This window comes from Strix aluco, chromosome 5, assembly GCF_031877795.1.
Source record: "Strix aluco isolate bStrAlu1 chromosome 5, bStrAlu1.hap1, whole genome shotgun sequence".
NCBI classification, from domain to species: domain Eukaryota; kingdom Metazoa; phylum Chordata; class Aves; order Strigiformes; family Strigidae; genus Strix; species Strix aluco.
The window spans coordinates 72,943,251-73,086,470 of NC_133935.1; the positions used below are offsets into that span (position 1 = coordinate 72,943,251).

The window sequence follows — 143,220 nt, forward strand, 5'->3', positions numbered from 1 at the left end:
TGGTCCTGGGACTCTGAGCGTTTCTATTTATATACACACAAACAAAGAACACAAACAAACCACGATGAGATTTTGCTTGAATCCTGGTATGTCGAAGCCAGGGAGAGGCTCTCGTTCACAGATCGTGCCTTCAGTGCTCCCCCCCAGAAAGCACACTGCAATACAACTACCCAGCATCGGTTTCTGCTTTCATGAATTTATGGGCCAGAGAGACACAAAAACTGAGCAGCTCAAATAGACTGAAGCAGCCATAATGTGTGGCACAAGAGCATGGCTGCAGAGGAACCAGGTGGGGAGTGGCAATGCCACGTGCCCTGGCTCAGCTCCCTCTTCCACCCCGAGGGCACACAGGATGCCCACCCTTTGGACCAATGCCCACTGGAACCCCGCCATAATCTGTGCTTCCCCATCACAGTTGAGGCAACCAGCCTTGCGCAGCTGCCATGGGAGTTGCTGCACACCCCTGGACATCGCCCTCAGTCTCTGCACAGCTGCCGCAGCCCCCCTCAGAGGACCCTGCCCACAGCCAGTGCTGCCAGGGACCACCAGAGCAGGACTCACACGGTTAAAAGACTCAGAGCAGATAATTACACCTTAGGTGAAGTTTTGACACAGCCAGGTTTCCACTCATTTTTGTCCTTGGCAGTGTTTTTAATCCAAGACCTTGGAAGAGGGCCAGCAGAAGAGAAGCATCATGTACCACGCACATCGAATAAATCAGCATCACACCACCCAATTCAGCTGCGTGGACCCCATGCCACAGAAAGGGCTCTGGCCAAGCACAACCAGTAGGACCCGCTGCCAGAGGCACGGAGCTTGACCTCCCTCTGCCCGGGAGGCAGCTAAGCAGGAAAGAGACCGACTTCTGAATTTGACTCTTGGTGGAAGACAACCCTCTGTTGCCGCTATGTAGCAGTGTTTATAAAACCATTTATTTCCAAATCCATGTAATTCCTGCAGTTTTTCCATGAGATGGGAGCAGGAACGACGTTATTTGCCACTGCAGACTAAGCACCCACACCAGCTGACACACCTGCTGTCTCCATTTTCCTGAAGTGACACAAAAAGCTCTGGTACAGTGCTACTGTGGATTACAAAACTTTCCTGGGGACGCAACATGGGAACGGGAATTCTGGTGAAAGTAGTCAAAATAGGTTGAAAATCCTGCCAAACACCTTTGGCTTACAGCCTCTGCTCCAGCCGCTGAGGGCACTGTGGGGCAGCCTCCCTATTACCCAAACCTCGGCAGAGACAAGGTGAGGGGCAAGAGGAGACTCTCACTCCCAGATCCCTGGGCAGAAATGAAACACACAAGTCCCACGGACCCTCTTACTCAGTTCCCAAAAAAAATCAAACATTTCTTGTATGAACAAGCTAGCACCTGTCAAAGTACTCAGCATTACTGCCCCATCCTCAGGGCAGCCCACATTGTGCTGAGAGGGGAACAGGAGCATTGCTGTCGAAGTGGTGACTGTGACTGGCCCAGGAGATGCTCTTGCACTTCTTCAATGCCTGCCTGTTCTTGCAGGAGCCTGCTGGAGGGGACAAAAACTAAAATCCCCCGAATTGTCATGAAGCTCATGCACAGCAACATCTCAACAAATGTTTACACAATTCAAAGGTTCAGCTGCAGGTATCACGGGACAGGCAGCAATATGCTGCACATGGTATCAGTACACAGAGCACAACTTGTTATCTACTGAGTGTACATGTGTCAGTTGGGGAAAAATCTCCATAGCTCTCGATGCACCTGTGGCTACGAAGTCTGGGTCTTGCCCATCTATGGTGACCAAGATCCACAAGTGGGGATCAAAAAAGGCTACTGGGCAGTGGAGCAGGAAGAGGTAAATGACTTTGCATTTTAACTCTACTTTACAGTCCCCACATACAGAGCACTTGGAGGGAGGAGGCAAAAATTTAAATTATACCTCTTGCAGATAAAGGAGATCCAATAGGTTTTTCAGTGGGAATAAATCACAGTTTCTTCTGGTCATGTCTAGTTTCACAGCAGTGAACCTACTAGCCAGCAACAAGTGACTTCTGCAGCAGCTGCTTGATATAAAGTAATTGTGGATAGCAGGCTCAAAACAGGAGCAGTCGAAGCAGAAAGGCAGCATCACATCACTGCCCTGGAAGTCACACAGAAAGGCAGCAGCAAGAGGAACTGGGCATCTTAAGATGCACCCTCATCTCCTTACCCCGAGAGGGGGAGGAGACCCCCCTCTGCCAGGGGATGGCTGGTGGGTTACAGCACTGCTCTGCACGCACCTGCCACATGCCCCTGTGGCACTCGCCCAGGCTCAGGTGAAAACGGTACTGGGGAAGGTGCTGTGTGCCGACAGTGACTGCCACCTCCCTTGGCAAAATGGTCCTCGTGTAATGGCTGGAAAGGGAAATCTCTGCTTATCGCAGTCAAACGTATGCAAACAGGAGCCCAGTGTTACCACCTCAGAGTACCTTGGCTCTCAGAAAACTCTTCTGGAAGACAGGAAGAGGTGACACTGCCTTGCTCCTGGGCCAGCAGTGACCAGAAGTGCTTTGGAAAGGACACTAAGCCATGGCAGAAGGGAAAGATGAAGCACTTCACATCACTGTAACTAAACTGGCTGAAATGCACATCAGTGCTCTAGCAGGGCGTGCAAGGGCAGGTGGACAGACCTACAACACCAAACCTTTGCCAGTGCACCAAAGGCAGCAGGCAGAGACCCTTAAGTCTTCTTGGAGCATTAACTGTATGTTAACTGCATACGCAGGCAAGGGTATTTTCTCTGAACAGACCACCTCCTAGGCCAAATACTAGACATGATTTGCATTAACTGAGTATTGGTAGGAAAAAAAAAAAAGCATCTTTATGAGAAGTAACTTTGCAACTAAGCACCAATCTGAGTAAGCGATGTGTATAGTAGATGTATCCTCCCACACCCCCACCTTCTGGGGTGCCTTTTAAAAACAGATGGACATCTTTGCAAGTATCCCCAAACAAGCTGTTCTCATTTCCCATCTTCTCAGAAAAAAAGCTGTGGCACTTGGTTAGCTCTGAAGAAATAGAGAGCAAGGGAATTTTAGTATCATCAATGCTACCAGAGATGTGATCAACGTGATCACATCCCTCCTGCTTCAATGTCACTGCATCAGTAACATGTTATACAAGACATCCTTAGTACCCGATCTCACTGAAATCTAGACAGCAAAATGACAAGGCAAAAGCTGCCTCCCTGACCTTGGTTTTGTCTGTACAGTTAATCACAGCTGCATTCATACCAAATATATATCTGCCTCTGACTGTTCCTAAGCAACCATGCTGACTGCTTAGGGCTCAGTTTGTCAAATCTGTCCCTGAAAAGCTTAAGAGGATCTTGGGCAGGGTAAGGCAGAGGAGGCAAAGTCCTCGTCCAGCTCCAGACAGGACCAACTCCACCAGCACATCTCCCTGTCCTGCCATGGACCACCCCACGGACAAACAGGTGCCCAGGGCAGAGCTGGCAGCTGCAGAGAAAGGCCGGGCACTGCACCCACAGCCCAGGTCCCCACCAGGGAGCTTCCAGGAAGGAAAGAGCTGAATTTTCTTTCAAATTACTCACCCGCTTCTAGGATGAGAATTTCCAGAGAGTGAAGAGCAGCTTGGGTTTGCTTTTTTTAAAGAAAGCGTGCTACACCAGTTAACCCAACCCCTCTCCTGCTACAGACAGATGCATTTCTTCCCCATCTCCCTGCCAGTGAGAGCCCCAAAACATCTGCTAGAAAAGTCACAGGGGAAGAATGAAAAGAGCCTGAAGTAGGGAAATTTCCATTCATATGCTCACTTCACTCTCTAGTCATGGTCTGTCCTGCAATAGGCACCAATACACACACCAGAGGTGGTAAGAAAGAGAGCAACAGGCGGCATGAAGACAGTAGCCACAACATACAATAGGATCTGTCACAGCCCGACTTCCACAGCCTTCCCCATCAGACTGTTCAGCTACACCCACCACAGCACATCACACATGATTCAAGAGCACAGCACATCACTCAGCTGAAAGACAGCATTATTATAAATTACACTAATTTACTCCTTACATCAGCTCATGATCAATTCCCCCCCCAAGAATTCTCTCACAACTGTGGGTTTTAACCACATCTTCAGTTTTTACCCTGCTAGATTGCTTGTGCTGCCTCTCTGCAGAACAGGTACCTGCCCTGCACACCCTCCCCCGCCCACTGAAACATCTCATCCCATCTTCTGGCCTACCACAAAGCAAGCAAGTGCCCTTACTGAACTACTGCAGCTGCCAGCACTGGCTACATCCTTGCCTTTTTCTTCCTCTAATTAGAAATCTTTTGCAAAATACACCCAGAAATACAGTAGTGAAGTGTGTCATCTTAACTTGAAGATTTTACAGCAACTTCTCCTCAAGGCTGTGCAATTCTGGTTTGCAGGCAACAGGGCCAAAGGTGCTCTGTCCTGTTAAAAACCCAGGCCAGTGTTTCCTCTTGAGCCCTAAAAACAAGAGTTACTCGAGAAATATCCGCTCCCATCCCCTCCCCACCTCTTGGGGCTGGCACCAGCTTTCCATGACACTGGGGTGCAGCTCAAGGGACCGAGGGGACACCCATATCCAGGCACAGCACACGGTCTTGGGGGCAGTCAAGGCGACTGTACTCCTGCTAACACAACCTACACCCCACAAGAGCACAGCAGCAGCGGAGCAAAACCCAAACCATGCCAGCTGGAAGTGGGGAAGACTGCGCAGAGAGACAGCTGAGGGGGGCAGGGGAGCCAGAGCAGTCTGCAAATGGTGCGCTATGGATGCGCCTTATGAAGGTTAAAAATGTTTCCCCATGTTCTCTCTCTTCAACATCACATAAGAGCCAAAGATAAAAATATGTAATTTTGACCATCCTTCCTGACCCAGAAAATAGTATTTTTCCATCTACCATCCCCCCTTTCAGAAAATACACATCACATTAACACCAGGGTTTTCATTTCCCTTGGGACACCCATTTCTTTCATTTTTCCATACTACACTCACTTTTACACAACATAAACAAACATGACCAAAAAGTCCCTCTTTTCCCTGGAACACCCTTGCACACGCTGATCCAGCTAGTGACAACGTGTGGTACAAGTGGTACTAGCTGTAACAACCAAACCGTGTGTGGAGAGAAAGCAAACTGTGCAGCACCACAGGTTCAACTGATCCTGTATTGAATCCACAATGCAGCATCTCCCATCTGGAAACTGATTCCAATTTTTCTTCCATTAGCCACAAGCCGTCACACAAGCATTGTTCTAGAATACACCACACGAGTTTAAGACACATCAAGCCACTTGGCTCTTTTATGTGAGAATAGAAAATAACATTTAAAGTTCAGTTACAGAAAGTCAACTAAGATCAGTATCTCCCACCAGTACAGTCTGTTCCAGAAAGATAAGAAGCAAGTGTTAGGACAAAGCTCAAAGCAGAACCAGTCCAAGCAGAAGTAGAGAAGAAACCTCAGGGAAATGCTGAAGAGAAATGGGCACCAAGAATTTACAGCTTTTATCTTCTTGCTCACCAAGGACAAAAGTTTCCCAAGTTGCTGGACTTTTAATCAGTGTTAAAGAAAACACAAAAGAGAAAACCCCAAACTTGGCTGTCAACCCCAAGGACCTGGCTTCCTTGAACTTCTGTCTTTCTCAACAGTTGAAATGAACATAGGTCTTTCCTCATTTCCTGCATTTTATTTACTATTTCATATAATTTCTCAGTTAGGAAGCCCTTTGCTTTGCATAGCAAATCAGCTACATTATTTACACTGTGCTCACCACCAAGATCCAAGAGTCCTGTAAAGTACATTAGCAGAAGTCAGCAAAACCTGACAACACCACAGAGATTTTTATTTGTCCATAGTCCTCTCAATTATAATATTCATTCCACGGTGAGTAAGGCCAGGGTCAGCATCATATCCTAATATATTATTAAATCAGTTTTGCTGAGAAAAAATCACATTATTAATTTTTCACCCTGGTGGAGTAACTGTTTAACCATAGGTGTATGCCAGTAGTTCAGCAGTAACAGGATGTTTAGTTTCTCAAAGCACCATCTGCATTAATAACATTCATTCTCAGTAGCGTATTTACAATATAAAACCAATATTGCTCTCTTCATTTATTTTACAAAAACCTTCATGAACAATAAGGATTAATTCTGCAGATCCCTTATCATCTGTCTGCAGCAAAATGATTGATTCCCTGAAGTCACCTACCACCAACTCCACCACTCCCTGCCTGCGCTAGCAGACCTCCCAACTGCCCTGAATTCCACATTTCTGCAGTATTTAGCTGAACCAAAGCAAGGCAGTTTCTTGCTTTTTCCTCCCTGTCTCCAGGATTTACGTACTATGGCTTACATACTAGCAGCAGGGGTACAATGAAGGTTCCATCAAAGCAAGGAAAAGGTGTACAAAGATTTCCTGATCTTCTGCTAGGGAGTCTTGCCTTTATCAAAACTACAGTCAAATGCCTTATTTAAAAGGCTTCTTATTCCAAGTCAAAACACTGTGCACACTGGAGACCATTCTCAGAGTTCTTGGGCACTTCCACATCAATACCAGAAGCGACATTCTCACTGCTGGCAAAGCAGCCATGTAAAAACCAGAGGAACTCCTCTGCTCCGCATTACGTTTCTCCCACTAAGGAATGGTGGGACTACAGAAAGGCAGCGGCTGTAACCAATGTTATGGCTTGGGCTCCAACTTACTCCCTGAGTTCTCTCTCATCTCCCTCTTCTACAGGATTTTCTAGGATCGCTCCCCACCTTTAAGAATAGCATCTTAGCCTCCAGCCCCACCATCAAAAAAGAACAAGACGACCCAAAGCCCCATTTGCACACTTAAGGGAAACCCCAGCTCTATTACAGTCCCTCTTTGCCTGCTGCCCAGCCCTTCCACACACCCCACTTGTACTCTTTTCTCCTTGGAGTCTGCTAGTCTTCCTGGCACAGAACCAAGATCACTAAAATGCTTCAGTGGTCAATGACAGTCATCACAAAGATATTCAGCTCGACCATGAATACTGCATTGGCAGCAACGCTCCTTTAATCTCCAGAAGATGGTCCACCTCACTGGTCTCAAAACCTCCTATGACTCCACGTGCACTTAGAAAGACAAAAAATTACATAAACTTTTGTTGTTTCGGTTTTGTTTGGGTTTTTTTTGTAAAGGCTTCATGTTTTGCTGCCCATCAGCACTCTCTCAGCATATTGCACAATGTTTTCTTTATTATAAAAAATGTCTTCTGGATCAGGCAGGAAGAAAGAAAGTTTTCTCAGGAGGCTAATGTGTACTATTGTCTGTAATTAGAGGTAAGTGGTTGCTTGTGTGGCCATCAGGAAGTGGAACCTAGTCAAACAAAAACAAAGTGTTATTAATGGCTTGTCCAGAAACAGAATCTCCCTTCTCTCCCCCAAAACACACACTTATTTATTCTTGGGCATTTCTTGTATGCCTTTAGCCTGGTCTCCCCAACAAAAATTATACAAATCTGCTTGCCTTCCCTCCTCTCCTCCCACTCACATAACCTTGCCAGCTGGCAAACCTCAACCAAATTTGAGAGAAAGGCAGAAGTTTTAAAGGCTACTTACAGGGTTAAATGGGAAAATAAAAGTAAAATAAAATCAAGTAGTTGCTAGAGGAGCAATCCTATTGATGCCCCATGAAGGGAAAGGTAAAGGCTGCTCAGCTCTTTCACACTGCTTGGCAGTAGCCTGCAGGTTTAACAGTAGCAATCCTGAACCCCTGCAGCCTGCAGTGCTGCTGCTTCAGTCAACAGGTCAAGCAGAGGAAGAATATGTGAGGGAGAGTGATGATGCCTGGAAAAACATGTAATTTTTGTAGCAATATGAACATAAATATAGTGGAGACGATGGAGGGAATCTTAGAGGGATAAATCTCTAAGAGACTCAGTTTCATTAATTCGGCTTCTTAGAGAACACCTTGCTTCCTTACGCATTAGGTTTTCCAACTGGTTTTAAAAGTAGTTGAACCTCTGCTCATATGTATGTCAAGAGGAGGGTTTATTGCAAGCATCTTAAATTCTGCTGGGACTGAGTTCCAAAGATGTCCTTATCCATCCTCAGGTAGCTGTACCATTTAATACTTAAGAGGAAGTTTTTCTTACCGACACGGATCCATAAGAGCGCAGTCTGAAACGGCAAAAAATAACTTCTGCTACAAATCTGCCAAAGCCGTGTAAAATTCCTGAAACATCAAACAAGATTTAAATTGTCACAATTAGTAAAACTGTAGCATTTACAGAAGTATTACATCAAAACTACACGATACTTAAACGGGATACAGTGCAGTAAGCTGGTATGTAAAAAACTGAGAAAGTAACATAAAAAAGGAAAAATCAAGGGCAGGGGGGGAATTATAACATTCTGAAAAGCATCAATAAAAGCAAAACCAAAGCTATCCAAGCAAATGTAATTCCCTCTGCCCAGCTTTCATGGGTGAAAATACATTCTGTGGGACAGAAATATCTACTTTAAAAGAGAGCTTAGTTCAAGGTCTCTTTACTATGCTCTCTTCAATGAAAGCCAAGAAAAGAAATAACTTGTAATCAAGATACCCTATTATGTCTTGACTAATAAGTGAATGTGTCTTTTCAAGTGAGTTTATTTTTCTTTAAGGGAGTAAATCTTGCAGTACATTGACAAGTTACACAAGAAAAATCCTCCCAATTACTTTAGATTGAGATTTTTTTTTCAACTTTTGGCACTGATTTAGCACTGGATCCCAACTATAGGAAATACACAAATATCAGAAGTCAGTGTGTGAGTGTGTGTGTATATATATATATCTCCATACATATCTACCTCTTTACTCTTCAAAAGTAAATAAACTATGTTATAGTTACCAAAAAGGAAACAACAGGCCCTCAGAAGAGCAAAAACAGCATACTGGGACACCAAAAATTAGCAGCTTTCATTGCACATTTTGGTGCACACAAACGGGCATTTCATCTTAAACCTGCTAGAGGTTCAGGACTTCTCTGTAATTTATCCATAAGATAATCACCATGACAAAAAAAAAAAAAATTCTGGTAGAACTTAAGAGGGATAGTTACCTGTAGTTGAAAAAATTCCCCCAATAATGCCACAGAGCCTCACTAAGAACTGCCAAAAAGGCATGTGTTCTTCTGTCACTGTCACCATAAGTGAACTGATATCATATTTCATGAATATTCCCGACACCCCATGGCTGCCAGCTGCATGGTTAATTACTCTTTCCTGAAAGAAGAGAGAAACACAAGTTAAGTCACTTCTTATTAGTCACAAGGAAAACAATCTTAATAAATGTGATGACAAATAGCTACTTAATCAGAGTTAGCAACCAACAGAAGACCAGGGAACATCCGAGATAACTTTGGCCAGTACCTTCTAAAGGTCAAACATCAAATAACAATTCACTTTCCTGATCACTTTTCTTCTGTGCTGCATATCAATGTTCGCTACCAGACCCTGGTACTATCCTCTCAAGATGGTCCTTTAAACAAGGATGTTTGTGACTAGATTGCTTTTGGTACCTATGAGGATAAGTGCCACATTCTTGGTCTAGCCTGTGAACCCAAGTGAGGGCACTGGTATAATATAGTGCCCCGACTCTCCCTACTCTACAATTAATCACTTAAATCAGGATGACATCTTCAGGAGACATTTAAGTTGTTGAACAGCTTTAGCTATGGCAGTTTCCCCAGAGGGTGTATATAAATCTACATACTGCATCTAAGACTCATTAGGCTTCATCCTCCTACCTCCTTGGAGCGTATCTCTAGATTCACATGCCACAGAGGATTTAATTGCTGGTTCTTAAAAGTATCAAGGAAGACCCTAAACTAGAGTATACTATAATGGAAATTCAGAAGCTTCAGTTAAATCACACCAATGCCATTTTTTCCCCTCAGTGCATACTTACACATACACCATAATCCACTACTCTGATGGGAAAATAAAAAGGAAAAAGATCAAAATTTCTGGGGCTGAAAACTGAATACCGTCTTCAAAATTTTTGTCAGTCAGGTCATTTCAGACAACAGTCACACAGCAAGAAATACACCTTGATAAAAATAACTAACTCACCATGACTATTCTAAACATATCAGATGCCTTAGTCCTAATCCAAGAACTTCTACAGTTTCTTCTCATTTGCCCAAATTCCTAAACCAAAAGATCCCAAGGAGGAGAGCTTGGCTGCTATAAATCTCTACTTTTAAAAAAAAGGTTTCAGGAGAAAAAACTTCAATACAATCTTAAGTTTCTTTCAAAAGTTTGCTATCATTTTATTGTTAGTGAAAGGTGTTGATAAATGCACTGCCAGCTAAGTCTGGCTGAAAATATACAAGGGCAGCAGAAAAGAACATAACTGACTGAAGACACACTCAGCCATGTCTAGACTAATAAGAGTAGAGAAGACAGACAAGCAAGACTGAACAGAAAAGCAATACATCACAGCACCATTTCATCTGTAGATTTAACAGTTTGTGCTCAAAAACCATGCAGAATACAGTACTAAATAAAAAGCAGAATACCACTTTGGAAAATACAGACTAGGCAACTTCTCCAGTCTGCTAACATTGACATAAACCATATTGCTTCTTTTGCTACCAAACCAAAGTAGAAAGGATGCCAAAATAATATATCAGTTATAATACCAGGTCACAGAAACTTTGCAACGGTCAAAAAACCCAACAAAAATCCCAATCCAAAACAGTACAGAATACTTTCTATATTTCAAGAGCATGACACCATTCAGCATTAAGAGGATGGATGATCAGGCATACTAAGATGGAAGAAAAGACTGAAGGTAGATAAACAGGACCTTGCCATTGGTAAGAGACACAAAAAAATATATTTTGTTTGTTTGTTTTTTCCTCTACTGTTTCCCTAAGCCTTATTGGTCTTTTGAGGTCAAATGGTGAAAGAGGAATATGAAGTTAAACAGAACACCCAAAAACTCCACACTCAAAAGATACATAATTCTTTTGCCACAAACCATTTTGGTCTGCATCTAGCTTCTACTGCTGCAGAAGATTTAACTGTTGGTTGCTAAAACCTTCTGAAAATAATTAGCCCTGCATCAGCTATCTCAGATATCAGTGAAGCCTTGCTAGAATGAAATCTTTTTAACATAGATAAATACAGTATCTGAAACATCAACAATACTGGAGATGATTCTGCCCACACCTTTCAAACTCTGCTTCCCAGTCTGTTCACCACTGGTAATTAAACCTCACTGTATTCAAGTTGTAGCCATGGCTAGCTGACCACCTTTTTCCAGGTCTGCATATATGCCTACTCTTATAAAATAAATGCACTAAGTTGTTCAGTGACAACTGTTCTTAATAGCCTTTCCCAGCTCATATGCTAGGGGTATTTAGTTTCCAAAGACAAACACAAATAAGCTTTACAGGCAACAGGTCTACCTACTGAGACAGCGAGAACAAGCAAGTATGTAATGTCACTTTACCTCCACTATTCACAAGCTTTTCTCCTAAGCAACCTGTGACTGTGTTGCAACTTTCATAAAAAAAAAATACATCCCCACAAAAAACCTGAAGATCTAAGACTGCACAGTTAATTGACAGAAACCATCTTTACAGAAGGAGAAAAGAATTTAATACAAGATAAAAAAACACAATATGGAGTAAGATAAGCAGTTGACTGACATCCAGAAGTTTAAGGAGTGCCTTAGTTGTTACAGAGAAAACATGAAGCAGATTGCTAGACCAGCAGGAGATGGGAGTATACTGCACTATGAAATTCCTCCTCATTTCTCTCTGTACTCCAGCTTTCATGAGTTTTAGAGCAAACCTGTCCCTTCAGCTGTCTGCATGTCTCAAGCTGAACCCCAACACATCACCTCTATCCTACCTCCACTAGCTATGTATTTTTCAGAAGCACAGTGGAATTGTGAGGAAATAAAGATTTTTCTCCCTTGGAGAACACCACAAACTATATTACAGTGAAATGCCATCATACTTTCTGAATTTCCTTTCAACCCAAGGCTTCCTTCTTACCTCTTGCTTTATCTGTTGTTTTTAACTACACTTTTCGCAAAGTTTTTTTTCTTTCTCTTTTGAATAAAAGATCAAAACAGAGTTCAGACATGTAACCAGTCACATAAGGCCTTTTTCTTATTTACAGTAGTCTTTAAACTTAGTACCTTATGATGTGTCCATGTACTATGCTGCAAAAACTACTTTCTTTATGAATTCAGAATTAAAAGCCTCTCCAACCCCAGAAGTGGAAGCTCTCTAGTCTGGAGAATAATTAAAGTTGGTGGTGCAACAAACATTAAACAAGACAGCTGAGACACAGAGACACTTTCTGTGTCATTAGTTTTTCCATACAAACTACTTTTGTTTCCATTTCTAACCCTCCGCAACCAAGCTCATGACAATCAAGTGAGCTGCATTTTTTGGCTTTGTTCCTACATGGATAAAAAGCTAAAGGTGAATTAAGTATTTGTAAAGCTACACACAAGGTTGCAGATGTAAAACTTACAGATTTCACCACCACCACCACTATTAGCATCCAGTGAAGTGGAAATGACTGGCGCTCTATCATTAATTCTAATATCAGACTACAGATCTATGGATGTAAAACACTAATGCAAGAAATCAGCATGTGTCACCAAGCATATATATTTTACCATGAGTATTACATTCTTTACAGATAATCTAGTGCACTGGAACATTCTACAAAGAGCCTCTTCACGCTAGAGGAGTTTTCAAAACCACACTACAGCTAAATCTCTGTTTTCACATTTGAGCTTTTGTTGAGATTTTTCTCTGCGTGGTTTTCTCTTATTTCTACTTACCCTTTCTGTCACTGAAAATTGATGAGTTTCTGCTGAAATTTTATACGTATGGAGTTTGGTTGGCACAATTGTGATAAAATATTGGAACATCTGGTTGTCTAGAAGAAAACAAATCTCGAATTAAGTACAGAATCAAAGACCATCTGAGACATTCACAAATAAACCAAACAAATAATATTTAAAATAGTTAATCAGCTAAGCCATTTACACTAGGGACATTCTTCAAGGAGTTCCAGCACTGCCAAGACTACTTCAGCACCATCTGCATTAACAGAGTTAGTTTCCATGGGCAAGGCCATGTCACATTTGTACTCAGAGAAATTTACATTTTACCCATGTAATGAAAAGATTCATTAAAAGCTTCAAATTAAGTGCATAGATAGCATTTTCCAGGACACTAGAACTGGACAAGTTTCACAGAGTCACATTTTGCGTAACACAGACATCTCGACAGTGGTTTGAATAGATTTTAGCCATTGAATTGTCTGTACAATGCTGGAAACTCTTCTAAACTAGTTATGTTTTTTGTCTTGGTTAGACAGACTTCTAGAGAATTCTTCTAGAGGAATCAGCATGCTTATATGTTTATAATTGCTCTGTCTTTGTGCAATTAAGAGAACAAACACTGATAGACTGAAGCAATTTGTTTTAACTACACAAAACCATTCTGGCTGGAACAGCCAACGGACTGACTGACTTTGATACAACAGCAGCTTTTGGAGGTTCTGGGGATCACTCACAGGGAATGCAAGTCAGGGGATAAGGCATAGGTAGTTCTGTAAAGTAGGTTACTGTACTTCTTTATTTATATACAAGGAAACAAAGTGATACACAAACACTTCCTGTAGTAGCCTCACAAAATACACCATGGAAGTGACAAACCAAATACAGGAACAGAATCCAAAGCTCCTGATGCTATTTTTTTTAAACCAAATCAGACTTGTTTTTCCCCATTACAACAATGAGATCTATGAATCTCTACAGTAGCATACTGCTGCAAAATTCTTTGCAATATGTTCCGACACACTGTAACTTCAACATTACCCAGATCTGGAAGAAACTGTAAATCAACTTCAGCAAAACAGCAAAGTACAGTGACACCGGTATTAAAAAGAAATTGTCCATTTAAGATGCCATGTAGGTAACTGAGCAGTGCATTGCTCGCTACCAAATTTAGCAGGACATGCTGTTTGTAAGTCACATCCAGGAAGCATGAAAGTATTTTAAATGTAATTTTTGGAAAAATATAGAAAACAAGATGGTGTTGGTTTTTTTTTAAAAAACACACACTTACGATCTGATGCTATTTTTTCTGTTCCATCCAAAGGATTAATAATTCCTGGAATAAGTTCTCCAAATGACAAATGATCTATTCTATGAGAGAAGTTATAGGCTGAAAGACAATACAAAGGAATGAAACAACATTTTGAAACTATGAGATTCCGTACTCTTCTCAGAAAAAGAGGCACCCATTTCTCACATTGGAAAACATAGAATATTTCAAACACTGGTGTGCATTTCATTGGGTTTGTGCCTGTGACTGTATCAATACATCTACATACATGTTTCAGACAAAACTCAAATCCAAAATATTTAACAAAGAAATTTGATTTCTCTAGAAAAGAACTTCTAAACCAAATTATAACTGTATCTGAATCAACCCTGGAGCTGAAAAGAGTTAAAATTTCATGACAGGAAATTTCTAGTTGGCCAAATACTGAAGTTATTCTACAGTTCAGGTTCTTGTATGTAATGACTAAAATGTCATAAGTGAAATGTACAAAGGGAGCACAAGCCAGCTATCAAGTTACTACATTGCCTGATTTTGCAAAGGTATTTAAGCTCTATATTATACACTTGTGTTGACATAAATTCATGGGCAGACATTTGGAGGTTTAACCAACACCAAGTTCATTTTTCACAGTAAGTCACCCTTGCCTCACATTAAGTATGGCAGCAGCACACATTTAGTATCTAGATTCATAACCTAAAAATGAAATTTCTAAGAACAAAAGTCAGAAACTTTTAACCTTATAAAAACATATTTTGCAGGAAATAGGCAATTTGGACTGAAATGCAGGAATTTCATGTGGTATCTGTGTTACAGCAAAATACATCCGAGATTCCTGTGTTATCGTTACTGTATAAGTGACCTAAAGATAATACTAATAGTGTTAAAGGTAGGAAAGTAAGTCAGTACTGAGTCGTAACATTGCAAAGAACATTCTTCACTTTCTTCTACAACGCAGCTGCCCAGCTAGAACATCTTTACAACAGCAGCCTATTTAAGATATGAATTAGGAGACAGCAGTCTGAACAAAATTATACTTGCTCATATAAAAATGACAGAACTTACACTCGTGGCTTACAAGGGCTGCCAAGTGTGCATGGCCTCGAGGATGTGGTATTGCCCTAAAGAAAGCAATATATGTTTTATGAAAAATTTGTTTAATGAATCCACACAAAAGACACAGTTCTCCTAACCAGGACTATGTAGAAAAATGACCTCTTCCCCTCTATTTCAATGAATATCTATATAAAATATGTGCATACGTATAATATATATATATATGTTTAAATATATATATGTTTTACAAACTTATATGCATATATACAAAACTTGTGTGTATCTAGATTTAAAAAATTACACTTTTATTACTGCGAAGCACAAACAGCCTGAAGGTCAAGGTACAGGAACATCAGACTCATGAAAACCCTCTTACACAAGATTGCAGTTCTAGAAATGTCAAACACATGTCAAGTCACTAGGCTACTAGAAGAGTCACCAAGGCCCACCACATGAAAAGCTGCAGAACTGCTCAAGTGATTAATGAAAACTTTACTGGACTTGTTTCATGACTAAGCAAGTTATCTACACTCTGTATTTACTCCCTGACTAAGCAAGTTTACTTCAGGTCTGGACACTTGTTAGTAGACCTGCAAATAAAGTACAATGCAGAGCCTTGTAACAGTGTGAAGAGGGGGGAAAAAAAGTGCAACTCTGCCTGGAAAGTGAAACAGTCTCTCAGCCACACTTCAATCCCTACCAGTCCAGCCAAGAATGCAAGAAACGTTCCCTTCTTAAGTTAAATTGTTACCAAACACATGTAAAGTTTTGGACCAACAGAAGGTTGAGAAAGACAATGAGATAGGTAAAGATAGGACTACAGTAAATAACCAGGCAATAAGGTACAAACGCAGGCAGTGAAAAAAGCTGTGAACAAAACTCTGCAAGAAGAAAGAGAGCAATTTAGCAGAAGTACAAATGCAATGATGAGCAAGAGGAAGCAAAGGAAAGCAAAAGATTATTCAGGGTTGCAGAACTAGAAACAGGAAGAGAGAATTGACAGCAGTACAGATGAAAGGCTGAAATAATCAGCTCTGAAAAGGGCTTAAGTAGTTGGACATCTAGGGGTAAATCAGAGAGGTGGTATAAGACCAGACAGAAGTGACATTTGGAGAAATAACCACACAGAGACAGCAGCTGGAATTACATGTGGATAAATTCGAGAGTACAGACTGCATGCTAAGATCTCTGGAGTCAGAGGTGGCAGGAAGACAAGTGAGGACAGCAGAGCTGGAGAGCACAGAGAAGAGTCAGCACAAGGTTGTATGCAGTCAGTGTACATACGCTGATACCATTGCCAAAGCGGATCAGAAAGTCTCTCCTCAAATCAAGATGAACTGGCATTTAGCTAACTATGGTTCTATATCTATGTTATCTCAGCACTGAAATGGCACATATCTACGCTTCATGTTAGTGAACTGTATACTAACAGAAAGAAGTTTGGACAGGCCCGAAGAATGGAGGCAAGTACAAGCAGTCCAGCCCATGTCACACACTTAGAGAGGACCTATTTTCAAAAGTTCTCATCCTGTAAGACAATGGAATTCATAACCACTACACTGCATGCAACAAAGCACTGCACCGCATTGTTTTAGTAACTTAAAAATAAAGTTGGTTTTAACTGTGCAAGAAAAGGTATCACATGGAAAATAATACCAAGCATGTAAAAAAACAGCCATTAACTCAAAAGTATAAGAGCAAACACACACATATAGATGCATGCACTATATATAATGTAGGAGTCAATTTTTTTTTTTTTTTTTTTTTTTACTTTCAGGAATTGAACAGAACATACTTGCCCACAGTTATGTGAAAGTTCCCTGCCACTTTATTGACATAGAGATGACCGTGAATTCTGCATGCATCTGGAGACTGTAATGAATTATCTTCCCTGTTTAAACAAAAACAACATAAAGAATACTTGAGAATATTCACCGTCTAACAGAAATAACAGCAGTACAGTTAGATTTCGTTTTCCCTAGCATAAAGATATAGCATTATCATCTACCTCTCCTTATCATATTTTTATGGAATTATAGCAGGAATGGTGGAAGGGAGGAAAACTAATAAAGGTTAGTTTGATGAAACCAATAAGCTTCTTTTCATACTTATATTCAAAGATCTGGCCTACAAAGCTAACTTATGACACCTGAACATGTGAACAGAAAACAAAAGACCATAAGCACATCTTGTTGGCCTGGGGATTTTTTTTTCCAATTACTTATAGCAAAAATGGTTTGTTGGGAAAGTTTTAATGCTACAATGAACAGCACAAAATACATTAGTCGTGTTAACAACACTGTAGCAAGAACAGCTTTCAACATTTATTTTTTATGAAACCCTTCTCTTCCCACACTTACTGGGGATGTCTACAACTCAATGTGTATTTCCAAATCTGCTCCTTGGAAGGAGATGAAAATAAGAATTTTTTTTGTTTTTTAAACATATCTCAAGTGTAAATACAATCTCAAATACTGCACTAACAAGTATCATAGAAGCACAGAAGGACTTAACGAATCTGAAGACATTAACTAAATAAGAAAAAAGATTTTTTGGAGCTCTCTTCACCCTTGCCTTAGGAAGAAAGGATGTATTTGGTCCTCAGACAGGGAGATTACCACATGGAAAGTGCATACAGCATTTCTGGTCGTTGTTTTGTTTCATTTATGGTTTGCTTGTTTGGTGTTGGTTTGTTTGTAAGGGGAAATGAATTTCAGCTTTCATGTAAAAAGCATTTCCCCCTGGAAAAAAAAATTTTAAAAAAGTCACTTAACATCTAGATTCAGGCAGACCAAGCCTTCTATGCATTAGCCTCTCAGCATTTTGTGGGTAGTTGGAATAAAGTGAAAACAGCAAGGTTTCTCCACACAACTTTAACAGTGCCATCTTCGACCAGGGCATTTACTAACAAAACACATTTTTATTCAAAAGTTGATTCTTTTAAAATCATAAAGTAAGAGCTAATAGCAGGACCTTTTTTAAAGGTTGCTGGACAGAAAATTAAAAAAAAATACTTGTTTGAGTACTGCTTTGGCATTACTGATTCACAGTAAGAAGGAAGCATCAATTAAAAAGGATTAAAAATAAGTGTGTGTATATTTATGTGTGTATCTGTATTATGTACACATATATATGTATAAATACACACACAAAACCTGGAAACCTTCTCCAGATTGGAAACGCCAGAGGTTTTCATAAAACAACAGCTCTCCAAAGCAAGCATCAAGTATACCATTTTAAAATGCTATAAAAAACAGTAAGGTCTTCTTTTCTTACAAGCTTATCCTCTGAAAAAAAAGAAATCATATCCACAATAAAATGTGAAGTCTAATGAAACAGGGCAGGGGGAAGGGGAAACGATGACACACAATCCCAATTTTTCTTACCGTGGTGGCAGTGCTGTAGAAGCACTTTTAAAAGCACTTTTGAATATCACATCTTGAAGAGAGTGTTCTTCCTGCAGCCTACTCTGAATTAGCTGCAGCATCCTAAAGATTACACAGACAAGTGTGAAAGCATACAACAGCAAAACAAAAATTAACTTCACAATTATTAGCTTCAGTTGCAAGTTATAAACCAAGAAGTTAGCAAGGTTCACATCAGTATTAAAGCGTTACATTAAAATTTGAGAATAACATTTTATACAGAGCTTAAAGCTCTGGTGTTCACAGCAGCATGTTACCAAATTACCAAAACTAGCCAGACTCCCAAATAAGCTTCAGGTTCTATAACAAGACTACCAGTATAGTGATCACACACATAACCAAGCTATTCCAGTTTAACCGATAAACAGTGTGTCAATTCAGTTACATGAAAGACTCAAACTCATTTGCTTTTGCAAGAACACGTCAATTTGTTACTATGGTTCAGCTCTGACACTTAGATACCAGGCTATCTGTGCTACGTATCTGAATCCATACTTAAAACTTGTGCTACCAAGCATTTGTTTGGAAACGTAAGTTGAGTGAGTCCATACATCTTGGCTTGAAACTGCATGACCCCATTCCACACGTAAGTCCAAAGCCAATTTTTGCCATAACAGAGATCTCAAATCATGAGAAAAGTGAAAGTAAATTAATATCTTTTCACAGGTTTGAACTCTTAAATTACAAGCAGAAGCTGTTAGACCCAAGACATAGTTCTGTCATATGACTCTGGTGTATCTCAAAGTCATTTCCAGTACAAATAATACAAACCATAAGCATACATCTCGGTGCTTTACCTTTGCCATTCTTTTTGTTGTGGGCTGAGATCAAATACTACCTGAAACAAAAATAACACATCTAATAAAGCATTCAGGAAGCACTGAAGTCCCATCCATGAAACCTAGAAGAGAACTGGAGTGTGGGAAGGGGTGGGGAGTTATAATCAACTCCACAGTTGGTACCACATACTGGAGTTCATGAAAGGACTTTGCACTTTAGATAATCCATTTAGTGTTCAAGTATGGAAATTTCTGTCCCTTCCCTTGCATAATTATTCAGTTGTTTGCATTTATAACTTCAACATCTTTTCCTAAAGCTTTTGTAACTCGAGTCTCTGCCCTTACAGCCTTTGACGAACATGGGCTAGAAGCAGCAGTGAGGCTGCAATTTAATTCTAAGCGATATAACCGACATGCATGGTTTTGATACAGACAGCAATGAAAGAAGCAGAGGAGCAATCTTTGGAAGACAAAGGTCCAGGTGCAGATTGTTTATTTCTAGGGTCATCCCACATCGAGCACTTCTTTAAGACAAGCTGCCAGACCTGCTATACTTCAATCAGTGCAAGCATATCACCAGTAACATCTGTGCACCAAATTCAAATCTAAGTATTGGTTAACAGTAAATTCAATTGCAATTAATGCTCAAACATACCCAGAGCTATGGCCAAAAGAGATCAAGTACAGGAAGTTTCCTCTTTCTAAGATTATAATCACTGGGGTAACTGCTAGCATGCAGCAGCTACAGCAGCGCAGAGATGACTGTCCAGACAAAAAGAGGAAACGTACCACGAACAAACAAACCAACCCAAGCTCCTTCCCCTTCCCGAGCATGTCTTTCCATTCAGCCATCTCCTCCTACTCACACACGAGTAGGAATTTGGTCAAAACTGTTGTAATTTGGAATATGGTTCAGTTATTAGAGAATGTCATTATTACATTCTCTAATAGGTCTTCTGTAAATGATAAATTATTTTCATACAGCATACTTACCTAAAGGCTTATTGTACTGTGCCAGCAAAACTGCTCTAAGAGTATAGGCTTGCACAGTTCCAGAGCCTTCAGTTCACAATCCAGAAATTAAAAGGATACTAACCCAATTTACCATCTTTAATGTTGTTCCGTATTATAAGGATATCACGGTGACTTTCTACCCCTTTTTAGAATCACAGTAGTCTTCTAGTTAAAACCAGTTACATCAATTCTCTTTTTATGAGAGCTCTGACAGTTTTCTTTCCATATCAAATACTGTTAGCATTTACCCCTAGAATTTGCACATGTAAAAATAAATAGCTGCAGAAATCGCTAGCTTGTTAAAAAGCACTGATCTGGGAGTGAACACGCAGAAATGCCAGTGCCAGCCTATTTCCCTAGCAGATTCCTGGGGTAAGCACTGCAGACCTCACTCAAGGATCAGACAATGCTTGGGGAGGGTCTGTGCAGCCCAACTGTGGGGGAAAAAAAACACAAGCAAGCAAACCAGCTCAGCAGTGCTTCACGCCAAGTAAATAGCAATTTCCTTTTTAAATGAAAAGATAAGAATCAACTTACTGGTTCATAGATTAGCCCATCTGCAGAGGCGACCATTGTTTCTGCTAAATCCAGAACGTCAGCCCCCACATCTATTTTAGACAGGGAGAAAAATATTAAGTCATACAGATGATCAGAAACAAAAAAACAAAAAGTTCAAGTTGAAATGATGTTTCGCAGAACAGTGATTGATTCCTTCAATCTATCTAACCTTCAACAAGAACTGATGCACAGTGACCAGAAACAAACTCTTCAGATTTGCAGTATTTTCTCACGGATGTAACGCCTACAGAGATGTTGTATGAACCACATATAGAAGCTTTCTAGGATCTGCTACACATAAATATTTTCTCCTGTTTCATAAGCACTGAATACAAACCAAGACTAGTCAAAACAGGGGATAAAGTTTTATTTCTCAAATTAACAAAAAACAAAATTAAACCATTTAGAAATACACCGATATACCATACAATTAATACAAGGTTTAACCTAGCCAAAAAAGCAAGTACTGAAAATTTGCTTGCATTCCTGGTAGAAGTAGTATTCTCTCCCTTTCTCAGTTCACAACAACCAAAACCAGTGCACACAAATAATGGTTCATTACCTAAATGACATCAAAATAATAGTAAGCATTGCCTTTAAATGGGAAGGAATCCATATGTTCATGAGGAGAATGAAATTTCCTGATGGTTCCAGTACTGTTCAACAGTAGACCAGGTTAATATTTGCCAAGTTCATAAATAAATAAAAGGTGCGATAAATTCCCGCTGCTGAATTGTGTCTCACAATGAGTTTTTAGAATACCCCAGCCAGAGAGAGACTGCAACAACAGATCCCTTTCTTGTTTATAGACAAAGCAAAGTTCTGCCAGATGCGAATGAGATGGCATAAACACTTTTCTTCACATCTACCAATTCTTTCAGTGACTCATATGCCATCAAGATCACTACATGCCATCAAGATCAGAAGAAATCTCACTGTTAGAATATTTTGAACAATATCCAACTATATTGCAAGCAAATGCATATTCCAAAACTTTCACTGATGGAATACTTACATTGACACCTCATGGCAACTGTAATATCAATATTGATTCTTAACTTACTGGAAAGAGAAAAAAGACAAAAAGTTAATAAGTAACATTGAGTACTAGTATCAAGAAATATATTACTAAAATTCTCAGATTACTTGCAGTCAAATAGCAAAATTTACACCAATAAATATAAACTGAAGCTGTTTAAAATTTGGGTGAACTTATTAAAGCACTGATGACCACTCGTAACTTAAGAGACAAAAGCATCAAATTTCCCTGATGAATTTTACTATGAAACTCTTAACAGATTGTTTGGAAATATTACTGGCTCAAGAGTTTGCCAGAGTATTATTAAGAATATATAGTTTTCAATATTTTACACTTTTTTCACACAACAGTGCAATAAATTTCACAGAATACAGCGGACCAGGTCAATGTGAGAGTTACAAATCTAAAACTGAGCAAAATATTTTACCACCTTCCGCCTGTTTTGTCCCTAAGACAGGCCCTTTTATTTCCAATCCTAACCAGAATTCCTCAGGACAATGACATTCAGGATCAGGCTGAGAAGTTGCTAAAGCCAGTTCCCAGAATATGCTGCCATGTCATAAAGATTGTTGGTTTTGCTAGCACTGCTTCTGGAAAAAGCTCTTTTCTCAAAAGTGCTCCCATATTGTAATAGCAAAATGCCTTGTATGTCAAGATCTTTATCCTGAATGTTTCCATAATGAGGGGAGGTAAAACATAGTTCTCTTCCCATCAGGAGAAAAAAAAACCCAAAGCCAACACCCCAAAAAAAACTCCATCGCACCAAAAGTCTGATTGTGTGGTACTCCCCAGTATTCTGGGCATTTCCTATTGGTTTTCATATTAGTTTCACAAAAGTAATTTAAACTCTAATGAATAAATCCCTTCACTACAGTCATATAGATAGGACTAGAGGTCCTATCCCTTCCAGGGAGCTGCTTCTGGGAACTTAGCTGACCACAAACAAATCACATAAGCAAGGGATTCAACATCGACTCAAGTTGGGATCAGACATGGTCCGTAGACAGAAGAGCAGTTAAAGCAATACCAACCTCCATTGGTTTCAATTGTCAAGAACCACAGGCTGAGTGATTAATCCACAACCAATCTGGAAAATCTGCAGCAGGACAAGTCCCAGAATAGTCTCTTAACCACTAGACTACCTTTCTCATGTGATAGCTTCACTGGAGAAATAACCTACTTTAGCAAAGACCTAAATGTGAAACTCCCATCTGTCTGAATGGATTTACTCTAACTTGAGGTTTTGATGCATCTCCCTTAAATTTTTCATATTTTTTTTCGTTAGAGAAACCTTTCGTATTTCTGACATACAAAACATCCAATTAATACACATATCTTTAGCTTGTTACCACAGCAACTAGTTAATCAGCTTTCAAAGTCATTTCAGTTCCAGACGTATGATATTTAAAGGTGTTCAGTGACAAAATCTCCATTAACTTCACATGGACTCATGGGTGCCCGACCACCTCAGGAAGAAGGACGAACACAGTACAGACAAGCACATGAAATCAACAACAAATGTATCTTCAGCCACTCTTGGGTGCTGTAACTGGAGACAAGATCAGTAGCAAGCTCTAAATAATGCAGTCAAAGTTCTGAGTGGTTCTGAGAGGTTCACCGCCAGCAGTGCTAAGTGTAATGGCAACATACTAACTATAAACTAGACTAAGCATGGTGCACATGTGGTGGGTTTACACAGCTGATGTGGAGTTTCGTATTACAATATCCTCTGAATTGCTAACAAATAATTCCTCCATCCACAAACCTTCACTATTTTGACTTCTTCACTGCAGAAATCTCAGTTTCTCTTCTTCATAGATTCCAGAATAGAAAAAACCCAAATCAATCAACAGAAGAAAAATCAAGTCCCTTTAGTATTTCACTTCTAATTTCAATCATAAATTGCTTGCAAGTCACACCAATATTTTAGATTTATTCTTTCCTGAAACGCAGATAACTTAAATTTTAAAAGTAATTATAATGAATATAAATTACCTAGTAAAATCCTTGTCTACTTCATATTCATATTTCATCCATGTGTCCCGGTACACCGTGAACTCCATTATAGTCAGGAAAGCTATCGTCGTAAATGCTATCAGAGAAACTGAGTGTCAAAAGAAAAAAATAGAAGTTTAGATTGTGAGAAATATTACTCAGAAACATAAGCAGAACAAAATTCTAACATTCCAGAATCTGAGCATTACCAGTACAATACTGATATCTTTGATTTATAAATCTATAAGCTGTTCTTAGAAAAATGTTTTCGTATCTACAGTATTTGCTTTTACACAGGAGGGGAAAAGAACAAGTCCTACCTTTTCATCAAGAAAGAACTTCTTGCATTAAGTGCAGTCAAATATTAGAATGATGGGGAGGTTGTGAAATCCCTATATGGAAGATTTAAGAACAGGCTAAATCTTCCTCCACATATAAAACAAAATGCCCATAAATCACTGTCAGGGATGGTCTAGGCAAACTCAATCCTAAATTCAAGCATGAAAGAAGGAGAAGGTGCACTTGAAGTCCCTTCAAGCCTCCATTTGTCTACAACCTAAGTTTTTATAACAAGTTTTAGAGCCAAGAAGCTAGCAGACAAGAGAAATAATATGCATTATATGCACTGTTCAGTTAGAAAAAGGTGCCCTGATCATACTACTTGTGTGTAGCTGCACAGTCAGGACTCCCACCCCAGTATTTCAAACAATTCTCCCTCTAGCAATAAGCATCCATTCTACCAACAGGTAAACAAGTGAAGACCTGATTTGAAATTATTTTTAGGCAGAAAACTAGTTGGTATATTTTAATGGTATATGTGCCTCACTTATCTCCAAAGCAGCCTATTCACCACACTTGCAAAGTGGTACAATGCGAGGGGAAGATCATCCTGCTGCACATAGTCAGAAGCACAGTAACAGATGCACAGAAACACCTGCTACGACCCTTTGATTACATCATAGCTTTTGTTAAGTTGAAAAAAACTTCAGTTATGGAGCATAGTAGTGATCTGTACAGCTTATTGACAGTACATGTTTTCCATTTGCATTCTGTGGAGTATTTCTATGGTGTCTGTGAAGGGCAACTTGAGAAAAAGCCAAGCCTGTTGTTGATAGGCTTCAACTCACTACACCATGGTCTAAGCCCAGAGGCGGCACCAGGGGAATAAAGGCACTGTCCTATGGGATCAGAAAAGGAACCACTGGCTGCAGCATTGACTGTTGCACTGACCAGCAACATGTCAAGTTCTAGCTTTCAGCTGAAGTTATGTAATGATCACATATATGAAAACTTTCATGTCAATGCATACTGTGAAAGCAGATGCACTAATCAGTTAATTATTCTGGCTATCAATTTCCTTTTGGAGCCCCGTAGGCCAGACTCACCCCAGCTACGCAATAGGAAAGCTGGAGCCATACTGTCTATCCAAAGCCACACAGAAACAGTCAGAGCCGTAGCTGCTTTCTGGGTAATTCTGAGCAAAGGTATCTGTGGATCTGAACAGGAAAATAATGTCTTGTAGAATTTCCAAAGACAGATCCTCTTTTCTGAAGGCTCTGCCAGCCCCAGAGCTGGAGTCTCAACTGTTTGAGAGACCAGGACTTCTTTCACAATGGGTCTGAATGCACTGAAAGTCTGAGAATAGTCTTTCTATGTTTTGCATCCCTATCACACCAGAAAGTAAACCTGGCACTTTAATCCTGAATGAAACGGGAATACTACATTCAGATTTTATAATGACACAGAATAAGACAATCCCATATTGTCATTTATAAGGTCACTGGGATAAACCAAAGAATGCTGAAGTAACTTCTGGTGTTGAGAAATCCTTAAGGCACCCTTCACCAAAGTAAAGTTCTCATGAAGGATGGTGCTATACTACAAGAAAGTAATTTTTAAGCACTTGTTGTTTTCCTGCTAATTACAACATAAAAACAACTCACCTGCTTTCTCAGGCACTGGAAGTTACATCAACAGAATTATTTCATCAGCTCTTAGAGATTATTTTATATAGAGTAATCCTTTAATTATTAACAGTGCAATTCAGGAAACGTAGCAAAGTACTACAGATCCTTCTGATATTTACTTATACACTACAAGTGGTGTAATGACTTCAAAGGCTTATCTGTAGATTGCAATTGCTTCTTGTACTTTTTATTCAACTGAGTTTCAGGCACAATTGCATGAGAGAGATTTTTGTCCTCTATTTCAAACTAACTGCTAGCAGTTTCCGATCTAACTGCAAACAATTCCAACAGTCCAATAGATGAAGTCACTATTTCCAGATCAGGCTACCTCTAACCCAACCCAACCTAAAGGCAATTTTCTGTTCACATACATATAGAAAAAGGTACTTCTTACAGCTACAGCTTTTTTAGAGAAGCTCAAGTGATTAATACAGACAGTATAACCACATGCCCTGGTGTAAAGTGTTCTTCAAAGGGCTTTCCTTACTCTTAAAATCAACTACACCTTCAAGACAAAAAGCTTTAGAAAGCTGTTCTTCATCCTGATGCTTAACTTAGCCAGCTCTCGGACAGCTCTGGAGAATGTTTTTCCTCTTTTATGAAAGCATAGCCTTGAATCCCACCTGCATTTCAGTTCATGCTGCCACAGTCTCACCCAGAAACCTGACACAGACAAAAGGGCTTAGTGAAACAACACATGAGAAAGTTTTATTACAGCCTTGGCACAGTGCACTTCCAGTCGTATAATTGGTTAGAAGTTTTTTACGGTGAACCTTTATATTGGCTTGAGTCTCAACAGTTTCAGAGAAAGATCTCCCTTCAGATGAGTGAATGCATCTATTTGGGTAAGATACTGTGTTCACTTGAAGGAGATGAGCTCTTTCAGTCCACAAAAGAAAACAAGAAACCAAGATTGGCTAGTTTCAAATTCATACAGACACCTGTCTTCCTCCTATTGAAGTTTCTATTCCCAGAGCATGCTAGACTGAGCTAACAGCCAACATGAATCACATCAGCATCTCAGTAAGGCCTACCTGTGCCTCCGCTTGCTGAAGTCTCCACATAGCTTTCTGGAACCTTTGGAAAGGCATCCAACTCTTTCATCAAATTCAAGGTCTTCTTCCGATTCAGTCGCCTCATCTTCAGCACACTCCTCCACCTCCTCCTTCATATATTCCCTCTGATTTGAGAATACAATGTTGTAATTAAAAGACACAAACAATAATGCTCAAACCAACTGGCTATAATTATAAAGCAATAAGGCGGCAATTAAAACTTAAGAAATATGTTTTCAAGAAACACATGCTAGACAACTGGATGGTCACTCTTGCTTCAAGGAAACTGTTAAAATTGGCCTGGATACCGCTGCTTACATTCCAGCCATATCCAGCACATCCACCATTTAATTACTATGATTAATTTATTTCTCAATTAAATTCTTATTGGCATTGTATATATTGAATTTTAAATCAAAAAGACCAAACTCGGTCCTGAAGTAAGCTTGCTAAACAGACCTGACAATGCATGGAAGTCACTGCCTTAGCAGGGAATATCTAATAAGCTGCATAAACTCGGGAGGATGTCAGACTGCTCTGGGCTCCTATAGCCAGCCAATGTGGGCACGTGCTATACACTAAAGGGAGAAAAAAAAAGTGCATTTCGCATTTTTACAGCTGTAGAATTTTACAGTCATAATAAAGTCAGCAGGTTTTTTCCCCTATAAAAATGCCCCCCAAAGCAAATTAAGTATCAAATCCTAGCTCCATCCTTCAGAATCCTTTTTGTGCATGACATGATCTCTGTTCCGCTTGGAGCTGTTGATATGTTAAGCAGCAGGATGCTCAGAGAAGCAGCCTGCCCAAGAAATACTGTCTTAAAACTGTTTCCAAATCATGCAAATATGCTCACAAGCCAGTCCCGCCAATATGCTGCATGTTTTAACAAGTTGGCGCTGCTGTTTCCCTTCTGAGGAAACGCTGCACTTTGCCCAGAATTTCTGAAGCTACAAAAACCATCGTGCATTTACTGTATTCTGAGAATACGTCATATTATCATCCCCTATTTAAAGATATCAAGGCAGGGAAGCTAACCTATGCTGCCAACATGCGAGACGCTCCTCACCATGGTCTTGTAGAAAAAGCTGTTAACTCCCCCGTTTCAAGAGCACATCAAGTCTCCAGCGTGGCCTAGTGAAATTACTCAAGAGCTATTCCCTGCTCTGCCCCTCCCCAGTGCTGAGCAGGCTTTGCACTGTGCAATAACAAAGGAATAGGCTTTACTGGAAAAGGAGGTTCACACATGAAGAATCGCTATCTATGCCTGCAATTTCCTCACTACACAAATTTGCTTCAAATCTCGGTGAGAAGACACAGACTCTGCATTTGGCAGGAGCATCAGTCAAGTCAGCCTGCAGGGACCAACAAAAAGATACTGTGTGTGTGGCAGAGGAATCAAAGTAACCACAGTTAAAGTGGGCAGAGAAGATGGGTGCTGGAACTGAAGTTCAGTTATACAGCATCAAAAAAAAAAAAAAAAAATCAGGGAAGCAAGGTCCTGTCCTTACTACACCACATAACTGTGTTTTAAGGAATTGTCTCAGCTCCACTCAGAATAGCTTAAGAAAAAGTTGGAAAACTTAGGAGCACAGATATGGCAAAGCAGCTGCTTGGACACAATGACTGGAGCCATAACAAGGGAACGCCAGACGGGGTTGCCTGTATCCCCCCACAGACAGCACTGAAGTCAACTTGGCATCGTTTCATTCTATCACATGTGCAGAAGCACATCATAAAGGGGTACGAGATAAGCTTAAAGAGCTGGAGGGCACTTTACTAAGAAACTTTCTAAACCATCCTGTATCCGTGGGTATGTGGATTTTCTGTTATTTAGCTAGAAGCATTCAACTTGTTCGTTCGGTTTTTTTAATCTCAAATATACAGACTCACTCCCTGTTACAAACTGAGACATCTGGCACCTTCCTCCCTGTCCAATCTCAACATACATACCCCAAACACCAAGTATAAAATTAGGAATCAACTGCTAAGAAAGTAATGCATTATGAACCCAAGAGCCAACCACGTTAAAGAAAATTATTATTACAAGCTAAAGAAAATAAAAAGCACAGTGCCGGCGCCACTAGAGACCAGAGCACCCGCCCGAAGCGACACACAACCCGGACCCACCGGAGGGGCTCGGGCAGTTTTCGTTTACTCGGCCAACTTGGAAGCGAAGCTGTTACGGGCGCCGGTGCCCGCCTGAACACCCACGTCCCCGCCCGCGGCGCGGACCCACGCCCGAATCCCCTCCCGAGGGCCTCGCACCCAGCGCCGGCCGGGCGGCCGACCCCCGCCCGGCTGCCCACGCCAAGGGAGGCCCCGGGAGGCGGCCGGCAGCTCGGTGCCCAGACGCCCGTGAGGGCCACGGCGCTCCCGGTCGCCGCGCTGAGGCGGACGCAGGCCCGCAGCCAAGCACCGGGCAGCGGCCGCGGGACGGGACGGGACGGGACGGGACGGGACGGGACGGGACGGGACAGGCCGCGCCGGCCTCCTCGCCCCCGCCCTCCCCTACCTCTTGCTTCTCTCGCCGTTACCCAGCGCCGCGGGCGAGGCCGGAGAGCGGAGGGAAGCCGCAACGCCCTGCTCGGCACACGCCTCGCTGACCATGGCAGCGCGCGTGGCGGGGCGGGCTCGCTCCGCCACCGACGCCCGGCGGCGGCGGGAGGCACGGGCCGACGGGAGCGGCGGCGGCGCCCCGCCCGCGCGCATGCGCGCCGCCCCACGGGCATGCGCCGCCCGCCGCCGCGGCCCCGGGCAGCGGGGAGGAGCCGGTCGGCGACCGGGCGAGCGGGACGGAGCAAGCAGCAGCACGAGCATACCGAAACCGGGGAAGCCGTCCCCCGCCCGCACGGCCTGTGGGGGGCGCGGCGCCCCCCGCTGCCAGCCCCGGCCGCAGAGCGGGGCCCGGAGCCGCGGGGCCCGTGCGGAACGCGGGGTGCAGCTCCGCCCCGCTCCGCGCACACAGCCGCAGAGGGTCCTGCGGGTGTCCGGGGCTGTCGGGAGCTGCCGCTGCCTGCGGCGCCGGAGCCACCGAGGCCCGAACGGTCAGAGAGAGGGACGTAGGGCTCCGAGGGGGGACGGGTATCGACAGTGATCGTTCGGGGATGTACATCGAGTATCTTCAAAAGCAAACTGGAAAAGCACCGTAACCTGGCCTGCAGGGGTAACACTGTTTTAGGCACTAAGGTCAGAAAAGCACGCAATGTTTGAGAAGGGGCAGTATCATCTCTTAGGTTAACTATGGGGGAAAGACTTTAAGATAGTGGCTATTCTATATATATATATGTATGTTGGGTGGGTGGGGAAAAAGATTTTCAGCTCACAAGCCGGTCGTCAGACCCGAAGTGAAAAAAGTAATAGTCTCATTTATGCCCCAAATCTCTGTTCTTTTCCCTGTGTTGGTAGAGCTCATAAAAAGACACTGCATCTCAGCACAAACCTTACCCTGTAGTAACAGCAATGTTAGTTTATCTCCAGATTTTTTCCTTGTAATTGCAGCAATTCATTCTCTATGCTGGTGTCCCCTGTGGCCCTTACAAGTGCACTGGTACCAACACAGACTTACAAAGTCCATTATCATGGGGTTACATTATGCTGCTGCCACCGTGCCCGCAAGTTCAGGAGTAGCTGAGCCAATCCAGACATCCTCCTACAGCCTAAAGGGGAGCTCTCCGATACGTTTCGGGAAGTATTAACATTCTAGGTGACATCAAAAGTATTCAAGGAAAAGTGCTTCATGTAAGATTTTCTAAAAAAAAAAAAAAAAAAAATTATACCAAACATTTACATTCATAGATCAAAAAAGAGACTGAAGACTCTAGTATTTTTTGACGAGGCAAGCAAACAAAGCCCACACCCCAGAAACACAGAAAGCAATGAGTTCCACAGCATTAATACAGATTTACTCTTTTTAATAGTTTAGAGGAAAAAGTAGATCCATGACAAAAGAGTTTCAAGTAGCATGCCAAAGTATATACAATTTCAAGAAAAAAACTGTCTACAGCATTTGAGGACAAAAGGAACCTGAAGATGAGAAAGTAGTACAAACAGATCCAAAGAGTATTTTGTGCTTTTTAGGGCTAGGCAGACAGTGGGTTTCAAGGAAGGAAAGAAGATACAGCAACATGCCAATGTTCTCACTGAATTCTGATGAGCCTGTTTTGATCATTTTGACAACTAATAACAACTGGATCAGAGAGTCAGAAAGAAAAAGGGGGAGGGAGAATTATAATACGAGAGGTAAATAATGAGGCAAAAAATATGTTTATGTGTACATTTGTTCTCTCAGAAACAGCAGACAGCTTTAGCTGCAGCACTTAAAGCTCTAATATGGACATGCCAATGGTTGTAGGGTGTAATTCAGCAGCCAGGGATTTTGCTGGCTAAGCCCTATTTTCCCTTGAAATGCTCTCAGCCGTGAGGCCTGGAAAGAGCAACCAATAGATCTGGTTATTAGCTGTGCATCAGAGATGCTCAACAGATGTTCTCACTGGCTATGAACTGAAGCAATCCAATCTGCTCACAGACAACACGAAATCGTTACTGTCTACGACATACTAATGGTATTAGTGCTCAACGCTGCACTGAGATGCCTCTTACGGAAGAGAAGTGGCAAGGGACAAAACTGCTTGCAGCTTTGCACCATTAGAGTCATATATTTAACTACAGATGTCTCTATAGGATTTTATGAGGGAAAACACAGTAAACATTTTTCAGCAGTTAAGAAAAATGGAGAAAATTATAGAATGATAACACTTTGCATTATACTGACGGTATATATTCAGCTGTGCTAAAGCAACATAACAGTGATCATTCTGCATCTACCAAATATCAGACTATTCCAGTTCAAACTGTGCTTCTTTCCTTATGCACCTGCGTGCTTGTTTTCTGCTCTCCTGATCGCACCTCAGTGGTGGCAGCCTATTGAGCCCCTGCCAAATTACCTTCAGGAGCCTGAAGGGAGCAGGGAAGGAAGAAGAAATCCAGCTGAAAACTGCAAGGCACGCAGGTGAGCCAAGGGGCTGCCCCTCAACTGCTGCTTTGCACACGATTGTTTCACTACAGTATTTAACAGGATCCCAAAGCACCCTGAGACTTGACTGCAGTCATCTGTGTAAAAACACAACTATCTTGCCAAAAAACTCAGCAGTTCTTAACACTGGTGATTTATTAAGTCCCTTGATGTGTGCAGAGAGGGGAAACCACATAAGATGTCTCATCTCCGTACAGTTTAGCAAACCACAAATGAAGCAGGACAGAAAAAGAAAAAATCCCCAGGCGCGTTAGGCTATGAAGCACATTGATATCAAAGACAGTAACAGAGATGATGATAGACCAAACAAGGAGCAAATGCAAACATGCACAGATTCCCCACCTGCGCTTCAACACACTTCAGTGTTAACATGCTGTAAACCATATGCAAGATACACAAAATTTAAAAGCCGGCTAAAGCTTTTCGAGACTAAATCCAAGCCCCCATCATTTGCTGCTGCTTACAGTCGCCTGCACAGGTGTTTCACGACGGCTGAAAAGGCATTTTGGAACGGTTAGCGATAAAGGGCGACAGAAACGGGCCGGGTAGCAGGAGTGTCTGGGGGTCGGCCGTCCCTCGGCCGGGAGAACCCGGGGCGGTGCGGCGGGAGGGAGGCGGCGGGGAGGGGATGGAAGCAGCACGGAGGGAGTGAGGCGTGAAGGGGGCTGGAGGGAGAGAGCCGCTTTACCGGAGAGTAGAGGCATCGAGGTGGCATTTAGGAAGAATGAGGAGGAGGAAATACAAGTGCAGAAGAGCAAATATGGAGATGAGGGGATGGGAGTGGCTGGAAAGGGTGGTGGGGGGAAGCAAATCAGTCCTGGGGGCCCGAGGGGTGAGGACTGGGAGGGGGTAGATAGGCGCGGGGGGAGGACGGGAGAGCGAGGGGCGGCCGCAGGGGCGGTGAGGGGTGGCCGTGAGGGGGAGCGGGCGGCGGGGCCGCCGCCGGGCGCCCCAACGCGGCGATGGCGGTGGGAGGTCCCCTCGGCCAATGGGAAGGACCCACGCTGCAGGAACCGGAGCGACGAGGCTGCGGGAGGCGGCAGCTGGCGGGCCCGGGCCGGGCGCTGCCGGGAGGCGGGCGCTGCCGGCCCCTGCCCCGGAGCCGCTCTCTCGGTTGCCCGCGTCGGTCCTGTGCCGCGGTCCCGCTCAGGGCGGCGCTGGGTGAACCGCGGGCCTTCGCAGAGCGGGGCCGGGGCGCTGCCGCTCCCGCCGCTTTACCTCGGGGGCGGCTGTGTCTGACGCCCGCCCCTCAGGCGGCGGAGCTGTTCGGTCACTGGAGGATTTCTGCGTTCACACGTCCCCCGCGTTAGCTATTGCTTAAAACCGGTTTGTAGAGTCACGGGTTGCCACACGCCGGTGGCTGCTGCCGTAAGTCGCCCGGTGCCGATCAGCCCGCGGGAGGCGCAGGGCTGGCGGCGGCCGGTCCCGGGGCCGCCGGGAGGCGGGCGCCAGCCGAGGAGCGGGAACCCGCCGACCCACCCCCGCCATCGCAGCGGCGGCTCCCGCGGCCCAGGCGCCGTTTCCTTGCCCCAGGCCTGGGCGGGGCCGCGGTGCCTCTGTGAGCAGGAGTGGCGATGGCATTGCAGTGCGCTGCTGCAAGTGGTCATCGTTACTGTGGCGGCTTTTTATTTACAGTCTTCCATTTTCTTGGCGCAGCTGTAGCGGGTGTAAATAAAAGCAAGATGCCAGCGAAAGGAGGCCTTGGTCTCTATTCTTCTACATCGTTTTGCCAACACAGTCCCACTTTGGTCTATTGAGAGATCCTTAAATTATCTTCATGGAAATTTCTTTTCACAGGGTCTCAAAAAGCAGAACCTTCCAGTTCACTGGAAGGAAAAATATGTTAAAGCTACTTTGAAATGATCCTATTCACCATTAATTCATCATGTAAATAAATAGGACAACTGTTCTATGGAATCACCACTGGTTTAATATGTAATCCAATCCAAAATTATTTACCACTACAAATCTTTTCAAAGATAAATTAATCCTAATTCTTCTTTTGAATATTTCTGTGACTTAGCTAACATTTAAAATGCAATTTATACAGCTGCTTTGTGAGGCTCATACTTCACTCACAGGGGATCTGGGATAAGTACTGTACTTGAGTGAAGTACTGTGAAAGCTGCAGTTAAAAATGTTACCGTGTAATCTTGTTGGGTTTTTTCCTGTTCCCAAGAATTTAAATTGGTTGGTGTAGACAGATAACTGATTGGAAGTTGTGTCTTTCATTCAGCAGAGATATGCTATATGTTGTTGATAGATTGTGTGGTGTGTGTGGGGAGGAAGGGAACATCAATCACTGAGCTGAATTCCTGTCTAGATTACAAATGTCAGGTTAGTAATAAATTCTGGTCTATCACCACTTGGCTATTTTTAGTAATTGAATCATGATTACAAAACAGAAATATTTTGATAATTGATCAAGTTACATAAAAACACTAATCCTTTCACATAATAGCTTCTTGAATTGTCTAAACACTCAGCACCAGGCCAGCAACTATCAGGAGACAAACACACTTAGTGTACATTGTGACCTTCAGTATTTCTTTGATTTTAATCTTCTGTTTTCCACTCTTTGGAACACAGTTTTCCTGAAAAAACACATGACCATTAATAAATGTGTTTCTCAAAGTTTCTCTGAAGCTGTATTCACAAATAGTCACAATTTTTCACTCCTTTGCTACAAGTTTGCTGTGTCCCAGCATAAAGCCTAGTTTTGAGAAGTATTACTAGTCTTAAAAACTGGATTGGTAGAAAGGATTTGGGCTTCTGCAGGGCTACCTGGTTGAGAATGGTGTTAGCTGGCATAGTGGAGGGATGTGAATGATTTGCCTTTGATAGAGGAAAGGCATTGCTATTTGTTTTTTGCATAAGAGACACTATTTCAGGGTTCAGGAGAGGTCTGAACTCTCTCCTAGAGAGAGATAAGCCATATGTGAGCTGATGTTGATACTAGGATATCATAACACGTAACAAGTTTGACATATTCTTACTAATATTTTATCAGAATTTTTCAAGTTCTTGTGACCCTTGTGATGTTACAAATATACTAATAGCATGCATGTAAGTTGATGCTTAATCAGCAGAACAAGGTTTCCCAAACTTACTGTGAAATCTGTGTAGGTAAGTATGCACATTTGATTGTTTGGGCTCCATAAGAAATAAATCTTTACAGTTTTCTTGAAATTATTCCCTTGATGTTCTGCCAGGCCAAACAGGTTGTAAGAAAATCTTGGAAAATTGCTAGGAAGGTTTTGCTTTATAAGACTATTGTTTTGATTTTAATAATAAAGAACATTAACACCATGTTTTGGTGGTTTGGGTTTTTTTTTATTTTATTTTACAGTGTCTGTGGCTTTCTGTAACAATTTGAATATGATTGGTGAGAGGTGAACCTAGCAAAAATAACAACTGTTAATTAAGCTTTATCTAGTCAAAGAATAATCTGGCAATCACGAGAATTTCAATTCATTTTCAGGACACTTCAGCAAGGCAATCTGGAGGAGTCAGGATACTCTTATGTGACCTTAACGTGTCCAGTAGGTCCAATGCATCCCAGCTCTTTAAACAGGAATTGTATTTCTGCACAGACCTGCCCACGCAGTGAATGGAGATGCTGTAGCCACCCATGCCTGTCGATAGCCGTGTTTTTTTTCAGACTGTGTTCCTGCATGACAATGCATTTTTCTGAAACTCCTAGCACATGGCACTTCTTTCATGTCCGTCTGACTAAGCCACAACTTCCGGCATCTCTGTAATCCCCTTCCCAGCTCTCTCCACATCTTCCTTGTCCCAGTCTATGTCCCTGTGAGTACCTGTGGACCTTCACAAAACATTCTTTTCCTTGCCAGGGTACCTGAATCAGCTGCTTCTCTTCCCTCTCCCACTGTCTCAATTCCCAACTTCAAATTGACCCCGGCTTCCCCAAAGCTCTGTTCCTTTTCCACCCTGTTCTCTGTTGCAGGCTGCTTACCCTTCAAGATAGAGCAGAGAGTCTGAGGTACCATCTGGCTCGATGTTCAGAGACACCTACTCCTTTTGACTCCGCTGCAGGGAGCCCAGGGTAATGGTGACAAACTATCTGGTGAGAAAGGATGGGCAGTGTGCAAGCAAACCAGTTGCTGTTGAAATACGCTCTGCACAGATGGTCAGTAAGGGAAGGATTGCTTCCTGCCACCTTCTGCCAAAAAGCAACTGCTTCGATAATAGCGTTTGAAAGCAAGAGGTATTTCCTTCTCTCCAGGTTTGTTGCTGGCATTTCCTGTGCTTGGCTGGGTTTCCATCGTACCCAGCTGCTCCTGCCTGGCAATGACAACACTCCCCTTCCATATGACAAGGGAAGATCAGGAAAGTGAAGGGAGACATTAATTTTCTGCTTTATCCCATCTGGTACAATTAATTACCTGAGAGGAAGATAAAGCAGAGGTTATATATTCTTGATCCTAGGCAAATGATATAAAACTAGTTCCCAACTTGCCAGCATGAAATATTATTCCCGTGCTACTGTTACTCTGGTTCCTGTTAGGGTCCATGACAAAATCTAGTCATTCCCCTCACTTATTTTACTCATGACTTACGTGTGATGCTTCCTGTGTTTGTACAGATTCCAGATGTTACAGAATAGACACAGATAAAATAAGCATCTGATAGTCAGCCAGCCATCATTCTGTCATACTTCTAGGTAATTAACATGTATATGTTGATAGATTTAAATACTCTCCAGAAGCCTTTGTATTAAATTTTGTTTGGTACGGAAAGTGGAGAATCTCCAAAATGTCAGTTTAGCTGTTTATGTTGCCAAGTTAGGCAAAAGAAGGTGTGTGTAGCTGTGCATATGTGTATGTGACTGAGCTCTGGTTCGTCTAACGCCTGTCTGCTCTGCACCGTCTTCTGCAACCCAGGACCTTGTGGGTGACCACAGGAGAGGGACTATGTGAGAGTGCTGTTGTGGTGCACAGCCAAACACCATGCATATCACAGGTATTGGTGACTACAGATGGAAAACACCAGATTTTGCAGTTATTTCACCATGCAGACCTTTCTGTTTTTGCAGCTTCCTGAAGCTTTATTCATTTCAGTCAAAACATACTTTTCCAGATTTCTAGTGATTTTTGTTTTCCAATTATATGAGAAGGAAACCATTTCTTTCAGCCAACAAAGCAATGCAAGAGAAAAGTGATTTTCAGTCCATCTCACTTTTGCTAACCAAAATTAACTAAATGAACCAAAATTATTTTATTCCAGGTCAATCTAAAACATAATATTTAATTTGCAGTTCTTGTAAAAAATAAGGAGAAACTCTGCGAGAAGACTTCTTTCATTTCAGAGACCGGTAGTTTGGACACTCCCCAGGACAATGGAAGAGCTGGTTTCACTTTGTGCTTCCGAGCGGAGGACCAGAGCCAGTGGTTCCCATGGGAGCTCTAACCACTGGGCTTTGGTGGCTCTGCTGCTGCTCTCGCTACTGCTGCCACGTCGTTTTCCTTCAGTGGACATGTTTTTCTCTCCACTGTTTTCTGCCCTCAGACTGAAGCTGTCATCCTCCTGTCTGTCAGGTTGTCCTCCCAATGGTCTCAGTTTTCTAAGGTTTTTTTGGAGCTTGTGGAATTGACTGTTTTCTCTTTGTTTCTTCTTTAAATTGTGGTCTCCTGGGTTCTGATTTTTGTTTATTTCCCCCAAAAAAACCCTCAAACATACACCTTAGTTACGAAAGAGACTAGAGTATGGAATATTTCTGCACTGGTAACAAAACATTTCTAAGCCAGTAGGCCGCAAAGGTTCTTCAGGGGCCAGAGAGGTTTTCTGAGCCCAGAGTAATTTCTAAACAACATCAGTTTAACCTTTGCAGAAGACTTTACTTTAACCTAGAGAAAAATACTTGGGATAATTTAGGCTGATAAGTATGAAAAATCTAATAATAGGGATTTAAAACAGAACATTACCACAAATCTGGGTGAATAAAAATAGGACAATCTTTTCTTAACATTTTCAACAGCACGGAGACCATTAGCTGAATAAGAGCACTGTTGTGCCCTATTACCAGATACTCTGGTAGAAAAAGGTTTCCACTGAGAAGCTTTGTTATTTTATGTTGCAGGGCAATGGCTGTCATGTGGAAAACTGTTGCCGCCATCCTAGCTCTGTGTATATTGTCCTTGCACAAATTGTACTTTAAAGCTATAATAGAATTTTAATCTCTGGTTTGCTAAGGGGTTTCTCTGGTCTTTTATTTGTTTGTCCCAATATGGCTTGAAATTTTAGAACAAAGAATGATTGATTCTTCAAAGCATATAGGTAAATCTAATTCAACAACTGCTCTTTGTGCTGCCTGAATCTGCTTTCTGAGTTAATTTGTTGACAGAGTTGGAAGGACCTTACCCTCTGGCCCCTGTGTTGTGTGTACTTTGCAGTTTTTGTTTTCTTGAAGAAAGTAATTGAACAAATGTCTTTGCAAAAAATCTTTAGTCAAGTTGTCTTTAAAAATAGTGATTTTTTGTGTCTAATGTGAAGCACCTTGCCTTGTGTGGCTTGAAACGAACACCACTTCTCTGAGAAGCAAACCTTTCCATATAGCTAAAATAGTGAGACATGCAAAGCAAGTATTAGCTTTTAAGAATCTTTTCCAGTTATCTTATTTGCAGAGACTTTAGATTATTCATGATAAAGATATTAATATAAATATAGCTGCTCTTAACTCCTACAAGTCCAATACAACTCTCCCTTTTTAGTGAAGACCCAGTTTTAGAAGAGAAAATGTGCATGGTTAATTCCTACAGTTGTGGGGTTCATGTATATAGCCTGTAGCACTTTCGTTAAAGCCTCAAAATGCAGTTTTCTCCTCCTAATCATGGAGGAAACTTGTATGTGGGCTTCATGGGGCCAAATAAAGCCAGGAAGTCAGAGAATGTGCTTGGGAGGGTAAATCTGCTTTCCTTGGTGTACTTCCTCTTAGTTCCCCTGTGGAAGGTCAGCAGGGTCACAGCAGAACACCCCGGCAGCCGTGGGTGACAACAACCCATAGGAGCAAATACTCCAGGGTGAAGCACTTCTCCGGTCTGTGTCTTTGTTGGTGTCTCAAAATCCATAGTGGAGCCAACAGAGGTTCTCTAAACAGCTGTGGAAACACTGCTGTGTTCAAGAAAAGAGGAGGGAAAGAGTGGGCCACACAAAAGGAGAGTTATTTGCAGCTCCCCAGGCTGGACTCACTTTGCGTTCCCACCTGGAGGGCACCTTCATAAGGGGGATGACAGTTCCAAAGATTTTTGCAGTTTACTATTCAGGTATAAGAAATCATCACTAGAGAAATGTATCTAAAAGCTCACTGTAGCTATCCTCACAATGTACAAAAAAATCAAAGCCATATCTCAGGACCTGAAGAACCATGGTTACTGCCACAAAGGGGGAAAGACTATTCATGGGGTCAGTGGTAGGGGGACAGGCCCCTTTGGGAGGGCATCCAGAGCACCTAGGAGTTAGCTTCACCATATGGCTGTGCTGATCTAACTGCCCTCCACTGCTGGAGCTCTCTTCAGCCTTTCTCCACATCCCTGGTATCAATACTGCTATGTCTCTGATCCACGCAATGTGTCATCAATGGGTGTAGTCCCGTGGCATCTGGATATGGTGGCCAGAGCTGGGTACTGGTAACAGGGTTCATTGATACCCCCAGGCTCAATAAAGGGTGAAGCAGGCTTGGGGTTCATCCAGGAGGTCCAGTTGAGAGGTTAAGAAGAGGAGTCCAGAGGCAGAGCTGTAGACCAGGCTGTAACATGTTGTGGAGTTTGGAAAAGCTCTTTTGCTTCCTTTTCCTCATATGTGTCCTCTGTTGTTTCCTCCTGAGCATATTACTTTTCTTTTTGCGTATTAGTCACCTCTGCTGTGTTTTCATGCACAGTAGTCCATTTTTCTTTTGAATTTAGGGAGAATAATTGTTTCTTATTAATAGGCCAATAAGCAATGAAAAGTGAAAAATTTCAAGCACTTCTGTTTATTGATGTGAGAAGGTTCCTAGAAACAGCCTTGTCCAGTTGTACTGCATGAAGTCACTGATTCTGAATAAATTAATATGAGATCGCAACAAGGTATGTGCTGCCAGTTGTACTGCAGCTTTGAAGTGTCAGGACCTTAGGAAATAACACGAAATGTTATATCTTGAATATATATGTTTTGAATAGCACTTTGAAAATCTGTATTTTAAAACAATACAGTTCATGATTATCTGTCTTTTTTCTCTTTAGTGTTGATGACAACCATCAGCATCACTGTGTCTGCCAGGAGTTAATACTCAAGTTGAAACTGGATTTCATGTTTGTAGTGAAAAAAACAAAGACTTCAAGTATCTGACTTGCACACAAAAGGTGAAGGGCACCATGGGGTGCTGTGACTATTAGGAAATGAAGAAGTTTCTCATAAATCATAAATAGACTTTGCATCCTTTTGAAATGTGGAAAAGCTTGTTTAAACAATTATTAAATACAATTTTAAAAGTAGCTGTTTTCTCCAGGATGCAAGATATGGAGAAGCAGACAGCTGGTGGGACACAGAGGCAAAGAGGCTGGGAGACAGGGTGGCCTCCCTCTCCCCCTGCTCCTGAGCTTTGCAGCGTATTCTTCTGCTGTCATTAGCTCCCTCCTGATCAGATCTGTCAAATAAAATACTTCTCTTATTTTATTGTAAGCTTATACTTCATTCTGGTTTTATTATTCAGTGCTACAATTCTCCCAATGTGTAGAAAATGCACAGTCTTTGCATTTGAGAAATGGCGCTTTAAGCATATACTCAAAGAAATGAGAGCAGAAACAAAAGAGGAGAGAGGAATGTGGCAAGATGGTTTTGCTTTTTGGACCATTAGATTTCATTTAAGATTTTGGCCAGTTCTATATGGATGGATTCATCTCAGTACACTTTAGTTGCTTAAAATACAGGCATCTGTCCTAAGCTAGGGAACTGGGCTGCCCTTAACCAAAGGAAAGCAGCAGATATTTCTAAAGGGGGATTTATCCCTTTAAGGTAAGTATCTAAAGAAGGTGGTAGGATGGACCCTGTAGGGATCCCTGTCTTTCTTCTTTGACGCTAAAGGAAGCCCAGGTGATTTGTTTAGATTAAATACTTTTCACATGGCAAGAATAATCCCAGGCTCAAATAATTTTATTTCTTATTGAAACTATAAAGAAAAACAGAATTATTTTTTTCCTGATGTTTTTCACCTTTTCATTACAGGAGAAAAAAATCCATATACTCAAAGCGACATTTTTTTCAGAATGTCCATCAGAGGAGAATGCGTACCTGTAGGGGCTGATGCCAGCTGCCCGTCAGCTGGCATCCCGAGGCCAGGCTCTGAAGCGTGGCTGCCCTCTTCCCTCACTGCTGGTTGGTGTCTGTGAAGTGAATATATGCTGAAGTGCTAGCAATTCCTGTCCTTTGTGTGTATTACGGATATGCCTTGGGCTTAAGAAAGGACAACTGTAGGACCTGTGATGACTTGAAAAATCACGCACCAGTGCTATCTACCCTCCAGCCAGCATGGGATGAGTGATGCATTATAAATCCAGATCCCTTACTAGTGGAGAGATTAAAGAAGCAAGGAAGAAGTTTCTTAATCCCTGCCTCAAGCAGTTTAAAACCTCCTCCTTGCTTGGGGTCCTACATAAATCAAAACACAGGACCAGCTATATTCTGCAAATAAATCTTCCTTGATATTTACTTCTCACATAACTTCTCTGTAACAAAGTCTGAATTCCCTACCAAATATGCTAATAAAATGTCAACCATTCTATAATTTAGTAGCATCATAATAATAATACTTTCTTCAGTTATATGTCACTCTTTCAGAGAGCACTTGATATACTGCTTACACATAAAAAGTAAAATTAATATCTTAATATATCATTTAGTCTTTTATTTCTTAATACTGAAACCCACTAAATATAAACCATCTGTACAATAATTAATCATGCATGAATACAAACCAAATGCAGATTAAATTAGCCTGAAAAAAGTCTCCCACAAGTGATTTCCACATGCACTTGAGGAAAATAATTTCAAAAAATGAGAGTATGTGAATTATTTCTGCTAGAGTGAACAATCGTAGTAATGACAGAGGACACTTAGCACTGAGCATTGCAATGAGATTAAAGAACACATATCTTTTCTTCTTCTGAAAGAACAGAAACTATCAAAAGTGATGATTAGTTTATAAAACATATTTTACACATATAGAAAATCTTCTATCTGAGGATGTGATGATACTTTACAGACAATCATGAATTAAGCCTTACAAGCAGTCAGAGGAGAACTGGTAATAAATATATCACAACTGAAAATGTGTACCCGAGACAACCTGCCATTTTGAAAACTGGAATACAAGTGCCACATTTGGCACCAAAGACACCAAAAAACAATGGCCACTTCTGTGCATGAGCTGGTGAATGCCATTTTGGAGCTGGTCCATCACCACATTTCCTGCGACTGCACTGTACCCCACACGCCACTGCTGTGGGCAGTTACAGGCAAAGCTTGTGCTGAAATGCAAAGCCGTGACTCAAGTTATCACATTGACTTTAGCTTTAAATTGAAAAAACTAGTGCTCATGGCAGTGATCAAGAGCTTGAGCTAGTTTGAAGCTGGCTTGATACATCCACACGGGTGCAGTCACAGCTTTCAGGTAGGCATGTCACCTCAAAAGCCCAAATTAGCCCTTCCAGACTTTTTGCACCCCTACTGTGAGGAGTCATCCTTTCTAGCCCATGTTCAGACAAACCAGTGCCACTAGACTTCTGATGTTAAGTAGCTGTAAAGACTTAGATGTTTGGTTGCAAAGCAGACCAACTGAACAGTTGTTTAAATAACAATTAAAGGGTTGTTTGCCAGCATTTTAAGAATCCCAGCCTTCTCTTTTCAGTTGCATGAACTTTTTCTGCCATGAACTTAACCTCTCACAATTTTCTTTCACTGCACATATTTGCTGATGCCAGAAGCTCCGGCAGAAAGAGTTCACAAATCAAGCCTTTGGCAGGTTGCAGGCTGGGTCTTATTCTCACCTACACCTTGGTGCCTCGGGGGACGCGCTGTCTTCTCCAGCTGAAGCACACAGGTATGCCTTTGCTTGCTTCCCTCAGTCGGTTGTGCTCATTTCCAGCTGAAACACTTGGCTGCCTGAAACCCAGGTAAGACCTCTTCAGTATTTAATTTTCCTGCTAAGTATGGAACTAAAGTATGTTGAGGTTTTGCTGATCCTTGCTTCTCTGTTAAAGGGAATTATGTTTAAAGAGTATCATTGGTACTGAATGTCACGGTGTTAGGCAGGGTAGGGACTAGGATGCGTACCTACCAAGATTGCTCTTACTGTGGATATTTCACTACAGTGCTGTTGCAGTGGCTGCAGCTTAAGTCATCTCTGAGTCTGTCAATTATTCTGACAGAGTATAAAATTTAAAGTCCAACACAGCAGGAAAATGTTTGCTCAATTTTGCCTTAGACACCAGCTCTGCTGCTTGCTCTGTCTGTAGCTGGGGAGCCAGGTGCAGCTGCACGGATGTTCACCAGCATCGTCTCGCCGTCACACGCTGGGCTCTCTGCAGTCATGGCAGGGGAGAGGAGCTGAAGCAGCATGAGAGGCTGGTGACCCCTGATAGCTTTCCCTACCTGTGGTTGCTGAAATAGCCATCTAGGTATGGCTGTTGTATCATGTGCTGTATAGAGCCACGTGAACCAAGCCTCTGTGGAGCCTGTAACATCTGAAATACTTTGAATGTCTTTGCTTATGTTCCCCCGACTCTGAGGAGGATATTTCATTTTAGCTCATTCAGCAACAACTGTATGAAGGTGAGGAGCAGGAATGGAGCCGGGAAGCAGCACTTTGGGCAGGCTCACATGGGGATGCCCCAGCAGCTGGAGCTGCATCAGGGCCCGCTGGCCCTGCTGGTGCCTATAGGTGGAGAAAGAGGTGGAAGGCACAAAGATGGGGAGCAGGCTGTGGTTTGGGAGCTCTACTTGGTGGCAGGATGCTGGGTTGTCTTTTATACCCCTGTCTGCCTTCTGTTTTTCCAACAGAGGTTTTGTGTTGGCAAGTCTTACTTTCTTCCAGGTGAGTAGGAAGAGGAAGGATGTGAAGTAAATGCCACAATGAACGTCCCTTGGGTTCACGCTGAGATTCCCCCCTATACGAGTCTTCTGTGTTCATACTGACATTACCTGGTTTTCTTCACCACACTTTAAGATGTGGTTATAATCTTGTCTCTGACAAAATTTATAACACCTGACATCAGACATTTCTCAGTGGCATTTTCATTAGGACCTCAGTCTTTGGTTTAGGTTAATGAAAAGAAACAAGAACCACCAGAGAAGGAATTAGTTCTCTGCAAACAGCCCTGCTGAATCTAGTTAGGATTAAATAGCTTGTATTTAAATTCTACAATATTTTTGCTGATAGCATTCTGATTTTATTTTACACTAAGTGTGAATATGTTTTCACAGTCTTCTCCAAAAGCCCTTGTGAGTCATTCCTCTGCTTTCATCCTGGTTTCAGTGCCAAAATTTCCGTCATGAGAAATTTTTGCTAGAACAAAATCAAAGCCATGGTTTCCTTTTAATCTTTATATTTTTATTATGGCCCTGTCACTTTACTAAAGGCTAGCTCTGGGTAAGCCTACACGCAAGGGGTGCCTTGGTGAGGCAGAGCACGGAGTGACCCACCAGTTTGTCTCTTGCAGCGGTACCAGTTTGAGTTTCACAGGGAGGCATGAGGCTGGGGCTGGCCATCCTGCTACACCTCAGTAAGTACGGATGTTACAGTTACTGAGGCCAGTTTTGAAATATTATCATGTGATTTACATATCTCTCCAAGATTTTGTTAGAGTGCTTCTTTTAAGTACGCTATTAAGACATGTGACATTAAGTCCTTATTCCCCACTCTTGCCTAGGAGCTAGGAGTGATATGAAACCTTTAAGTACAAAGAAAAGATATGTGTTGTAACTGAGTCTGAATCAGGTCCTGAAGGGCCAGTCAATATCTGCTAATGAATAATGAGCATGGATCTGCATAAATAAAGAACAAGCTAACCAAACTTAGGCGTTGCTTTATACCTAAAGAGTCAAGCGTCACTCATCATCTGAAGTATAGCCTGAGCCATAGACTGAAATCTGTCTGTAAAATACTGTATTTTTACTGTTGTAATTGCATTACTGTTTCTAGTGTTCTGTGGGATCTTCATGTATCAATTGGGGCTTTTTTAACTGCACTTTTTATTACAAGTTGAGCCAAGTAAAGCTGAACGGATAAAGCCTCCAAGGTACCCATTCCTGTTCAGGGTTTCAGGACAGAACTTGTTTAAAAGGACAAGCCCTGTAAGGGAAGTCTTAACATAATGGGGAAAATATTTAAAGTTGTTTCAGACAAAATAAACAAAAAGATTAAAGAATTCAGAACTATTCTGTTTAATTATTAATGACCATTCCATGGGATCTGAATGGAGGGTTCTGGGACCACACCAGGGTGTTCACTGCAAATCGTCAGAAAATCTAAGGGACCCCTGACATCAATCCTGGTCTCAGTTCCGCCATTATCACTTGGAAATAAACAGAACTCAGCAGAATTAATCCAAATCTGCCTCTGCTCACAGAGTCAATTAAAATGACTGTGATTCTCCTGCAAGAGTGCTGGCTATGGGTATGCCAGGTTAGGAAGTATAATAAATTATTGCTCATAGCAGATTGACATGTTTACTGCATAATAACATGCCAAGAATTTAAGTTTTAGCATAGATTTTCAATAGACTAGCTATATTTTTTATGATGATTTTGCAGCAGGTGAGTTCGTTACCAAAGGTCTTCCATATTCTACCAAATTATATTATTAAGAACAAAAGGAGTACAGGCAAAGGATAATTTAGTTTTCTCCTGATATTGGGATTTAACTGATTTTGTCTGGAGAATACTGCTGGATATATAAAACCATTTAATCTCTCTTTGGTCTTCTTTTGCGCTCAGTGCTGATAAGACTCCGACATGCACAGGATGACTGTGATGCTGGGTCCTGCCACCCAGCTGTTGGGGACCTCCTCCTGGGTCGCAGCAAACAATTAACAGCCTCGTCAACCTGTGGAATGAACAGCCCTCAAAAGTACTGCATTATAGGCTACCTAGAGGTTGGTTTGCTCTTTCTTTTTTGATAAACTGAACTATGCTTACTAACAATATTCTCATCTGTAAAAGGAATTTGCCCAGACTATGAGGTTTCTGTTGGAGTTGTCTGAATAATCATCAGACAGTGTGACATTAGTCTGGTGGAAGGCTATGCCTTATTGCAGCACATATGGAGGTTTTGGCAGCAAACTAGCTCCACAGTGATGTATAGCTTCTCAAGAGCAAGAAACATCCATGAGATGCAAATGAACACAGGGATTTCTGAAGGAGCTTTGCTCTGTGAGACCTTTTCCCACTCATGCCTCAGAGGTGAAGACCACATTTTGCATGTGTGTGAGTGCAGGGGGAGTGCAGTCCTGCCAGCCATAGGCACTGCCTTGACGGACCTTCGCTGGAGGACATGTCCCATACAGTGTTGAAACCTGAGGCAGCCTGTTAGGGATTCATACCATGTCATCTCATGTCTTTTGGTCTGAAATAAGATCAACATTGATAAAAGCAGAAAGCCATCTCCAACAGAGGAAAAACCTAATGGTGTAGTCCAGTCTTTGGCCATGTGAGTGGGTAGGCAGATCCAAAACATGGATCATCAGAGGAATCCCTCTCTCTCCCTGGCCACAGCGATGGGGGCTGTGGGGGAGCAGTGGCCTTGTGGGAGCCACACCAAGCAGAAACAGGAATTGCCCTGTTGCACACCCTGGAGGACTTGGCCCCACTGAGCTAATAAATTATTGCAAATAGAAATATTTTCACTAAATACCAGCTTAGGCTGAAGAGGAAGTTAATAAAATACAGCTTAATTTATAAGCAATTGAAATAATTACAGTTTATGACCTCCTGGCAAAATGGCAAGACACATTTGCAGGGTAAAGCTCTGCCATACTGAGATGGCACCAAGCATATTTCCAAGTTACATATTGTAACCATGGTTTTCTGCAAAATGTGAATACCCCTTTCCTTTTCTGAAATGGCCTGAGTCTTGGCACTGCTTGTTAGACAGGCACAAAGAGCCGTCTCAGAGACATCATCTTTCTGGCCCTTAGCTGGATGATTGCCTTTTATTTTTGCTTTTTAAGAGGAGATCAAAGAGCAATAAAAAAATTAATATTTTCACTGGCCTGTACTTATCCTTTGAATTATGTAAATACAGACTCATGAAAAGGAACGGCTGTTCCACAATAATCCCTGTGATTTAATGCTGCTTCAACATATCTTGACCCCTGATGAATGTCTACTAAAAAGGGTAAGAACTACAAATTCTGCTGCTTTGCAGAGCTCGAGAGATAGAGGTTTATGCTCTGGCAATGTGTTCTGCTCTACCAGCTCGCCTTAAATGTGCAGGTCACCTATAGTGCATGTCACCTCAATTCTCTTTCTCACCAGCACATTTTGAATGCTTTGCTGGAGGCAGGCCAGGAAGCTGTACATCTTGCATCCTGCAAAGTAAAGTTCTTCCTCCCCCAGTTCCCCTCCTGATGACCTGTGTCAGGCAGTCATGATGAGAGCAAACCTTACTTGTGAAAGTGCGTGTTAGTCAACATGGCAAGCTGCCAAGAACCAGGACTCAAGTTGGGATGTCTTATTGAAAATTCATATCGAAAAAAAAAAAATTAGAGTTCAACAGCTTTGTGTTTGAAAAGAAGCACGGCAAATAATTTTCAGTCTTTAATGTGCCTTATTGTTTCTAAATGTAGGTTAAGCGTTTTTTAGCCCTATGATTGGATTTATTACTTATGCATGTTTTGAAAGGAAAAGAAAGAGGGCTCAGTATTGAGGAGAGTATAAAGCTACACACTTCAGAGGCAAATGGGATCTACCAGACTTGCCTTATGTGGACATGCACGTGCTTGTCCTTTGGGGCACAAAAAGATTTTTATGGAGCAACCTTAAACATAAATTGGCTGAGTATCATATTGTCTGTGTCCATATAAACCAGAGAGTGGGTGTGCGCAGTCCTGCCAAACACTTTGATAACCTGAGCTCTCCTTACCAGAGCTTTGTGAAATGAGACAACAGAGTATTTTTTTGTATTTCTGTCTTGTCTTCTAAATGTGTAGAACAGAATGACTGAATATAATATATATTTGTTGTAATGTTTAAAACATGATTTATACCATACCTGTAAATCTTTATCTCTTCGTTTAGTTAAATGTGAATTATTCCCAGGTGATTTCAAAATATAAAGATGCGCAAACCGTTCCTAATACTTCTCTGTAGATCCTGAGTGTGCCGGGCGGGATACATCTCCCTTCTGGGTTGTTTCCAGCCCAGCTCCTGCCACTGACTTCCACTTTCTGTTTTCAGCAGCATCTCTGCCAGCCTCCCAGCCAAGGGCACTGAATCTGTGCCTTCTCTTTCTGCTCCCCTGGGGTGCTGTGTCATCCCCACTTCTCCCTACCAGCATCCCTGCAGCCAGGCACACAGCTCGGGCATCACCTTCCACTTTGGTTCCGCCCAAATCTCGTAGAGTCCGCATGTCCCTTCCCACCGCTGCCAGCTGCCATGGCATCCTGCTTGGGCTTGTCCACATGGCTCAGCACGGGTCACCTCCCAGCCCCGCATGTTAACCTTGTCACCTCTCCTTACATCTCCCACTCAATCCCCCTCTTATCACCTTAAATAGGAGCTCCTTGCCCTGCTTTCAAAGCCCTTTTGCAGACAAATCCTCTCATTCAGCAGTGAGATATTGGCTAATCATTGCCACCTTTGTCTCCTGCTTGTTACATTTTCAAACAAGACCCTTTCATCCTATTGACATCCTGATTTTCCTCCTTTGCATCGTTTTTAAACTTTTCCAGTTTCCCTATGTCTATGAAAGGCACTGACAGTGCTCCAGGTGGTGATGTCAGCCCAGACCACCTACTTACATTGTGCTTGGACCCAGCCTTGCCTTCTATTTGCACAGCAGCATGTCTGCTGCTCCTGGCTGGGTCTCTAAGCTGCCAGAAAATGTGCAAAAGAGAGAGGGAAAAAATGTATAAATGATGTAGTGAATGTTCCTCTTCAAGGCTTCTTCAGATCTTGAAAGATCCAGTCCTCCCTTGTATCCCCTCTGCTTCCTCGCTGCCATCTCTGGCTGAAAGTTTCTACAGCCTTTATGAGACATGAATACAAGCCCAACTTTTAAAAAATAAATTTCTCCTGAGAAACTCTTGCAAAACAAACCCTCTGGCAGCTAAATCCAGGATCAACACCTTGACAAACTTATTTCTTTGCTCTTACTGAGATCCCTTCTCCACAAATGAAAAAGTGTATTTTTGATAGAGTACCTGGGGCAAACCAAGGCCAACATCTACATTATGCATGCTTTGTGCATATCATTATTTTCTTATATATGATTTTCTTAAATGTGAAAGCCTGAGTGATTAGAAGCACAGGCACCCAAAGCAACATGACCGATCTTGCAATGATGCATATATATGTGTACATCCACCAGATCTTTAGAGAAGAAACCCAATTCATCTTTTATTCTGCTCGTTTTGTTTTCTAGGCTGAACAGAAGTGCTTTCTCTGTGATTCTAGATACCCATATAATCCCTATACGCAGCACAACAGTCACATGGTTGAAAATGTTATCACAACTTTTGAGCCCGATAGGAAAAAGAAATGGTGGCAGTCAGAAAATGGTAAGTTTCTTTGAGAAAATACTACTGCAAACTGTTACTGTGAGATTTCTTTATGTAATTGGCATTCACCACGTTGTCTTCTTGAAGAGATGAAACAAAACTGCATCTATTCTTTGACTGGGTATAACTGAGTGATTTAAACTTATTTCTGTGTAGCAATATAGGATTTCAGAAATTCAATTTTTCTACAGACAAATTTTAAGCACAATAACTCCAAGAGCTGGCCAGAGGACCTGCAGCAGTGCTGTGTTATACACACAGCATGCGGCCATGTATTTTTCACAGGGTGTCTGCCTTTCAGGGAAATGTGATTTGTGGCAAAAGGTACATTTGCCTACAGATGCATAATGACAGAGTGTGTAAAACACAAATACATTTTTAAAAAAATAGTGCTTGCAGTGTAAAGCACTAATAATTTAGGAAATAATTAAATAAAGCCTGACTATCAGCACCACTATTGCCAAATGTAATTTTGTCACAAGCTTCTCCGTAGTAGATCTTCATTGATATCATAGAATCATAGAATAGATTGGCTTGGAAGGGATCTTTAAAAGGCCATTTAGTCCACCCCCCCTGCAATGAGCAGGCACATCTTCAACTAGATCAGGTTGCTCAGAGCCCCGTCCAGCCTGACTTTGAATGCTTCCAGGGGTGGGCCCCCTACCACCTCTCTGGACAACCTGTTCCAGTGTTTTACCACCCTCATCATAAAAGATTTCTTCCTTATATCTAGTCTGAATCTACTCTCTTTTGGTTTAAAACCATTACCCCTTGTCCTATTGCAACAGGCCCTACTAAAAAATTTGTCCCCATCTTATAAGCCCCCTTTAAGTATTGAAAGGCCACTATAAGGTCTCCCTGGAGCCTTTTCTTCTCCAGGCTGAACAACCCCAACTCTCTCAGCCTGTCCTCATAGGGGAGGTGCTCCAGTCCCCTGATCATCTTCGTGTCCCTCCTCCATACCTGCTCAAGCAGGTCCATGTCCTTCTTATGTCAGGGGCCCCAGAGCTGGACACAGCACTGCAGGTGGGGTCTCACCAGAGCAGAGTAGAGGGGAAGAATCATCTCCCTCGACCTGCTGGCCACACTTCTTTTGATGCAGCCCAGGATACGGTTGGCTTTCTGGGCTGTGAGGGCACATTGTTGGCTCATGTCCATCTTTTCATCCACCAGTACCCCAAGCCCTTCTCCGCAGGGCTGCTCTCAATCTCTTCATTCCCCAGCCTGTATTGATACTGGGGGTTGCCCTGACCCAGGTGCAGGACCTTGCACTTGGCCTTGTTGAACCTCATGAGGTTCACATAGGCCCACTTCTTGAGCTTGTCCTGGTCCCTCTGGATGCCATCCTGTCCCTCAGGCATGTCAACCACACCACTCAGCTGGGTGTCTTCTGCAAACTTGCTGAGGGTGCGCTTGATCCCACTATGTCATTGATGAAGTTATTATCCTTACAGCTTCTCTGTGAAGGCATGTTAGGAAGAATAACATTTACTTTCTTATTTGATATAGTGAATATGTAAAAAATATTTGACTGGTTGGAAATTAAGGCATAGAAAAATTAAGATAATATGCTACCCCAGTTTTGGTTATCCAACTGAAAATTCATAAGCCTTGCTTTTTCATTTGGTTTAGCAAGGAACTGTCACCAATTTTGGACACCACTGCCAATAAAGCTGTGGGCCAGCTGTGAGAGGATCTTTTCTTGCTCTCTCCATCTTTCTTCTGGAATGAGGTCAGCAGGAGCCCTGGGATGCATGCAGATGTGAACAGTGGGGATATCAGCTGCGCTCCTGCAACTCTCTACAGAGAATGTGTGAATTGTGGGATTTTTTTCCATACTTGTTGCAATTTTGAAAGATGCCTGGTGCGATAGCTCTGCTCATGACAAATTTAATAGAACTGTTTAGCATGAAGAAAAACCTATATTTTTATTGAGTTTCATTTTTTTCTTAGAAATAAGCAAACGATTTGGATGGATTTTAAAAAATCTGACTGGATACAGGAAGACATAAACCCAGAATCTTACCATCACCATCACGTACAGTCTGAATGATCTGAACAGGACCTTTATCCATCTCCTGCTGTCTCAGTGACATGCAGCATTATTGGTGCCAGTGCTGGAAAGGCAGCACATCACATTGGCCCCAAGAAAGTGATCCAGCCACTCATCGGGTTTGTGCACAGGGGATGCCCTAAAGAGCCTAGCTGCTGTGCTGGAAAAGACATCTTTAAATTTCCCGTGGGAAAGCTGTCTCAGCAACCTCTCCAGTGTGTGCATTGTGCTCTTCACTTCATTTTCATTCTCTTTTTAGGCATTGACCATGTCAGCATTAGATTGGACCTAGAAACTTTGTTCCAGTTCAGCCATCTTATCCTGACTTTTAAGGTACATCTTTTACCAGAGCTTTTATGTAATGTTATACACTAATTACTTAATGACAGGAATAAATTGCTTAGAGAGGCAGTGAAAGTTCCATCTTTAGAGGTTTGTAAGAACAGGTTAGATAAACACCTGTCAAGTATGGTTAAGTTATAGCTGATCCTGCCTTAGGGGAGGAGGATAGACTGAATAGCTTCCTATTCATGTGCCTTCTGGTCCTATTTTCTGTAAATCTGAGAATTAAAGCTGGAAAAAAAAATTTGCAAAATTAAGCCCTAAAAATTTAGGACATCTCTGAACTGCAGTTGCTCTTTCAAATGTAGTTCAGCCTTCTCAGGCATCTCCATTATGATCTGAATGCTGACAGTTGTTTTTTTTTTTCTAGAAAATTCCTACATTGTTATGGTAAGCTTCCTTACTTAGAAAGTAATCTTGTACCTGTATGAAACATTACCCTTCTCTTTTTCCAGAGGATGATTCGAATGAAGAATCCAGCTTTGACAGAGAATCATGTAACCAGCACAGTAGCCCTGTAGTGAGCCTACAAGCTTCCAAACACAGAATTTTAACTGGCCACTGTTGGCATCCCCCAAACAGGAATGTCAATACAACAACCTCTGAGATGTCTTATCAATGTCTGGTTAAGGATTTCTTGAAATAATGTTTCTTGCAGACATTTCGGCCTGCAGCGATGCTGGTTGAGCGCTCCACCGACTTTGGTCAGACCTGGAAAGCATTTAGATATTTTGCACAGGACTGTGCAGCTTCTTTTCCCAACATCTCTTCTGGTCCAGCAAAAAGTGTGGGAGACATCATTTGTGATTCAAGATATTCGGACATCGAGCCCAGCACTGAAGGCGAGGTATTGCCAAGTGTCTGTCTGTGTATGAGTTCAGATCATATGTGGATATTTTTCTGGAGCTGAAGGTCTCTTGTCTGTAACCATCAGATACAGACAAGATCACTTACACAGGTTCTGACACATGAAGTGCTATTGACTTTGCTGAAGTAAGAGGGAAAGACACTGTATTTTACCCTCAGTTTCACACCCAAATGAATTCATAAAACAAAACAAAATCTTCTAGTGCTCTTTCCTGGTTTCCAAATTCACATGGAAGTCCCCCTCATAAGAGATCTTGGCTCAGCATCAGCCTCTACCTCTAGAGGCAGGACCTGTCCTTTGATCCCTCTGGTGGGTGCTCCCATCTCTACATCACTCTAGGGCATTGATTTTCCTTCCTCTGACACATCGATCCACCAAACGGTCTTTTTTCTTCGCTCAGCCAAGGCCAACTTGAAAGGGTGAGAGCACTTGCTGAATCAGGGCCACAGCCTTGATCTTTTCTTCTTTGGGATCAGTAAAGTGGCATTAGTGGCTAATGGGTCTCAGGTGACAATCTTTATATCCAAAAAGAATAGCTTCAGTGATCTATAGAGCTGTATTAATTTGTTTTGCAGGTTGTTTTAAAAGCTTTGGATCCCAGCTTTGAAATACAAAATCCATATGTGCCGTATATCCAAGGTAAGGACAGTACAGGTTTTCTCCAGAGATACTTTGCTGGTGTTGCTTGTTTTGTACACTGAAAGGGTCAACAACTCAGCTGGTGTAGGTCAATGATGTTGAAAATTAGGTACCTAAAGATCTTAGAGAGACATCTGTATTAATAAATAAAATGGGCCGGGCTTGTTCCCTAGCCCTGAGGGCAAACGCCACAGCTCTGCAGAGCTCATCCATGCATTAAACTGTCTTTCCTTCTGGGGTCCAGTGGCCCAATCCACCCTGCTTTTTGGAAGCAGTCCGAGAGGTGTACATGAACCCATGAAGGCAGTGGGTGGGAAAATACAGGTTGGCCCCAGCCAGAGCCATACCAAGGAGGGTGCTAACACTTACACAGCTGTGCGCCAGGAGCGAGTCCGTGCCCTGGCACTGTACGGGTTACTGGTCTCAACCAATATCAGATCATTTTCACTATTTCTGTAGTATGAGGGAATTCTTGGATGACTGATCCAAGCTGAAGATTTCTTACTGTTCATTTTGGAGTGAACTTGGACTCTTGATTTCTCTTCTTTGCTTCCAGAGCTCATTACATTGACAAACCTAAGGATCAATTTTACTAAACTCCACACCCTTGGGGATGCTCTGCTTGGACGAAGGCACATTGACCCCCTCGAGAAGTACTATTACGCTGTCTATGAGATGGTTGTGCGGGGCAGTTGCTTTTGCAATGGCCACGCCAGCCAGTGTGATCCCGTGCAGAATCTGCGGGGAGATGTTTTCCATCAGTCTGGGATGGTGCGTCATTAACACTGACTCCAACAAGGGCAGTGCCTACCTGGTATATTGGGGAGAAGGAAGAGATGGAGGGAGGGAGAGGAAGGAAGATCTAGGATGATCTTTGGATTGACCATTTTCAACTCCAAGTTGTAAAATGTTTCAATACAGCTTCTTCCTTTAAAACCCTGGGCTGGATTGCTCAGAAGCTGTCTCTTTATTGGCACTACTGTGGTGTTTCAAAAGCGACCGGGACAAGACATGTTGATAACAGCAGCAAAATACCAGAGCTGTAATGGTGCAAATGTAATGCAGTAAGTAGCCTGTGGTGTGTGCAGACTTGAATGGCCACTCGTTGGGTGCATTCCACACTCCAGCTGGGCTCGGGGGCTCTGCAGCAGGAGAGGAGGCAGTGGCACAAAGAATAGCTGATAATGCAAAGCTAACCCATGAAAAATGGATTATTAAAAAATTCAGGAACATGATTGTGAATTCTTTCCCTCTGGAAACAAGAGGTTTTTACTCCTGGAAAATATGTATCTCTATATAGACACGTGTAGGGAGAGAGAGATAGAATTTAAAAGGTTGACATCTCCTTTGATATCTCTGGAAGTATTTTTTTTCTAAATGTTGTTCAGTGGCTTTCAAACTATTTGGTTAAAGTTTGCAGGTATTCTCCAGACCTTTTTCTCAAATAACTGAGAATTATGTCAGCTGAGGGAGCCAAAGAGCTTTGAATTTTCCTGATCTTGCTGGCATACCTCGAGCAGATCTCTCCTCTCCTCTCCTCTCCTCTCCTCTCCTCTCCTCTCCTCTCCTCTCCTCTCCTCTCCTCTCCTCTCCTCTCCTCTCCTCTCCTCTCCTCTCCTCTCCTCTCCTCTCCTCTCCTCTCCTCTCCTCTCCTCTCCTCTCCTCTCCTCTCCTCTCCTCTCCTCTCCTCTCCTCTCCTCTCCTCTCCTCTCCTCTCCTCTCCTCTCCTCTCCTCTCCTCTCCTCTCCTCTCCTCTCCTCTCCTCTCCTCTCCTCTCCCTCTCCCTCTCCCTCTCCCTCTCCCTCTCCCTCTCCCTCTCCCTCTCCCTCTCCCTCTCCCTCTCCCTCTCCCTCTCCCTCTCCTCACCACATTGCAGGTCCATGGGAGATGTATCTGCCACCATAACACTGAAGGTTTGTCTTGTGAAAGATGTAAAGATTTCTACAATGATGCTCCCTGGAGGCCAGCTGAAGGGACACAAGATAATGCTTGCAAACGTAAGTCAAACATATTATTTTCCTTTTTAATAGCTGGGGGGTGGGTGTAACACAATCCCAGCCCAATGCATAATGGGATGGCCGAGATTCTGAGTGGGAGACTTTTCCATGCCTCATCTGGAAAAATAGATGGATTCCTGTATCCATTGGTGCTGTGTTGCCCTACAAGGAGAGCTGTTTCATGTTCTTATTTTTCATAAAGAGAAAAAAAACAATAAAGAGAGGAAAAAGCAACTAATGCAAAAAAGATCATTCATTGGTTTGCACAGGGTATTGTGAATGAAAGAAGAATTTAGACATGGCTAAATTATTTCCACAATAATGACTAATGTAGGATATATAAGCATATATACTAGGATCTGTAACAAATATTCAGTTGGACCTTTCTTCAGTGGAGCAGTGTTTCCCACTGCATATCAGGCACACTCACCTGCATGGGTACTTTTCCAAGTGTAGGGCCCAGTTCTGTCTTAAGTCTCCAATGTTTCCCCCCAGATGTAAAGCACAAGGCCTGGAACGCAATAATCTTGCTGTACAAGTAACCCTGTGTAGACAGGTAGACAGCAATGGCAGCAAGATCACAGTAATAAGAGTTGTGGTGCAAAATACCCCACTGTTTCTTTCGGTTTCAGGATGTAATTGCAACGGCCACTCTGGCAGATGCCACTTTGACATGGTCGTGTACCAGGCCAGTGGCGGGGTCAGTGGTGGTGTTTGTGAGGACTGTCAGGACAACACCGCGGGGCAACACTGTGACCAGTGCAAACGTTTCTTTTACCAGGATCCGCTCAAAGTCATCTCAGACCCTCAGGCATGCATCCGTAAGCTTTCCTTTTTCAGCTTCTGTAAGAATGACTCAAAACAGGATGGTTCTGGTTCTCTTTGCTCTTAACCTTATGGCATCCCCATGCTTAAATGTTCATTTGGTTGTAAAAGTATTACCAGACCAGTAACATCCAAACTGCCTTACAAAGTAGCTGCATGACAGCATCCTTGAACCAACATTTTAAAAAGAGCTGCATATTCCAACTCATTGATGAACTGAGTTTAGAAATCCAGCAGGGCTATCATCTTTCTTGAACAACATCAATATAAATATGAATAGCAGTAGTGCTGTTGCTTCTGCGATAGTCAAGGGTTAGACAAGAGGTGTGAAATGGTGAGAGTAATAACTTTTGCTAGATACCTGCCATATGCAAGAAAAATAGTCTTTCAGGAATAAAAGTCCTTCTTCTGAAAGATGAGCTAAATTCAATATTAGCATAGGATGGGAAAAATACTCTAGGTATAATTTAATTGTAGTAGTTGATTGGCATGAAAAGTCCTTGAGGAGCCAATGGGTGATTATCCAGGGGAGTGGTGTGGTCGATGTCAGCTCTGCTGTGAGAAAAGGGTTAGGAAAAAATGGGATGTATCATGAAGGCAGTGTCCCTTGCTGAATCCATTGCTTCCAGTAAATAATTCAGCCATGGCCAACTCAGACCAGCTCTGGAGAGGAGTCTCATGTGTGGTACCCCTGCAGCTCTACAGCTTTCATGAGAGCATCCCCAAAAGTGTGGGGCCAGCTTATCCCCAGATACTCGGGATTGGGTAGGGAGTGGATGAGTGATGCCTATTTCTACCTAAAATAAAAGGTATATTTCTACCAAAGTGAAGACTGTAACTCTCCTCCAGAGAAAAGACAGATCTTGGAGACAGTCTCATAATATTTCTTAACAGCGGCTGTGCATTAACTGCAAAGCATTCAACAGAGTGAGCATGGATGAATGTCTCTAATCTTTACAAGAACCCTGAATTTGTGCCTACCAGCAGTTCTATAATTGCGTTTTCATGCTTATGCCTAAATGTGCTTTTTTATGTGTCTCCCTGACCATGCCTGTAGCCTGTGACTGTGACCCAGAAGGTACATTGCACAACGGCGTGTGCGAGAGCCACACAGATCCTGCTCTGGGAACGGTCGCAGGCCGGTGCCCTTGCAAGGAGAACGTGGAGGGTGTCCACTGTGACAAGTGCAGGGCAAACTACTATGGGCTGAGCGGCAGTCACCCTCTGGGCTGCCAACGTACGTAAACCACCTCTTTTATTCTTCTTTTCAAAGCATTGTTAAGAGATGGAGGTAGTTTAACGCACAGATGCACACTCTAATGCACTACCCACTTCATAAAATAACCAGTTGCCTACCATAATTTAATGTCAATGTAATTTAATGTTCCTGGTGCAGCATCTGAGACTGAAAAGATGCAAAATCAGTTGCAGAATACATAGTATACTGTAATAGATCAGGCTGTTGTTAATAGAAGGATTGTTAATATGCAATTTACTTTAAAAGGGAGATTAAAACACATGAAGATTATTTTAGCATCAAAATCAACATAGAGGGGTGAATGAAAAACCACAGACGGGCTGTCAGGATAGTTAGACTCTGCACTGCACAGTGCAGTGTTGAGATGGCAGGAGCTGCTGCCTTGCCATGAGAGCTTCCAGCCAGCCGTTCCTCTGAGAGAGGATGGCTGAAAAACACATCCCACCCCTACCCAGGCGCACTGTGGGGTTGGGAGCACGTTGTGCCCACAGCATGGTACTCGTCAACATGCATGGACTGTGCAGTGTGGATCAGCAGACAGCAAGCCACCACATCGGACTTCTGCCAGTGCCCCTGCTCCCCCAGAGAGGGTACCCACTGAGGAAACGAGCCGTTCCCCGAGGGCACTCTGAGGGCTGCAGGGCTCCAGGGCATGTCCATCTGCAGAGCATCCGTCCGTTCGGAAGGCGAAGAGTGCCTATCATGCTGATGCCACATCTAAAGAAAACGCCAGTCCTGCTGCCATTAGTGGGGCCTGCAGTGGTAACTGCGCATTTCTCTCCCTCCAGCCTGCGACTGTGATCCCTCCGGCAGTTTGCCCTTCTCCATCTGTGATCCTGCCACAGGACAGTGCCTCTGCCAGCAGTTCGCCACAGGGCAACGCTGTGAAAAATGCGTTGTATGTACTCAGTTTTTGTTATTACTTCTGTATGTGGTTTTAGAAGTCTTCTCTCTCGTCTCCCACCTTTTCATTGCCAGACAAGTAAACAATTAGTCAAAATTCAAAATAATTTTACAGCTGTATGCTCCCATTTTGCATCACACATCTGGTTCTTTTTTACTGCTTGCAAACATTTGTGCAATTAAATTGCACTAGGAGGAGCACTCCCAGGAAGGAAAGGAAATGCAGAATCATGTCCTCAAGCTATCTTTGCTGTTTACATAGCAACTTGCTTGCAAAAATTGGTAAATATCCAGCTGTTCTTGTGGTGGCTGAGCACCCATGCAATCTGATAAGAGAAACAACATCCCATGGCCAAGCACAGGCAGCAGCACTGGTAGTGCTCCAGAGCATCATTCATCCAGGGGAATAAGTTCTGTTGTGCTTTACATACTTAAACACTTGCTGTAAAAAATCTTTCACTTTCTTTTTATCCCAGGTAGGATACTGGGGTCTTGGCAACAGCTTATATGGCTGTTCTCCATGTGACTGTGATATTGGTGGATCCCAGAATAATGTGTAAGTTAATGTTCTTCAAGTTCTTTCTTGGTTCTAATTTTTATGAACTCTTAGGCTTGATTTTCTGATTTGGTTAATAGAATCTCAGTATAAATGGGAAAATAGTCTGTAGATGTAATTTCATCATACAGAAACAGTGTAAAGTCAGATTGGGATCTTGTAAATTTATTTGTGGTAAGGGGATTTACCTTTTTCCTTTGAAGCCAGCTTTGAATCAGCTTGAGCCAAGACTTGTTTCATATGAAATATAAACTGTATGGCTTGAGAGAACCAGAGGACCTAATATTAATAGAAATTAGAAGTAAGAGGTGACATTTTTAATTTAGCTTCTTACATCTAATTAAAAGCTAGAAAGATCTTGATTTTTTCTGACTTACTAGCTAGTATTCAAAATATATAATTTTAGAAGCAAGTTTGGTTTCAGTTGAGGTCCCCCAGAAGTCTGTTGGGTGGGGGTTTTCACTACTGCTGTTAGTCCTCAGATATAGGAACACATAGTCCGATGATGCAGAGCAGGTAAAAAGCAAGTAATCATCTGATGTGTTAAATAAGAATGTAAGTATATGAAAACTACCACATTGCATCAAATCAGAGGTCCTTCTGATCTCATTGTCCTGCCTCCAAAATTGCAGGTGATAGATGCTTAAGTATAGTGATAGATACAGTAATAGAGAAACAGATATAAGAAATGGATACAGGAATAGATAGTAATGGATGCTCAGGAAACAAAAGTGCTTCAGCTATGGAATGGACAGAAAAAGACAAAACATGTCATGTCTCCTAAGTGATGAAAAAGTAGCATCGTATAAATCCAGCATCAGAAACAGAGGGGGTGGGTGGTAGGAAGAAGTTTAATAGGAGAAGCAATCCAACAATGGAATAAATGAAACAAAACTGAAACAAGCATAGAGCTGAGTTTCTCTCCTGCTGTGAGGACCCAGCCATGCTGCACTCTGATGTCCACCTTTACCAACTCTCACCTTAGGTGTTCACCAAAGGATGGTCAGTGCAAGTGTCTTCCCAACATCGTGAGCCGCCAGTGTAATGAGCCAGCCCCAGGCTACTTCTTTTTACCTCTGGATTATTATATTTATGAAGCTGAGCATGCAAAGCCCCTTTCTGGCTCTGCACCCTTGGTACGTAGTTGGCTTTTTAGGTGTTGTACTGAGAGGGGATCCATGCAGTGGTGGCACGGGAGCCAAGGCTGAGGGGAGGAGCCCTTGCTCAGGGAGCAGTGATCTAGCATGAATTAGAGAAAATAATTTAATTATTTAACTTAGAGGAAATTGTTTGAGTTGCCAACAGCTATCACAAACCGTGGTATTTCTGGGAATCTCCAACAGGGGAAGAATCAAATTCCTCTCTGCTCCATTGGACTCATTCCTGCTGCCTTACATAATGGCACTGATTGTAGCCCAATTTCCTCAAGAATTTGGCATCCATCTGCAATGTTTTTAGAAAAATTAATTTGTATTTATTTTTTTTCCCCTCAACACGTGGGTAATTGTTCCCCAAGCAGAGTACAAGTCTGGAATGCATCCCTTCCGCTGCCTATGTTTTTACTAATATTTCTTCTCCAGTGTATTGTCCAGGAGCTTATAGAGAAGGAATAATAATGTTTATTTGCAGGTCACATCCCCAAATATTTAGCTATGATTGCAACCAGTAATCATCCTACAGTCCAATAATTAAATGGAAAACAGATGTCTGGGACATAGCTTATGAGAGGAAGTGCAAGTTAATTTTAAGAGAGTGAGGGAAAAAGGTTTCCAGCAGCTGCTAGGCCATAGTTTAGAGTTTCACCTAGCAGAGAATAGAGCTTGTTTTAAGAATGTGGATTTTCATTCAGCTTCTTACCTACCCCTCAGAACTGTTAAGACAGTGCTGCTCCTCTCTCATTACTTCATAGGTTAAACCAAGCACTCTTCCAAGATGTGACATCTACTTCCAGAAGCAAGGCTATGAGTTCATGATTGAAAATGGAAAGATTGTATTAAACAGGAGCAAGAAACGAAGTGTAAGAAAATCTGGACTGGAACAGGTAGATTGGTACTTGAATAGTTCCTTAAGATTACACCATATACTAAAATTTTATTTTGCAACAGAGGGCAAGGAAATGTCTGAGCACATGGGATTCACAATCCTAGGTATTACAATCCTGACACAAGTTAAATCAATTTTTCTGCTAGGCAGTTGGGCTGGACATTTTATAGTTCACACTGACAGGTTTGCTCTGCTATGTCCAGTGCCATTGTAGAATCAGGTTCAATTAATTTTTTAGAAGAGCCTCCATGAAAGGTAAAATCTTTTTTTGTTGTTGTTTTGCTTGAAAGACATTTCCAACATTTTCCATTTTCCAACAAGTTTACCAAGACATTAACATGATACCTACTGCATATAAATGCTGTCAGCTTTGTCATTGTAAGTATTGATATTTATTTATTCAGTTTATAATGAAGAGTCCAGCCATGTATGAAATCAAACTTAATCTCTTTAAGGTTTGCAATGTGAATGCTTGGAGATGCTAAATATACAGAGATGGATGGATTATTCTAGTCCCTCTCATTGCTGTTGTTGCAAAGCTATAGGAAGCTTTTCTTTGTACGTGACCCTAAACATCCTACATTTGGGAGAGTTTTTAGATTGTCGATCTCAAGCTTGTCAGAAAATGAGGCTGACTGATGGCCGAAATAAGTAAACAACATGGCAAAAATATTTCTTTTCTTTTTTCTGAGTCTGTTTTTTTGTAATTTGACTCTGTGTGTTGTTGAAAATGTCAGTATATCTTTGCAGGGTGCAATGCAGTTTGGACAGGACTCAGCTGTGGCGGTGGTTTTCAGGCAGCCCAGCGCTGGTCGGTCTGTCACATGGACAGGACCCGGCTTTGCCCGTGTTCCCAGCGGAGCTGGGCTGAGATTTGCCATCAACAACGTTCCCTTTGCTATGGACTTTGATATCACAATTCGTTATGAGCCTGAGGTACTTTTAATGTCTTGTGTGTCTTGCGATGTTGTGATAGATGCAGGGTCTATCTTGTCAATAATAGGATGCAGCAACTTGTCCCACTCTTTACATTTAAAATTAAAATTTTTTGCCTTTTCATCCTTATCAACCAGGTAACATGCTCTCCGCTGATCCCCCTAACCCTTTCCACTCAAATCTGAAAAATCTGAAAAATCTGAAAAAGTGTTTTCTAAACATCAATGAAGGTTTCGTCTTCTGGAGTTCCTCTTTTGGTACCTTTGCTTGCACTGGACTTTTGTTCCCAAATCAGATACAGGCAAAATCCAGCTCCTTTTAGAGGGGCATTTCTGGGCAGGAAAATGTGCACAGACAAGAGTGATCTGAGGAGATATTTATCCAGGGCTTTTTCAGACATCCAGCTTTCCAGTTGCTCCAGCTGGGCTCTGAGATGTGTGAAAATTGTAGGAAAATAGCCAAAATCTTATTTTTTGCCGGAACAAAATTTCTCAATGATGAAGACATGGCTAGGGAAATCTGTTAACCCAAATTTAGTGAAACCCAAGTCCGCACCCATGTTTTCAGAAACACAGTTTTTTCAGTACTGGTATTTGTACATGCCTTGCTCTTTCGCTTTGCAGCTCCCTGGGACAATCTCACCACTTGAGATCCTCCTTCTGTCTGTTGCATTCTGTTCTCTTACTTTCATTCTCAGGCAAACAAACCTCCCAGTGTCTTAAAACATGAGAACAATTTTGCAGTGGGCTGGTTTGATGTAGCTTTTTCCTTCTAAGGATTAAACAGTTGAATTTTAAAGACTTTTGTTACAAAGTCTTTTATGTTTGTTATTCCTTATTAAATGTGAGAGGAGGCAGATAATGAAGGATATCTCTAGGACAACACTGTGCTAAGAAAGGAAACAACTCCAATTACTTTAACAGACCTGTTTCCATTTGCACCAGATGAGGTCCTATTTCCATCTCTGCTCTTCAATTAGTCATTGCAAATACAATGCATTTTTCACAAATAACATTTTTTTTAGTCCTGTAAAGAACAAAGAGAAAATTTGTTTTGTCACTGCAGTGTGCAATCATTCAGATGGCTTTTGTTAAGCCTGGCAAAGAGGAAGTGGGTTTTTCAGATATAAAAAATGACCATAATTTTTGTCCTTTGTTTATAGTCCTTGGAAGACTGGCTAGCAAGTGTTGCTGTCCAGCCCGCTGGTGTTTTGTCAAGTCAACACTGCAAAAACAAGGGCTTTTCACAGGAGCCACATGTGTTGCCTCTCCCAGCAACAAAGAGGTCTGACTATTCCTGTCCTTTCACCTATAGATTTTCTGTACAAATCTTCTACTAAAGCACTGCAGAGCATAAATGTGTGGGAAAGTGGGAATATTAGAAACACATGTGTGGCCTTTCCTATTGCTGTCACACCACAATACCATGTAGGCTTTAAGGAAGAGTCTGATGCCCCAGTCCTCAGGCTGGCAAAGGTTTATCCAAGCCAGGAAAGCAGCCTGAGATCCGGCTGGGTTTAGCTGTTGCTTTGGCGAAGATCCAACTGCAGATATTTCAGTATAGAATGGAAATATGGACTTAAAGTCACTGTCCTAGCCTATTTTTAAAACCAGCTTTTCACCCTGGACCTATGTAAAGAATAGAGAGTAGCCAAGAGGATGTGACTGAAGTCTTTATCAAACAGGAACAGGAAAGGACAAAAATGAAGAGTAAGCTGCAAATTCCTTTGCTTGAAGTAGTAAAACCTGCCATTTTCAGTTTAGTCTCACCAGGTTTAGATTGCACTTGGTGAATCATCCAGGCAGAAGTCATGCAGCTTTCCCAAAGCCTGCAAGCAGCGGGGCTGGGTGTGCTCCCCACAGCGGCAGGGCCTGCTCAGGGCTGCAGGTGTTAGGATGCAGGCACAGAGGGGAGGGAGAGCTCACAGCATCCCCTGAACTTGCCTTGTCCTGACTCCTGGATATAACTGTGCTTCATTTCTGCTAAACAGGATTGCAATTCTGAAAACTCCAGTCTGCCTGGAGACGGGAACAGAATATTCTGTGGATGTGTATTTTTCTCATCCCTCTCCTTCTGACCCAAAGGCAAAATCGTTCATCTTGATTGACTCTGTGAGTAGTTCTGTCACAAATCCCTTGAGGCTGTATTTATACCAGTGTGATTTTTTTTTTTTTTACATAGACTTACTCAAAATATATTAAAATCATTTATAGTGTGTTTTAATAGAAATCCAGGGAAGTGTGCTTCTGCTTACCTCCATTGGCACTGTGTTTGCATGTTTTTGTATGGAAAGACAGAACTGTATCTGTTTTAATTTTCATGGAGCAATAGCATAATAGCTCCTCAAGTCATCCTTGTTGAGTATGCTAATAGTCAGAGGATGTTTATCTGTTGCTCATTTATTTGAGCACACTGCACATATGCTGACAAGATGCTGTGGTTAGGGATATAAATTCATGCAATTCTTCATCACTTAGGTTTTTTTAAAATCTCTATAATTTGTCTGAATCTAATTAAAAAATCATGGATTAAAGATGACATTGGAAAAGTAAAATTAGTTCTGTACTTTCCTGGGAATCAGGTCCAGACATTTCCCAAGTTTCCACCAAGTCAGGAACTGGGTGTTAGTTTTGGGTCCTTCTCTTGAGAAAAATATTTTTAAGTCCATTCCTCTAATTACTTCTGTAGAACTGGACCTGACAAGGGCTGGCCATACTTGGACATAGAACCTTCAGCTGATTTTTCTCTGTCTCGGTAATACAAGTAAAAATTTTGGCCAGATACTGCTTTCGGAGTCATCAACATGGCACCTCGTAGAAGCAAAAACAGTTCTGAGCGTATATCTGAGGTCTTATTATAATCCAACTCTTTTATACACAGTCTCTTTTATTTTAAGAACTCGGGGAATGTCTAGACCATCAGAATAAATGTGAATTTAGATGACTGAGCAGCACAATGAAAGATTTGGAAACACGGTGCTCCAGGCCTCTGTCCTTGCAATGCAGAGCGCAGTAAGAGAATGTGGGAAATTCTGGTTTTCAGTATGTCTAAGCAAAAATATTTTCCTTTCCCTCTTAATGCCAAAGCTTGGACTTATTCCCAGAATCGGCTCCATGGAGAACTTTTGCAGTGAAAAGGATTTAGATGAGTACCAGAAGTATCACTGTATTGAAATTGCATCAGAAGTTGGACCTCATGTCCTGCCCGAAGCGTGCGCACGGCTCATAGTGAGCATGTCAGCCCGTATTCACAACGGTGCCGTCGGTAAGGAGCAACTTGCACAGGCAGCTCTTTTGGACAGTTACTGGTTTTCCCTTGAGTTTGTAAGATATATTGACTGGAGAACTCTCAGCCCATGGTGGTGTAGGTAAGTGAAGCCAGTCAGCATGTGGTATGTATGGACATGTGGGATACGTCCTGCTGAACGCTGAGTGCGCTGCAAACACCTTTTGGTGACGTGGCTCTCGGAGTCCATCACACCTGATGAGCTTCATGAAGCAGCATGACAAGGACCATGGCAGTGTTTGTCTGTTTTCTGAAGAGCATTTCAGTCAGATGCAGATTCACCAGATGGCCAAAGCAATAACTTTCCTGTTTTTCTGGCTGCTGTAAAATAACAGAGGAGGTTTTAAGCGCTCTTCCTGGATGCTGCAGGCCAGCTGGATGCACTGGTAGGACTCCAGGCATGATGACACGCAAGCTGATGTGCTGGAGGAGATTCACCAAGAAAACCTTGGTGGTGTCCCAGCAAGAGGGCAGTGACAGGTGGGGTTTGAAGGCCCAGGCAGTCTCCTGGATCCACCACAGAAAGGGCAGCTGGGCTCAGTGGCTCAGGAGACTTCCCTACTGTTGGGCCCAGAGAAATGGAGCTTCTCTGCATTTAGAGTAACAGGAGGAGCCTTTCTGGACAACTTTGGTGGCCAGCTCCTTTCAGGGATCCTTGCCTCAAATGAACCTGATAGCATCTGCTTGGTTTGGGCTATTTTCAGAAGGACCAATGCCTCACTCACACATCATCTGATGTGGTCATGGCTATGCAACCACAGATTCCCCCTCATTTAAGGTTGGGCTGTGCTGACTCCCCATTAGTCCAATTCCCATAGTGATGGGATTCTCCCAATGAAACATGGCACTTCGGCTTTCTAGTGCTGTCATATGAGCATTCTGGACAAACATCTTCTGTGAGATAGCAGACCAGCTCCACTCAGCAAGTTAGTCCAAGGTGTCCAGAAAGCAGCAAACAATACGCAGGTGCACGCCATCTAAATACTGCTTGCAAGTTATGTCCAGTGCTTCAGCTAGACATAGATATATATCAAACCCTGCTAGACTTCAGGATATCTCCATTTTGGATTGACATTTTGCTATGCCCTCTTTTGTCCTTTCCCAAATACTTGCTGAAAGCAGTGTCCTGAATGTGGCAGCTTCAACACTGAGACTTGTGCTGGTGCCTGATAAGCCAACACCATTGATGCTACAGCATCAAATAATTCAAGCCATGGCCATCAGTGGATAGTGAACCCCTGATGAGAATAATCAAGCTCTTTGCTACCTATTTTTAAGTGTAAAACCTGAAAGTTTATGACAGCAGTCACACTCTTTTATAACCAAGACTGTTTTGATTTTCTTTCCCCTTGTCAGCGTGTAAGTGCAATCCCCAAGGGTCACTGAATGCCAGCTGCAGTAAACTGGGAGGCCAGTGTCAGTGCAAAGCCAACGTTGTGGGACGCTGCTGTGACACCTGCTCTGCGGGCAGCTATGGCTTCGGCTTCCATGGCTGCTATGGTGAGTACTTGGCAGCCAGCACCACTACCAGTATCTGGCTCTTCATGCATAACCTAAATTTTTAGGGCTTTGAATCCATGATTATATGTGAAGCAATATAAAAAATGGTTCAGAAATAATGAATTTTCCATCCCTGCTGCTTCCACTGCCTTTGAGCAGTGTCAGTGATGAGCGGTGTTGGTGGGAATACGTTCAGGACCCAGCTTTGCTTTCGGTGTTTTCCAGCATGCGAGTGCCACCCGCAAGGCTCACTGAGCACGCTGTGCGACCAGCTGACGGGCCAGTGCTCCTGCCGCCGGGAGGTGGATGGTCAGCGCTGCAGCCGATGTCTGGCTGGGTATTTTGGATTTCCCCACTGCCGTCCTTGCCCGTGTAATGGCTATGCAGAGCTTTGTGACCCGGTGACCGGAGTGTGCCTGAACTGCCACAGCTTTACAACTGGAAGCCATTGTGAAAGGTAAGTTGGTGAACAGCACTGCAAAGCTCACCCAAACATGAAACGTGTGTAGCTGGGGCCCCACCTAGATCCCCATGAATGCATCAGTGACCTTAACTGGAAACACATACCTAAATCCAGGATTAAATTGGGCCTAGCTGCTGAATGGCAGGTACCTGTTGGTTTGGCAAATGCATATAATGCTTGTGGGAGGACTGTGGGCACAGCATGCATGCAGCATTGCAGTGGGCTCCCTGCAAGAAGGTGTTTGAGACATGGGTGCCATGGCACCATGTGCTTGGAGAAATGTGCAAAGCACTGTGTATGAGATGATACACTGACTCCTGCCAGCTTTTAAATTGCCAAGAGGCTAACCTGATGCTGAATACTCATTTTAATACCTGCAATTATCTCTGAGGAGCTTAAATAAACATGCCCTTTTTGCTGGTTCATATTATTTCCATATGACCAGCAAATGACTTTTCTCATGTGTTTCAGCTCTGTTCAAAACAGTGCTCCTCTTTTTTATTCTACACACTGGCAGCAGTATCCCAGTTCAACATGGACATCAGAGTTAAATTCATTAGCTGTTTAGTTTAGTTTGGCTGGATAGTACCTTGTCATTCATTTTTAAGAGGATTTCCCCATGAAACCTACTGAGCTTTTCTTGCAGTGCTTTTGGACAATACAGCCTTTGGCTATTGTGCTTGTAGGTGGCAAATAGATTAAAAATGGGAGACTGAAATACTTGCCCTGTGCCTCTGCAGGAGCTCCAGACCTTGGGGCAAGGATAATCAAATAGCCAAGACTTTTAGCCTGGCTTGTATACATATAGAGAATTGTGTTCTCATTTGCCATAGTAAAGCAGATCAAAGACCGAGGATGCTTCAGAAGCCGCTGCGTTGCCGCAGATGCAGGGCCATGGGGGGCTGGGACATGGAGGTGGTGGTGGCAGGCAGGATGGTGGAGATGGCTGAGCCCTCAGGGAGCCCCCAAAGCCCCCCGCCTCTCTGGGTAACAGCAGAGCCACCACTGCTTTGAAACAGCCATCACCCCAGGTCTGCAGAACACGTCAGACAGAGCATGGCTGATTACAATTCATATGCTACATCTAAAATATGCAATATTCTCTGAGTGCTCTGAACGAATCATTGCTTTTTTGCCCACGCCAGGACTTTCTACTGCCATGCCAACCACTCTTTGTGTATGTGTATGGAAATAGATTAATATATGTGGTGATAGGTGAATATACAGAAATTTTACATGGCAGCTTTTAGCTGTCTGTGCGGACCATGTGTGATATGTCGTATGTTTACATTGTCATTTAGATTAAAATTGTTCCAGAGTAGGTGAAAGTCTTCAGCAATATTCCCTGGAAAGAAACCATATGGGTTTTTTCCTTTTTGCTCCAGATTTTGGGCATGCAGCTCTGATTTTCTATTTTAGACCAGCTTTGAACCTTGGTATATCTGTACCAGTTAATGGGGATAGCATTACAATGACCTGGAATGTTAAATTAATTATGCGTACATATAAATTGATTCACCTGCAGGGACCAAAAGGAATATTTGACAATTTCTGCTGCTTTGTGTTGACTGCTTTGACAGGTGCATGGATGGCTATTATGGAAACCCTCTGAAGGGAGAACCCTGCCACCCATGCATGTGCCCAGGGGCACCTACAAGCAATAGGTATTTTGCGCGTTCCTGTTACCAGGACTCCCAGTCTGCACAACTAGTCTGCAATTGTCTCGAGGGATATTCAGGTACAAAGCAAAATAAGGACTGGTTTTGATTCATTAAAATTAATGTAAGAGAGAAAAATGACCATCCTCTGTCCATCCTCTGTTCAGAAATACAAGCGAGGTAATGATAATAGGTAAGAAAAGTTAACACTCAAATTTACTGAAATGAGGTGGGGAAGTCCTGACTGAGAAGTGTGGGAATTGTGCAATTAGTGTTTGAAAAAGGGATTCACCTGCGTGGGTACAGTGAAGCCATTAAATAATCTGATGGCACTCTCTGGAAACCTCCTCCTTCCCAGGGGCACTACACTAACCTGGTGGGGCGAAGCGGGGAGAACTGCAGTTGCTTGTTACCTCTGAAAAACAAGCACTGGAAGCCCAAATTGGAAAGAATAGGACATCAAAAAGAGCTGATAAGATTTCCTAATCAGAGAAAATCTTTCTTCATATAGAGGAATCTTGCTTTGATGTTATGCCCAAAAGGGACTGTTTCACCATTCAAATGTTCACTTTAGAAATGAGGTTTCCATTCTCAGCTGTCTCAAATGCAGCAAACTGATGCTTTGCTTCCTAAGAGCCCATTGACTTAGCTTGAATCTCTGCAGGGAAAACTGAAGATATTTCCCTCCCCCTGGGTATTGGAAGGGTCTCCACTGATGGAAGCAAACCCTAATGGGAAACACTGCCAAAAACTAAACCAATGCTGTCATCTTTACTTAGGCCAGCTTCCTTTAAAAGTCAAGAGCAATTTTGCTTGAGTAATTGCTATAGGGCCAAAATGATCCTTGTTGGTACTCACCCAGGGGACTTCTGTCCTCACAAACCACTGCAATCCTCAGTTCTGGACTTTCTTTCTCCTGCTCCTGCCCAGCAAAGGCTCTTGAACACCACTGTGGCACCAGGCTCACTTCCTCAGACGTTGTGAAAGGCTCTGGTTCTGAGGACCATGGCGAAGGAGCATCCTTGGTTGAGAATGAGCCAGTGGATGAGGTCTCAGCAACACCAGCCTGCCCAGAAAGGTTTCTGAGATGCAGAGAGGTAGCACTCCAATCAGGGCAGGCTATTGGGATGACATGCAGAAGTAATTGCAATGCCAGCAAGCAAGGACAGGGCATCCCAGAGTTTGTCTGGCCTCCCAAGGATCCTCCATGGGGTTGCAGAAAGGAGGGCAGGTCTGACAGACTCTGAGTTGCTCCAGTAAAGGGCACTCCCCACCTTCCCATGCTGCTATCAGGGTGAAGGCCTCAGGAAAAATCCTGCAAATATGGCCAACCCTGACTACTGACATTGAAAGGTCTTTGATGGAAAAAGATGTTTGGAGGTGTTATGTGAGAGGGTACCTATTTACTTCTACTGAAAGGACTTCCTTGGTAAGAACAACTTGGGATGAGGAGAGTGCGTTTCCATCAGATTTCAGTGGGGGGAGATGTAATTTAAATTGATCATAGAATTAAAGGGCAACAGTCTCAAACAGGTGGATATTTTCCATTGGAAATGTGCATTTGAACAGATGGTCTGAATCTTTTAACAATGTTACTGGAAATTACATGTTTCACTTGAATTCCCATCAGCCAGCAAATATTTTTACCTTCCTCTCTGACAGGCGATCGGTGTGATGAGTGTCCTAGTGGGTTCTACAAAAACCCAGGCAGCCCCGGGCTTGACTGTGTGTCATGTCCCTGCAATAACAACATCGATGTGACAGACCCAGAGTCCTGTAACAGGGTCACCGGGGAATGCACCAAGTGTTTACACAACACCCATGGAGCAAACTGCCAGTTCTGCAAACCAGGGTATTTTGGCTCAGCCCTCAATCAAAACTGTCAAAGTAAGTAAGCAACAGCACTGCAACTGTATATTACTACCAAGAAAAGTTTTAAAGGAATTAGGCTATAGGGAGAGGTTAGCCCTTGGAGGGACAGTAAAACTAAAGCAGATCAATGGAGCAAAATATGAGAATACCAAATATATTTCAATTCAGTGATACAAATAACTGTTAATATGGCATCTATTAAATTGTCATTTAAGTCTCACTAAATCTCATACTGAATATCACTCTGAGGAAATACTAATTTGTGAAATGAAATCAGTACTCTCTGTTAGAAAAATAAATGTGCATTCAGCCCATTTAGGAAGGAATCAAAAGTAGAGGAATCAAAGATAATTGTTTATCCATGTTGCTGGCTGATGCCAACTAAGCAATGCTCAGTTAACCAGATGATCCCTTGCCGAGCTCTCTGCCTTACCAGTAGTTTTCATTAAGTGTCTAGAATGCGACTGTTCAGACAATTTCATAGACTCCATGAGGACACTGTCAATAACTCAGCACTTTTAACAGAAAGACAGGAGTGTAAGAAAAAGCAAGGCATAAGTTTCCTCCCAACATTTCTCAAAGACTATTTTCACAAATGTGCCTGATTGAGGGTCTAATTTCTACAGGTCAGACAATTACAGGTATTTTCAAGAAAGTCTTTTTCTGGGAATCTCTAGAATACAGTTCAAGCCCATTCCTTGTTCATTCTTGGAAGATGTCAGTTAGAAATGGTTGAGCAAAAACTTTTGGCTCCTCACAAGGAAGGCTTCTTATCTTACTTGGCTTACTGGAGTTTCCCACGCTAGATAGTGCCTACTGTAAATCAGCTTCTCCTTACCCAGCATATTTAACAATTCATTCTAATAAGATTCAGATTCACTATGTCTTCATTTTTTGTGCCTGTACTAAAAGTACTGACCGTTCCCAGCAAGTTTGTTCAAAGTGATATATAAGCTATGACTGAAAGATAGGTAAACTGTATGAGATTAAAAAAGTGTTCAAGATTACTAGAAGTAAACTTGTAAGATGGGCTTTATATACAGCTCTGGTTGTCCATCAACTGTCTATATTATCAACTGATGTAGTAATTGTCCTTCTTTTTCCAGGGTGCATGTGCAATCCGGTGGGTGTTGGCCCTGCCATGTGCCCAGGGGGGGACGCAGCCTGTCTGTGTGACCCAGCCACAGGAGCTTGCCCTTGCCTGCCCAACGTGGTGGGCGTTACATGTGACCAGTGTGCCTCTGGCTACTGGGACCTGGCTAGTGGAAAAGGATGTCAGATCTGTGACTGTGATCTAAAAAACTCCCAAAGCAACCAGTGCGACCAGGCAAGAAAATGATTCTGCCTTCTGGGAACTGGGGTGGTGGTGTTTTGGCATGGCATGGTGGGGACCCTCTTATAAACGAGGGTAGTTTTTTGTTGTGCTCCCTGAAAACAAAAAGTCTTTGCAAGTTTGCAGTTGTTGCAATCACACTTTGAGTCATTATATCAAACATGCTGTTCTGATAATGTGGCTCTGCTTGTAAGCAATTTCCCTTTGCTTTTGTGGTTTTTTGTCAAGTGAATCTTAGAAATACTTTGTAAGAAAATGTCACATAGGAAAAAACTGCCCCATAAGTATACATATAGGGAAAAAGGAAGTTCAGACTTGGACCCAAGAATCTTATGAGTATTTTTTTAGGTGTTTGTTTTCATGAAGTAGCAGCTGTGGCCATTACATTAATCATGTCTCATCTATCAGACTGCTAGGGTACTTCTTCTCATCTCTATTTCCTGTGCCCTTTTTAGAGCTAGAATGTAGAAAAATTAAAACAGCATATCAGAATAGAGAGGTGAAACTGTGGTCCCATGGAGTCAACAGCAATTTTGCTATTGACTTCAGAGCACCAGGAGCTTATCCCAGGCTCTTGCTGGTGTGCTTTCACATTTTGCTTTCAATATGCTTTCTGTTTGTTCCAGTTTATTTAGTGAATTTATTATTTTTCCTAGAAAATGTAGCTCTTAACCTCGAAGAACTACTGCTTTTCTGAGCTGTACCAGTTATAAGAGCTGTAATTCCCTGCAGTTTAATAGCTGAATTCCAAAATAAATTTTCTAGAGCAATGTGCATAATATACCCTTGAGATTTTCAGTTACAGTTAATTTATCATGTAGTTAAAAGTTGAAATGTTAAGATGAGTACTTTGCCCAGCAAAAATAAGAAATTAATCTGTTTTGCAAAGGAAAAGAATCCTCTCTGAGATCATAGTCAGAGGATGACTTCTCAAAGAGCATCTGTAGACTGGAACATACAAAATCTTTCATATTAGTAAAGTAAAGCCAACTTTCAAAGTCCATTTTGTTTTCACAGCCTTCAGGAGGAAGATAGGAAAGGCAGGCCAGCACTGTATAAACCATGGTGTTCAAAGACCATGTGCAAGCAGTGCCACTGCAGGCCCCATACAGCTATATGTCATAAGTAACAGGGAGAAGAAGAAACACAATAAATAATGTATATCCAATCATATGACTCTGCAGGAAGTTATTTAATCCTAACTGTCTTTACAGCTTACAGGCCAGTGTCCATGTAAGCTAGGTTACAGCGGAAGATGTTGCGATGAATGTGAGGAAAATTACTTTGGTAGTCCCCAGACACATTGCATTTGTAAGTATTACTAAGTGGGGACAACTGGATGAGAAAATGCCTCAAAAGAAACATTTACCTTTTATATTTGTAGGGGAGATGGGACATACATCTAGAGAAGCAGGCTTTCATACATTTGTGTGTATGAGATAGATAAAACTTTATATTATTTATCTATATTGTTCCTTCTATGGTTATGATCTTACCATGGAAGTTAGAGAGGACTTCCATGACATAGAAGTTATCCAGGCAGTCCACTTTGCTCTAACTCAAACACTGGCTTGCTTTTATTGTCTTGAAATGCATAATTGTACCTTTTGCATGCATTAATCCCACGGAAAAGGCACAACTGGATGTAACTTGCTGTCCTTTTCTTGCAGCATGCGAATGTAACCCAGAGGGAACCAGCCAGCCCAAGTGCGACAAAGCCACCGGCACATGTAACTGCCGCGCTGGTGTCACTGGCCGGTTCTGTGACCAGTGTGGCCACGGCTTTGAGAAAAACTTTCCCTCTTGCCGTCAGTGTCATCTTTGTTTTGATCAGTGGGACACTGAAATTACTGCCCTCACTCAGACTGTTCAGGGTTTAATGAGGTTTGCTGCAAATCTGGAAGATAAAGGAGGACGAATGCCCAGCTGTGACATGCGCTTCAAAGCCTTTGAAGATGCCATTTCTGAAATTGAAAGAATTTTGAGACATCCTGTTCTTTCACTGGAGGCCCTCTCAGGCATCAAGGATTTTCAGGGCTACATCCAGTAAGGGCTCAGCTGCTGCTGAAAAAAATCCTTTGGCTGAGAAAGCAGCCTTCCCCCAGGTTCCACCAGCCATCCATACACATCAAGTCCCACTTCTGATCAGCACACAGATGCTGGACTTCTAAATCACTGTTTTCAACAGATCCGTGAACAAAATAATCCTTATATATATTATCTGTCCCCCACAGGCATATACTTAAATGCTGGAATTTTCCAGTTCATCCTAAGGGCTTTCCAAATAAGCCATTACAAGTAAATGTTTTTGCTCATTTAGAAGTTTGTTTTTGTCCTCTAAAATATTGTGTATCTCAGTTCTAGTTTAAGAACAATCCAGTCTGACTTCTGCATAACTGCCATTTCCCTTTCAGACAAAAAGTTGCACAAATAGACCCCCTTCACAGTATGCTGTATGAGTTTCCTGACCTTAACAAGAACATAGAAGACATTGGGGAAGAAGCTGACCTAGTGTATGAACTTCTGCAACAGAAAATACATCTGCATCAAAGTTTTCATTACTTGAATCTCAAAGGTAAGGTAGCCAGCAATTAATTGAAATTGGTGAACATTTTCTGTGAAATTTCGTAATGTTTTTCTCATCATCGAACCATAGAACATTTTAAAGATCCCTAGATTTTATCTTCCTGTGGTAGTGCAAAAATGTAAATACTAACAACATTTTATACTGACTTTCCAAACTCCATTTTAACTTAAAATGCCATGATTTCTAGCATCCTAAATTTCAGGTTCATGTGCCAAGGCCACATCAGTCAGAAGTCTCATGAATCCCAATGTTTACATCAGGATTTAAAAGCCACCAAGTTTCACAATATAGACTCACAGATCATATAGTAGAGTAGCAAAGGATTTTTTCCCCGCTTCTGACTCTTCTTGCTCTTAGCAATACTTCAAGAATGTTGTACAGCAATGGTTTGTTTAATTAAAGCAGAGTCACAGTGCAATTTCTTAGTGTTCTCATGGGAAAATACATGACTTTATGTGGTAAGGAACTAGCTTTCCATCATCAAAAAATGAGAAGTCAGAACTGAGATCCTTGGCATTTTTAAAGAATTACACGTCTGTGCTCGAGCTAAGTATAGTCTCCGTCAACTGCTAATAGCTGTAATGACAATGTCACAGACTGGTTTCTGGAGAAAGACGGGGATGTATCAGTTGGGGATCTCAAACAGATGCTAGATCATCCACAGTGGCAGGATACTGTCAGCAGTGTACTCTCCAAAGAGATGGCTGACAAGATAGGAACCCCTATAAGGTAAGGTGCACACCACAGAAAGCACAAGCTACAGGCAATGCACTCCCATTTACAGTTCCTCTGTGTTTCATTCAGGACAGGAAAAGATTGGCCTAGACAAGATTAAAAAAAAAGAAGGAAAAGTCAACAGAAGACAAAGCCAAGGGAAAGAAAGAGGGGAAAAGAGGGATTAATGAAGATTTAGGGCTCCCCTGCCCTGTTGTACTTGTCAGTGCCCCTGATGCCGGCTCCTCCACTCAGGTCCCCGCACAAGTGGTCAGCACAGCTCTCCCAGGCTCTGCTTCCCAATTCAACTGAGTCTTGTGCAGACTCTGAGAAAGGCAGAAAGGCAAAGAAACAATAAATCCCCGGGAGGTCAATGGATGCACAGCTGAAGCATCTGTGGTGCTCTCTGGTCACGTTCCAAACCCGCTTCATCTTTTGGCCTCAGGAGATGGATAAACAGCCCTATAAAAAGCATACGGGGGTGTGGGGAGGGGAAGACCTTGAATTTAAGCTGAATTTCTGGTCAGGGCCACAAACATTCATTGGTCCTGCTACCAAGCATCTAACAGCACAGAAATAACATTTCCCTCAAGATAATCAGCTTCTCTAATATCCGTGAGAAAGCCTGGCTCCTTCACCCCATCTTCATTTCGGGACCAGCAGCACGTCCTAGGTATGGCTCTGTCTGCTTTGTCGTCTCTCTTTTTTGCTGGGGTGAAGCAGGATCACAGAATCACAGAATCATCTAGGGTGGAAAAGACCTTGAAGATCATCTAGTCCAACCATTAACCTAACACTAACAGTTCCCAACTACACCATATCCCTAAGGGCTATGTCAATGTGACTCTTAAACACCTCCAGGGATGGGGACTCCACCACCTCCCTGGGCAGCCCATTCCAACGCGTAACAACCCGTTCTGTAAAGAAATGCTTCCTAATATCCAGTCTAAACCTTCCCTGGCGCAACTTGAGGCCATTACCTCTTGTCTTACGCTCATTACTTGGTTAAAGAGACTCATCCCCAGCTCTCTGCAACCTCCTTTCAGGTAGTTGTAGAGGGCGATGAGGTCTCCCCTCAGCCTCCTCTTCTCCAGACTAAACAACCCCAGTTCCCTCAGCCACTCCTCGTACGACATGTGCTCCAGACCCTTCACCAGCTTCGTTGCCCTTCTCTGGACACGCTTGAGTAATTCAATGTCCTTTTTGTAGTGAGGGGCCCAAAACTGAACACAGTAATCAAGGTGTGGCCTCACCAGTGCCAAGTACACCATCTGGGGAACATTTGGCACTTGTGCCCTAGACACACATGGGAAACAGGCTCCTACCTACCTCTCTTTGCAGAAGATCAGGACTTTGAGACTTCCTCACAGGCATACATTCAGCTGGCTGAGCTGGAAACGTCAATCTCTAACAATGAATTAAAATTATCAGAAAAAACAAGACACAAGTGTCCTTAAAAGAAAGTTTGCTGTTTATGAGATCTCATTAAATTAAGGCTTTCCAGCCTTGGCCCCTGGCTTTGCAGCCACTGTGGTATGGTAATGCAGTGAGTACAGCTTCCTAGGCTGTAAATCAAGCCTGTGCTAAGACACTGTGTTTAACGTAAAGGAACTTGGAAGCTCTACAGCTCCATCACAAACCAAGTATGAAAAATACATTTGGGCCACTTAATGGAGTGCTGAACCACTGTAAAATATTCCTGCAATGGAATTGTTGCACTGAAAACAGTCTCTGGCTCAGATACGGAGTTACAGCAGCCTCTTGCCAGGTATTTTGTACTAGGAGCTAACTTTAAATTGTACATTGTTTCCAAGAGTTACAAGATAAAATAAATAGCCCTGGCTCCACACGATAACTAAACATTGTTCAGCTTCAATCAAAGCAAGGCCGAGGGCTTTAGAGCCTGATTCAAAGTACGCAGGACTTGATGAGTGCCTTGTCATTGACTTCAACTAGTAACTGAGTTGGTTACCAGCACAAAGAGGGATGTTAATCAATGACCTCTAATGCTTTTTCACTGCTGACACATCAGTTTTGGCTCATTGCACATACTTCTGCCTGGGGATCTGGGGACAACTTTGGGTTCTCTGGAGATCTGTGAAGCCTCAATAGCAGCAGCTTTAAATTATGTGTTTTGCAAAAGGCCTGAGTCCTTTCCTTAGTCTATTAAGCTGCAAAAAATGTAATAGTCTCCAACCCTTCTGAGTCCGCTTAAGGGAAAGCTTACCCTAAGCAAACAAGAAAGACTCTTGCTGGAAAGTATTTTTTGCCTGTCCTACAAGCTTATTATGGAAGTGCTTTTTTTTTAATGCATCAACCCTGAAATTGGATTTTCCAGAGCCAAAGAAAACTCATAAATTCCCATTTGTAATCTAAATTTGGGCCTCAGTTCAGCAGACCATTTAACTTTTGGGTGCTATGCTGAACAGACAGGACAAATGCTTTCCTGACTCACAATCAGAAAGCTGATCATTTAATAGGTCTTACAACTGGCAGAAACAGTTCTCCTGCCTAAACTTCAAAACAGCATAAAGGAACTTTATCAAACAACAACGGCAGCAATGCATGAGCTACTGATGAATGCAGATCAGTATCAGTTTGTGTCATTAATGGGATCCCCTTCATACTTTTGTATCTTCCATTGGTTTTTCATACACCTTGGACTCCGAAGAATGACATAGGATCCACTGTATTTACATCTATTTTAGCAAATTTTATGAGTATCAATAAAAATTCCTGTTTGGCAACCAGGTGAGTACAGGATTAAAAAGCTTGACTGAGGAAATGACAGCTACTGTCCCTCCCTGCTGTCCCAAATCAGACACCAGTGACAACAAACTGAATTACCTGTCACTCACCATTTGTCCAGAACTCAAGCAAATACTGAATTAAATGCAACCAAAATACAGTGGGTACTAAACCCTATTTCTCTTGCTACAGAGGCCATCAGCAGCATTAGGAAACACTCTGAAGTGTCATTGCTGGCAGAACAGAAGACCAGTGGGACAACTCCTATTGTAAAATACTCAGAGTACACCAGGAACCACATGCTGGTTATGTTGGGCGATCAGGCCTTGAAAGCAAGCAACGTGTTGGAACAGCTCAAGATGATCAAGAGCCCCAACATACAAAACTTGAGTGAAAAGGTAGGCACTGTTAATTTTAAATAGGAGCTAAACAAAAATCTCTTTTTTGATGTTGCTAGTAGGTTTTATTTTAAGAGTGCTTACATGCATTTTTAAATCTAGAAAAAGACACGTCCCTCGCACAGACGTGCAGTCACGTCAGAAACAGCTGCACTTCTCAGCTGTGATTACTACCACCCTTCTGCAAGCCATTGCTCCCAGGGCAGACCCAGCACAAGGAACTGTTTAAGCACTCTCTAGTCTCAAGAGGACATCGGTGTAAATGCAGAAAGATTAACCCCAACCTCCTCCATCAGTAACTTAAACTAAGCTGAGCAACTTTGCTCTGGAGTGGATGGGGAGTGCTCACATATCCTTTTCATTAGCCATAGGAGAGGAAGGGATTTCTGTCCTTCTGCAGGACAGCAATGAATACCTTATAGCACCTTCAGCCAGCCCTGCCAGATCTGAAGAGATCATCCATCTAGGCCTTTAGTCTCAACATCTGTGTCAAACTATATGGAGGGCTAGACATGGTACCATGTGGTGTGAGAGGTGATCTAGATCCTTTAGAACGAGCCATTGACCCAGGGGCTGGATATGGCCAGGGGAAAGTTTCAACCTTTTTTGCCTCAGAGGAGTGAAGCAAGGGTCTTACTGCAACACATGGAGCCCAGCAAATGTTCAGAGCCATGGGTTGCTGTTGTGTCCTTCAAGTCAGGGGAGGGGGATCTGTAACTGGCAGTGACACCCATCTTTGGAGAGACCAGACCACCATCTCTTCAGGGAAACCCCATCCTATGTTCAATGTTCATATGATATCAAACATCTTCCTTCCCCCAGGAGTGTATCTCAGGCCCCCAGAGGAGTCCTGACATAAGCATCTTCCTTACTGCAGATCTGTGGTGCGCCAGGAGACCAGCCCTGTGTCACAGCAGCCTGTGGAGGAGCTTTGTGCCGGGACACTCACGGACTCAGGCAGTGTGGTGGCCCAAACTGCAGCGGAGCTCTTCCTGTCTCCACTGATGCCTTCAGGAAAGCTGAGGAGACTGCTGTGTTGCTAAATAACTTCACTACTCATCCACAGGAACCTGAGAATCAGGTGCTGTATATCAGGTGCTGTATATCAAACCTACATTTGTTCAGTGAAATGGATAGAGGATGATATCTGGGAAGTCACAAATCTACAAAAACTCACCTGCTCCTTGGAAAAAGAGCAGTGACCTAGTGATGGTCCCAACATCATAGATCTATCATGGTTCAGTACCAGGAGTATTAGGTGCCAGTCCCACCAAGAGACTGTGGCTCTAGCTACGCCTTCCTCTTCCTCACAGCTGCCAAGATCTCACAGGTCATGGTGCCCTGTACCTATGGAAGTTGGTGGCATCAGGCTAGTATTGTCTATATTTTTATTGGGAAAGATCCAAATGGCACCATTTGTCAGTAGCCCTAGTATGATCCATGCTTATTGCAGTGGGATTACTGCTGTGCATAGTGTTAAGCTGTATTTATATAACTTCATATTACTCTTATGTTTGCCATTAAATAATTTCTGCAACTAATTTCAAGATAAAGCTTTTCTGCCCCCAGTGATGTTTAGAAGGGTATCAAGTAGTCAGCTGTACTGCACAGTAGCAGTGAAAAATAACTCGAGCAAAGTGTGGCCAATGCAACATGTGCCAAGGAAACAAAACGGACAAATCCCAAAACACCAGTAAAGACAGTTTGTTCTTATTAACAGAGATGATGCCTGTTGCAGTTAAAGGCAAAACACATTTTCCAACAGAAATGTCATTCTGTCATTCTGCCGTGGCTTTGTCCTGTCCCTGCAGGGCGCCTGGGCATCCATTTCCTCTTTTTAAAATGCACATGACACTGCATCACAGCATCACAGCTAACGGCTTTAGAAATGAGCAACCCGGGCACATGCCTGGGGCCCCAGGACACAGAGAGGCAGCAGCAAAAGGCATCTGCCAAAGTGGTCAGCACCAGGCTCTCTGAGTGCCTTTGGTGCTCACAAGCCTCAGGCAGCTCTGTGATAATATGAGTGAACTATTTTGAGATGTTTCAGAAGTAAAAACATCACAATTTTTCTTGTTGCTTGGGGAAACAGTGAATCTCTTCCCTCTGTAGATCCCAGAGAAGTGGTACCTGTGCATTTCCTTAGGGCAAAGCATAGCCCCCATCAAAACAAAACACTGTTGGAATTCGATGATTAATCTAAAGTTCTATGTTAAATTATCAAGAATACTAATTTAATGGCAAAATGTAACTTTTAAAGACAAGCCTTAAACTCTACTTTCCCTATTTGTGTCCTCTTAAGTGTATTAACAGTAAGTCCAATGTGAAAGGCAAATGAAATTATGTGCCTTTTCTGTACTGAATCTGATTACTGACATGCTGCAGTACTGCAATAGAATATAACAGTCAGCACCTTCTTTCAGAAACAGAAGGGGCTGTGGTTTAGCAGTGGTTGCAGAGAGAAAAAAATGCTTGATTTAGGCTTTTTCTGAGGCCAGATGAAGGCTGTGATGTAGCAGCTTCTGGAGTTCTCCAAAGGGGTCTCCTACTACTTTTCAAAGCCACATCAAGTGATTCCAGCTGAGGCTTGGATCAAAATTATTTATGTCTCAGAGCTCAGCTTGCCAAGCAATGATAGATAACCTCCAGAAAATGGCACTGCTATTTCTAATCATATTTCCAGGTTGAAAACATTAGAAAAATGGCAGAAGACAGCAAGTTGGAAGGCTCACAATTTACTGGGGAACTGGAGAGGGCTAAGAATCAAATTGAAGTTGACAGAGAGATCACCAAGGAGTTCATCCAAAAAGTGAAAGACTTCTTATTAGGTAAATATGCAAAGTTCTTTTTGGCTAATTTTTAATTCCAATATACTATAGCATAATAGATGGCCAGAAAATGATCTAGCTGTATACACATGAAATTTCTTGTCTATCTCCTGACCTGTGAAATCTTTTGCAATCCCTTTTTTTCTAGTGCTTCTTTCTCCCAGGTGACAGTAGTTTGTATTAATTTTCCAATAGATGTTACATTCTGATTGTCATCTTTTATTACTATATTTAATTTGAAGCATGCAAATAATCTCCTTAGTTCCTGGTTTATCTGAGCAAAGGACTACTAAAATAATTTCTTACAATATATAATGGCCAGGCATGTCCAATGCATGCTCAGATTGTTATTCCACCCCCTTCTTCCAGGCCCATAAATAGAGGCTCTCTGTAGGGAGCGTGGGAATTAGGACACATACCACTCTATCGTCTCCATAAAGCTGTATATAACTCGAGGAATCAAAGGATTCTGGTAGAACTTCACAGCTCTCATAAAAAAATAACAAAACAACCATATATACCCTAAAACTTTTTCCACCCTCACGACTGCAGAAAAATGCTGTAAGAAATGGACTCTGGTTTTTTACCAGATGCACATCAAGGGAGTTCAAATGTGGTAGGATTTTTTTTTAATCTCTTGAATGTAATGGATCTCCTAAGTTTCTAAGGATTGCATGTTGGCAGTCCTTTGGCATTCATACCTCTACATCCAAATGTGAGCAAAGGCAGAAGACAGACGACTTCTTCTGTTCAGGAACATTTAAGTTATTTTATTGAATTAAAAGAAAAACTTCATTTAAGTCCTTAAGATTCTCAGATTTTTATTTGATAGCAATTGAAAATTCCACCTTTGGCTCTTCTTTTATGTTTCTTAGTAGACATACAGCATTTACTAACAATTACAAAAGCATTTTTTCATGAATTTTTTGTTTTGTAAATTGAAGTTTAAGAACAGTAACAGCGGAGATGCATATAGTTACATTAAATCTGCTGTACTCTACATTGATGTAAATGGTAATTTTAGAGGAATATATTTCTGTAGAAAATAGCTCTCAGGAATGCACTACTGTTTGCACAGTAAATGTCTTCTATTTAATTCTTGGTGAGATACTTTGAAGCACTAGCACAAACAGTTAATATGTTTCAACTGTTTTATCACCCAAGGTCTTGTCTATAAAGGGGAGTGAGCAGAAAACAGAAGTGATGATGAGACTTCACAAGCCTCATTGACTAACTCTGTGCGCCTTGCCTCTTAGCAAAGGACTAGGAAGGGCTCATTTGTAAGGGGAGTTGTCAAAATACATTTTTTTCTACTGTAAATTCCATCCTATCTAGGTCTGACCCAAGTTCCCTTTGTAGCTTATCCTTTCTCATTAACCAGTGAAGGAACCACTTTCTCAATCCTGTGGCGACTGCAGGGAAGGGATTACACCCACCAGCCAGCTTGGAAAGCTCCATTCACACCCCAGTCTCTCCAGCACCTCTTTGATCTGGAGGCCAAGGAAGAAATGGGCTCTGACACATCTAGCTGTGCCGTGCACTGATTTAAAACCTTCTGTGGGCTCAGTTCTACATCAGAATTTTAATAACCCAGTTCAAAGTGGGTTCAAATCCTCATTTTAGCCAGTTCTGACAACACTAACAGCAGTACCTGGAAGCATAATATTAAATTACAAAATGCTGGAGATAATTCTCTTACCCCCTTGCTGTGCCTGTCAGCTTTATTCTCCTACATAACTCAAAGGGTAGGCAGCCATAATGATCATTTACATTTCACTGGGAGGAAAGAGCTGCTACAGGATACCCTCAGCTCCATTTCTGTTGCAGATGAGAGTGTGCCTCCAGAAGACATTGAGAAGGTGGCAAATTACGTTCTGCAAATAAACCTTTCCATGACTCCACAAGAGCTCACAGGCATGTTTGGCAAAATCAGGAGCATTATGAACCACTGTGAGAAGTACAAACTGAATGCAAATGAAAGAAACAGAAAAAGGGAGGAAGTTCAGATGCTGCTGGTGGAGGCACAAGATGCCAGGTGAGTAGGGTATTCTCATATTGATGTGCCAACTCCAGCTGGGGTTGCACTGTGCGTGGTAGGACTGCTCCATACCCCAGGCAGTATCTTAGAAATATTGGAGGGAAAGTTCAGATGACAGCAAATTTCAGCTTGCCATTTCCACAGGGCCTCTCCAGCAGGAACGAGCCACGACCACTTGGGCTGTGGGAGCCAACATGCTGCAAGGAGGCAGCTCCCTCCAGCTCTTGGCTCCTCTGCCTGCTGAGTCAAAGAGGCCAAAGCAGCTACTTACTTCCACGTTGGACCTAGTGGAGCATTACATCTGATTCACTGGGAGGTTTAATTATGGGTGAGAAAGAACCAACAAGAATCGAGGAGGGAGAACCCATGAGTCTTCTATACTAGCAGTGCACCAGCAGACAGCCTGCAGCATCCATTCACCTTTAATACACCAGCTTGTGTGCTCCCCCACCAAGTCCCTTACTGAGGTTTTGCTTTGCCAACTTACAAACCACAACTTTAACGGTTGTTGTTGGACTTGGGGGAACATTTCTGCATGGGAGCATGAGTGCATTTGAAACATGTTCTTGCTCTGCTGTCCACACCATGATACTACATGCACTTCTATTCTTCCATTTCAGCAAAGCAGCTAAAGCTCTTCCACGTGTGGATGAAATTAATAATAAACTAAAAAATGTTGTGAAGTCCCAACGACACTCCAAAAACACCTTCATAAAGTTAAATGAAGAGATACAAGGCATCAGAACACACATCTCACAGGTATCTTGCTGTAAATCTCTTAATTTATTCAGTACATACATTTTAGAAAAAGATACTTGATCTTGAAGTTTCCTTAGTGGAAATTTAAATAAAACCAGAATGTGGTACAGATATGACACCAATTCCATAATGTTTAACGGTCTCTTCTTCTTAATCAGTTGACATTAATCTCCCTCATTAACATGCTGGATGGATGTTGCGTAAGAAACCACAGCCTTCAATTGCTCTGTTTTAGGCTGAGAACCAAGTGAACAAGACGAATGACCAACTAAATGACTTGTCAGCAAAACAGTCTGAGATGGAAAATGAAATTGCCACACTGCAGTCAAAAATGCTGATGAACAAGAATCAAGCTACGAAGGCAAGAGCAGGGGCAGAAACAGCACACAAGCGAGCCCAGAATATTGATAACGTAAGCGTTTGTGACGTGTTAAGGGAAAAAAAATTCCCTCCACGTTTCATAGCATTTTTGATTCAGAAGTGTAATTGTGCTATCCTGCTCTTCTCAAAACTGTTAACATTTTCCTTATGCCATGCAGTGTAAAATGTGACAGGTTAAGAATAATTTCTTTTTTATTTTAAGGCTTCTGGTGTATAACACTTCTGTTTGCTTGAATGAAAGAAAAGATACACATTTCTCTGGCTACTCCGTGACATTTTGTGTATAAGATGCATAGTCACCATGGGCACCAGTAAACATAACAGAACAAATCACAAAACCAGATATTAGAATACGTGAGTGATGGAAGCAGCCTGGCCATTCATCATGTGCCATTCTCCTTCAGAGAAATTGCTGTGGGAATTACTTGGAGGTTTTGGTTGGCTGAGTGTTTTTCAGTAGCTTCAATTTTTGAGAACGCAGCTAAAAATTTGCTAAAATTGTGAGGAAAACCAGGCACCCACAGCACAAGCTTGGAGCATGACCAAGCTTCCAGGTTATAAGAAACCTAGTCAAAATCTAAATTGCAGCCTCAACAGCAACAGATCAGCCAGTAAATATTACTACAGCCAAAAATGTAAAAAAACCTGTTGCTACAGATAAATAATTAAATTTGAATTAAGCCTCATGGCAAAATGAAATTTACAGAAAAGCCCCGTCAAAAGAAGTAAAAACAGTGTAAGCTTTAAAAAGCTTGATCCATGTTTTCTTTACATCCTCGTTCCCCCTTTAGATTGCTCCTCTGGCAGTTAGTTTTAATTGATTTCTATCAGGTTTTGCAAAGCATTGTTCAATGTACACTCATTATAGATTTTTTTTTTTTTTTAAGATTTAAGAAAATGAGAGATTTAAAGTTTGGTTCAGAGAGGATATTCAAAAAAAGTATAAAAATCTCCTTCAGTACACCAGATTAATTATGAGATGCTTTCAAACTGATGAGATGCTTTATTACAGGAATTTGCTGACATTAAAAGAAAGTACACCGTTCTTCAAGAAAAGCTAAAAGCCCAAGGACCTCCAAAAGTAACACTAGAAAAAGTGAAGCAGCTGAAAGAAGAAGCAGAAAAACTGGCTGAAGAGACTGAAAAAAAAATTAAAAGAATAACAGGTGGTGTTCTCACTTCCATAGCGAGCAGTGAAAATTGTGACAGTCATGAACTAAACAGAAGTCCTTGCCCACAGACACTATCAGACTAGGTTCACCTGCAATTGGGTTTAAAACAATTTAGCTGGTGAAAATCCCTCCCTGAAGCTACTCAAACATTTTAAAAGTAGTTGAATTGATTTGGCTTATGTACTTTTTCTGACATAAATTGGTTGCTATAAGCAGAGTTTAAGAAGTGTCCACACGGGGACTTGCAGTGATTTGATTCAGACAGTTTAAAAATAAGACAAGTGCAAAATCTGCATAAAACTTGGCTGCAGATTTAGCTGGAAGCCTTGACTTATTCATTTGCTCTGGGCATTTGGACCTTAAATCTTTCCTCTGCGCTATGTCTTTTCTTATATTACTTGAGTGATGGCTTCTGTTATAGAGCTGCAGGGTAGATCTTTTCCACCAGTCCATACTCATTGCCCTTCAGACATTATCTCTGAGCAATGGCAGAACAAACCAGGTACAAATACTGGCTTGTGGAGACTGAAGCCGACGTGCCCTGGGCCTGTGGGCCCACTGCCAGGAGGCAGAGGGGTCACAGGCAGTGGAGACCGCGGCTGCTCCGGCCATACCAGCACCGGTTCTCCACTGTGTCTTCACACAGACCCTCGGGTAGGTTTAGAGAGTCACCAAAAAGGAAGGGCACATCTCACGTAATTGCACACAGGGAACCTAATTCTGCTTATAGTGAAGGTCTGGGCATTCCCACCGGGATTCCTTGGGCCTAGGATCCTGCCAGGCTCGACATCCGAAAATACCATGTAACATCAGCAAAACTGAAGCAGAAACTCCAATCCAGGAGCAAATTCTGCAGGACAAGATCTGAATAAGTATTTCAAGCATATACCTTGAGGAGCATCAAGAGCATCCCAGTCACTCCAAATGCCCAGATGATAAATGCCTTGGAAACAGGCAGTGAACAATGTGGTTTTGATTCATTAGCAGTATGTTTACACTGGTGTAGCTTCACAGGGACCAGCAGAAAACATTCCTGTAAATAAGGGAGACCTAAGCCCATTGCACCTGAATGTTCTAGGCTTTACACACATCAGTGGACATACTGTTCCTCTGAGTGTTTCCATTTAAACCAACTCCTTTAAGAGATCCGTGTCCTGCCCCACCCCAGCTGATGGACAAAAACACATGCTGAGAAATTAATTTCTTTAAGGCTGTCACATTTCTCTTGCTATCTGGAAGCCAGACTTTTCCCTCCAGTTGCATATATAACATTCCCCATTTGAAATGGGCTTATTGCCTCAAAAACTGCTGGGAAAAGAAATGCTGTTAATCCCTGGATTTTGCTTACACAACAAATATGAGCATCACTGCATGTCTCTACCCTTCCAGATTTGGAGAAGAAGCTTCAGGACCTGAATCAAACCAAACAAGACAAGGCAGAGCAACTGAGACAACTGGAGGAACAAGTGATAGCCATTAAAAATGAAATCACGGAGCAGGAAAGCAAGTATGGAACATGTAAAAGTTAGGGTCTGAACAGACCATCAGGTAAAATGTAACTGAAGTCTCTGTTGCTTACCACCTCCTGAGCTTCCCGGCATGGAGAGCTGTCCTCTGTAAATACAGAAGGTGCCAACAGTACTTTGGCACAGCAAATGATGTAATTTTCTCTTGTTTTTTTGTCCAGTTGAGTTTATATGGAAACAGGAAATACCTTTTAATAAACCAGCTGATTAAGTAATCAAGATGTAGTCTTTGAGGGAGCTCTATAATACACTCCTGTGCCTAGGGCTTCTCGCTGTAAGGGGTTGGAAATGCAAAAGGAGTATTGCTCAGAGAGCTGCAGGTAACTGCCTCAAAGACAGACTCCCAACACCCTGTGTCTTCTACTGAACCCTTCAATAACCTCTGGCTGTGCCACAACCCTGCATGGGGCTGCACAGGCTGGGATGGGGTGCTGCAGATGAAGGGCTGTGGGCTTCAGTAGCCATCCCTGCTGACAGCCGGCGGCGTCCCCAGGGTACTGTCGCTCCTCCATCCCCATCTCTTCACCGAGACAGAGCAAGGGGAGCACTAGGAACCCCTGACCATGTGGGGGTTCCCCTCTGCTCACTGAAAATGCACAGCAATGGGCAGTACTTCCCTGCAGAGCTGGGCTGTTAGGGGTGGGCGACAGGGAGCCAATTCCCCAGTGCCCACTGGATGGCAGTGCACAGATGCTTAATGCCGAAATCAACTCCAACATCATTTCTTTGGCAATGCCCCTCCTGCAATGCCTACTTTTCTTATGCTTATAAGGGGTTTCCCACATTTTTAGTTAATGCAGCCAACAGCTGGAGAATAACTCCCGCTCTTAGGTTTAAGCAGTGAGTCTAAAGGGCCACAAATGTTGAAAACCAGTTTCTCCAGCTCTTCTCCCACATGCAGCACTTCACATGTCAGGGTTCACTCAGCAGTTTCTTACAACCATAAACACAGGAATTGTCCTAAATTTTAGTTCATAATTTCTTTTTTTTTTTAATATAAAGAAGGAGACTGGGGCTAAGCAAGTGCTGCAGAAGGACTATGGTTTTAAATAGACTAAAGGGAGCTACGCCTCAGTTTCAAAATCCCACCCTTGGTATACATACTCCTGCAGGACACTGAACAGACTAAAGATGGCTTTTCCTCAGTTAAAACCAGTTGTGTCATTCCCGGCTGGACTGTCCCAGAGTGAGCATCCATCATGGACTACATTCAGCTGGGGTGAGGAGCCCAGCTTCAGAGCTCAGATGCAGCCCAGACCACATCTGCAAAATGAGGAATGCTCTGCAGGAATACAGGGCTCTTAACATCTATAGCCAGCACCCATAAAACAATCCTTATCTAAAAGCAAGCGTTGTTTCGATCCCACGGAGATAAACCCTCCATAGTTATCACTCTGTGTTTAGGAGAGCTAAAGCAGCATTTGTATGCGGTGGGGGGCTTGGATAGGAATTGCTGGCAGGGATGAGATTTTAGAGATATTCCTCTAACTCAAATCAGCTGTGCTCCAGGGCAATGTGCAACATGCATTACCCATATAATAGCTTCTATTGTGAAAATGATGGAATCAAATTATAACTTCGATATAATCTAACAAAGACCTGAATGCAGGCATGCACGTAATTTGCGGTTTATCTTTTTCTGAATTTTAGCACTTTAAAATAATCATCTGTGAGGTATGAGGCTTCTTTATAAGTTACTAGGCTGTGATCAGACGAGTGTATTTAGATTGACTTTGCCATAATGAAATCAAGCATCTCTGTTTTACTCGGAGCACACAACTCACCAAGCTGCTCACATGTGGGTCTCCAGGTAACGAAGGATTTCCTGCAGGTTTCAGTGTGGCCCTGGTACACTGCACCTGAAACAGACAAACTGAAGCACTTAGATAGAAATTTCCAAATGCATATAAACCAAAATTGTGTCACTCATTGCTTTAAAAATCTGCATTCACAAGCAGAAAGTTGAAAGAGAACTTCCTTCTAAAATCCACTGTTGGCTGTGAGAGTTGCCATATATCTTTCGACAAGCCGTGAGGATAAGAACTCTGTAAACACAAGGCAGTTAAACAGGCCTGGAGGGGAGATGTACCCATGGGGGAAAACAGAAATCGCTGGAAGAAAAACGGAAACAGGAAGAAGAAAGTCAGTGTGGAGTCTAACCTCCCCTGCCTTCCTCCAAGCATGCTCAGACACACAAAGCGAGCAGACCCGATGAGACCAGAAGCTACAGAACACCAAATCCATCCTGTGACAGCTTCTGACGTTTATAGCTGTGCAGCATTCCCCACTGGAAGTGGTAAAAAAACTTTTACACTGTTTTTACAACATTAATTTGTGGGAAAATGCTCTATCTGGATCAAAAATACCCATTTTTAGTTCCCCCAGCTCTCTTTCTCGTGGGCCGAAGTGGCTTCAGAAAACTGTTCCTTGAAAAAAAATAGTGAAATCAGTATCTTGCTGTAGAGCAATTTGACTTCAGTGACATTAATCAAAATGCAAACAACACTTAACCAAACCCACATATAATCAAAGATATATTTAATAAAAAATTATCTCAGCAGCTTTATTTGCTAGGCATTCAACCACTGCAATGTTACAAGAAAACAGGTGATCAGGTGGGTCCCACTGAGGTTTAATGCTGAAATTTGGTTCTTTGAGAAGACTTCCAACCCAGCAAACACAGACACCCCAGGACTGTAAAGCTGTTTCACCAACCACAAGGGTAGGACATGACACAAACCTGATTTTTATCATTTAAAGAATCAAATTAAAATACTCCCACTTGCTATTGCTCATGAACACTGCAGAGAAGGACAGACACGGACAAGTTCACTGCACCTAACTACCCACACAGTGAATGCTGGTGGTTTTGGCTACCTCTGAACCCTGACCACGGGTGACAGTGCCCACCTCGGCAGGTGGCTGCAACTCCGACTCAATCCCTGATGCCACGCAGCAGGGTCACCCCCGGGCTGGAACACAGTGCATTGTCGGGGCAAGGCACGAAAGAGTACGGAGGCAAGGAGCTCTGGAGGGCAGCTTTAGCCCATTTTATGTTTAGGGGAGGATAGGACTTCTATAAGGCAATGAAACACAAAAAAAAAAAAAAAGGAGAAAACTTCAATAAAAATTGAAAAAATATGGGACAGAAAAAAATCCAGCGGCAATGAAACACTCTGTCCTCACATAGTCACACATGGAGTGATGCTGCTGCCTGTGTGCCATGGACCGGAAGAGTTTCTAATCACAGCAGAGTAAAACATTTTCTGTTAGTGTGACAAAAATGTTTGTTGTATTGAAGCTTAAAAATAAAACCATGCTGTGATTTACATGAGAGTATTGTGAAACTGAATTAGTTTTGTGAATTTAGAAGACCACATTGCAGAAGAGGTTGCGAATTACAATACCTGCTCTGTCAACTTCAAATAGTTTAATTTCCTGGATATCTTTAATGAAACAACCCCACAAGTTCTTCAGTCAGGAGTCCTGGGTTATGTTTCAGACCTGGTGTTTAACCTTTAGGGCAAGTCACTTGGTATCTCTCTGTTTCTGCTTATCCATCTGTAAAATGAGAATGAACATATTTACCTACCTCGGCAGGGTTTGCTGGGACAGACAGACCACGGTGTGTTTCCACTCTGGCACTGCAAATAACGAGGGCAAAGTGTTCTTGAGGGACACCAGTACCTGGTAAAGATTTACACAAGTTTACATGTTACACGTCCGCAAGCAAAACTCGGGTGTATAAACCCAGGCATCTGTCCCAGCCTGCATCCAGCCGGGGCTGCACTCTTCAAATGCATCCATTCTTCATACCCAATCCTTGGTGTTTATTTACCAGTAAACCTTTCCCCTGGGTGCTGAGGGGACTCTGCCGCCAGCTGACAAAACCCCGTGTCCCCAACAGAGCCCAGGGAGCTGAAGCAGGAGGCCGGGAGCAGCTCCGGCACAGCCATTCACCCCTCGCAGCCGCCCCAGCGCCCCTGCGAAGGCAGCAGCACCACACGCTCCCCGCTGACGAGGAACAGCCTGGAAGCGGCCAGCCCTGGCCTGACGGGCTTCTCTGCCCGCCCCAGGGCCAGACCCAGCCACGTGCGGCAGCGTGGCCGCCATCCCCAGGAATGGCACTCCTGAGCCACGTGTGCAGGCACCACAGCACCCAGCGATGTGGGGCTGTTGAGCATCATGTACCATGGTTGCCAATCCCCTGGCCCTTCACTGGGTTTTGGGCCTTGCCGCATGGGTATGCGCCATCCCACTATCCCTCCCTCTCTTCCTCCCTCCCATGCGCTCAGCCCCACCAGCACCCCCGGGAGAAGGTAGGATTGGGTCAAAAACCCCATTTCTGCATTGTTTCCCCACAGACAGGGGCAGGGAGAGGGGTCGTCCCATAGGTGATTCCCCCTTCCCCCCCCAAATTGTTGCACCCTGCCCACAGCCTGCTCCCAAAGTTGGGGAGCAGCGGGGAGGGCACAGCTCGTGGTGGCGGGGGGATGGAGTCCCTCCGCTCCTCCCTCGGGGCTCCCCGGTTGCGGCAGGGCGGGCGTCCACGGGGCCGCTCCCCGCCAGCCTCCCGCTCCGGCCGGGCTCCCCTTCCTCGACGGCAGCCGCTTCTCCGCTCCCCTCCCCGGGCCTGGCGCTGCGGCGGGGCCGGGCAGCCCCGAGGCTGGGGGCCAAGGCGGGAGGGGCGGCGCGGCGCGGCCCGGCCCCGCGGGGGCGGCGGGGCGGAGGAGGAGGAGGAGGAGGGAGGGCCGGGGGGCGCCCGGCGGCGCGGAGCCGCTCCCCGGGAGCCGCGGGGAGCTGCGGCGCCTGCGTGGAGCAGCCGGAGCAGCAGCGTTCGGCCGCGGCGTGGAGGGAGAGCCCCGTCCCGTCCCGTCCCGTCGCGTCCCGTCCCGTCCCGCCGGTGCCTGCCGCCCGCCATGGGTCGCCTCCCGCTGTACCTCTGCTGCTGCCTCGGTAACTCCCGCCCCGCTCCGGCCGCCGTCGGGGCACGGCGGGCTGGGCGAGCCCCTGCAGCGCCCGCTGGGGCAGCTCGGGGCGCCCAGCCCGGCCGCGCTGCCCCTTCCCTCTCTCATCCCTCTCTCCCACCGCGGCCGCGCAGCGCTGTGGTCCGCGGCCGCGCAGGAACCCGAGTACAGTTACGGCTGCGCCGAGGGGAGCTGCTACCCCGCCACCGGCGACCTGCTCATCGGCCGCGCCGCCCGCCTCTCCGCCTCCTCCACCTGCGGCCTCCGCCAGCCCGAGCCCTACTGCATCGTCAGCCACCTCCAGGTGAGCGCCTGGGGGGGGGGGGCAGCATCGCCGGGGCACCCCGCCGGGCCGCAGGGCTCGGTCCCCGGCCGCAGGGCAGGACGCCACGTCCCGCCGGGGCTGGTGCGGTGGGATAAGCCGCTGCCTGCCGAGGGCGGTGCGGGCAGCCTCTGCGGCGGGGCAGCATCGTGCCCCGCTCCGGGACCCCGCGCCCTGGTGAAGCAGCCGGGCCCAGGGAACCCCTCGCAGCTTTCGGTTCCCGACACCCCCCTCCCTTCCTCATGGAGGTTAATAAGGAGGAATGTGCCGCAGTAAATTAAATTAATACTTTATTTCAGGCTTACTCGGAGCCGTCTAGACAGCTTCCTGATCGAGAGTGGTCTGTAGGACCCGGGTAATGTTTTGGCCACTGTTCCCGTAGTGCAATTACATTTGTATGGTCTCCAAGTGAAAGGATGCAAATAAGGTTGTCTCGCACATCTGGTGGAAAACACAAAGCTCGGTGCTATTTAAGTCAGAAGCAGCTCAGCAAACTTAAAATCTCTGAGACAGAATGGATGGGGGAGAAAAGTAAAATATCAGTTATAAGTGGAACTCTGTTGAACTGAAAGTAAGGGGATAATCTCCGGCCGAATTTACTGCCGAGACAATAGGGCCGGATTCTGGCACTTGGGAGGAAAACGACGGGAAGCAGGAGGAGCCCTGCCTGAGGGGCTGTAGCACTTGGCCCATTTGTGCCCTGAAGTTACCAAATCTTCCCCCGCCCCCCGCCTTTAGTTTTACTGTACTGCTCTGTCTGCTAGAGTTAATACTTGATTTAACATGGGGTTTAGATTTGCTGGAATATTTTCGGAGTATTTTGGGCTTGACTTTAACAACATTAGCATCTCTGGTAGAACAAAATAACAAAGACACTTTGTTATGGTTTCTTGTCTCAAAAAATGCTGAAGTGCCATAGTAAAAAGTATCAGTTCAGAATTGACGTGTGCCCTTATTCCTGATCTTACAGCCCCGGTTCAGCATTTGTGATGTCCCTGGTTACTTCTGAACCATAAGGTGACATTGAAGAAATTGCGGGAAGGTGCTTGGTATCCTCTTAATAACATAGGGCTTGGCCGCACTGAGCGCTTTGCAGGATTGGGCCTTCTAGGATTCCATTTTGGTGGGAGAAGGAGCAAGTCGAGGCATGAGGCGGGGGCTGTGGTGCTGGGGGACAGGAGCCTGGAGCAGACAGGAGGGGGCATCTTCCCCAGGATCCCCGCTCTTGCCAGGCTCGTGGGGGGTGAAGCGCCAGGCTTGGGAGGAGCTGCTGAAGCCAGAATTGATGAAATGGACAGCCTGTGTGGCGCAGACCTGCCAGCTCTCACATTCTTGTCTGATAAAGCACTGCATTTGTCTCCATAAACCCACTGGAGGAATGATGCATATGTAGGTTTTGACAGTGATGAGTTGCTGGTGTGCTGGGGCTCCCTCGCTGCAGTGTGATGAGCTCCTCTCCTCCCTCTGCCCCCGCAGTCCGCCAAACTGCGAGCTGGTTTGGGCAGGAACCCACCCTTTTTGGTTTGGTTCCCATCCTACCTTGCAAAATTGGAAAGTGGTGGTTTTAGGTACCAGGACAATGCAAACCCAGCATTGCTCATAGTAAAAGTCATGATGGTTTTTTGTCCTCCTGGTGAAGAAGGGTCTGGCTTTTCCAAGCAGCACATGCCAGACTTGCACCCAACTGTTTTTTTATGGGCACACCTTGTAGTGTGTGCAAACTGGGTTTATGTGCATACCTTGGGATTGCAATCAAAGGTGAAGACAAGGTTTAGGTAGAAGCTTGACAAGCTGGATTCAGAGTAAAGTTAACCCCATGCTGAAAGGACTTGGTCACTAAATCACTGATGGCCCCTTGACATCCTCTGAGCCTCACTGGAGGTATCCCTAATGCAGTGAACTTAGATTTCCAAGCTAGCTCCCAAAAGCCAACGTTATTTCACAAAAGTTGTTGAAGATGCAGTTTTGCATGTGTGCGTTCTGTACAGAAGCAATTCAGCAATTTTCTGTAGATGCTGCCTTTGGTTCTGACTTCTGCTGGAGAATATGTGTGCTGGAAGAGATTTCCTGAAACTTCTCCTAAAAATAAAGTTTATGGAATTCCTGGCATATTTTCCATTTGGCAATTTGCATTAATTCATAAAGGTAAATACACTTATCATTTCAACAAAAAAAATACCTTTGATGACTCCTGCAGGCAAAATGAGTGGAATGTGATATAGATGGAAAATACTCTTATCTGCAGGAAACAACTATTGCCCCATGGATAAAATCAGTAATGCTGATTATCTTGTTGTTTCAGGAGGACAAAAAATGTTTCATATGCGACTCCGAGGATCCCTTCCACGATACTCTCAATCCTGACAGTCATCGCATTGAAAATGTTGTCACCACATTCGCTCCAAACCGCCTGAAGCTCTGGTGGCAGTCGGAAAATGGTATGGGTTTTGTCAGGGAACCATTTCCAGGACAGGGAGCGGCTTTCCCTCCTTTTGTGTAAGGGTACCTGCGGGTTTGCTGTTATCTCTGGCCTGGTGATTACTGCCAAGGGAAGGATCATGCTGTTGGAGGAGGGCTGACTGAAACTGGCTGCTTTTGTGTGCCCTGGAGCGGTTCTTAATCCATAATGAAGCCCCCTCAGCCCTCTGGGAGTGTTGGAAAGAGCCGTCCCACCACTTTGCAAGAATCCTTTCCTAAATAGAAAAGTTTCCCACACTGGCTCCAGCTCTCCTTCATGTTTGGGCAGCAGGAGCAGAGCAGCCTTCCAGGAGTGACTATCCCGGGACAGTGCTGCCAGGGAAGCGCCGCAGGGCTTCCCCATGCCGCTGGGCTGGAGGGAGCCTGTGGAAGCAGGAGGTTTAGGCACAGAGCCGGGGGCTGCAGCCCTGCCTGCAGACCTCCTGTTTCCCTGTCCTACCCCAGGAGAGCAAAGCCAGGGATATCTCTTACCCTGCAAACTGCCTTCTCCCTCCTGGGCTCCCTGAATTCCTGCATCCATACGCTAAACAGTAAAATGCACACCAGAAACAAGCCAGCTAGTTTAAAAAAAAAACCCCAGCATGTTAGTTTGGTGATTTTTTTTTTTTTTTTTTTTTTTCATCCTTCCTCTGCCCTTTTTGCTTTTATGGTTATGCTTTTGGCATGCCTTCATACACAGAACAAGGCATTGAGGTTTCTCAAACAGCAGTCCTACCCTGAAGCCTTAAAGCCAGCTGGACAGGATGGGATTTCTGCAAATGGATTGGCAGTAGCTGTCTTACTCCATAACAAAATAAAATGGTAGTATTTGTAACATTTCGGCTGCCTGGTAAAGAAAGGTTTTCACAAAATCCTTTTTAACCATTTAGATCAGCTTAGCAAGCCTCTTGTCTCCAGCAGCTCTCTTCTAATGTTCCAAATAATTCATGCTTTTTGCAACAAGCTTGGCAGCATTCACACAGAAAAGTTCTTAGCTCATAAGGTCATGAAAATGTCCTTCAACAATAAAAAACAAATGATTCCTTCTGTCCAATTCATGTTTTCTTCTATTCAGGCATACAGCAGAATGGACCATTGCTGCACACTCCACATAATGTTGCAGCTGGATGAAAATTTAAGCTCTTTATTGGTTTATTATTGTCATTTCTTACCCTTTCTCCTCTTTGTAAATCTTGATTTTTTTTTTTTTTAATTTCTAACTACAGTATAATAAGTATCCAGCTGTTTTGAGAGGTCTTTTCACATGACAAAATAATATTTGTAACTGTTTTTCTTCCTTTCTGCGTAGAGTCCTTGACTGTAGGTAGTCATACAGCAGAGTTTGGAAAACCTTTTGCTTCTCACCAGTTTCCTAGCCCTCATGATTGCAAAACAGGGCTATAATAGTTGCTTGGGGGGTATTTCAAAACTAGGTTGTAAAGGGACTGTCCAGAGCGAGTGAAGAAAGGTAGGAAACAGCCCTCACCAGCCATCAGTGAGATTTGGGCTGTTAGGGCTGCAGAAGCCCGTGCCTCTGTTGCTGCCAGACAGGCTGCAGCGTGTGAGGACAGCCTGGGGTCACCACACAGGTCTGGGCTCACCATCCCCAGTTGTACCAGCCACTGGGTGCTTTGGTGCCAGGATCCAGCCTACAGCAGTCCCCATGCTTACCCTACATCTAGTGATATTAGCCGTGTTACACAGACTGAAATAACAGCAGTGCAGGCTCGTGGTTTAGGTGTAACGTGTTTGGTGCAGATGATGCACAGGAATCCCATGTGCGATACGCTCTTCAGCAGGTCCTTGGTGTCTCCCATGTACCTCAGTGATGCACTAACCCACATATCCTTTTTTTGATGACAGAGCCAAGTGGCAAAGTCTCTGCACCACTGGAGTGAAGAACTTTGGGAAAATTCAGATGTAGAGGCTAGTGGGTGTCCTTGTTTGCTGCACGGCTTCTTTTCTCTGCCCCTACAGGTTTGGAAAATGTGACTATCCAGCTGAACCTGGAGGCCGAGTTTCATTTCACTCATCTCATTATGACCTTCAAGGTAAGGAAGCCACAGCCTTAACCAGAACCCTAAAACAGGAAATGAGAGGTTTCATAGTCCTTCACATCTATTTGATATTTGGGATTTGGGCTTTGTCTGAGCTGCTCTGCCTGACTTTTTAGAGCTGCAAACCATTAACTCCTGCTGAAGTTATGCAGGATGGCTGAGTTGTGACTTGTGGCTTGAGTTGTGTTTGAACTCCGGTGAGGCTGCAGAAGGAGTCATAGTGAAGCTGGGGTTTGTGTTGGTGTCCCTCTCTGGTGTTTGTGTTCTAGAAGATCATTAGCTAAATCATATAGTAGCAAGGATTTTTATTCTTAAAAAAAAAGTTGGCCATGGTATTGGTTTTCATTTGGCAAATGGAGAGGTCTTCAGGAAGAAGGAACATCTGTACACAAAGTGTCTTTGTTTCTTTACAAACAGATGTCTTGGAATAGCAGATTATGTCCCGTACATCCTAAATCGCAGGCAAGCTCTAATGGCAACCTTCAGCTGAGGTATCAGAGGCTGCAGTTTCTGCAGGGCTAAGTCCCTGCTCTTTGCATGTAGACAAATTAATCTCTTCATTTTTACCTGTCAGAGAGCTGGTTCCTCTTTCCTGTGGCACTAGTTTACGTTTCTCCCCCTGCCTCAGGGTGGTGGCTGAGGTGGAAGGTGGTCCTTTCTGCTGGACCCCAGCAGTGAGGGACCCCCAAGAGACCCCTGACTTGATGCCAGTGCTGTGGCCATTGTGCCCCAGTGCCACTGGGATTGGTCAGCCATCAGGAGGAAGACTATGGCGGAAAGATAGTTTTAATGATGATTTGTTGACTTTGTGTGGTAGACACTTGAGCTGCCTTACCTCTGGGTTGCTATGTTTTTTGTTGGGTGAGATACGAGTTTGTAAGTTGGGTGATATTTTCAGCCAGGAAGCAGAAAGAAAATTTCTTTCCAGCTGTGACTGAAATGCTTTTGTGCTTGGCTCTGGGAGAGCTTACTCTGAATACATAAAACTAACGAAGAGACTGTTGGCATTTCTTGGTAGGTGCAAGTCAGGAGTTAAATTATTGCACTGCCTTTCAAAAAGCAGGTATTAACTGAAACATGAGACTTTTAGGTCAGAGGGATTAAAAATCTTTTTAAAATCTCATTAGCTAGTTGTTCTAGAGTTGAATGTGTGTAGGTAAGAAGGATGGTGATTTGTATGAAGCGAATGCAGCCTGCCAGAGTTTGAGCAAGGCCAGCTGGAGGAAGGTCACAGGGAACTGGAAGAGTCAAATGCTGCAAGAGTGGATGAAGCTGAACCTCTCAATCTCCTTAAAAAAGAAGGTTTTCTTAATGCAGCACAGAGGACGCTTGGCCCTGGATGGTAGAGACGCTGCAAAACGTTGTGTGGTCAGACAAAGAGAGGTGCGCAACCCCAGGGACTTTCTGAACATCGGACATAACTGCTCAGCAAGAACTTCTGGACATCAGAGCTGGAGAGGAGGCACTGAAAGTGGCCTCCCGGTCCCCAAGGCAGGAGAGGAGGCCCATTAGGTCCTTTGCAGAAGATTAGACAAGGAGATGCAGCAAGAAAGAAGCCTGTGCTGCTTTCTACAAGCAGTGGAAAAAATCCTTTTGTCTCTCTAAGCCCTGCTTTAACCCCCAGTTTTGAGAAAAGATTTGGAATCCAAAAAACTTACAAGTTTGCTTATGTACTGTAAGTATGTTTAAGCACTTGGCCACAGAGTTGCCATCTTTTTAAAGATAGGTGGTCTGTGGTTTCGTGTGTGTTACTTCAAAGATCTGCCTCTGAGCAGGAAGTGGGATATCAGCAGAAAAATATTTCTGATATTTCCAAATATTGGAAATAGTGCAGGGAGGGAGATTAAAATCCAGGCCATGTGGATTGCTCACACTTAAAAGCGCTTAATGTAAATGCAAGCAGTAATTAACAAAAAAAAATCTCTTTTGGTTTTCTTACTATTAGACATTCCGTCCTGCTGCAATGTTGATAGAAAGGTCATCTGATTTTGGAAAAACCTGGCAAGTATATAGGTATTTTGCATATGACTGTGAGAGCTCATTTCCTGGGATTTCAACTGGACCCATGAAGAAAGTGGATGATATCATCTGTGATTCCCGATACTCCGACATTGAACCTTCAACAGAGGGAGAGGTCAGACAGGTTTTTTTCGAATGTTTGTTGTATAGACTTTTTACATACGAATTCAGATTCTCTTATTTTTAAAGCTGAATCTTTGTTGTACCATTTTTCCTCCAGGTAATATATCGTGTTTTAGATCCTGCTTTTCGAATTGAAGATCCGTACAGTCCAAGGATTCAAAGTATGTATGCAGTTACCTTCCAGGCTCATTTGAAAGCATCTCTGTGCTTATTTGCTTATGAAAAACAGTAAGCCACAAATAAAGCCATGCATTTGCCCCAGTATCAGTTTTGAAGTCATATGAATACATTTGTGGTATGGCTTCTTTTCCTGACTTAGTGACTTGCTGGGAAATAACGACCAATGTTGTCAACTCAAGTGACTGTTCTTACAGGCATCGTTGTAGTTGGTCCTTTTCTTAATTGATCAGGGATTTATTTTCATTAAAGACCCCTCTCCCCAAAATACATGCAGTTGCCGAGGGAAACCTTGGAATGTGATCCCATAATTCTACAGTATTCAGAAAGCAAAACAGAACTACAGAGGTACCTATATAATTTTGCATTTCTAGCTAAAATCAAGGGAGTTGTGTTTTATTTTTTAGAACATCTGAGTTGTGATTTTGGAACAGTTGGCCTTGGTAACACTGCATGGCTGGACCACACAGGTGTGGTTGTCAAATTACTGTAGTGTTTGTGTACAGTGGTGACAATCCAGGTATGTATAGGTAGAAAGATTTGTTGCTGAGAGTGGCTCAAAGAGAAACCTTGTGGAGCATTTGGCCTGAGTAGGGAACTGCAGTGTTTGGCCTTAAACTTGACCTCCAATTTAATATGCATTCTCAGTTTCAGTTTGTGTCCTTCAGTGTAAAGCTAACTGGAGCAGAAGAGAATATCTGAAGTAGAAGAGTGTCTGCTAATTGCTCTATCAGTTGAATGTCCTTTTAACCAACATTTTAAAGGAGAAACTCTGCTTTCATGGGCTTGAAGTGCTTTTTCAAGGCTGTAAGAAATTACACAGGATTCATAATAGCAAAGTGAACATGTAGAATGAATTAATTACTGCAATATTGTCTTCCCATGAATTATCCCTTGAGAACTTCTTTGTATTTGGTCAGTGATGGGGTGTTGCTTCTTTCAGCAAAATGTGACTAATTATGTTTGCCAAGAAAGTTGGGCGTATAATAAAGAAGAATTATTTGTGTCTTGTTTCCAACTAAGATTTTTTTCCAAAAGGCTTGTAACTCTTAAAGCTCCTGGTCCACTTTTCAGCAGTTCCTTAATATCAGGTCCTTGCCCGTTTTGCATTTTAAAGCCCCAAAGAACCAGTGTCTTTTTGGTGGCACTGCTGTGTGTGCCTTAAATATTAATGTTTGTGCCTACGTATGTCTACAATAAAATAGTCTAGTATTTTTAATTAAGCTGAAGCTAACTTAAACAGTGATTAACCTGTAGTAAAATATTGTATTTTTTTTTAATTTGGGAGTATGAAGTGATGTGATGTGTGGTATGTAAGTGCTGAAGTTAAATCTGGTCTAACCTGTCCATAGGAAGTGTGCTTGGGAAGTCACACCTGGCTTCCTCCCATTCATAATAATGGGTAAATAATTCCAAAATGGGGTTTAATTTTTTTTGGTGTCCCTGCAGACCTACTGAAGATCACAAATCTGAGAGTCAAATTCATCAAGCTACACACGCTGGGAGATAATCTCTTGGACTCTAGGATGGAGATCAGAGAGAAGTACTACTATGCCATCTACGACATGGTGGTTCGTGGGAACTGTTTCTGCTACGGACATGCCAGCGAGTGTGCACCAGTGGATGGCTTTAACGAAGAAGTGGAAGGAATGGTAAATATTCGCGCTTTTCTGCATAAAGCTGTTCCTGTCTGTTCCTCTTTTAAGTGATTTAAACACAAGTTTAAAGATGACGTTCTGCCCCTGCCACTCCCCCCCCCCCCTTAATTTTCAAACAAGAAAACTTAAAACTATTCCTTCTCAGCAAACATACCTGTCATTACTGGTGTTAATCAAGCACAGAGAGCTCAGATTAGGTGAAAATTGTTTTAGCATTCTTTTTCTAATTATGTTAAAGAGCTGATGAAATTAAAAGGCAGGAATGCAGAATGGGAGTGTAACCTTATGGGGCCAGAGATGGGTGTGGGTTGACCTGGTTACCCAAAAATTGAAGTGAACAGAGACATCAAGGATGAAACACCCTTGTGAATCAAAGATGACCTGTGTTTGTATTGGTCATTATCAGCTGAGAAGTGGAGGCTGTAGCCCTAATTAGCAGCAGGCTCTGAAGGAAAATTCTGTTGCCTGTGTTGTACCCTGCTGTGCAAGTGCCACATCCCTCCTGGGTTCTGGTTTTCCCCATGATTTTTGCCTGACAAGCAGTAATAGCACCCCTGTTAATGAGTGAGTTATTAACTGGATGAAAATGTGGAGGCATACGGGGAGGTTGTGTGGGTTGTCCCAGGGGCGCAGGGTGCTGGTGAGCGGGTACGCTTCATTGCTCTGCGCTTTTGGTGAGTGTCTCCACCCAAGCAGCAGCAAGACTGGCTGTGCCTGTAAAATCATGGCTCCAGTGCTGGTAGTCCCCATTGTCTATGGCAGCAACTGTCACACAATTACTGCTGGTCTACTTAGGGCCTGTACGTGTTGAAGGGAAAGCCTGGGGTTGATGGATAAAACCCATCCAAACTGTCTGTTATCTTTGCTTTGAGAACCAAGGTAGGGCTGGAAAGAAGGCACTGGGCTAGTGAGTGCTGATATAACTAGATGCATGTTAATAGCTAATTAACAGCTAATAAACAGCTAACTTTTAGGTCGAGGAGGCTTCTGTGATTATTGAGGTGGAACTGTGCTCTTCTTGTTCATGTCTGAAAGTGTTTATTCAGGCATTAGTTCCAGTAAGGAAAGGACAAATTTGTATGAGGACATTCTTACCTTGGCGGGTAAAGGACGCTCCTGTGGTCCTTTTGTGTCTTCCTACATGCAGTTATGTGCGTTAAAGTCTCCAAAACTATATCCATTATGTTCTAGCTATATTTTGCATTATTGGAGCATGGGTTTTTTTCCCCTTCCTCTTTTATAACCAACTATACCCCTCTTTTTTTTTTTTTTTTTTTTATTTTTTTAATGACAGGTCCATGGGCACTGCATGTGCAGACATAATACCAAAGGGTTAAACTGTGAACAGTGTTTGGATTTCTACCACGACTTACCCTGGCGACCCGCTGAAGGCCGCAATAGTAACGCATGCAAAAGTGAGTTTGAGTAAAATGCAGAACTGGAGTCTGGTGTGAGCATTACATGCTGTTACTTGGGAACTTGTGACAGTGTAAGAAGTCCTGCATGTTCTTTGGTTGACTTTGGTGTGTCTTTTCTGCAGACTCGCATCTCCCCTGGGACCAGACTCTTACTTTGCTTTCTGTCTTTGTCACAGAGTGCAACTGCAATGGCCACTCCAGCCAGTGCCACTTTGACATGGCTGTGTACATGACAACGGGGAATACCAGCGGGGGAGTGTGTGATGACTGCCAGCACAACACTGTAGGACGCAACTGCGAGCAGTGTAAACCCTTCTACTTCCAGCACCCAGAGAGAGATCTGCGGGACCCCGATGTCTGTGAGCGTAAGTGGAGCCCTGCTCCTTGGGTTAGGAATAGCCATGGCATCCTGGCTGTGGCCCCCCAGGGCTTTCCCTGAAGAATTTGGGATTTACTGGCTTTCTTTTGGCCAGTGCCACGCTCCTGAACAAAGGTCCTTGAGGGAAGGTGGTTGTCTTGGAGGTCTTGAGCGAGCCTGTCTGGGTTTTGTTTTATCTTTGAGTATCTGGAGATTTATCTGGTCATTACATGTTGAACCCGTGTCATGTATAATACTTGCAGGAACGATTCACTCTCTCCACACAAAAACTGAGTTTAAATAATTCAGTGTGAGACTTGGCCTTTTCTTTTGTAGCAGTTAATAAAACATGCGCAATGCTTCCTTCTTAGCTTGCAACTGTGACCCAGCTGGCTCCCAAAACGGTGGCATCTGCGATCGCTACACTGATTTCTCCGCTGGCCTCATTGCTGGACAATGCCGTTGTAAATTATTTGTTGAAGGGGAGCGTTGTGACCTCTGCAAAGAAGGTTTCTATGGCCTGAGTGCTGATGACCCAGCGGGTTGTCAGTGTGAGTAAAAACATATGTTCCTTTATGTGTGATCAAAAGCTCTCTGAGGAGCTGTTAGAGCTGGGAGAAATTGGTCTGTGGGGTGGGATTTTTTCTACTTTGTTTCATGTTTTTGCTAAAGGAAGAGTGTCCTGTAGATTTGCCATAGCTTGGAGTCCACTCGTCCTTAAAACTCAGTTCCCTAGCTGATAGTTTTGGTGTATTCAGTGGAAGTAGCAGAATCCTTCTTATTTGTTTTGAATTATAAGTTTCTAAGCCAGGGAAGTTTTACTGGGAAGGGTGGTGGGCAAAGTATTCAATTAATCTCAGTCCTGGAGAATTCAGGGGAAGCTTTAAGGTAAATATTTAGGTTGGATACTGTCTAAAATGTAGCTCCAGTTCTGTGTTTTGACCTGCCTATTTGTATTTCTCAATCTAGCTTGTGCATGTAATCCTCTGGGTACCCACCCCGGGGGGAATCCTTGTGATTCGGAGACAGGAAACTGCTATTGTAAGCGCCTGGTGACAGGAAAGCAGTGCAATCATTGCCTGGTAAGTAGCTTAACATAAAATAAATTAGGAGATGCTGTTGTGAAGGAGGCTGGTGTGCAGAAAGCATGTAGCAAGGTGCTGGTCTCTGTCTCTGTCTGCCTGCGAGTGGGTGCCTGGCATTTGGGCTGGAGTGGGCACCTCAGGATGTCAGGAGCCATGAAGCGCGCTGTGTTACAGGGAGCTGAGAGGCACGTCAAGGCAGGCAAGAGCGTTCAGATTAATTCCCAGGACGGTAAGGAGCGAGACATTAGCATACCTGTAGTGGTCGCTTTGTGAAAATGAGTGATCTGGGGCAGTTGTGATGGAGCCCTCACTGGGATGAAAGACAAGATGGTCAGAGAAGCACTGTTACAAAAAAATTGCTTTATATACAGGCCATTATTTTAGGCAGGGATTACTTCATACACATACATTTCCATATAGTGTTTACGCATGCTGGAGTGTTACAGAAACACGCTGTCAGATAACTGGATGTGTTTGTATAAACACTGACAGGCTGTCTTATCTAACAGTGAACTACATGGAAAAGCTAAACAAGTATGTCTGTCTGTCCAACAAGCAAGTTGCAGAGTAGCAGCCCTGCAAGGGCATTGTCCCACACAAAGCCTCACAGCTCTCTGCTGTGGTGTGATGTACTGGGCTGTGTTTTTCCAAGCCTTTCATGGGTCAGGAGCCCAAACTGGTATAAATGGTGCAGTAGGACTGAGGACTCTGAGCTTGGGTCCTCCTGAATCTTACTTTTAAAGCTGGGCAGAAAGATGTTTTTTTTTTTTTCTCAAGCCCTTGAGATGGTCAACAAAGTGGAGGGGAGCAGGTGGGGAGGTTTTGGCAGTAGACCCACAACTAGGGCAGCAGGATTCATGGGTTAGGGGGCAGTTTGGGGTAGCTTATGCTGAGTATTTCAAAATGTGCCTTTGGGGTAGATGCAGTTAAATTGGCACCCCATTACAGCGCTGGTGATGTTTCCTCCTGCAGCCTGAGCACTGGGGCCTGAGCAATGACATGGATGGATGTCGGCCGTGTGACTGCGACCAGGGAGGAGCGCTGAATAACAAGTGAGTCTCAGCCATGTTACTCTCCTGTAATCATTCACCCCAGTGAATTTCGCTTCGTTTGCAACCACAACATCCAGGGCTCAATGTGCTCTGGAGGAGGATGTTTGGGACTGTCTTTCTGCTCCAGAAAGTGGCAGGTCTTGACTGCAGCAGGGGGTGACAGGGGCATCTGTGTCTTTTCCATGCTGAGCAGCCTCTGTGCCACTGGTGCAGTTGAACACGCAAAACTTTTCAGTGTAGCTCTGCCTTTGGTCAGCCAGGGTAGGAACCAGCCATGGCTTGAGCTCTGCCTTAGTCATAACCCGGGGTATGGTCCATGTCAAAGGTTTGCTCTCACAAGATCAAAGCAGGAATCAGTCAGTGACATGGGCTGTCAGGCTGGTTCTTGGTTTGCTCCTGAATTGACCCTTTAGCTAGTCCGTCAGTCTGTCCACCAGTGCTGGGGGAAGTGTGCTAGCTGCACGGTACTGCTGCATTGCCCCAGTGGTGCTGCATGGGGTGGGATGTGGACCTGGAAGTGCCTACTGGAGAGGTGGAGATTTTTCTGAGAAAAGCTTAGGTTTTGAAGATGCATCCATCAGTAAGAGCGTGGAAGATCCTGGCTTAAATGCCAGGTTAGAGGGGTGCTGGATAGCCAGACTGCTTCTCCAACCAAAGCAGTTTTCTGTGTGTTAGGTCCATGTCCGACCCCAGGCTTTTCAACAGCAGCACGTTCCTTTGCTCTCCTTTTCCCACCCCCCGCCCCCTTCCCTCCACAAACCCTTTGAAACGTCCTGCATTTCTCTAAAGCCACAGAAGTTTCCCAAGGGGGTGGACAAACTGTTTTCCACTGGAGCCCATGGGACCACACTGGGGGAGTTTGGGACTGGTCCCAGTGTGACTCCTGTAAGTCGTCACAGCCTGTGGACACCCCATCTGCAGCGGGGATCGCTGTGGGAATGTCCCGCAGGCCATCTCTTCCCTCCTCTCCTGAGTGAGTTACTGCCCCTTGGCAGACAGCAGTGTGGTTGTTAGTGATTATTTACTCCTCTGTGCTGGCTCCCTGTGGACAGATCAGTTATGTGGCACAGCTTGTAATGGCTCCCCTGGCGCAGCCCCTTCCAGGGGTTTGGCGTATGGCTCAGCCACAGCCCTGCAAGGCTTTGCAGCCTGTTTCCCATGCGCTGACCCCAGCAATTGCAAAACCACGTGGGGAGGGGACATGCGGTGTCCTGGCATGGGCAGGGAGCAGCTGCAGGAGAGCCACGAAGCCAGGCTCTGGCTCCTGTCTTTGCTCTCTAACATCAGCGGGAAGGGGGAGCTTCGCTCTCCCCAGGGATCCTCTCCTCAGCTGCTGAATTGCCGCCTCCTGGCTGGAGTTCAAGGAGTGGGATGCAGCGCCTGGGGCAGCTGCACCTCACCCGAAATTCATCCCAGTGCTGAAATTCATCCCAGTACTGTAACCCAGGTGGTGGAGTCATCGCCATCCCCAGAGGGGAAACTTCTCAGCTTCCTTTCTGCGCCAGCTAGGGCACTTCTGGCATCTCAAAGTGAATATTTAAGTGAATCTCTGCAACTTCAAAAATGGTTTCAGTTAAAAATTTCTCTTAGAATGGGGGCTTGAGAAGCCTGGAGATTTTGCATGGAAACCAGAGGGGTTTGACTTTAGAAAAAGTTTCTAAAATTCACTCAGATTTAAAGAAAGGGCTGTATTTCAGTGGACCGAAAACCAGTCCTATGAAAAAGTGTGACTGGGTGCGTGCAAAAATACAACTTGCCCAAGGATTCTTTGTAATGCAGTGTGGACTCTTGGGGGGCAATAAAACCACCAAAATGCAGTTTGGTGATAGAGCTGTATTGAGAAAAGAAAATGGCTCATTATGAAGGTAGTGGAGCTGCTGTATGTCACCCTGGACAGACCTTCTGCATTCCCCAGTGATGGCTATCTGTCGCACATCCTTGGCTACATCCATCCTACTTTAAAGCAGCCAGATATGGTTTTCCCCTGTGCGTAGCTGCTGGTGGGCAGCCTCTCGGGATGTGCTTTGAAGTATATGAGAGCAGCTTGACGTCCCAGGGCTTTCAAGGTCATGCATGTTCTTGCTTTGCCCGAGCCCATACAAACAGATACGCTGCTTGCATGGCCTGCAAGCCTGAAGTCGAGGCTGCCCGTGGCTTGCAGGACAGACATGCCTCTTGGCTATATCTGTGGTAGCGAGTGAAGCTCTCCCAGGGCTGCTGTCTGGCCTCAGGGAACCGCCTGCATCTGTAGTATGAAATCCTCTTGCCATCCAAACAGAGGAAACCACATGCAAACTGCCTACTGGAAATGGTCCCTGGCCCGTACTCGCTCCCAGCCTGAGCCTAGGAGTTGTTTGGGAGAATGATAGTTGGGTTGAGCCAAGACTGTGCCTGGGACTGTGCATTTTAGCAGTGCAGCTGGTCCAGCTGCAGAGCCTGAGAACATCTCATGTCTAGATGCAGCTGTGTCCAGAAGTGCTTCTCCTCCTGTGTCACTTAAAATGTCAAAGTGGAAGATAGCTCTAGCACTGTCTCGGCATAGCCAAGATGTGTTCTAAATTCATTGCTCTTCCATTTCAGCTGCTCAAGTCAATCTGGCCAATGCGAATGCCGGCCCCACATGTTTGGACGCCAGTGCAATCAGGTGGAGCCTGGCTATTACTTCATTTCCCTCGATCATTACATCTATGAGGCGGAAGAAGCCAGCTTGGGTCCCGTGAGTAGCAGTTTTAGTGAGCTGGTGTGTCTGGACAGCTGTGGGAAAGTTGTTTCACCATTTGGGTGTTGGAAGCATCTGGTTTATACCCTGAGTGTTTTGCAATTAAAATGTGGAAAACACAAAACTGAATTGAATCAGAAAACTGTCAACCTGTACTGCTTCAATCTTTGTATCGATATATAATGTAGTAATTTAGTGGGGGAAACTGCCATTTTTCTTTTAAAATCTGTTTCTTTGATCATGGCTGTACAGTTTGATCATGGCTGTCAGCATCCCTCTCAGTACCCCACTGCACCCACTTCTCCTTCCCCTCTTATCTCAAGAGCGGTGGGACACTGACACTGACTCTTCTCTTTGGTGCCACTGAAACCAGGAGGGAGCAAAGCACGCATTTAAGCACATTGCTGCAGCTTTTAGAGTTTCTGTACATCAGTAGCATTTCTTTTATTAATGACTAAACCCATAGTTGATTGTGCAAAAACCTGTTTTTATAAGCGAGGTTGCCTCTAGCTTGTTTTGCCTGCTGGCATGGTACATCAGGATCTCTGGCTCTTTCTGATCACCACCGCACAGCCTTGCTTTTAATTCATTAACAGTAGCTAGGCGATTACATCAATTATTTTTGCCTTCAGCAAGGAGTCAGGGAGATGAGATAATGGTTTCTCTAAAGCAGCAGTCTGCTTGCAATTGGGCTACTTGGTCGTAATTCATTTATTTCAGGCAAAATGTAGCCACTTCGCAGTTTCAGCCAAGGCAGAGGATTTTTTGCTCTTAGGTTACTGCAGAGAGGGAAGAGAGAGCAGAGCAGAGGTTGGACCATAGCAGAGGACATGTGAGCTGGCACAGGGTTTTTTGTGCATTTGTGTCTGCCCAAGCGGAGAGGTGGTACCTGAGGTCTTGCTGAGGCTCGGGGATGGAGGAGCCTGGCGTGAAAACCCACCTTGCCAAGCAGAGCAAGGGGATGTGCCTCTGGTTTGCCTTTTGAAACCTTCAGAACAAACCATTTTAAAAAATGCCAATATTGAAAAGCTTTCTCTTAAATCTGGTGGCAGAATAAAACTCTGAATTCCTAGGTAGGGGTCCAGCACAAGACAGAATGAAGTGGCACAGAGTTGCAGGGATTTTCAGATGGTGCCAAGCCCCTCTGCTCCCCGCAGCTGCATGCCCTCGCTCACATCCCACCTGCCATCCTTTCTGGGGAGCTCCGACCCTTTGCGCAAGGCCAGGCTCTCTTCAAAACGTGTCAGAATACATGAGAGGACATCCTGAAGTGATATGTACATATATAGACATTTCCTTACATTTTATACCTTTCTACTGAAGCGACTTCCTTAGGAATGTACAGGATGTTGTTCTGTTGAGAGAACTATTTGTGGATGCAGATATATTTGAAACAGGAAGTTTGAGCACCACACATTTCCATTTTCTGTTGCCTTTTTCCTCCTCTTTGCTTTATATAAAGAGTAGAAGGTAAAAACCTGGCACCTCAGAGTGAAAGAAGTGACCATTTGGCTATTAAATATCTATCAGATAAGGATCTCTGTCATTTAGTAACACCCTACTCATGACAACTGTGATATGCTTTTTAAATGTTATCCTGAGCAGTGGTTTGGTTTGGAGTAGGCTGGTGTAGCCAGGAAGTAATTAGCACTCAGCTTGGGCAGTTAGTGGAGCGGTTATGTGCCACTGCTATAAATCCAACTGCTACGAATATGATGTGAATGTCCTTACAGTGAATGAGGTGTTGTAGCTGGGGGATTAGTTATTTACAGCAAGTTTTTAAATTCAAATCTCCACCATAACAGAGAAATGGATGAAGAGTTGTGCAGTGTTGTTTATTTTCTCTTTCTTGCTTTTTGTATATCGTTAAGTGGAAGGGCAACGGTGTGCACGCATATGGGTTTAGAAGAGAATTCATGTTCTCTGGGTTGCAAACAATGAATGCTGCGATCCAGAAGTGATCCATCAGCAGAACTCATCACTTCATGCACTCCCATGGGGCTTGGAAATTTAATGTATCAGTATTAAAATCTCTGTTCCCTGTTTTTGTAGGGAGTAAACATAGTAGAGCGCCAGTACACGCCGGACCGCACACCATCGTGGACAGGCATAGGATTTGTAAGGGTCCCTGAAGGGGCGTACCTGGAATTCTACATTGACAACATCCCATACTCCATGGAGTATGATATTCTGGTTCGCTACGAGCCACAGGTAGGTCTGTGAGTATGGGCATTGCTGCCTCCTGGCAGGTGCTGGCTCTCCCAGTGCATGACTGACAGGAGCTTGGCACTCCCAGGAGTCATCAGGACTTGAAGACAAGGAGGGACGCTCAGTTAAATTCTGAGATGTGTGAAAATCTGAGATGTTGACTGTTACTAGTATTATTTGCTTTACAGTTTGTTTCATTATTGCGTTGTTTCAGCACCTGTTTAATGAGCAAATTAAAAAGTGCCAAGTCCCGTCAGGACAGATTAGAATATAAATTTGGCATCAGCCAGACAGCCTTCTAATGGGTGTGCTGTTACACACATTACGAGAGAAATTACCCATCTTGGATGTTGAATGCCTGCAGCCAAGTGTTTGCAAGCAGTCAGTTTCGACAGTGAATAATTTGCAGGGTGAAGGGAAAGAGAAGAATCCCTCCAGCTCCTTACCTAGAGCTTGGCAGCAATTGACTGCAGTGAAATACTAAGGTGCAGTAGCCAGAGGTTTGGGGAGAGGAGGTCTCCAAATCCCGCACTGGTGCTGTGCCGCAGGTAGGGCACCTACACCATGTCATGGCTTTTTGGGAGGGAAGGAGGGAGGGAGGCAGGCTGTCCTGCTGGAGGATGCCCAGGGGCACTTGCCTTGTCTTGTCTCAGCCCAAACCTATGGCTGATAGATGCCCCATTGATGCTGGAGCTACAGCCCCATCCTCCCTGAAGCACAGCGATCGCCCTGTCTGTGTGCATGCTTTTTCTGGCCTGAGCTCTGGATGCTCCCGGGAGCTTACAGCCGTTGCTTGATGCTGATCAGCCTTTTTTTTCCCTCAGTTGCCAGATCAGTGGGAAAAAGCTGTGATCAGCGTCTCGCGTCCAGGCAAGATTCCCACGGGTAGCCGGTGTGGCAATACAGTTCCCGATGATGATAATCAGGTCGTCTCACTGTCACCCGGCTCCAGGTCAGTATGACTGGATGGGCCAAAAGGAGAAAAAGCATTTAAAAAATTGAAACAGAGTAACGTCACGTTTTCAGTTTGCCATGGTCTCTATGAAAATGATGAAATTTAATTTTCAGTGGGTTATAAAAACATATTTAATGTTGTGTCTGTAGACTCAAAGCTTTTAAGTTTATTCTCATTTTCCGATTTGTTTCGTTCACTGAGTAAAGGCGGGGGGGGAAGTGTTTGCACAGCGGGTGAGTGAACATCGGTATGACTCTTCACCTTACTGATAAGCTTTTCCGGTTCTGGCTTGCACAAGCCTCCAAACTGCCTCTTTCACATCGTAGCTTTTGTTCTGCCTGGTCTTGGCTGCTTTCCGTTATCTTGATTGCTTTACAGGGCTACCTAAAACGCTTTATGGTGCTGGATGTTTGAAGTAAGAATTGTTTCCTGTTCCTAATCCAGATACGTTGTTCTGCCGCGGCCCGTCTGCTTTGAGAAGGGGTTGAATTACACCATCCGCCTGGAGCTGCCCCAATACTCCTCAGTGGATACGGAGACAGAGAGCCCGTACACACTCATTGACTCTGTGAGCAGAAATTATTTCAGGGATGCGCTGGGGTAAAAGTGTACTTAAAAGCCTGAAAGTTTTCCTCTCCTCTGGCATGCATCTATGTAAATCCAAAGTAATATTTTACAACGTCGTTGCTTACAGCTGTAGCCAGAGTTTAACTGAACAGTGTAAAGCAGTATAGGTTTCTTCAGTCTCAAAGTATGTGAGTTGTTTTTCTGCTAAGAGGCTTTTGCTGTATTTTACAGGACTGCAGCTAGTTTCACAGACCTGTAGTTTCTTTAGGGAGGCTAATGTGTGCCGTGTATGACATGAATGTCAGCATCAACCTTTTTCTTTTGAATGGATAGAATTTGGTAGATTTGGTAAGACTTTTGTAGATACCAGAGCTATTTCACCAAAAACTAGAGAAATACTGTCATTTCCCTTCCAAATTCTGTCTGGTTGTTTGCTTTTTGGCCAAAAAAGGATAATAGGAAGTAGAATAATACTGAATTTTCACAATTTTGGTGGAGGCTATTTATAAAGAGTGACACTTTGTCATTGTAAAATTGTTTTGTAGCTTGTTCTCATGCCATACTGTAAATCACTGGACATATTCACGGTGGGAGGCTCGGGTGAAGACGTGGTCACAAACAGCGCTTGGGAAACTTTCCAAAGGTACCGGTGTCTGGAAAACAGCAGGAGTGTTGTGAAAACGCCCATGACGGACGTCTGCAAGAACATTATATTCAGCATTTCTGCACTATTACATGAGACCGCATTATGTACGTAACTACCTACTTGTAGGGCAAACTGCGCCTGGATGGTGCTTGCAGGCAGAGCAGTTTGCATGGGGAAGGCGTGTGCATGGGATAAGGCAGGTGGTTTGTGTCCTGTGCCACAGTACTCACTCCCCGCAATGCTTTTCTTTGCTCAGCATGCCAGTGTGACCCCCAGGGCTCTCTGAGTTCGGTGTGCGATCCCAGCGGAGGACAGTGCCAGTGCCGTCCCAACGTTGTTGGAAGACAGTGCGACAGATGTGCCCCTGGCACCTTTAGTTTTGGGCCGAGCGGATGCCGACGTATGTTAAGTCCTTGGCTCTGGGCTGTGCTGTGGTCGGGGCCCTGCATTTAGGGCTTGCTGTGGAAACACAGCCCCTCTCCCCCTCTCCTTGCAGCGTGCGAGTGCCATGCCAGAGGCTCTTACAACGCCTTCTGCGACGCGGAGACGGGCCAGTGCCACTGCTTTCCCGGGGTGTATGGGCGGCAGTGCGACCGCTGCCTGCCCGGCTTCTGGGGCTTCCCCAGCTGCCAGCCCTGCCACTGCAACGGCCATGCCGATGACTGCAGCCCCTACACCGGGGAGTGCCTGAGCTGCCGGGACCACACGACAGGGCACAACTGCGAGAGGTACCGTGCGTGCCCCCTCCCCAGCCCTTTCTTACCCCGCAGCAGGATGGGTGCAGCAGCTGTGCCCCTCCAGCAATGGTGCTCAGGTGGGTGTGAAGCCACAGGGAAAGCCCCTGGACCCTGGGAGCCAGAGGAGGATGGGAGTGGGGACCCCCTATTCCCTGCCTGCAGCCTTGAGCCTTCCCAGCAGTGCCTGCCCAGGCAGCCGAGAGCACGTTGCAGGACCCCAAGGCTTCAGAGAGGCTTTCTCCTTTGCAGGCCTCTCGAGAGGCGTCTGCCTTGGGTCTCCTGCTCTTACACTGGCATAAACCAGACAAATTTGCCTCTGTGGGCACAGCTGCTCAGAGTGTGAGTGGCATGGGAGAGCCATAAGGATGTTTCTGCCCTTTGGTTCTTCACAGTGGTTGAAAACCTGAGTGTAGTTATGGCAGGGCTGCAGTTGGTTTGCCTGCAGTCCCCTGCATGCCATGTACCCCTCTGTGTGCAGGTGCCTGGCTGGCTACTATGGAGACCCCATCCTGGGATCAGGCGACCACTGCCGCCCCTGCCCTTGCCCTGATGGCCCCGAGAGCGGACGCCAGTTTGCCAGCGGCTGTTACCAGGATCCGGTCACACTGCAAGTCGTGTGTGTCTGTAGCGTAGGATACATAGGTACTTGGTGGGTGCGTGGAGAGGGGCTGGCTGGCTTGAACCTCCCCGTGAGTATGTTCCTATGGGTTGTTGGATGTGACCACAGCACCAGCATCAATGTGTTGCTACTGGAAGTTGGCAGCACTTGGAAGGTGCCAGGGCAGAGTGGCTTGTGCAGGCGATGCCATCACCACTGTGAACCTCATCCCTGGCAGCGTGGCGAGGGGCGATGGGTGGTTGGCAGAGTTGGACAGGACAGCGTGGAACCAATGGGACGAGCGTGCTGACAGCTGGGTTGCAGCATCATGCCTTGGTGCCCCAGGCAGTACCATCCATGCCACACCAAGCTGCTGCAGTCTCACCAAGCGCTGCCTCTGTTGCTTTGAGCATGGTCTAATTAACACCCCCCCAGACCATTAATGACCATTATTGTCTTGCCTCAGTCTTGCCGTTTACAGGGCTGCGCACTAGCGAGCCGTGATGGTAATTCCCACCGTGCCTGTTTGTTCAAACAGGCAGTCGATGTGATGAATGTGCGTCTGGCTTCTTTGGGAGCCCCGACGAGGTTGGCGGCGCCTGCCAGCCATGCCAGTGCAACAACAACATCGACAGCACTGACCCAGAGGCCTGTGACAAGAAGACGGGAACATGCATGAAGTGCCTGTATCACACAGAGGGCGAAAACTGCCACCTCTGCAAACAGGGCTACTACGGGAGTGCCGTGCAGCAGGACTGCAGAAGTGAGTGCGAGACATGGCCGCAGCCCCTCCGCCAGCCATGTCATGGGGCGTCAGTGGCTGCCCGAACTCTTTTTAATTTACTTGGGAGCCTTTGGGGTGGAGGAGAAACCTTACTACCTCCAGCTGGAGTTGTGTGCAGCTGCCCTGCAGCTCAGCGGGCCTCCTGGCAGGGAGGGGAGTCCTTTACATTTGACAGCATCTACATGTGCTGAAAGGATGAGGCTTTTGTGGGAGGGGTGTTTCTTGCCTTCTTGTTAGCTATCTTTGTTTACCTCTTCTCCAGAGATGGGGGTGGCGGGGTGAGGTTTTGGCTTTTGTTTACACCAGAGTCCCTGAAGATGTGTCTGGACAGTGGGAGCAAGGGCTATGGTGGGGAGCCGAACTGGGCAGTGGGGAGGCAGACCCTCCTCTCCCTTGGCACCAGACGCAGCCCAGCAGGTCAGATGGGTCACAAGGTGGGCAAGTGGAGCCCTGCTCTGCTTGGCACACCATCGGCCACTCCAAGCAGATCCGCCACCGTAGCGGGCTGACGAGAGCCAGACAGGCTTGGGCTTTGGTGGTGTACAGAGGGAGGAAAAGAGAAGAGGGGGAAGGCTGGGCTGCTTGAACGAGGGGCTCCTGTCACCTCCTGTGTGCTGGGGAAGAAGCTGTAGAGGTGGCCAGCCTGGGACATGAGGGCTCTTGCATGATGCTGGGCATTGTTCAGCATTGGGTCAGTCAGGCCTGGCTGTGGGCATTGGGATGCGCCAGCATCTGCCCGCACCTCAGGGGACTCAGAGAATAAACCAGATGTGAACTCCAGGCAGTCTGGTAACAAGAGGCCAGGCTAACATTGAGGCACCACACTCTTTCCCTCACAGAGTGCGTCTGCAACTACCTGGGCACCATCCGTGAGGACTGCGAGGACTCGGAGAACTGCCGGTGCGAGGCAGCCACAGGGCAGTGCCGGTGCCTCCCCAACGTGGTGGGGCAGACCTGCGACCGCTGTGCCCCCCACACGTGGAGGCTCGCCAGTGGCGCTGGCTGCGAGCAGTGTGGCTGCGACCCTGCGCGCTCCCTTGGGCCTGCCTGCAATGAGGTGAGGGGAGTGAGGGCATGCTCTGACGGCTTGGCCTTTGCTCCAGTGCGGGGCTGAGCTGCTGAGGTGGTCACATCTCCTGTTGGGGCTTTTTCTGGCAGTTCACGGGGCAGTGCCAGTGCATGCCGGGCTTTGGAGGTCGGACCTGCCAGGAGTGCCAGGAGCTCTTCTGGGGTGACCCAGGCGTGGAGTGCCAAGGTGAGTTATTTTGCAGGTGAGCCTGCTCCTTTTGGAAATGGCCAGTGGCCAGGCGTGCCGTCACCCCTCGGTGTACTGAGACTCCCCTGCCAGGAGCAGCCCCTCAGGTGACCCCCATCAGTGCCCACACGAACCTTGGAAATGGGGGAGGAAAGCATGGTGGGGTCTGTTCCCAGGGTTTGGGTGCCTCTGAGGACAGGAGGCATGGCAGGAGCCAGGCCTGGTGCTTGCCTGGTTTATTTTATTTCTTGTCAGACCCTTACGCAGAGACAAGCCTCTCTGTTTAGAAACTAACTCTTCTTTAACCGTTAGGTTGCAATGCTGTCAGGTAAGTTGGTGTGGTAAGAAAACATATTGCAAGTGTTTGGGTTTGAATATTGGTCTGGAAAACAGTTTCCTTTGCCTTTTGATTGCATATAGTGGAAGACCACTGTCTCCTCTTGTGTCTTGTTAGGGAGACTGGGCCTGAAAAAAGAAGGTTTTTGATTTAGTAGAAGACTTTCCTTATATTTCAGATGAAAATAAAGAAGTGAGTAGAGACCATGCAGCATGTTAGCCATAACTACATGCCACAAAACAGAGCGCCGTGAAGTCGCTTGTTTAGAAAACTGGATGCTCTCTGTCCTTTCATTATAAACAAGTCTGTTCATTAGCTGGAAAAGAAACTTCAAACACTGTCCAGACCAGAACAAACTTGTATTTCTGATCTGTTCAAATAAGAGCATTTGCCAGGAGGGTTTGCAGTAGATTAAGGTATTTTTTCCTGCAGGGAGGAATGTGCTCGCTGTGGTCTTTAATAAATCCCTTACAATAGAGATACCTTAGAGCCCATTATCTAACCAGATAGGCAGGTCACAGCTACTTGGTTAATGCAGCAGATGAAAGGACTAGGGAATTGTCCCAGTTCCTGAGTACATATTGGGTTTCTTCGGGGGGCGAGGCAGCCTTTTGGGGAGGCTGTGTGTGTTCTGGCATGGTGAGGGGTGCTGACCCTGCCGGCTCCGGGGCAGGGATTGTCTCTCAGTATCAGCTGTCTCCATCAGAGTTTATTGATGGAGTCCATCTGCATACCTTATCAGCAGGATTTTGCAGCGTACCAGCATTTCTGGTGTCTCATGGAGTTTCTGCTATCTTTTGAGTGTGTGAAAACTGCTTTTTAATGTTTTTGAAGTAAAAAGAGGATATATTCATAAGACCCTGTTTTTACCATGCAAGCTCTATGCTTTCATTCCAACCTGCCACCCCTTCTGCCCTCAAGTGACATGGGAGACTCACTCGGATGGCAATGCAGATTTTCCTTTAGGATTTCATCCAGCTGGAGATCTCTGCGGCAGGTGGGGAGAGCCAGTGCCCAGGGCTGAGCCACGGCAGCCTGCAGCGCGATGCCCCAGACAGGCTCCAAGCGTGCGCTTGCTTGTGGAGCACATCCAGCCCCATGGCACTGCCGAGTGTCCCTGGCATGGTGGGGTCAGTGCCTCCCGCCCTGTCTCCCGTCCTTCCTCAGCAGGGAGAGAAGTGACTTCTCAGGACTTCTCATTTAGTCCCGGTGAGCAGAGGGGTGATGTTCAGGCTGGCAGTCATGCAGCTCTCAGTGGTAAGCAGTTTGCAGGCGAACTGGAAAACTGTGCCGTTTAAGGAGTTGCAGAGCAATGCCCCTGGAAAATAGCTTAAATGTGGCCTGTGGCCAAGGTGAAGCTGGAGCTGAGACAGGGATTCGTCACAAAGACGTCAGCTCCAGCTGCAGGGGGATGCACAGACTCCTGGTGATGGCGTTTGCCACGTGCCCTCAGTGACACGCTCACACTGGCCCAAGCAGCCAATACGGCTACATTTTGTTCTGTGTTCAGAAAGAAAATACAAACTGATCTGGATAGGGAACGGTGAGAGCTCTGAACCTTGTGAGTATGGACAGACAGTCTTAGCTGCAGGCACTGAGCTGATGCGGACGTGTGGTGTCAGTCCCGATGACTCCAGGGTGGGATCCTCCACTGGCCAGGGCAAGTGGCTTTTGCTCAAGGTTGGAAATCACAGGGTGCATCACTCAAAGGACAGTAATGTGTGATCTCTTCACAAAAGGTCTTCAGGCTGTTGGCACCAATAGACACAAGCTCCTGCTGAGAAATGGAGACTGTACTGCCCATGTTGCTGTGACACCCTTTACAAATTTTTTTATTACTAAAGAAAAAAATAGTGAGGTCATGTGAATACAAGTGCCTGCAAATAACCTCTGGACACAGCTATGTGGAGATGTAAAAAATGGCCCATTTAGGACAGGCTGGGGGCCACAGTCCCCCACAGGTTCCCAGGCACCTGTAGCAGCACCAAGCTGTGGATGTCGCCCTGAGGTCCCAGCACGCTCCTCTGGAAACCAGACTCCAGGGCATGCTTCCCTGCTGTCCCCATCGATGGCAATGACCATTGCCAGCTGCTGCCTGTGACTTGTTTTCTAGAAATCTTGGTAAGATTGGAGATGGTGAAGCAGAAGGTGGAGGAGATCAGTTTTTGCACCTGGTCTGGGTGCTCTGATTTGTAGTCTGTGCTCCCTGCAGTGAAGAGAAACCGTCATCCGATTTGTCCTCCCTGCATGTCCCCAGAGGTCACACTGGGACCAGACTGCTGGGGCAAGCTAAGGGAGGTGCCTACGCTTGGGCAGCATCTTGACCCCTCGGTACTGGGTGTGCTCCCACACCCACAGATGTTCATTGGGGATTACACACTGCAGAGAGCCTGTAGGACTGGGTCTTTGGAGGCTGTTTACTGCATGCTTTAAAAAAGCACAAAAGTTACTTATTTAACATAATGCCTGAAACAAGTACAGGAGAGGTGTAGAGGGTAGGGAAAAGCCCAGCGCATCTCTCTCGGCCTTGTGTAAGTCCCTATGAGGACTTACACAGTGAGCAGGAGCTGTGCTGTGAGCATCGTCTGCTAGCGGGGCAGTGCCAGCCACTTTGCAGGACTCTTCTAGCTGTTGCTTTAGCTGCGAGCTATATGCAGCTCTGCGCAAGCCTGCACGTGAATGTGTGCGTGTGCATAAAAATCCTTGCTAAGGTAGTAAATAATAGGATTACAAATTTCATCAAACTCGAGTCTCCCAGGCATTCTGCTGGAGCTTTTCCAAAGCCTGGCAACCAAAGTGCAGGACTCAGCATGCTGAGCTCTGCACTGACTTCAGCCCACAAAGCACATTCTGGCAGGAGACTCCAGGCCCCCAGGAAGCCTCTGAGATACAGTGTGGCTGCAGATGCAGCTCAAACAGTGCTCTGGCATAGTAGATATTTAAAATTTATGTGTTTCATATAATATAAAGGAGATGACGATTTTACTATCATTACTGCTTTAATAAATTGAACAAACAGAACAGAGTGCAGTTAGTAAAAGGTACTGTATGAGATTGAGTTATGTTGTATTGCTATATCCCCTTTACAAGGAGTATACCTGTGTCAATATTCTTATGTGTTGGACTTGAGTATCAAGCCCTATTGTGAAAAACAGAATTTTATTGAACGAAAATGAAAAAAAGTCATGTTTTTATCAAATACTCATTGCAGACATTGGCAGAAAGTTGTTTTTCTGTTTTTAGTCTTTGTTATGTATCTGGTGCCAAAACATCTGTTCACTGAAAATTACCCTATTGCCATTTAAGAATAGCCTTCATAGTCTTAATCTAACACCAGCATCTTAAAGGCTGCTTTTATAGGTGTTTATGGTGTGGAGAGCACCATAGCAGATGTTTCTTCTCCTTTTGTGATAAGTGTCTAAAGGAAGTCGGACAAATTCTACACTAAAGAAAATGCAATTTTCACTTAAGAGTTTCATAATTTCAGTTGACCTATGTCTTAAAATACTGATTGTTTCCAGAAAATTGCCCTTTTGGCAAGGTCTTCTAGCATGTTAAAATGCAGCACAACTCCAGTAATTCTAGGCTGGGATCTTATCTTAACGCTCAACATTGGAGTTAGCAATATGCTTACAGGGTAATTTGAATCAATAGCTGATTATTCAGAAGAAATTTGCTAGCTCTGCAAAACTTTCAACCTTACAAATTGCTGAATGGTTTTCTCATCATAGTGCCTCACTACCACTGGGAAATGATGCCAGGAAATCATGTTTGAACAAACCTTTTGTTTTTTTGCTGCAGAGGAGTTAAACATTTGATGCGCTCTGTCCCTGATCTCAAGCAGTAAAGAAAATATTTCTGCAAAAATTATTTCTGTTCTGTGTAGGATGATGTATGACACTTGCTTGTTCCTAGCATCCTGCAATAATGCGTTAAACACAGACTGATCTTCATACATCCCTTTCAGTATCCATTATATCATCTTGGCTGTAGTATCAACTGCTCTGGCACATCTTAGTTTAAGTGATATGCAAATATGCCACATTAAATTACAGCAGTTTAAATGGAAGTGAGTTCTAGATGTTTAAAATCAGAAGGAAAGATAGCAGAGCTGTCAGAGTAAGTGAAAGATAAAGATGTTCATAGATCCTTGTGAGCCTAAAGCATACCCCTCGAGCTAGTAATTTACCTCTTTGGGATTTCTCCCCTTAGGTTTCTACAAGACTACATTCAATAAACATGTATGAGTGCTACTTTTATCTTTAAGATCAGGAAAAAGAATTACTGAAAGAGAAATGCATTGATTGAGGTGGTATAAAAATTACCCATGGATACTGTGTGTGTGCATGCACATATGTGCACATCCATTTGTGAACAGATGCAGCTACAATCTTTTATAAGTTCTTAATCAGCAGATCCTGACTGAAGAATTTGGCTAGAAATTTTTCCTGTCAATAATGTGATTTCACTAAGTCAGCATATGCCACAGAAGAATGTCTGATTGAGTTAAACACTCAATTAAAGAAAACAATATATCCAGTTCCAAAATGACATTTCAAAACAGAAACCTATTGTTTAATTTAGTAAATGCTTCTTTGAAAACCTCAAATCTTTGGCCAATGACTTAAAAAGACTTATTTTCCTCCACTATATTTTCCATGGGAGATACTGCAGTGTCCTGCTCTGCTTATCCAGGGACAGATTTGATCCCTGTATAACACTGATCTTCAAAGCAAGCCTCATCTGTGTTAACTTGCAGCCCTTCACCTTGGCCTTGGTCCACCTCTCTGTATGAAGGGAGAGTAGTCAGCCATTTGTCTTGAAGGACATTTCCAACCCAAACTGGTTAAGGCATCTAAATCTCTTGCAGTAAATTCAACATCTGTGTGGTTTTGCAGTGCAAAATGAACCAGTTTTCCCAGGTTCTAGTCACATAAGCATAGGCAAGGCATTTAAAAGGAGCTTACAGGACTTTGTCTTTCCCTATTCCACAAATACTATGTTAAGTGGAATATAAAGCCATAGCTAGCTACGGAGTAACATTTGAAACACTTCCGTATCCCTAGATGTGCCTGTGTGTTTCTTGTTTTCTTGGAAGAAATTAGATTAACCAGGCATATGCTAAAATTAGATGTGGTATAGCTACTCAGGTGTTCTATCAGACTTAGGAGTGTGCTGGTTAGAGCAGAAATCTCCAGAGCCAAGCAATACTCTGAAGACTGTGTTTGAGTTAGCGTGTTTGAGGACATCAGAAATTAAAACTGCTGTAACAGAGAGCATCATTAGCACTGGGCTGCATAGGAGTTGACTCACATATAGGAATAGTTGGACATTAACAAAGGACGTGTTAGAGAAGCAAGAACTCCACTGTGGCTAGAGGTGATGCTGGGGTACTCTGGCCAAAAGTGATGCTGGGCATGACATGCTGGATCATTCTCCCATAGCATTTGCTCTGTTTCTAGCAGGTGATAGGAATCAAGGTGTTCTGTTTTCACATCCCAGTTCATTGGCGGTGATAAGCAAATGTCACATGAATCCTTTTGGTGGATGTGCACCCACCATCATGAATGATGGATATGTAGCTTAGTTACTCCTCCATGAGTTATTTGCCAATCCTATGCTAGCCTTTTCCAGTCTGTGCCAGCTGGGAGGACTTCCTTTCCTTTCACATGGATCCTGCCACTGTCGCTGTGCTTTTGTCCCTTTAGGACAAAGTTGCTTTTTCATCAGTTTAGGACAAAGTTGTGCCCTGAAATCTCACAGAGACTGAAGTTCTTGGTAGGTGGGTGTTGCATGAGGCAGAGGTGAAACCTGTGCACTGAGCTATTTGCCTGGTGGCCCACGGTGTTCAAGGTGCTCCTCACTAACTAGAAGGTTTTATATGGTCTTGGCCTGGGCTTGCTTTCCTCCTCTTGAGAACTGGCTACAGCTGAAGTCAGTGGAGGGTTCGATCCCCACCATGCTGTAAAGGGAAGATGCTCTCTGCAATGGCCTTGGATGTGCTCCTTGCTGGGGTGTAAACTAGCCTGTTGTGGGTGGCCAGGGCGCAGGATATGGGACTCTGCCACTAGAGGTGTTGGAGATGGTGGAGGTCCTGTTCCACATGACCTTGGAGTGCAGTTGCTGTGGGTTTTTGGCTGGCTTAATTACGTTATTAATGCGGTGTCCAGAAATTGGGCCCCAGCTTCTGCTAAAAGTACTCAGAGATTGACTCTAGTGAGGAACAGAGACAATTTCAATCATATCTAGGGGAAGCGCTTGGCTAAGGTCATCTAGATTTTAAAAAAGGTCACATGTAACCAAACACTGGCATTCATGTGTCATTTGCAAGATGAAAGATTTGCTCATGGGATGTGAGCTGTAAGAGGAGCAGTGATGCTTTTGTGAGAATTTAAAAAATGTTTCAGTCAGTGCCACAGCAAGCAATTGTCCGAGGGCTGTAGCTAGAGAGACCGTACGACCATTGTGTAGAAATGCCTCTCAAATTTTCAAAATGGAAATAAAATCATCTAGAATCTTCTTATTTCAGTACTGAGGGAGGCTTTTTCTTGTTTTCCTTTAAACTATGGATTTTACTTAAAAATAGAAATAAATTTATCTTCAGTTTTACCTTTTGGTTTGAAAGCTGGTGTGGTCCTGTGCATGGTTAATGACTTGGGAAGATAGTAAGAGCAAGTATGAAAACAGCACTTTTGAAAGCCATTTTATATATGTTGGAATCACACTACTGAGGTAATTCAGAGCCAGCATTGCCTGCTTCTGGGCTTCATAGAGAATCCTAAAATGGAGAAATAACACACAGTAATGTTTCTAGCCACCTTATACAGTTTTCTCATGGGTCCCACAAAGCTCAGTTTGGAAGTTTTGTAGAATTCTAGAAATGTGATGATTCTTCCAGCTGTTGTGCTGCTTTTAGAATAAATTACTTTGCTCTTTATTATCTCCCAAAAAACAGCTGTGGAGTTTGGGTTTTCCCTTTGCTAACGAGTTAGTACTTAAATTCTCCTCTCCCCTTCCCCAGCATTTTCTGGCTCCAGGGATTTTGGAATCTGCATTACCATGTAAATGCTGCTAAAGCCATGTCATTTGCCTTTCCTGAACATGTAGGTATTCAGGAGTAGAATTACCAACATCGGGGCTTTTTTTTCACTTTAAGCTTTTTTAATCCGCAAGTAAATATAGTGATCTGATTTGCCAGCAGCAAGTATTCATGTAACTTGATCAGATCTCAGGATCATTGAGAAAAACCACATGCCATTTAGCCTCTTTCTATGCAGAGGAATTTGGACAATTCATCATTATTCCGAGGGCCTTATTAGTTGACAGAAGGGTTAACTGACCTTCAAACAGGAACTCGAGGGTTTGCCTGCAGGGAACATATTCCATGGCGAGTTGACTACTTAAGCACTTTCGATGTAAAGTAAAAACAATCTCTTGTGTCAGGGTATAATTCAAAGAACAAAGGACCATTTTGCTCAATTGTGCAGGCAGCAGAAGTTATTTTTGTCTCTTGCCTATCATATTCACATTGTACAAGAAAGTCATTTTGTTGAGGAGTGATTTGTTCTGCTGAGGCTCTTTGTGTAATTTTTGAACTGAAGACCACCACTGTGTTTTGGCATTAAGGCAAACAATGTACAATCTTGAAAACGGCTTTGTGTTTTGCCCTTTTTTCAAGAGGGCATGTGCTTAGGGTGTGTGAATTGATTTATGGACCTTTTTGAGCCATTAACCTCCTTCAAGGATGCCTGGTAAATGGATGTGTAAGTGAAGGCTTTTATCAGGTGTAACAGTCCTTTTCCTATTCAAGGAACTTGTGCTTGACCTGCTTCTGGTGTACTCTGCCATGATGGTAGGTAGATAACGTGCATATATTCAAGGCCTCTCTTTTTGTTCTTTGCTGCTGTCCCTTTATTAAAGGCTTTGCAGGTTGGTGATTTCCTCTGTTGCTGCTGCCTGTGTAATTAAGGAGGAGGAGAGGTCAAGTGGCAGCCCCACTGCATGGAAACGCTTCTCCTGATAGTGTTATTGTGTACAAAGTGTGTCTGTGCTGTTAGAAATGACCATGCATCAGTAAGTTAATTGAGTAACTTCATGGCGGGTTAGTGCCAAAGAAATGCATCTTTATTCTAAAAGCTTGTTAAAAAAGGGAGTTGCCCGGACCTTATCACTCCAATTTGGCAACTACCTGGAGCCCTGGGTCTTACCTGACCTGACTAGCATATAAAGATAGGTAGGTATTCACAGTTACAAAAATAAAGTAAGAATGAAAGTCCATTTCAGAAAGATGTGAATATTAATTCCCGACTTGGTGTTCAAAGTGTGAAGTAATTTAAAAAAAAATAAATCTATTAATCATCCTCATTCCCACTTGAGGGTGACTGCGTGCAGGCTCTTGGTTGTTAGTAACCATGTTGGAGAAGACTCCTCTCTTCTCCCTCAGACAGGGTTGCCCACAACCACATTCTTAGTTTTATTCTACTTTTCACTGCCTGATTTTTTCCCATTTTCTGTATACCCAAAATGTCAGCCAAGTGCCAGACTCCTTGATGCATGTTGTGAATGTTTTCTCACCATTGGTGTCAGGAGTACATCCTGAGCCAAGTCCTGTACCCCTGCATAGAAGATCTCTCAAGGGCTGCTATTCCATAAATTTGTCATGTTGTTCTTTGAAGCCACCTCAACATTTAGCACCCACAGTGTCTTGTGGTAGAGAACTCTGCTGCTGAAGTGCTGTGTAATCTATCTCCTTTTATTGTTGTTTGTGGGAGGCACAGGGGAAGGTGGTTGGTTTTTGGTCTGCTGGGTTCCACAGCTGATCCCTACTCCTGTGCTGGAGGAGGCAGTAAATGGTTGTTCCTTGGTCACTTTTCCCATTTCACTCATGTTTTGCTCTTAAACCCTTTGCTATGTGCCTGCCTGTCATTTCTTTTCCTGTCTGGAAAGCCTTGCTCTGCTTCATTGTAGGAGTGAAACTGGGATTTTTGTCTTCAGTTGCTATCCAATTGACATCCAAACATTGCAAGAAGTGTCCATCCTTGCTCCATTATTGTACCTGTTTCTGAGATGTGCAAATCCTGGTCTCCCCTAGAGTTATTTCCCTATCTCTCTCTCCCCTTTCACACTCAGCCCTAGTTCCCCCATACCCAAGCAGACACATCCATAATTAGCTTTTAATAATCCAGGCACAGACCACTTCTATACTCATTTCACCACTTCATTATAAACGATCTCCCTGCCAACGCCACCATCATTTCCTTCACCTTAGCCTTCTTCTCCTTCCAGCGTGTGATTGCAACCCTCGTGGCATCCAGACCCCGCAGTGTGACCGTGCCACCGGGCAGTGCATCTGCAATGAAGGGGTGGAAGGGCCGCGCTGCGACAAGTGCTCCCGGGGCTACTCGGGCTTCTTCCCTGACTGCGTGCCGTGCCATCAGTGCTTCGCCCTCTGGGACGTGATCATCAGCGAGCTGGCTAATAGGACCCAACAGTTCCTGGATAGGGCAAATGCCCTCAAAATCACTGGAGTCACCGGCCCATACCAGCAGACGCTCAACACCCTGGAGGAGAAGCTCAGTGAAATTAAAACCATCATTGCACAAAATCCAGCTGCCGAGCCCCTGAAGAACATTGGAAATCTCTTTGAGGAAGCAGAGTGAGTACAGTTGCAGTTACAGGGCTAAGTCTAGCATGGGAGGGAGTGGGAGTGCCAGCGAGCTGGGATTTACTTGAGTGACTGATATCCCCACGCTGGGCTGAGGACAGCTGGGCTCCGATCCTCCAGCCGGGTGTAGGGACTGCGGCTCCTCACGCTGGTGGAGCGCCTCCCCATGCTCGACACCAGCAGTGAGCATCTGTCCCGCGAGCAGAAACCTGGCCGGGGAAGGTAGGAGCAGTGCAGCTGCCATGCTCTGGGCAGAGGTTGTCCTGCTCCCACTGCGCACCAGGCAGCTAATTACCACAGAGCCACTCATGCTTGTCTCGCGCTCCCCCGGGGCAAAGGACAAACACTGCTATTATGTGAGAGAATGAAGAGGGGAGAGATTAAATTCCTGGATTTCCGTGTGTAGCTGATGAGTTGGAAACTTGGGCTCCTTTCTGCACTCTGAGCATGTGTGGGGGGAAGCACCAACTTTATAACAAGGATTGTTTCCATTTTTCTCAGGGTAGGAGCCTTTTATTTTGGTTTAGGACTAAGCATACAAAAGATGGTAGTTTATGCTTTTGGAGATGGGGCAGTTTAAAATCAAGTAGGATTACAGATGCTTTCTAGCACTATGTACAACTGCTCGGACTTGCTCGTGCATTGTAAAGGGGACTGCACAAAGCAAAGGGGCGAGGATTAAAGCACAAATGTCTCAATTAGGGATACACTTCTGTCCTGCAGCTCCCTCCCTGCAGTTAGAGAGCTGGGGGTTGCTGCTGCATTTGGGCTCTGTGTGTACTGAAGGAGGTCAGAGAAGCTGAGCAGCTGCTTTTACCTAACATACATACATATATATATGTATCTGTTCTTGCTCCTCTCTAGCTGTACAGAAGTAGTACTGGGCTTTGGAGGACTCCTGGAAAACAGCAGGGTCTTGGGCTATTGAGAGAGCTGTAAATTGATCATAGAGCTTAAATACTGCCTGATTCTTTCAGAATGAGGAAATGCTGGGTTCGGTGGGATCACCATGGATGGGAATAGCTTCCTATGCCCACTTCTGTTCTGCAGCAGCACTGACGTGTAACATACACTTGCTTTTTCCTTTTAGGGTTATCCCACTAGCTAAAACCTGCTCACTGAGGCCATCCTGAATGCTGAGGGCGGGAGGTTTTCCTTCATAGCCCTAGAGAAACGGCTGGTGAGGAGGATCTTTACAGACAAGTTAAAAGAATCCATTGTGTTAAAACTAAGGCTTTCTCCCCCCGCTTCCTGAAGTTCAAATCTGTCCCATGAGCTCGTAGTAATGAAAACTGCATTTGTAGCTGTGTGGGATGGGAAGCAAATTATGTATGGATCATAGTAGTCAACTCTGACCTATGCAGTTGCCATGATACAAGAGAATTACACCAGTCCTCTGGAATCTGCCTCCAGTTAATCTTACACAAAGCAGCTGTTTTCTGAGCAATTTGGTGCTTTGAGTTTATAAACGTGCGGTAGATTAAAAAGTAGTTTTGTATGATAAAGGAAACAGAACAGTATTCTAGGTAGGCATGTTGTTACAAATCACTTACAGCTCTGACAAGGGAGGACAGGTCCTGCCGTGGGAGAAGCTCAGAAAGACTCTAACCACCACTCTTCAGTAAAGTGAAACACTGAGGCTTACAACCCTTGCTCCTCCCCCTCTTGAGTCCTGTGCCTCTGTTTTACAGAAAGCTGACAGCAGATGTTACAGTTAAGATAGCTGACATAGAAGAAAACCTGTCAGCCTTAGCCGCGAAGAGCAATAGCACAGACACTGACCTGAGTGCGCTGGAGACAGATGCCAAAAGCCTAGACCATGTTGTGAAAGAACTTGCAGAACAGCTAGAGTTCATCAAGATCTCTGATGTTCGGGGTAAGTGTCACTGAGAGGGGGAGAAAGCAGTGGGGTGGCCAAAGATTTAATTAGAGCATGGCTTTAAATACCAGGTTAATCTTCTAACTTGTAATAAAACACAGTTCCTAGAAGGGCAGCTTCTTTCTGTTTAGCAGAGTTGCAGATGCAGCAGGAATTTTGTTTTGCCCCCTCACCCCCTCTCTTCCCTCTGCACATTGCAAAGCCAGCTTAAGTTCCTGGGGCACAGAATTGTCTTAAAGTCTCTTCATTAATACATTTTGGATGAGACACAACAGCTGAAAGTGCAGCAGATTCCAAGATACACCTGGACATCTCCCTTGCTCTCCCCAGTCTGTTAAATTGCTGTTCCTGGTTGCAAAAACTACCTGGATCTTTGTGACTAAGAGCATACCGTAAGGGCCTAGTTCTTCTGAGCCACCTAAGCCTTGCATGTTCATTGGCACACTGAAATGTGCCAAGAATCAAAATTTGCTGGAGAAAGAAATCTCACCAAATTCCATGGAGATTTTGAAAGCTGACTTCATTCAAGCTTGAGAGATGGGATTTTTTTTTTTTTTAAATTTCCTGCCTGGCAGGAAGTCTGAGATTGTTTCCAGTGAATGTAGGATTTCACAGGGTGAGGCAAATAGGATGTAGAACAGGGGAGTCCACAGCTTGTGGCATTCTGCAGAGGAAAGCTGCCCTGACATGTAGAGTGTGGCCACCCCCACAGGGTCCCTCACACCAGTTCAAGGCCTCTCTAGGAGTTGTCCAAAACTAAACAGTTCCATAAATCAGCATCTTCATCAAGCAGTTGTTTCTTGGGCAAGCTCTGACCCATTTCCAAGCAGTGATTCCATAAGCCAGACGTCCCAGCGCAAGCAATAAGAACTAATGGGATAAGTGAATCCTTAGACTGTTGCCCTATACACCTAAAAGGCTGGATCTCCTTTTGCCCTCAGGGCAAGCAGAATTCAGACACTAGGGTCAGAGAAAGGTTTAACTTCAAAATCCAGCAAACTTGACACACTGTCAACCAAGCAAAAAAAAATGAACTTTTTTTTTTCCCACAACAAGCCAAATTCTGTCATCCTTGCAATGGCACTGAATACAGCTGCAAAGGCTGGTGTTTCATTTAACTTGATAGTCATATCACTAACCCTGATGTGTCATCTGCCAGCCTGCATAATATAAATTACTTCGCGTTACTTCATAGATTTCTGAGCAGCTCCATTTGATTTCTGCAGGAGCCTTGGATAGTATCACCAAGTATTTCCAGATGTCCCTGGAGGCAGAGGAGAGGGTCAATGCCTCCACTGTTCACCCCGATAGCACTGTGGAGCTGTCAGCGCAAACACGGCAGGAAGTGGAAGACTTAATCAATGAGAAGGAGGCCCAGTTCAAGGCTAAACAAGAGGAGCAGTCGCGCCTTCTGGATGAACTCGCAGGCAAGCTGCAGAGCCTGGATCTCTCCGAAGTGGCTGAGAAGGTATGCAGCTGAGCAAAAATAAAGTCAGGTTTGTAGAGAACAACGGGTGAGGAGGAACTGTATAAGGCTTGACAGTCCGAGATATGCTGTTTGTTCATGAAAAAATGGACGTTTCTTGGGTGATGGGGTATTTTGTGGGCTAGAACAGGGCTCTGAGACCTACTGGCTTTCAGGCACCAGCCCTTCATGCTGGTCTCCCTGCTACCCTTCCCAGCCCCAACAGAGCACCCATCTTTTCATCCCCCCTGCTCCAACCCAAAGCCCTTTGCTGTGGACAGAGCTCCCATGTGCAGAAAAGTGTAGCAAGTCTGCTGGCCTGAGAGCCAGCCTCTTAAGCCTGTCCTCAGTTCATGTGCTTGCTTTCTCTAGGCTCCTCTCTTCCTTTTTGCAGCTCCACAGGGTACACGCTATGCCTGTGCAGTGCCCAGGCAGGCAGCACTTCTGCTCGCACCGATGGGCTGCCCTCCTCGGCATCACCGCTCTCCCATCCTCGTGCTTCAGACAAAGCAGAACTTACAGGGAGTTGGAGTCAAAAGGGCATTTTCTCCGTTGAAACTGCCTGCTCATCTGTAAATATGATCAAGGGTGGCTTTTTCTTGGGAGAGGCTGGGTGTTCCCTTAGTTTCGCTTTGAAGTCGGCCAGCTGCATTCAGAGAACAATCCTGCGTGAAGGCAGGCTGCAGGGGACTGCTCATTAACTCCCCTGGGCAGGCCAGGCCTCTGTTAGAGGATGAGTTCTTCACACACTGAATTGTCCCCATCCTTTATAACTACTGTCATCCTTCCCGACTCCCCCAGCCCTCCTTTTTTCTCTGAGGGAAGAAAAAGGCATCTTTTTGTTTAGTTTCCCTTCCCCTGCATTCCTGCCTAACTGATTTTGAGGACTGAAAATCTTGGGTAGATGTTTATCAAAGCCATAAACACTGAGTTGCTTGGAGGTGTAATCACAGGACACCAAAAAAAAAATCTTTTTGCTTTCTAGCTACTGCTGGTTTGCATGCCAAACAGGTAAGAGGGACTCATTTACACTTCACAGGAGACAGCTGCAGCTAACTTGGCACAGCCCCTAGGTTTTCCCAGAGAGATTTTTTGGCTGCAAAGTATGTAGGTTAGTGACTATCATTTGGCAAAAGGGGTGGGGTGGAAAGGGAAAACCTCAAAAGAATGGGGAATTTTCCAGTCTTCCCTCTGGCTAAAACATTGTCCAGACAACTGACCAAGCAGTGGATAATTCTCAGTACAAATACTGCTGATTGAAATAGGGGTTTTTTGCCTTTTTTTTAAAAAAAAAAAAAGCCTACCCTGAAACTTTCTATGGGAACACATCCTTGACAACGATTCACAGATTGGAAAGTGTTCTGGAAAGATGAAATCAGAGCAAACATTTGGTGGAAGGGAATGGGACAGCTTTTTAAGGGAGATGAAAAAAAGTTTCCTGTTCAACTTGGAGCACTTCAGCTTCTTCATATTTCATTTCTAGGGCATTAGAGCAAAAGAAAAGATACTACTCTGCACAAAATAGCGTCTTGGGATGGTCACTTTTCCCTCCAACAGTAGTGAAGACTGATTGCAAACAAAAGGCATACGGACAGAAGTAGCTTCCAGCTTGAAACCAAAGCTTAAATACAGCTTTACAGTGAAAGGTGATGTACAGGAAAAGTAGATGATGAAGGTGCAGCAGGGCTTCCCTCATAACCTCCAGCTACTTCAGCATCAGGGAGCTGCTATTCGTAACTGAGTTGAAGGCAGGAAGGTGCAGGGGGCACAGAAGAAAGATTTAAGTCATGCTGGTATGGCCCTGCAGCAGGAACCACCTCCTGCTTGCAGCTCTACTTCAGCTTCCTTCCCTGGGCTACTTGGGATGCCACTGCAAGGGGCAGAAACAACATAGTGTAGAGCAGTGTCCAACTGCATCCCCCTCACAGCTCAGCAACAGAAATAAAGCTGTGACTGTTTCCCTTGTCTAACGTGTCTCTGCAGACATGTGGCACTCCCGCGGGAGCCTCTTGTGCCGAGTCCGAGTGTGGCGGGTTAAACTGTCGAACAGATGATGGAAAGAAGAAGTGCGGAGGACCGGGCTGCGAGGGGCTGGTGACCGTAGCTCACAACGCCTGGCAGAAAGCCATGGATTTTGACAGAGACATCCTTAGTGCATTAGCAGAAGTTGAGCAACTCTCCAGAATGGTAATACGCCAAATCCATTGTTAGATGTTAAAAAAAAAAAAAATATCCTTCGGTTGTAACACAAGTTTAGACAGTAATTGACAAAGTATGTGCCTGGCTTACTTCAAAACCTTCTCTTCAGTTGCGTAACCTCATGATGCTTGTAAAGATCCTCCAAAAGGGAGCTTGTAAAGTGAAGCTTCATGGATAACTCTAAACATTAGCCTGAGTTGTTTAAACTAGCATTGGTGGTATGGATCATGGCCAGCTTTTAAAAGTGTTCTGTGAGTTTTATGAGAAAAAGCATTTCTCATTACTATTACCTCTGACTCGAGCTGAATGTGTTTTAAAATGGGCCTTAAAGCATAAGCAGATATGCAATCAAGCCTTCAATTTTCCTCTCTTTAGGTTTCTGAGGCGAAACAGAGAGCTGATGAAGCAAAACAAAATGCACAAGCAGTTTTGCTTAAAACCAATGCTACAAAAGAACAAGTGGACAGAAGCAATGAAGATCTGAGAAATCTGATTAAACAGATTAGAGACTTCCTAATGCGTAAAAAACCTTACATTTAAATTATATTTTAATTCTGGGTTTGTGAAAACTATCTTTAGGTCTGAATCGTCCTCTAAAGGGTAATGCAATAGCTGTGTCTCCTCCCACTGCCCCTTTCAGCCAGGCTTGGTGTGTATGATGAAATCTGGAAACAAGAGAAAACCAAGACAATAGGAAAGTGAGAGCAAAGTGTGACGTGTTCATTTCAGCTGAGGCTGTTGTACTGCTGTAGCTTGCCAAGTGTGTTCGTAAGTTTTGGCTAGAAAGACAAAGTACTATTAAAGGGGAGGAAAGTCAGAAACTGTGAGTTTATCTCTCTGAGAAAGCACGTAAAGGTTAAATGAGGGCCTTGTTCACTAGCAAGCGGCAGCATGGCAAACCCATTCCTTCCCTGTTTGCACAAGGCTGAGTATGCTGTTAGCACAAATACATTTATGTGCAGCTCTTGGCCTCGTTTCCTGTGGGCTCGTGTCTCCCCCCCAGCCCCAGTGTGGTGTAGCTAATGACCAAGATCTTCAAATGGCTTCCAAGAAAGCCATGCCAGCAGGGCCTACGTGCCTGCTGGGCCTCTCCTGAGAGGAAAGTTTCTCCTTAAGGAAGCAGTTTTAACACCTTGGTTTTCCATAAGTCTGGGGGAGGATGTTTTCCCATTATTCTCCTTCTTAAAGGAGCAACTGGCCAAGAATTTGAATACTAAGACTTGACAGAGGGAAGCTTTTTCTCATATCTTTGTCATTTGTGTCCATCCACTAGAAGACAGCGCTGACCTGGATAGCATTGAGGCAGTGGCTAATGAAGTGCTGAACATGGACATGCCAAGCACTCCCCAGCAGCTGCAAGCCCTGACAGAAGATATTCGTGAGCGTGTGGAAAGCCTTTCTGATGTTGAGGTCATTCTGCAGCAGAGCGCTGGAGACATTGCCAGAGCAGAAATGCTCCTGGAGGAAGCTAAAAAAGCAAGGTATGCAACCCTGTTCTGTATGAGCTGTTTTCCATCACCAAGAGCTTGAATTAGACTTTCATTTCATTGTATCAGAAAACACGGAGTCAACTTTCCCCAATGTAGATTCTCATTCCTTCACTAAGGGGCAAAAATGGCTCTTTTCCAGTTCCAAAGTTAAAAGCATTTTTAGCGTTAACGTAGTTTTGCTCCACAGCAAAGGTGCAACAGATGTTAAAGTCACTGCAGACATGGTAAAAGCAGCACTAGAAGAGGCTGAAAAAGCTCAAAATGCAGCTGAAAAAGCCATCAAACAAGCTGATGAAGATATTAAAGGAACTCAAGACCTGCTGACCTCGGTGAGCTCTTTACAAGTGTTTCTTAAGATATAGAAAGAGGCACCAAATCTGATACTTAGGAAGTGATGAAAGCCTGTCTAGGGAAGACTCTTGGCTACTGCAAATCCAAGACTGCACTTAAAATAAATCTAAACCATTGCTGCCTTCACATCAACTTGTGAGTTAGTATGACAGATGCTAGGGGACCATTTGCTCTTTAAAAAAAACCAAAAAAACCCAAAAAAACCCAAAAGCCTTTTCTCACCCCATGTGCTACACCACTAAAGTTAAATGAGCAAGACTGTAGCCCTCTAACACCTGTCCACCACACTGGTAGTGTACTGGTGTAGCCACACTATCAGCGTTATCCACCACAGCACCAGACTAAAATGAATAAATGCTGGATTAACGTGGTAATTACTGTAGTCGTGTCAGACAATGTTATTTTCAGACTTCATCTCAAAGCCCTCACGAGACCATAGAGCTATCTGTACACATGAAGCTTGGCCAGCTTAGAAGAGATGCAGCTTCACACATCCATTATTACATGGAGTCAAATGTCTGAAGTTTTGCCTCTGGATTAGGCAACTCTTGCATGTGTAATACAACTAAGTATTTTTAAACCATGTTCCTTAATGCTTTTGCAGCCCCCTACATACCCCATCTTCAGTGGGCTCTTTCACCCTGACTGCAATTGGCCATTTGCAGCAAAACTAACACACTGGTTTTTGTATCAGATCTATGGACATGAACTAATTAGTTGATCAGGGCTTATCCAGAAAGTTTAGCATTATATTCAGTGTCTTTCAAAATTGTAACTCTCATCCCTCTTTGTTAGATTGAATCTGAAAATGCAGCATCTGAAGAAACACTGAATAATGCTACCTTACGTCTGTTTGAGCTCGAGAAGAGTGTTGAAGACCTTAAGCAGAAGGCTGCTACAAATTCAGAGACTGTGGACAATATAGAAGAAAAAATTGTTACTGCAAAACAAAATGCGGAAGAAGTTAAAAAGGTGAGAAGCTCGGGAAAGATGCTGAGGGAAAGCCAACAAAACCCTGACCCCAGTTTGTCTAAAGGAACATTAATGACATGTGAGCCATTTCATTTATTGGTCAAGAACTGGGGACAAAAAAAAAAAAAACAACGCACTTACCAAAGATAGCTGCTTTTTAATTACTTTGGTACCAGATATGGAGAGAATGAAGTATTGGAAGTTTTCAGGTTTTAAAATAGCTGCAGGAAACCTATCATGCTGTCACACAGTCAGCCTTTCATAGATTCGTTTCTGTCCCTCAGCTTTACGATCTGCCACAGGAGAACTGGTAAGTTTTTTTCCTCTTGTATAGAGTATTTATGGGTTTATGGCAATGATAGGTTCATGACAAACAATCTGAAATTTGGCATATACAGAATCAAGTGACAAGAAAAACTGTTAGCTCGATATAAAACCAAAGTAATTTCTAAATATCAGAGATGCAAAATTTGCTGTGACCATTGGCATTGCTCCCAGTGTCTGCTACACATCTTCGTAACAGCAAAAGAATGCTCGTTAACAAAACAATTGACAAATCTGCCAAAGGAAGTTTCATTGCTCCAATCTGTTGTCTATAGTTAGCCCACTGGTCTCCAGGGAGGTATTTTCTGCCAGGAGAGATGTATTATCCATCAAATCAATTATTTACAAACACTAAGTAGTATTTCAGGTGGCTGTCAAGTAAACACGAGAGACTTCCAGTACTGCTGCAACTTAATTTGCTTATTGGTTGAATTCAGTTAGGTCATAGGACTTCCTAATCTTAACCTCACAGAGAAAAGCACAGCTGAGAAACCAACCTTGTGACTTCTCCAGCACCTTCATGTAGGCAAACTAGGCAGCTGTTCTTCCTGAAAGGGTAACAGGGGTATTCCTCCCCAAATGCAAGCATTCAACCAGAAGCAGTGCCAGTCCCTTACCACATGTGGCTTTCCAGCTGTACTAGGGGCCACTGCTTCCGTTAGTTACAGAATTGTGTAACTGAATCCCATAAACCCTTGTCATCAGTATTAAAGCTGTAAAAGAGCCACAGATCTGCAAAAGGGCGACTGATGACTCTTCGCCCCAACTCTTAAAGTCTTGAATATTAAGTAGGAAATACCCCAGCACTGTTCTGCTTTTGTTAACTGAGCTAACAGCACAGTCTCTCCCTACACCCTGGTTAGTAAAGAGGAAGGAAATGCAAACCCCCGCTGTATTGTCTTTTGAATGAGCTCCATCTTGTGCTTGAATCTGGAACAACAGGTCCTCAATACCGAGCTGAACGACAAGTATAAAACGGTGGAAGACCTCATTGCCAAGACGACAGAAGAGTCGGCTGATGCTAGGAGGAAAGCTGGCATGTTGCAAGATGAAGCTAAAGCCTTGTTGGCTCAAGCAAACAGCAAACTCCAGCTACTCAAAGGTAAGGCTGTTCTGAGGAGGTAAGGCATCTTAGAATGTGAAGCGATTTCATGCTGTTAAACTGGCTATTCATCAGCAGTAGGGAAAAAAATGGAAGTTAATTCTTTGTTACTGAGGTTTGATCTGCTGTCCTTATTGTTATGGACACAACAGTCTTTTGAATCAAAGATTTCTATAAAGAAGCTGAAGCTTACAAGTGAGACCCAAACTTCTGGTATGGCACCTGTGACTGCTCCAAGAACCACTGCAGGCAAAGACCATGACTACTATAGGCTTAGGACAAGGACTAACCCATTCAACTAGACCCCCACCTTCAAACATACTCCCCCCACCCCACTCTGGAAAGCTATCAAAACAAAAGGTAATCAGGTTATGTCAGTCCCAGTTTACAGATTAATTTAACATTTACTACTGACAATTAAAGTTGACTGAAACTGGAGGGGGCAATCTGCCCATAGCTACCAGGGAGGGAGCTCAGTTTTCCTTCTGTTTTTGCCAGGCCGGGAACTCATTCTTCCCCTGCTCCTGCACAGTTACAATAACTCACTGAATAGTCAACCATAACAAGCCAAAACATTTCACTGTTCTGTAAAAGCCACCATAGAACAGAAAATGACAATTATTTTAATGAACCAAAGTGTACTTTTGGATTTCCACTTACGGAAAATGACTTCCTTGTTGCTTTATGTCCCAATGTTAAACAAACAAAAAGGTGCCATTCCAGCCTTTTTTTTTTTTTCCTAATTGGATTCTCTTCCGTAATAAAAATAAATTTGAATAGTAGTTTATCCATAACTATAATGGTTTATATTTCACTGTATTATAACACCCCTAATTAAGCTGCTTTTCCCCTTCCTTTGCTGACAGACTTGGAAAATACGTATGAAAACAATCAAAAAGTTCTGGAAGACAAAGCCAAGCAGTTGGTGGAGCTGGAAGAGACAGTTCGCTCCCTCTTACAGACAATCAGCCAGAAAGTTGCTGTTTATAGCACTTGCTTATAAACAGGAGCAGGAATGCTTGTGTTCAGGATGGGTTTTACACTAGTTCTTTTTGACATTACACTGAGACCTGATAAAGTAAACAGGTTTTATATTGACTTTCAAGTCACAGAACCAAAGACAAGTAACTTTTTGATGTTGAAAATAAACAGTACTTTTGTATCACTGTATGTAGCTAGTATGACTCATTAAGTTCCTTCCTATTTTCAGTAGCTGAAATGGTACATCAATTAATCCTTTAGCAAGTCTTGTTTTTAAACTGGTTAGAGATCTAATAAAATCTTGGCTCCAACTACGTAATTCTAAATAAGGGCTCCAATTACTATGAAATACAAGATGGTCACTCAGAACAACATTACAAGTGAATGGAGAAATACCATCCTTGTGTGGTTAGCTAGCATTTATGCCACAGTACTCAAAGGATTATTTACCCTCTGCATGATACCCATTTAGGCTTAACACTGGTTTCATATCACCCATTATGAAACACTTGATACGTGAAGCAGAAACAGAGGTCAGCACTGAAGGGGTGAATGTGTTTACATTTCAAGCAACAAATTTATGTGATAAACCAAGCTTGGAGGATCAAGCCTCTCTGGAAGAAGAGCTACAAGAAAGTTCAGAGGGCACTTAATGTGAATCAGTTAAGGAGCTGCACACAGACAGCTCTCCAAGAACAGCTTGCACTTAACAAAACACAAATAAGACTTTTTTCAAAAGTGCGAGTGTAACATCCCATTCACCGCACTTAAGCTCAAAGTCATCTGTAGAACAGTGCACCTTCAGACAATTGCACAGCACTGCACAAAATGATTTACCACATTCATCAGCTACACAAATTAGCATCCAGAACTGCAACGTGCATTTACACATCCTGACTGCTAACTCTGACGCAAGGAATACATCTGCGTATGTACTTTGATCAACCCCTGACCTAACCTTGACTAACATCACTGAAAGTCAGTCAGAACAATGGCAGAATATATCACCACCTAAGCAAACTCAAGAGCAGTATGTTTAAATAATTACCCCTAAGCTCCATAAGTTACAAATGCTACAGCAAAAAATCCATTACAGGAATTGATTACCGTACCAGCATCATACACTGTTTCACCACCAGTATACTTAAAAGCTGTTAAAACACAATTTGCAAACTTAGCAACATTCAGACTTAACTGCAATCAGATCATCGACAGGTGGCTCAGTAGCTCATCTTACTCTTACCTTTACAAACACTCTTTGTACACTGAACTAGAACAGGAATGACAGCCAGAGAAGTAACAATACAGTAACAATTTTAAGTCCTTGAATTTTCAAGTGTCTCGGAAACTATAGTCTCCAGTATGATTTTAGTGGTATTCTTCATTGAAGTTTCCCTGACTTTCCAAACTTCATTTAACATGAACAAATTAAGATATGAGAATTTGTAACTGATGAGCCTCAATGCTGAACTGCAATACGAATGCCACAAGTACTGAGGGAGGTGGAGGGAGTAGATACAAAGCTGTTTCTGAAAGAGCAGGGCTTCTAGAAAGAACTTCCAAAGCACAAGATTAACACTTAATAGCATTTACCTGCAGCAGGTAGAAGTGATTAGGGAACGCCAAGATCTACAGGAAGAATCAAGTTTTTCTTCCCTCACTATTGTCCCAACCTTTGCTCTGCTTTCAGCAACTTCTTACTGACACCTGAAAGTAGATCCACATTAATTCACTTAACCCTGCATATCCATGAATTGGATTATCTCATATCCTGGTGATAAGATTAATGAGCTGTCATGGTTTAACCCCGTCTACATTTAAAACAGGAGTTAAAAAACAAACCAAAATGAAGAACACTATCAGTGGTGTTTGCTGATTAACTGATGTCTTAATAAAATAGTAACACTGGCATACATTTCCATCACTCAGTATGGATAATGGATCAATACTTGAATAACCAGCTCTAAAGAAAGGTAGAAGGATATAACAATCTTGTCTATACACAAAATCAAGTAGCTTTTGCACTATTCTCTGAATGTTGGCATAATAAAAAAAGGGCATGCACAATACCAGCAGATGTTTTCTTCAAGGCAGAACCACCTAACAAAAACAAACAAAAGAAGGGGCATCCTGCAAAACAAAACTTAAAATGAGCTACTGAAATTGGGCACATTCCATATATATGTTAGGGATCTTCCAAAGATGCCATTAGACACTAAAAGGAGTCACGGGGCCTATCAGCAAACAAAACCCAAGGAGACCCTCCAGCCATGTTAAATATTTATTAAGCTCTCTGACTACAGAAGAGACAGAGAGAGCACAAAATAGAAAACAGAAGAAGAGAAGAAAATATGTCTTAATTGTGTGGAGAGCTGACACTGCAGCCCTTATGTGTGGAAGGTGCAAAATAACCCTCACATCATAGCACTTAACAGCAAGCGCTGCTTCACTACCCAGTTTTAGCATTTCAAGTTTAAGAGAGTTGGACAATGGAAGCTTTAAAAACAAGAAAGATTAAGTAGCAGTAAGATTAATTTTTCTTCAATCTTTCATTTCTCCATCAGCACTCGATTATTCCCGATGAGTTTTCAATATGAAAACATGACGTAGAGAATCATACACACACAGAGTAATTTTCTCTTTAAAAAGTCAATATAATTTTAATTGATCTATACGAGCCCCTCTTCTCCTAACATCCTAACACTACTAGGTCAAAACAAGTTTTGGTACTTGGATGTAAGAAGTAGGTTAAATAATAAAGTTAATCCTTTCAGAAAGAAACACATTTTTGTGCGGAAGTGACAGTGGCATTTTAAGTGCCAGCGACATTGTAAGTGCCAGCGTTCAACTGGTGTAGTCTATCACTACTTCAAACAAGAAAACACCAGGTATGCTGGACACCTACCCAGAGTTTTGACCAGCACACCTGATAATCCCATGCAGCAGCAAAATGTTTGGTTTTGAAAAAGAGAAGAGTTCTGTCAGGCTGTTTTTCTGCAACATTCATCATGTAAATAAACATGTAATTTTAAGTATTTAATTTACAGAGACTGGATAATTCCACTTGTTCCAAACTCTACTTGTTTAAATATCTGATGTTTAAAACGAAGAGATTTGCTTAATTCAGTCCTGAAATCCTCACTCAGCCTTCCATAAGGGCCCACAGTCCACTTTCAGAGATGTATTATACACATACAGAGATCTGCCCTTTCATTTTAGAAGTTGATAGCTTTGCCAAAAGATGCAGCTAGGTTTGCTTCCCTGAAGGCTTCTGACACTGTCTGTAGAGAGCAAACACAAAAAGGTACAAGTCATTAATAGTTACATGTAATTATAGCATGTCTGTGTAACCCTGGTGTTCCAATAGTCTGTTTAGAAAAAACTTACTGGATGGGCATGGCAAACCCTGGCTACGTCTTCACATGATGCTCCATATTCCATAGCAAGGGCAGCTTCGTTAACCATTTCGCCAGCACCCTGTAATTTAATGGTATTTGTAATTAGCACAAATCTTTATGCAGTTGTCCAGGTTCTCCTGAATCAGTAACACCTTGTAAATAAGCACCTTTCGCAAAAAAAGAAGTGTTGTATTATAACTAGCACTTCAGCTGTGTTCTAATCTAAGTCATAAGTGCTTAATCTACTTGGTGACTGTGCTTAAGCCTAGTATAAATCTAAACATAATTCTTCATGAGAGTATTTTTTCTCTCATTACTGAGAGTTGTATGAAATCTGGGCGTTCTTCCACTGGTCAGATAATACCCACACTCTCAAAGCTACATTATCACTGCTGAAACCTCCCCAAAACTTCAATGCCCTCCTGGCAAATTAAATAGATAACTAGATAAACAAAGCGTGTTACTACATCTGCACCCTCATTTTTATTTGTTGTATTTATGTGTATTTACTCAGAAAACATTTCTTTGAGGAATCAAAAATAGTGAAATTTCCTGTTACATTTTTAGTGTTCAGATCCACAGTCTTAAGATCTTCCCCCAGCCCTTTCTCAATGATCACACTGATAAACCCAAGCTGTGCTTCCTTTAAGACATGTTGATTTTTAAATAACTGGCATTGTGAGAGAAAATAACTAGTGTAACATCTTATCCCTATCAGAAATTATGAGAATTGGATTCAGAAACAAAAAGCCTATCTACTAGTGTTGACAATGCATCCATTCATAGGAATAAAACTTCCTTTCCAGGAAAACAGAGAGTGGTGTTAGTGTTTCCCTTAAAGAAACTATACAAAGATACATGGAAGTGTTTCTGTGTACATCTTTATTAAAAAAAACTATTTAAAGCTAAGAAACAAAACAGAGAGAGATTAGGGTCTAACTTTGGAACGTGCAGGACAGTGGAAAATTATACTTTTCCCAAATGGAATTTTCTGATTTCTCATCCTTACACAGGATTTTTAATCAAAGTTCCATGAAGTTACTGACCCCAGATTTGGTGACTGCAGCGTAAGGTTACCAGCTTTGCTGAAGTCCGAAGTTCAGAGAGGGGGGAAAAAAAGAAAAACACCAATGAAAAACCCACAGTCTGTTCAGCTCCCTCAACTTCCAGAATTTAAGTCAACAATTTCTGCTCTTCTCTCAAGTGTTTGCCAGTATTCATTAAAAAAAAAAACCAAACCACCGAACAACACTGGTCAGAGAAACCAATTAACCCTAGCCATTCTAGGAAAAAAAATAATGCTGGGTCTAACACCAAAGTAACAGAAAAGTGGGAAGGAGGGCAGGGCTGCAGAAGAAAACAAATAAAAATTACTATGGTAGCCTCAAGTCTTCCTTCTTTTTACAAGCACCACTTCTCCTAACTCGACAACTATTGTGCAACACTAAACAAAAGACCCTTACAAGGCCAAGACAACAGCACAATTTACAATACTTACTGCGCCTAAAATGTGAGCACCCAACATCCTGTCTGTTGATTTTTGACTAAGTATCTTCACCATGCCATCTGTGTCAGCATTAGTCTTTGCTCTACTGTTCGCAGCAAATGGGAATTTCCCAATTTTGTATTCTATACCCTACAAAACAGATATGTGTTAATGAATTAGTGACCAACAAGAACAATGTAATCATACAGACAATTTGGTAAGTACAAGAACAGAAGCAATACAACAATAGAAGACACATAAGACACACAAAGCGATGCATAACAACAACCACAAAAAGGGGTGTAAGGGGGTATTAAAAAAAAAAAATTAGCAAATGAACAGTATTAACTTCACAGAATAAAAACACTGAAGAGAACTGTGATCCTTGGGAGAGTGGCGTGCAGGAGGGAATTAATTCAATCGTACACCCCAAGCAATAAATTCAGATGCAGAAATTCTCCTGGAAAAAGTAGCTAGCTAAACTACTAGACCATGAAACCATGCCCAAGGTGGAAAAACAGTTTTGTCCAAGAAGAAAATGAACAGTACCTCTTCTTTCAGCTGTTCTTCAGATTTGCCAACCCAGGCCACTTCAGGGTGAGTGTATATCACAGAGGGTACGCAGTTATAGTCAATGTGAACTGCTCCCCCAGCCATCCCTTCTACACAAAGAATGCCTTCATCCTCAGCTTTGTGGGCCAGCATAGGTCCAGCAACTACATCACCAATAGCATAGATGCTATCAGACCAATGAAACAGAATAAGACACTGTTTAAAAACATCCTAGCACACCTAGGCTACCCTATATAAGTCAGTTTGAAACATACTACTGAAAACTCTAATCAAAACAGATTAAAATACTAAATTTCAAAAGAAATACAAAGTATAAAAGGGCAGCTTCCACAGAATGACCACACTTCAAGTACTAGAGATACACACAGTGACTTAAATTACAAAACTTCAAAGGTTGACTAAAAATCTTTAGTTCCTCAAATAAACAGAAATCTTGAGTTTTCCTTTCAGAAAAGAAAGCTATATTCTGCAATTAAAAAGAAAACAAGGGCTTTAGTAGGTTAAACTTTTAAAAATAAAGAGCTCTGCTTAAAAAGTAAAAAATACATAGTCTTACTTACTTTGGAATTTTGGTTTGGAATCTGTTATTGACTGGGATTCTCCCCTTCTTATCAAGTTCAATTCCAATATCCTCAAGACCTAGATTTTTTGTGAAAGGACGTCTACCGATGCAAACTAGGAGCACATCACAAGTTATCACTTCTGCCTTGCCACCAGCAGCAGCTTCAACACTATAGAAAAATAAGTAGCAGAAATGCTAAGCTGTAAACTTTTGAGTATTGTATTTCTCTGACTAGTAACTAGTATGATCCAGATGGTGATGTATTGGCTGGATCTGGCATACAAGACACCTGCATTCAGCCTGCCCCACACGTCTTCCTTGCGAGGGTTGAGGAGTAAAAGAGGGAGGAAGGGACAGTAACTTTTACTACATTTGTTAACAACTCTTAGATACAGATATTCAGCGTATATATCCACTAGCAAGTAGCATGACCTGATAGGATCAAATCTGTACAGCAAAATAATTGGTGCTGAATACTCGACATCCAAACTATATATATTTTGGGGTGGGATATGGCCATGTATTCTGAGCGAGCTTTCTTCTGGCCCAAGAACTAAACACCTGTTAGCAGCTGCCCTGCATCAGGTACATTCCTCAACGGCATCTTTGTGCTTAACTGCACCCAGAACAAGTTCAGTTCATGTGCTCTGAGAGCACAAGAACCAAAGCATGGTAAGTGAGGGTAAGTAGGAAGTGTTTCAAAAGCATACTCCTGAACCAAAATGAAACTCTACATGTAGAAACAGACTACGTGAGAGATCCAACCAGCAT

General features: G+C 43.7%; 4 protein-coding genes across 6 annotated transcripts in view; 2 read left to right on the plus strand and 2 right to left on the minus strand.

Annotated features, from left to right (window-relative positions):
- Window positions 1-5,291: 5,291 nt before the first annotated feature.
- Window positions 5,292-29,708, minus strand: ERGIC2 (ERGIC and golgi 2). Of its 3 annotated transcripts, none has more exons than XM_074827764.1 (14): window positions 29,532-29,708; window positions 26,999-27,144; window positions 23,998-24,106; window positions 21,979-22,025; window positions 20,943-21,013; window positions 19,410-19,450; window positions 18,574-18,675; window positions 16,983-17,078; window positions 15,197-15,252; window positions 14,135-14,233; window positions 12,841-12,938; window positions 9,089-9,251; window positions 8,141-8,220; window positions 5,292-7,362 (listed from the first exon to the last, which is right to left on the minus strand). In XM_074827764.1, exons 2-14 carry the CDS (start codon window positions 27,102-27,104, stop codon window positions 7,297-7,299), a joined length of 1,134 nt encoding a protein of 377 aa, XP_074683865.1. In that variant the 5' UTR covers window positions 27,105-27,144; window positions 29,532-29,708; the 3' UTR covers window positions 5,292-7,296. The 3 variants fall into 3 exon arrangements, with proteins under 3 accessions (XP_074683865.1, XP_074683867.1, XP_074683866.1); XM_074827766.1 differs by lacking the exon at window positions 29,532-29,708 and adding an exon at window positions 29,147-29,167; XM_074827765.1 differs by lacking the exon at window positions 29,532-29,708 and adding an exon at window positions 27,479-27,597.
- A 15,085-nt stretch (window positions 29,709-44,793) lies between these two features.
- Window positions 44,794-87,723, plus strand: LAMB4 (laminin subunit beta 4). The gene is made up of 34 exons (XM_074827768.1): window positions 44,794-44,827; window positions 46,041-46,198; window positions 49,687-49,822; window positions 52,135-52,208; window positions 52,876-53,064; window positions 53,661-53,724; window positions 54,281-54,495; window positions 55,601-55,721; window positions 56,354-56,542; window positions 57,604-57,783; window positions 58,593-58,702; window positions 59,184-59,263; window positions 60,249-60,399; window positions 61,173-61,304; window positions 62,057-62,242; window positions 63,405-63,526; window positions 64,233-64,353; window positions 65,329-65,506; window positions 66,884-67,027; window positions 67,253-67,484; window positions 69,071-69,228; window positions 70,811-71,035; window positions 72,127-72,347; window positions 73,568-73,664; window positions 74,024-74,399; window positions 74,768-74,928; window positions 78,595-78,800; window positions 79,678-79,881; window positions 81,484-81,628; window positions 83,456-83,663; window positions 84,287-84,425; window positions 84,661-84,837; window positions 85,819-85,972; window positions 87,368-87,723. The coding sequence occupies exons 1-34, from the start codon at window positions 44,794-44,796 to the stop codon at window positions 87,505-87,507; spliced, it is 5,427 nt and encodes a 1,808-aa protein (XP_074683869.1). The 3' UTR covers window positions 87,508-87,723.
- Window positions 87,724-92,291: 4,568 nt separating this feature from the next.
- On the plus strand, window positions 92,292-136,619 carry LAMB1 (laminin subunit beta 1). The gene is made up of 33 exons (XM_074827767.1): window positions 92,292-92,460; window positions 92,606-92,775; window positions 95,096-95,231; window positions 97,228-97,301; window positions 99,253-99,441; window positions 99,547-99,610; window positions 101,076-101,278; window positions 102,579-102,699; window positions 102,879-103,067; window positions 103,432-103,611; window positions 104,030-104,142; window positions 105,118-105,197; window positions 107,778-107,913; window positions 109,969-110,127; window positions 110,949-111,076; window positions 111,524-111,647; window positions 112,192-112,396; window positions 112,549-112,692; window positions 112,789-113,020; window positions 113,508-113,671; window positions 114,166-114,390; window positions 115,251-115,468; window positions 115,570-115,666; window positions 125,289-125,658; window positions 127,359-127,543; window positions 128,773-129,014; window positions 130,995-131,198; window positions 131,586-131,730; window positions 132,484-132,691; window positions 132,888-133,029; window positions 133,847-134,023; window positions 135,290-135,449; window positions 136,316-136,619. The coding sequence occupies exons 1-33, from the start codon at window positions 92,424-92,426 to the stop codon at window positions 136,450-136,452; spliced, it is 5,358 nt and encodes a 1,785-aa protein (XP_074683868.1). The 5' UTR covers window positions 92,292-92,423; the 3' UTR covers window positions 136,453-136,619.
- Window positions 136,620-138,698: 2,079 nt separating this feature from the next.
- Window positions 138,699-143,220, minus strand: part of DLD (dihydrolipoamide dehydrogenase) — a 14,495-nt gene continuing 9,973 nt past the window's right edge. Inside the window, exons 10-14 of the mRNA XM_074827770.1 lie at window positions 142,448-142,618; window positions 141,864-142,053; window positions 141,327-141,464; window positions 139,818-139,907; window positions 138,699-139,711 (exon numbers count right to left, since the gene is read on the minus strand). Coding sequence (XP_074683871.1) covers window positions 139,646-139,711; window positions 139,818-139,907; window positions 141,327-141,464; window positions 141,864-142,053; window positions 142,448-142,618 — 655 coding nt within the window. The 3' untranslated portion in view covers window positions 138,699-139,645. The remainder of the gene's footprint in view (window positions 139,712-139,817; window positions 139,908-141,326; window positions 141,465-141,863; window positions 142,054-142,447; window positions 142,619-143,220) is intronic.

Coding starts and splice junctions, on each gene's coding strand:
- LAMB4 (XM_074827768.1), top strand. CDS start 44,794: ATGAGGCTGGGGCTGGCCATCCTGCTACACCTCA. Junction 62,243..63,404: donor CAATTCGTTATGAGCCTGAG/GTACTTTTAATG, acceptor CTTTGTTTATAG/TCCTTGGAAGACTGGCTAGC. Junction 84,838..85,818: donor GAGCCCAGAATATTGATAAC/GTAAGCGTTTGT, acceptor GCTTTATTACAG/GAATTTGCTGACATTAAAAG.
- ERGIC2 (XM_074827764.1), bottom strand. CDS start 27,104: ATGAGGCGACTGAATCGGAAGAAGACCTTGAATTTGATGAAAGAGTTG. Junction 17,079..18,573: donor TCTACAGCACTGCCACCACG/GTAAGAAAAATT, acceptor TTGTTTAAACAG/GGAAGATAATTCATTACAGT. Junction 8,221..9,088: donor GGGAATTTTTTCAACTACAG/GTAACTATCCCT, acceptor TTGATGTTTCAG/GAATTTTACACGGCTTTGGC.
- LAMB1 (XM_074827767.1), top strand. CDS start 92,424: ATGGGTCGCCTCCCGCTGTACCTCTGCTGCTGCCTCG. Junction 105,198..107,777: donor GGAGGAGCGCTGAATAACAA/GTGAGTCTCAGC, acceptor CTTCCATTTCAG/CTGCTCAAGTCAATCTGGCC. Junction 129,015..130,994: donor TCTCCGAAGTGGCTGAGAAG/GTATGCAGCTGA, acceptor GTGTCTCTGCAG/ACATGTGGCACTCCCGCGGG.